The following is a 144,179-nucleotide window of genomic DNA, read 5'->3' on the forward strand; positions in this document are numbered from 1 at the left end:
CTCAACCATCTATTCAATCCGGAATTGGTTCAAGTTAACGATTTCCGGTTTCAACCTTTATAGTCATAGAACAAAACCAGTACGGCATAGCAAGTAGTAGTGGATTCTTGATATGGATTCAGCGTCGAGGAGCAGGTTCTATCTTTAATCTTACTACTCTATTGCAACCAATAGTTATAGATGTACGTACTACTTCAAGTTTTGGTCTTGAATTTCCGTAAGTCTACTGTACTGCAGTTTCACACTCTGGAACGATAGTCACTTTGACCCGTAAGGGCGCATTTCCTCAGGATATTCTCATGACTTTTGACTTTTCGACGTTTATTTCCATTCCATATAGTTTTCTGGTGTCAACTATTTTGTCAATCATCTCCTGTAGTCCTTCTTCGGTTTTAGATATAATAATACAATGAAACCTGTCAACTTGGCCACCTTCTTATCTTGGCCTAGTTTGTCTTGAACCTGCATTTTCCCATAAGACATTCGTTACTTACTACTCTATAAGTTGGCCACCTGTCTATCTTGCAAGTTGGCCACACTGAAGCAATGTTTACCCTATGATGATGATGATAAATTTACCTGCGTATCTTGGCCACGAAAAATAGTTTTGTTATTTTTCTTAACTCTTTCGAATTCCCATATGAGAGGCAGATGTTCTGTTTATGACTGGACACAAAGAAGCATAGATTCGCACGATTTGTTCTTGGAGGTCAATGGCCAGAACACTACCCTCATAAAGGGGTGGTGAAGGAAGATGTGAATAAGAAAAAGCACGTACAGGAATTCAGGAAATGGTTGTGCGTATTTGTTTACCCTGTCTGTTTTGATAAAACCATTAGCTATATCAACTCCTCTCATCAGTGGGGAGCTTTAGTAATTCCGGAAAATTCTCAAGGTTAAAACTAACCATCTCAATTGTCAACTATTGGCACCTGTCGGCTTCCCAAAAGATAGCGGAGTTTTTGAGATATGAATTCCCTCAAGATTTTCTCAAAACATCTTTTGCTCCGAAGGAAACACTTCTAGCTCATTAACAAGAGGTAGTTAACTACAACATTAGAATGTGCATGTCTGGCAAAAAGAATAAAGCAAATATGTCTAGAATGAACCACCATTCAGTAACAACTGAAAAGAAGTCATATAAATTGCATATGAATTTCTCAATTTATAACTTAGCTTTTCTTGTTTTCAATCTGAATAATTCAATGTGCTATAATATCAATTTCAATAAACTGCGTACATACACTTATATTTCATGGTGTTTGTGTTATTGTGTTTTCAATCCGAAAAATCCAATGTACCAGACTAGATTTCAGGAAGAGAAAGGTATGCACATATATTAAACATAGTATCAAGGGCGCCGATCCTGGGGGGACCGAGGGGGCCCGACCCCTCTAAAGCTCATGTGGCTCCCTATTTTATTTATGAGTATACAATATTTGGTACAATTTGAGTGCAATTTGTCTTAAAATCTTCATATATGTACCTTCTGCATCTGAAGCCCCCCCCAAAAAAAAATTTACAGAGAAATCGGCGCCCTTGCATACTATAGTAATATTTTCTAGTACTGTATATTTTTATGATTACTCTATATACATTATTTATAAGTAGCTGTCGTGCCTCTGCTTATTAAAATTTTACAATCAAGTAATACTAGAAATCCTATTCTAAAAATACACAAATCACACTTATTTTCTGTAAGTTGGCCACTTTTCGATGGAACCGATGGTGGCCAACATAGACAGGTTTCACTGTAGTATCATCTACATATCTGATCTTGTTAATGATCTTCCCACCAATTTTGAAATCTCCAATTGCTAATAATGCTTCCTTCATTAAACATTCACTGTAAATGAATAATTGTGGTGACATACTACATCCTTGTCTCACTCCTCTTCCGATCACCACACTACTGGTTTCTCCTTCATTCAAGCGCAACTTCATTCGTTGTCCTGTGTACACGTTTCGAATGAGTCGTCGGTGTCGTCAAATGACTCCGATTTCTTTAAGTATTTTCAAAGGTTTCGTCCAATTGACCCGGTAGAAAGCTTTTTGTCAGTCGATGAAGTACAAACATAGCTCTTCCTTCACATCCTGAACTCGATCTGATATAAGTGTCATCAACCCAATAGCATCGATGGTGGCTTTTCCTTTCCGGAATTGAAACTGGTCTTCTAACATCTCTTCTATTTACTTTCCAGTCGCCTGGTCAGTATGCGTGCAATAATCTTTCCAATGTGGGAAACAAGGCTAATGATTCTGTGCTCGCTGCATTTGTTTTCTTAGACAATACAATCATTATAACATCAAGAAAATCCTTTGGCCATTCTCCACTCAAGTAGATCTTGTTAATAAGTGAAGTCAGTACTTTCATTGCATTGTCTCCTAATCCCTTGAGCAAATCTACTGGTATGTCGTCGTCTCCAGCAGCCTTTCTCCTTCGCATGTCTTTGGTTGCTTGTATTACTTCACTTTTTAACATACTGGGTCTTTTTTCATCTTCATCCACCCCTTCCTCTGCTTTGATCGCAATATCATTGGGGCGATTCTTCTGATCATGCAGATCTTTTATGTATCCCTTCGAAATTCTAAGAATTTCTTGATGGTCAGTGACCACATGACCTTGTTGATCTTCGATTCCAAACGTTCGTATACTTTTGTTAGCTTTCCCTCCTAATTCTTGTGCTTTCTGATACGTGAGATCATATCTGCCGCGCCGTTGAAGTTCCATTATTTCTTCACATATTTGTTCCATGTATTTTTCTTTCGCTTTGTCCATCTCTCATCAATTCATTATTCAGCTTTCTGTATTCATTGATGGTCGTGCTTTTTGCCCTTCTGCGTTCCTCCATCTTCTTAAGCATCGCTTCAATTATCCATGATTTTCTTGGTGCTCTTTCCATCCTGCCAATGTTATTGTAGAGTATGTCTAGTAGAATCTGTTTAACTTTTCCCCAACTATTTTCTACATTGCCAACCATATCGTCCGTTGCACAGAATTTTTCTTCAATCTCTTCTTTCGCATCGCTGTCGATATTTCTTAGTCGCTCTAAGTTCCATTTTCGATTTCTCGTCCCATTTTTCTTGATCGACTTTAACCAGGTTTGCACTTCCGCCACTAGGAGATTGTGGTCCGAATCAATGTCCACTCCTGGTAGTGTCTTCACGTCTCGTACACTATTCCTGAAACGTTGTTTCACAAGAACGTAATCTATCTGGTAGTGTTTCTTATCTCCTGTACAGCTTGGTTTTCCTTTTCTTAAACCACGTGTTCATCACTACCAGATCATGTTGCCTGCAGAAATCGATAAACATTTGACCCCCTTCGTTTCTTCTACCTAGTGCAAATGGTCCCACTGTCTTATTTTCAGCTCCTTCTCCTACTACGATGTTGAAGTCTCCCATTACTATAGCATTGACCTTACCTCTTCCTTCCTGATGCAAAATGTCACTTATCTCATCATACATTACTTCTACTTGAACATTAGCTATGACTTGAATTTATTTTTTAATTGTATTGAGTATTTATCTTAATTATTTCGAGTTACATTTTAATGCTTATTTTCCAGGTTTTTAATGCCTAAACATCCGGTCTCTAATTACGAGTAACCTAAAGATGGGAACTAAATAAAGTATGAAAAATAGCATTGGGCATACGACTACCATTTATTTCATAATACTAACAAATTCCAGAAACAATACTTTTCATAACATTTTCCAAAGTTCATTGTGACATCACTAATTGCTATGAATTCCATCTTTCAGGGAAGCTAATATCCTTGGTTTGTTTCCGTGTACAGAATCTCTCACGAAGCTGTACACACTAGATTAGAGTTTTGGTGATTTCGTGGTCCATTAATGTTGCTACTTTGAAAAACAATCTTCACAAATCAATCCATCGTTATTCCCAACAGTTTGACATTTATAGACAATCCTTGCACAAAAGTTTGACGACTAACCTAGCTAGGTACAGATCGTTTCACAGTAATTGATACAGAACCTTGCCACTGATATTTTGCAATACATTGTTTTCCAGGTGCATAGGTAATCCACGGCCTCTAGTGATTAGTTACTTCTGGTTTTTAATTCCTCCCGCCCCCTTTGCCTCATCTAAAGCAGTCTTCGTCAACTCATTGCTGCTATGACTTAATATGCTCCTTCCATTCTGATAGAAATTCACATGGATAGATTTTTGATCGAGAGTTACAATGTGTTAATAAGATTAACACCTTAGCTAAGTATAAAGTAATTTTGTGACAATTGAGAATCTGTTTCTGAACAAAACAGGATTCTTCTCAAAAAGAGAGTATTACTACCTGCAGTTACTAAACGTTTGTGTTTAATCAAGGTTCGTAGCGAAGTGAGGGGGGAGATTCAAATATGGGGTCAGACAGAAATATATTCACATATGCAAGGTTAGGATTGAAGAACCGAATGGTGGAACAATATTCATATTCTAAGGAAAATTGTGATTTTGTGAAATAAACGAATCAAAGTTTCTCAGTCGAACACGCAGTTGTCTAATGAATGTGGAGAACTCTTTTTGGAGCATCTATAACTATTACACACGGAGAAAAAGATCTTTTCATTTGGAGAATGAGATTAAAAAGAAACAAATGCTCACAGCTTTCGAACCCAGAACCTATGTGTCATGAGGGCACAAAGCTAACTACTCACCCACGGAGACTTCTTTTTGACTAAACATGCATGTTCTCGCATAACTTAAGGACATCACATTTTCGTGACATGAAAATTGGAAATACGTATACTTTTACTTCTATTAAGAATAGTTCATATAAAAATGAACGTCTGTATGTTTGTTTGTCTCGTATACAAGTCACCACCGTTGACTTAGTAAACTTGAAAGTGATTTTATCAAAGAGATCATAGTTTGAAAGAAACCGCAGAATCTGTAGAAATGTTGGTTAGTATCCTAAGGGGTTGGATGAGATTTCAAAGGGGAAAAGGTGGTTTAAAATTTATGTTTATAAAATAGAATATCTGACGAAGTTTGCATGTTAGAAAGTTGAAATTTGATATGTAACTTCATTTATAAAAACAAGTTGACATATATATATATGTACCGTGTTATGCAAAAGTGAACTAAGCGCCAAACTTTGAAAATGCACGTAAATGCGACGATTGGTCCCTGATAAGCATTAGAACGTTTTGCGCAATCGAAAAGAGAGGAAAACCAACAAATTTCCAAAAAAGGAAACATAATTTCACTTTTGATTACGGCTACATTAATGCTGGACATCAACCTTTATACGTAATTTTCTCAAAAGTAAGAAAGTGGCGCTTAGTTCGTTTTCGCAGGACACGGTACATATATAATCTGACTTACAATTTGAAAGAAAAATCTAGGGGGTGACACTCCTAGGAAGAAAAGGGTGACATGTCAAGATAATCGAAGATGACTTATATTTGTGTCGAGTTCATAAATTTCGGGGACTCTGAAATGAATAGTGGCAGTTTCGATTCCATCTAAGTTCAGCCCCCACCCGTTTAAGGTGGGGGTGTGACGGGGTAAAAAATATCCGAAATGATGGAGATTATCTTCGAATCTATAGTTTTCTTCGGGGTAACTAAGCTGATTGGTGATAGTCCCAATGATATTTAAGTCCAAGTTTAGTCAAGAATGTGTATGTCAGCTGGCCCAGGAATTGAGAGGGGCAATGCCAGAGGCGTTGTTCGTAGTTATTTATTTTACTCAATTCTTTACTGTCGGGACAGTAGACATAATTTTTGAATAGATGACGGTTTAATAGTATGCCTGTATTGTAATTTGTGAAATTTCGTTGTAAAATAATAACTTTTTCTTAATTTAAAATGTTTTAAATCAATCACAGCATTCATTTTATTCTATCATTTTATTTAATTTCCAAATCGAGTACAGAAATATAACACTTTAGTCACAGTACAAATTACACAATCAGTAAGTCACGAATATACATAATTTTCCAAAATTACAAATACTTCCAAAACTACTAACATGATATCACAAATGTTAAAAATTTGATAATATTACATCAACAAATGCAATATTACCCTACGGTGAGGTTTATGGTTCTTCATGCATATGATTAATACTTATACTAAATCCAATGTTAGAATTGTTGTGTGACCTACTTACTATATATGGGTGATGTTGTTTTTATAATTGTATTTGTGTTACATTATTTACCAATTTTCACACACATCCATTAGGACTAACAAACAAGTGTTATAAATATGTTTTATAATTCCAAGTCTTTGATTTGAAGTTAAAAAATTCACAAATATATAATGAACATTACAAGTTCAGAAATCACTACTACGAATTTACTACTTTTAACAAACTATTTAAACTATATGAAACGTTGCTATTGTTATTCATATAAAACTTGGTTAATTAATAAATAAAGTGAGGACCAACGCAAAAGTGATAGTAATATTTTTCAACAATCAACAATACAGGAATCCGCCAGTACCTCATTTCAAGTATTTAAGTATTCTGAATTTCGGAATAATGGATTATTATTATTATTAATGTGTTCTTGTAACTTAGTAACGATGATGGTAAGCATTTTATTGTCTGCTTCCTAAAACTGTATTTTGAGCGATCTTAAAACATACACATATAGGAGTGTCACCTATTGTTATATTTAATATCATTTATTAATTAAAATATAGCAGAAAAATACGTGTTATTGTCTGCTTCATTTTTGTAAAATTTCAACATTTATGTAGCATATGTGTCGATGAGATCGTAAACTCATATTGCAACTTTATGCAAGGGCGCCGATTTCTCTGTAACTTTGGGGGGAGGAATTCATTAAAAAACACATAAAACAATACATATAATAAAAATACACATTCATAAAAATACATGGGACCCACATGAGCTTTGGGGGGCCCTCGGTACCCTTGACTTTATGTAACAAAACTGCTTTTTTACACATATGCATGTACTTGTAGACATTTTGATCTACAAAGATTCCGCAACCTGAAAAACAGTACATGATGTTGCACGTGAGAATTAAATCTAATTGGTTGTCAGAAAAGTTGATAGCATTCAATTCTACCCCCCCCCAAAAAAAAATAAATTAAATTAAATTTAAAAAAGCCTCTGGTCTGAAATTTCAAAACAAAGAAGTCAAATAGAGAAGTGAAATCAATCCTACAGAGACAAAGATTTGGAGTTAAAAGTACCTCAAGTTGTCTCCAGACTTAAGTTTAACGAACGTCCACTTTCAACTATTTTCCATAAGTTAACCTACGCTAACACATATTAGTGAAGCTTCAACAAAATTAATCTGCTACAAAGTGGTCAACATTAGAGTCGAACAATATAAGGAAACGAACTGGCGGACCGCCATCAAACAAATTTTGCTTTCATTATACTATGCTAAGTTGCAGTCTTTATTAAGCTTCGGAATAATTTTCTCGGGAGCTTCATATCTCAGTACTTCTGTGTTTTGCTTACAGAAGGTGATAAGGACTTTCTAATTTATCATCAAAAGCCTCTTGTAGAAGTTCATTTCAGTCAAATAAAATTTTAATTATCCCTTGTTTGTATAGACCTACAAAATTCTATATATATATATATATATATATATATATATATATATATATATATAAAAAGAAACGAAAACATTTTTATTCATGTATATGATGTACACTCATGTCCAAAATTATTGTCGCATATATTTTAAATATGTTATTGTAGGAATATAATTTGATAACGAATTCGCCCGGTATTTCTTATAATGTTAGTATGTGTATAATCGGCAAAGACATGTATGTGGAAAACTTCATGTCAAAAGATCAGTAAATAAGAACACTAAAACAAAAGTAAAACTTTCTTGTCCATTTAGCAACATTTTGTTTTACTCATTCTAATTTTCGTATTTACAATTCTATTCCTATGAAATTTACCTCAAATATACATTTCCCGATTATACACATAGTATCAGTATTAAAAGTACCCTGCAAAATCACTATCAAATTATATTCGTACAAGAAGACAGTTATAGAAATGCGACAAAAATTTTGGATATGAGTGTACATTCATATGATACACACACACACACACACAAAAAAAAAAGAAAGATACATATTATTTCAAAACTACACTTGAAGTGAAAGAAGTGTCCTTCCTAAGTCCACTAAGCTTTACAATAAGTTGGGGACTTACTTGAAGGATATTAAAAACATACCGGTACCGAAATCCAAAAAGATGTTCAAATTTCTTTCTAATGTATTAATGATGTTAATGATTTTAGTGATACTATTTACAATTAATGTTAATATCAATTATACACAGATATTAATATCACATGGTAATTCCCATGTATTGATCTTTGATCGATTATGTACAAAAATACATAAATAAAATATGAATAAATGAATATAAGAATTGAGTTGAATATCAGTTTGGAGAACCAAAGGACTTAATTCCAGGGCGGCAACAAAAATTACGGGAAAAAATTCCCTGACTTCTGCCAGTTTCCCAAAACATTTTTTGAAATTTTCTCTGGTATGTAATTAGCTATACAGACTGTCCCATGTTGATGGAAAAACAAGACCAAGAAAATATGACAGCGATGACACATAAATGTTCTCCTTAATAAACTAGAAAACGGAACCATATTTAAACAAAACAAATACAACATATTTTATTATGAAATTACAGATCATCTAATGAAAAATTCCTTAAAAGAAAACAAGACATTAAGCATTTACCCCGAAACCTGAGTCTGTAACTTTAATCACATGATGAAAGTTTCATCGCATATGAAAGGAAAAAGTCGCAGTAAGACATCGAAAAAGGTTGAATGTACTGTATACACATAAAACTAGCTGTGGTATACAGAGGTATTAGCGACATTCTCTTAGAAAAAAGTCAATAGTATTATGTAAGTCATGTCACTTCTTCAAACGCTTTATGTTCTCGTCAATATTGCGCATATCTTCCGTTGCATCTATCTTCTCTCTCTCTCTCTCTCTCTCTCTTTCTCAATGTTTCGATGATCCAGGAGCATATCCACTGAGCAATACAAGCGGCTAAATGGGAATCTTTACTTGTAAAGATGAATTTTCCAGGATGAATCCAGGAACGAAATGAGAACACAATAGAATAAAAAAATATCACTTCAGGTGGAACACTAACTATGGCGGTGACACTATATACCACAGGCTACTATGAATAAAGAGAGCACTACATATTTGTCTTCTCAGCTTCAAGTTTCAGCTTCAGAATGATCTTTACTTTCCTTCTTTAGCTTCTTCTTCTTTCTTTCTCTCGTCGTTAATTTGTTGCTTCTGCGAAACGAGTACGAGCATTTTGTACATAATGAATCCTGGATTTCCTTATGGATAATTTCTCAAGGCCACCCGAAGAAGCTACTAAATCGTACACAAGTAATAAAGTTTGTTCTTTTAAATTATCTGCTACACGTTGTGCATTGATTGCAAAATCTTATTTATAGATTTGAATTTCATGAGAAAAAATTAATACGATTTTATCAACATCTGTTAAATCATTTCACTTCAGGGTTCCTACTGATCTGCAGAAATCTATTTCACTGACTTCGCCCTGACCTTTGGCAGGAAATTCCCTGACTTTCAGGACAGGTGTCAGATGACGTTGACATATAAATAAGGAGTAAATAACGGTGAATATTTATATATGAAAACATTTATTCTGTAGAGACAAATAGTAATCAATAGCTCATACGTACATTCCAGTTACCTCCCATGAAAATCTGAGCCATGTTTCAAACTGTGATCATTAATGGTTGACTAAGCCGAATTTGGTGTACAATTAATGTTAGAAAAAATATATAAAATTTTCCTGACTTTCCCTGATTTCCAATCTTTTTCCCTAAGCTTCCCTGATTTGCACCATTTTCCCTGCGTTTTTCCTGATTTCCCGGACCAGCAGGAATCCTGCACTTTGAAGAGTACGAAATCTCTAGTAAAAAGTAATCCAAATGTTGACTACTTCTAGAATATTGACTCATAAGTGTTTTACAATTCGGATTCGAACAAAACTCTTTGAGATGCTTCACGACTGCATCTGCCTTATATCCATATAAACAAATTGTTTTCAACCAGTTCAGCTGAAAGAGACTTCAAGAAATTCACTCCAACATCAGACTCTGCAGAAACATTAAAATCCAAACATGAAAGAGTTCCAGTCAATTTATAATTTAACGGTGGCTTTTCCAGAAATCTAATAACAAATTTCTGTAGACATTTTCTGCAATTTCGGCAAAAATCTAAAATGTCGAAATCCGTTATCGGTACGCATTTTTTGAAGACAGTATATATATATATATATATAGCAAAACCAACGCAAACGTTTCCATAGGAAGAAGTTTTTTTCATTTTCCAATCCGTATACATGAACTTGAAGAACTATTATTTTTTTTACGTAAGATTAAAAGATATAAAGAAATGGATTAAGATTGGAGACAGTCTGAAATTTACTAAGGAAAGTTTCTGTTTCTGAAACAAGTCCTGACATGTTTAATATAGAGCAGAATATATGGATAAATATTATCGGCTCGCTGGACAACACTATCATTTTTAAATCCAGCACAGAAAGAAACTTCACTGGAAAATTTTGAGCCTCTATAGAAGTGTACCCTGTTCGGTGTGCTGGAAAATCCTTTAATAGGTTATACGGAGCTCTTAGAAATTCAACGATTCTCAAGGTCGTTACCTCAATCCACACAAGGTAAGTAACTCACTGCTTTTATATAAAGTATAACAGGATCATTATATTAACGAATGCAGGAAACAACCTATTTTGATTATACCAATTCAATCTTCAGAGGTGTTCTGAATATGGACACTGGATTGTCCAAGCACAACAAGAAGTTGTTGTACAAACCACATGATCTGAGTAAAAGAACACTGAGTTCAAGAGTAAATGGTTATTCAGGGAGCGGACTGGATTGCGTAGTGATTAACGCATCGGCACGGTACTCTGAAGACCCCGAGATCAAGTCCCGGTCCAGTCATGCACTTTTCACTCTTTGTTTACCACTAAATTTGCACCTATAGAGGAATTGGTGTGTTAAAAATCGTTTGTTTCCTCCAGTCGCTAATATAATGATAATACAACCGTCGGAGGCGTTCTGAACGTAGACAATGGATTGTCCAAGCACACCAGGAAGTTGCAGCATAAACCATGAGGCCTGAGTGAAAGAACATCGACTTCAAGAATGAGAAAGTGTATGGCTATTCAGGAAGCGGACTGGGTAAAGTATATACACGTTCCGCCGGTGATCCCGGGTTCGAGTTCCGATCCAGTCATGCACAGCCATACACTTTCGCATTCTTGGCCGTACAGGATCATTTGGCAACTTCTTGATATGTAACTTGGAAATAAGCAGAAATATAAAGTTTACATTAGGGGCCATCCATTGAAATTTGAATAATCGTTTTTAAGTTGAAGGGAGAAAACCTCTCTTTTAGAAAGCGATGAAAATGTCAGAAGTTGTAGAATTCCCTAAAAATGCCCATGTCAAATAACGCGTGCGCACTTGCTCTTTTACGGTACTCCAGAATCACAGATTTATGTCTTTCAACAACTGAATTAGTATGGTGATAAATCATTGTTCACTTCATTAATCATCATTCACTTTTATAATCATCTGTCTCTATTAGCCTTCATTTCAATGATGTGGGACGTTAAACTGAATTCATTTCAGTTGGTGAGATAAGAAAATGGTAGGAAAAGAGAGAATCCCGAGAAAATCCACGAGCACGATTTCAACCAACATAAACTGACATGATTTGGGATTAAACCAGGACCCCCGGAACCCGGAGTGAGTGCTCCACTATTTCTTTTTAAAGTTAACTGATTTACTGAACGTTCCTCGGTAACTTAATTCCCCTAATTATCATTATTTTACTGTTTTCCATTAACTTTAAAAACAGCGTCACGAAACAGAAATCTTGAGGATAGTCAAAATTCCAGAGGCTCTCCCACTGGGAATCGAACCCAGGACCGCGTACACCAAAGGCGCACGCTCTAGCCACTAGACCAGCGAGGAGTGCTAATCACTGAGCCACCTTGCTCCTTCTAATTAAAGAACAAGAACAAGGAAGAAGTGTGAAAATTTATTGTTCACACAAGATTTCCAATAATAATAATAATAATATAGTGACTTCGGACATTGGACACTCTCGAAAGCGAATTTTAATTCAAACTAAGTTGAACTATTTTACTTGACTAGAGATTATGTTGCGTCCTCTTCTTCAGTTTTTACGTATTATCAGAAGTCCATCAGAATAAAAAAAAAAAAAAAAAAAAGTATTGTCATCGGACTGCTGGTCATGTGTAAGATATTTTCGATTTTCGATTTTCTTTATCTGGTCAATATAATTCATCCACACATAAGGGCCTAACGATTCAACACACTCTCTTAACATCTTGCAAACACTTGCACTTAATGAGGGTGTTTCATTTTTCTTCCTAATGTCTCTCTTCAGTTTTGATCAAATTATTTCAATCGGGTTAAGGTAGTAATGATAAGGCGGAAGTCTTAACACGTAATGGCCACAGTCGCGCGCGATATTATCAATTACATAGGCTTTACCTATATTTGTCATTTTAATTTCATCCAAGAGGAAAGACAGCCTTTATCGGGAGAGGGTCGGGCAATGGGATATTGTTTACGTGCATGTAATGAACACTCTTTTACATTCATTAACATCGTCAGCATCTTCACTTTTAGGAGAATGATATGCAGCATTATCTAAAAGAATCACACACTTTTCATTTGTTGGCAAATTAACCATAAGGGTTTCTGAGAACCATTTCTCGAATACTGCAGAATTCATGTCATCGTGACTGCCAGCCACTGCATCACCAATATTTTTCGCTGACAAAAACATACAGTTTTTTACCCAGCCGTTATCACTGCCGGCATGCAATACCATTATTCTTTTGGCTCTAGATATGGAAACATTTAGGGGAGGCATCATCCCAACCCTTCCTTGAAACATCATGGGTATCGTACCAAGTTTCATCTAAATACATTACTTTTTCACCCTCGCTGCGGAATTGCCTTAATTTGCTCAGATACATGTATCGCCACGTAACGATCCTGCTTGATTCCACTATCAACCTTCTGCCATTAAGCGTCTGATATTTGAAACATAAATGCTTTAAAAGTAGGGACAACATTACGCGCTCATAAGGAAAGTCACATATTTCATGAAGATGACTCACAATTTAATTTACAATAAGTGCCGTGCCCTTACTGTAGAATTTATAAATTTCTTGGCGGACTAAATCGAACGTAGAATTATCAATTTTTGTGAAACGTATCATCTTATTTCCACATTTCTTTGATGTCTTTGGGGTTGCCCTATCTGCTATTCTTCTCACGGTATTCCTATGAAGTCCTAAAATCTTTGCAGTTTTACTGCACAGTCCCCTCCCTAGTTTGTTTTTACTACGGTGTCATATGAACTTAAAACAAGCTCCTAGCTTTGTTGAATAAGTATCCCACGTAACGATGTTCTTCTTTCTTTTTTGTCTTTTAGTCTTCTGGTGAATTACTTTTTGTCTTCTGGTGTAGGCGATTTTCCATTAGTCTCTCCACTCTCCACATTATATATTTTGTATAATATCATTGACATGTTCTACACCATATGGCAATCAGCCAATGTAAATGGTCATTGAACGCAATAAAATTCAATTCAATTCAATTCAATTCAACAATCTTCTACTCACTAACTCAAAGGACAGCATTTGGAAATGTGGCAATCAAAATTCCACGTGGAGCGACTGTCGATTGTTTCAAATGAGGATTTTACTTGACCATTTAGTTATCGGGGGAGTTTTCTGCAAGATCCCTCGGACGATGACTTATTTAAGGCACGAGCCACCATACGTAGAAAGTGGTATTCTTTATACACAAACTGCAGTTTGGTTGAAGAAACAAAATATAAGTTTCTAAAATAAGAAATGCAAATGTTGCACTAAACAATGAAATACGATCGCGCGCTTAACACACTTAGTGTTAACTATCAAGCTCACGCATTTGGGTATTTATAAAATTCTGTTTTCCAGCAACGAATACTATCGCGCAAGTAAATTAGATTTCCACGCTAGAAAGCGAGCAGTGAACTGCTTATTGCCGAGGAAAATAAAATGGTGTACCGGAACATTGTTTACATGAATGAAAGAAGTCAATCTTTGCTAAATCGTAGTTTCACGATTCCTGAAGGTGCCTTATGATCATTGACAGACGTAAACTAATTGCTTAACATTTATACGTTACAATAAAGCGTAAGTTTAACGTCCCACAAACGAGATAGTAATTACGGAATTCATGATGTAAAAGTGAAAGGAATGCAAATAAGGGGAGAAACGGACGAATCTCGAGAAAATCCGCTCCCTCGGTGTTTATTTACCACAAAACTAATATCGTACCCCCATGGTTTGAACACAGGATCTTGAGCCCCAGAAGTGAACGCTCTACCGACTACGCCATCGAATTTATGTTTAAGTTAGCATCAACATGCACAATATTTCAAACCCGTTTCCTGAAATATGATCAATCGCTTGGATCAATTTCCTTCACTCAGTGTAACTCGTAAAATGACCCGTCAGTAAGAAGAAACCTGCTTGCTTCCCTACTTAAGGATTTTGATTATATATATATATATATGGAAATATGATGGAGATTCCACTTACGATTACTTTTCTATAGTAAAGGTATGAAGATGTCAACATTAAAATAATAACTGGACATCATGCAACTTCGTGACTTCTACAGTGTACTGGAAATAAATTATTAAAATTATTTTATAACCTGAATTGCAAATTCTGACCATCCTCTTTCTTATCTTTCATTTCACTGCAAATTATTAAATTAAAAAATCCAGTCTTTATTACGTATTTTTGGAAACTGGTACTAGCAGGGGTGTTCTCATGGGTGCTCAGTTTTGAACTTCCAGAACAGTTGCGTTCCTCTCTCAAAAGCTGCATTCCAATTACATTTTTTTTTACACGTTTTGTCTTTTTACACGTTTGTTTTTCATCTATGATAAGTATTAAGCCTATCAATAACACGTCACTTTAGTCTCCATTAAATCTTCTGACATAGACATATAAAAATACACTTAATTTAAATTTTATATCTTAAGTTAAAACTCGTTTCTCAAATTAATCACATCTAGGTAATACTACAATGAATAAAGTTACCAACATTGATACAGTAACTAAAGATTGTGTTCGTGGTACAACATTTCGTATTAATTTAATTTATATTCTGTAAAGTACTACGGAATAGAGTCAGAATACAGAATACATATATGCACAAGGTGTTCAGAAAGAATAGCACACAAAGTTCGCAAAATAAATTCTTGCACATATACAAAAAAGGTGAGAGGCCGAATTGGAATATAATCCACCCAAAATTAGTGAGAACGATAAAATAAAGAGTCAGAATTCGAAAACAAAATTTCGGATCAAGGTTGAGTAAAGGAGAACAGTGATCATTTTGAGCTTAGATTATATTAATACCTTTTTGTTTTTGGTTTGGATTTGAATTTAGCGTCCCTATCAGCAGTGAGGCTATATGAGACGTGGACTTACAGCTTAATGTCGAACTCCAACCACATGAGCTCATCCGAACCACATCTCATCAAAGATCGAACCCGGATCTCCAATACCAAAGGCGCGTGCGCTATCCACATAGCTACGAGGACACTCGATTCGATTAATGCATCAGTGGATGTGGATCAGGGGGACGGCAGGGTTGGCCGCGAAACATAGAAGAAAACTGATCTAGAAGTGAGAAATTATAGATCAGAAACTGAAAATTGACACACAACCTGAGCTCAAAATAAACACAATGTTCTTTTACCATAATTCGACAATTCTTGAGTCCTCGGGTTTTATCATTTTTGTATCATCCCAAAATATTTTCGGAGAACTGTAGCTTCGAAATGATGCATTTGTTCACCCACGACAGTCTATAACCTTTTTCATGTTTTCGTATAAGCATTCGTTTTCCAAAATGTGTTGGTGTTGTTTCTGAACTTGAAGCTTGCTTATGTATTCATCTCTTTCATTTCGTTTCATTATAGAGGAATACTTTTAAATTATTTAATGCTTTTACCATTTCTCGTCATGTTTCTCTCTTAACTGATGAAGCTTGGTAGTGGCAGTAACGTGATAGTCCTTTTCCTAGGGCCAGCGTCGGCCCTCTTAGGTGGCATACATGTTATAATAATAATCACTGTAATCACTTCTCTTTTTGTAGATATTTTTTCACTCCCAAATTCACAGATACTACAGTTTCGTTCTCTTGGTGCCTTCGATACCATTTACCAAAGTATTTGTAGCGGAAAATCTCTGTCACCAACAGAAACAACGACAAAAACATCCCAGACACAAGACAAACAAAACTAAACGAAACTCGTTCAATGTCGAGGCCCACCAAAAGCTCCGGTTGGTGATTTGATTTTGGAGGCCACCACTGGTTTTTCAGCTTATGTCGTACACCAACTTCAGTCAGACGTCGAATGCTGAAAAATAAAGAAAACACTATATCAATAATTCGATATTTGAGGCTTAAAAAGTTGAATTCAGGATCTAATTTGTTTATCGAAGTTTAGCGGCCCTTTTCAGCAGTGAGGCTATATGAGAGGTAGATCTACAATTTAAAGTGGAATCCAATCCACCATAGTCAAATTTCAAAGCTCTCACCAGGAATCAAACACGAGACTATCTACAACAATGACGCGCGCACCGCAAACAACATTCAGAACTCATAAATATGATAGCAGAGTTTATTTTACGGAACAAGAAAGTCGAATTGAAAATGAATATGAAATAGAAGAAAACGATGTTCAACAATTAAAGTCAAAGACAAAAATAAAAATATCTATTTTGAGTATTACATCTAATTGGGCTTCATAATTAACTAAGTAACTAACTCCATAACCTACGGAACCCGGAGCATCAATGCCGCGTTCACAAAAGCTCTCCATTGACATATGTCCTTAGTGAACTGGATCTAGTTTCTACTTTGTATTCCTATTTCTGCGAGATCCATCTTAATATCATCTTCCCATCTGCGCCTAAGTCTTCCTAATGGTTGTTTTCCGATTGGATTTCCAGTTAAAATTTTGAAAGAGTTCCTACTTTCTTACATTCTGACTACATAACTTGCCCACCTGGGCCTCTTATATTTGATGACCCTAACAATGTTTGGTAAGTGATATAAATTATGCAGTTCCTCGTTATGACGTTTCTGGCATTTCCCATTCCGTTCCTCCTGAGTCTCAATATTAGTTTCACGATTTTATTTTCAAATACTTTCAGTCTACATTCTTCCCTCAGAGTAAGCGACCATGTTTCGCAACCATACAGCACAATAGTTATGATTATCGTTTTATATATTTTAAGCTTCACATTTTCCTCGACAGAATTTGCGATGACAAAAGATTTTGAACCGAAGAATAACATGACTTCCGGTTTCGGTCAATATTTAATTTCTTCGTGGCTATTATTTTGCTCTCTTAATATTAATCCTAGATATTTGAAATAGTCACTTCTTTGAAAGTATTATTTGATATTTTAACGTCCGGCGAACTTCCATGTATTTAGTTTTCCCTGCATTCACTTCTGAACCCATGTCCTCTTTACATTTCTTTCTATTGTTCTCCTATAAATCCCTATCAGATTTACATCATCAGCATACGCCATAACCTGATGAATACCATTCAGCTCTAGGTCCTGGTTCCTATCTTTTATTTTCCTTATAGCGTACTCCAGAAGAAATCTGAATAATAATGGTGACTATGCATCTCCTTGTTTCAGGACGTTCTCGTCGTCAAAGCTCATGGACAAGAATTTTCTTACTCTTTATATTTAAAAGTAAAATAGCGATGTGTCTAAAGCGATGTTGCAACGAATGGATTCTAATTGTTTTGACATATAGATCGGAGACATAGACACTACCAAAATTGGACATTTATCGTCCACAGACTACATTATGTTTGTCAAAAATTACTTATTTATATATTTATTATACAAATAAACGATAAACGATAATAGCAATCCTTGACTGAATACAAAGAGATAAGACATGAAAACTACGAAACTTCGCTCACAGCGAAATAAAAAAAAGCACTGTCCAATAACGAGGAAGAGAACTGGACAAGATATATGGTGTAAAAAGAGTTATTCGTCCATTCAGGAATGGACTATTAATATATTTTCCAATTACTAGTAAACCACTTCAAATCTTCCACTTATTAAAATTTTTCGGACAGAACTTTTTTTAAAATATACCGCAAAATAAATAAATAAATAATATCACCACTGTTTCTAAGAATAAAATTTTCTGAAAACATTTCAGATGTCGAAATGATAATTAGGTCTGTTCTGAATCAGGATAAATTTCTAAATATTTTTGATCTTAGAAACGATAATCAAAACTTTTTTCGGTGGTGTCCTGGTAGGATAAAAGTACTGGAAAGAAACTACAATAACTGTAATTCCTGAGGAACATAAGTTGGAAAATGTACACTCATGTCCAAAATTATTGCCGCTTGTCTATAAATATGTTTTTGTACGAATAAAATTTGATAACGAATTCGCCCGGTACTTCTTATAATGTTAGTATGTGTATAATCGGCAAATACACGTATGTGACAAATTTCATGTCAAAAGAGCAGTAAATAAGAACAATAAAACGACAATAGAATTTTCTTGTCCATTCAGCAACATTTCATTTCATTCATTATAATTTTCGTATTTACAATTCTTTTCCTATGAAACTTACCACAAATATACATTTCCCGATTATACACATAGTATCAGTACTAAAAGTACCCTGCAAAATCATTGTCAAATAATATTGTTACAAGAAGACAATTATAGATATACGACAATAATTTTGGACATGAGTGCACATACGAGAATGTGATGTTTCATCTGTCGCCTTTACATTTGATAGAGGTATTTTCAAGAGTGAATATATCTAGTAATATGAAAAATTTCCCCTCTTTGTTCTCGAATATAGGGCTTCTGTCAATCTTATCTTCAATAAGGATTTAGCAATTATACTTTCAAACATTTGTTATGTAATTATCATGTGGGAAGAGGATTTAAAAAGAAAATGTATGTATATGCTGACAACGGACTTATAAAAATCGAATTTTGAAGGTATTTGAAATATTTGTCTCACTTGAATCGTAATAGCATCAAGCACGTTCCAGTAATACTGAAAACATAATCTCCTTTATCTATTTTGGCGCATTCTACTATCGGTTTTAAATTTACATAGTGATTCAAGGGAAGACAACAGCAGATGCACTAGATCAAATTGAAATCCGATTAGAATTTTACAAAATCTCATATGGTTCGATTGGCAACAGAGTATGATCTTGTAAATCTGATTTAAACTGTTCTACATTAGGAATGGCCGGTAAACTTATAATGACGCCAAGAGACTGTTAGATATCGAAATGGAGCAAAATGATCAAGAATAATATTTCTTTGCCTACATCACATTTAGCGAATACCCGCATTTCCAATATTTTCGCTAATCCACAGTAATTAATATGAATATAATTAACATTGTATTATACAAATTAAAATTAAATAAACTACAAATTAAATGTATCCCGATATATCTTTCATAAAATACATTTCATTTGTTTGTGCAGGTTCACAAATCAAACGACAGAAAAATTTTCTATGTATTTGGAAACCGAACCATTTTCAGCCCCGAACTCAATTCTAACAGAGGGTTTGGTTTGATGTGTGTAGCTAAGAAATTGATTTCTACAACGCATTTATTAAATTACTTTTATGTTTGTTAGCTACAGTCAAATCTTGCAACTTATTTTTATTTATTTATTTATTTATTGTAGTTTAACGTTCCACGAATATCTACCAAGACTAAGGAAGGCTTGATAATGAGACGGAGGTAGAATGAAGAAAGTGGCATAAAACGGGAGAACCCCGAGAAAATCCATGCACATGGTGTTTGTCTACCACAAATATTACTTTGTCGGAAGATGAAATCGCACCAGAAGCCCCACGCACAAGGAATGAATGCTCAACCACTAAGCTACTGTGGACCTCTTCTAACTTAAATATTTCCATACTAACTAGAGCTCTGAAATGTTGTACACACGTAAATCTGATGAGAATACAATATTTTTACATAAATTTGGCTGTACCTTATAGTTTTGCTATAAAATTAATGAAATTATTACAAATGTATTTAGATTGTGCATATGCGTAGGCAAAGTCTGTTAGTTAACCATTACTTCAATAGGTGACAGAGTTATTCAGTGCTGGTTCGATACCTCTATGTTGAGCTTTTAATACAATGTTGCTCCTATGCTGTTAATGTTAATTTCACTTCACTATGTTGGATACCTACGTAATCTTTATTTCTTAGGATTTCGGCATATAATTTACTGTTCTACATTCTAGGCGGTCAGTAAACTGAATGGAGAGAAAAAAGGAAAAAAACTTGTAAATTAAAAGTAACTTCTCCAAAAATACAGCAAGAAGTGGTACTCTCTATTGCTTTTATGACTATTGTCGGCAAGTATATCAATAGATTAGTGTCATTAGGGCGTTCCTATTATGTTATTTACTGCAAGACCATTTCTGGTCTACTCCAGACAGATTCAGATTGTCCTTTGTTTTCGTCACGTTCTTCCAATCCTTTTTCCCCTTGCGGAGCTTGCAGGAAGTTTAGAACAAATGGCGATCGGATATATTTAGCAAATAGTTAAAAGGAATGATGCATTAGATAATAGAACAAGTCCCTTTCTTTGTTGGTTGCTAATCAACAACCGTTTTCCAGGTGTACAATCCGTCGCTGTTGGTATTTCACTGCTGAGAGCAATGGACGAGATAGTATATGGATGTTCTATTTCTTAGAACTGACTTTTATCTTATCTCTATCAAAACGATGTGCTGTAGTATTTTGTAACTAATTAACGTGTCGAAAGTGCATATAACTAGTTACATGTAACGTGTCGAAAATCAGTGATCTCAAATATCTCTACAAATTCACACATGGCCAGTTCAGATTCAGAACGTTACTCTCAGAGTTGTATTTCCGAATTCGATTCCGACAGATACGAAACATACACCTTTTTCATATAGTACGACTCTAGACTGTTAGTAGTTCAATGCTCTTTGTTCTACAGGCTTTCTAAGTTATACTATGACACATAACATACACCCGTAGATTTATTCAATTTTGAAACTGCATATAACTCTGCAGTACGACGTTATTTTAATAGATAAATTCTGGTCAGCTATTGTCAACCTTTCTCGTTATTACTTAGATGTTATTTATTAATAATAATAATTACTATTAGTATGTTATCTCTCAGATTTGTTAGATATTCCAGTATGAACTGGAATTATATTCGTAAATAAATAAATAAATAAAATATAAAACAGTGTGAGAATGGTGAACTAAGGTAGATACTTATTTCGTAGAATATTTGTATTTTGCACACATATTTTTCATATGCTATTTAAAAGTATAAACTAACACACACACAATAACTAATAGCTGCCTTAGAATTACTTAATGACATAAAATAGTTTTTTTTTCTTTTTGTTTGTTTGTTTTAAAAATAATTCATTTTCTGTAAATCGCTCACGTGTCAAAGCTGACTACTTAACAACGGAACAGAAGATGGCCAACACTGACAAGTTTCACTGTAAAATGTTACGTGTACAGTTTATCAGACGTGGTCATCTACTTAGTTATTTTTTTTCTCGTACACAAGAGGGAAAACAATGAATAAGTAGTGTTTCAAGATGTAATTCAGAGAAAAGGTCTGCTGGGAAAGGCAAACTGTGAGATTTGTGAAATACGAGGTGTGTTCAAAAAGTATCGAACCTTTGGTTGGCAAAAATACATTTATTGATTTGGAAATCCAAAACACTAATTCCCTTCAAAGTAGTCTTCTTTGGTAATGCACACACTTCTCCCAGCGCTTCCGCTATTGTTGGAAATACTTCTGAAACGCATTTTTTGGAATGATAAGCAACCATGCCATCGCATTCCACATGATGTCTTCTCTTGACTCAAATCAGGTCCCTTTCAGTGGCATTTTCAGCTTGGGAAATAACCAAAAGTCACACGGAGCCACGTCGGGGTAAGTAGGGAGCCTGACGACACACAGAAATGTTCTGTTTGGCGATGAAAGCCTGAATCAAATTTCACGAACACTCTTCTTATGCCCAAATTCTCGTTCAAATTTGAATGTACGGATCCGATTGAATGGTCTCCGTTTGGGTACCCCCAAGTTTTTGGCCAAATTTGATGCAATATTGCTGGTCAAGTTTTTCTGTCATTTTACAAAAAACTGAAATCCGACGACCGCTCACTACATGTCTTCATTCATTGGCTGACTGCTAGCAACTGACACTTTCTGCGGGCGGAAAACAATTCACGACTGCGCATGAGTGTCCCCACTACATCTATACTGAAGAAAGTTTCCCGCGCTTTATTGGTTTACGCGGGAAAAAAAATAAGGTTCGATAGTTTTTGAACACACCTCGTATAGCTCCATCACGCACCAGAAAGTTGATTTTGAGTTTAACGTCCTTTTCAGCAGCGAGGCTATATGAGACGTGGACCTACTGATTAACGTGGAATCCGTTCCACATGAGCTCTCGCCGGGAATCGAACCCGGGTCTCCCACCCTAAAGGCAGCGTACGCTAACCGCTTCGCCACGAAGGAGCTCACGCGCACCAGCAAGATAACAATATTTACTCTATTATAAATTTTTAACGTGTACTTACTAGAAATCGAACAAATCCCTGTATGGGAAATCACGTCTCATAGGAAAATACATAAATGACTGCAACAGGTTACTCTGCATTGTTACTAGTTCACATGAGAGGTCGTTGCGGTAGGCTGGATAGCTCTCAAACAGAGTAAAGAATCCAAATGGTTCAGTGCAGGACTTTTCGAAACCAATTGCTCTATGAGTCACCATATTCGTGTCTCGATGCTGGAGAACTTTCATCATTGTGCGACGATAAATATTGGAGTGGCTATTCTGTAAATAAAATAGAAACTGAAATACATTCCGTGTTAAATTTGCACAGGTATAAACATGTGATAATAATTGAAGTGGCTTTTGCTGTCTTAACCGCATTTGATTTGTTTTTTAAGTCCCTCCTACAGCAGATTCGAAACGTAACTGCGTTTCATTCGTTTTCAAGTCCATCTTACAGTACCTAGGTAGATTGGAAACGTCAGCACAATGCATTTCAAATCAAACAAAATACACGAGAAACACACCACATAAAAAGAAAAACTAAAATAATTATTGAAAAATTTAATCAAATTCATATCATACGGGGACAAAAGTTACTTACAAATAAAAAATATTATTGGAAAGATATCACAAATTCATTTTCTTTCAGATTTTTTTTATCACTGTAATTTTTCATTTGTTATTTATTGTTGGTCAACATGCATGAAATATCAATTTATAGTTAGAAGAAAATTAAAATAAAGATATTAGAGTAATAATTGAATCTTTATTTTTACTTCTCCAGTATTAAAAGAAACTATTTAGGTGGATTTCATTGTGTTTCAGATAACATCAAAATATAATACGTTAGAAAAAGAGCTAAATGTACAGTAATGCATTAAGCTACGGTTTTAACAAAACGAATATCAGAAGGCTAATAATATTCCAATTATCATAGTGCTCCCGCCATTTTTTTCTTTTTTTTGTTTGTTTGTTTTTTGTTTAACTTCTCACATTTATGCTTTGAGGCAAAGGAAAATTATCAAGAATAAAATTATGGAATAAAGAAAGTGGAGATAAATTGGACCCTCCCCCCCCCAAAAAAAAAAACACGCACAAGGCCGGTTCTACCATATGTGTAACACGCATATTTGCAGAGGCGGAAAAATCTGTCATACCTATTTCTTGTTGGAAATAGACTTCATGATAATGGTAGTTAAATTTACTAAGTTGGTCTTCTATTTGAATTCTACATTCATATATCATGTTTAGGTCGCATTAGTTGGTGGACATGCTAAGGAAAATGGTCAAAAAAATCCCAGTATGGATTGCTTGATTGTTGTCAAATACCGGAATTCAATTCTCGAACAGTAGAAAACACCTATTCCATTTAGTTAGCTACCACAGTTTCGACACGAAACCTAGTGCTGTCTTTGTCAGAAACAGTTTCTTATCATTGAAGGTGGAAACTTTATTTTAATCTTTTAACAGATGTAGAAGGAAAATCAAGAAATAAAGATAAAAGAGCAAGTTGTACTGGAATTGCAAACTGATATATTGAGATTGAAGCTCAATATTAAATTCTGTAAATAGGATTACCATCTTTCCTCTGCAGATGTGTTTGCTTTATCTTTCACTAACATAATACATTATTATTTAAAGAAACAAAAACAGACACAACGTGATTGTATTTGCAGTGTTTAGGCCTTGCTGAGTGCGAGTGCGCATTCCTTCTCCTTCATTGTTTATGATGGGGTACATACTTAAAATAATAGCTTTTAAGATATGTCCTTTCTGGAGAAAGGGGGTGGCAAACTGCCTAGAGCCAGCCCTGCCTACGCACAATGTGTTTATTTATTTTTATTTATGACACAATATCTAACTCCAACTGGAATAATATCTTCAATTATAGGAGTTTTTACAGGAATTAATTTCTAATCTCAATTTTTAATAAAAATACAATATATATATATATATATATATAATACTATAAATAATACAAAACCTGAAAGAATAATATAAATAAACATATATATATATCCAAACACACACACTTACTCATACCGTTTCAATAAATACATTCATATATGGATATATATCGGGTGTTGCAAAATAAGTGTTACAACTCTTGGGAGGTGACTCCTGCCACTGAGACAAGAAAAAAAGTTCTCTTGAACTTTCGGCTATCGGACAAAGTTTCGGATCTACAAGGTGCCGAAAGCGTGGGAAAATGACTTTCACACGCCAATAGTTCGGAAACTATCCAACGTAAGGAGAACGGGTAAAAAATTCACTGAAGAAGTCATACCTGCTGTATTGAATTTTGCATGTTTCACAATCCCACCATGCACGCGCAAGGGATTCCCCAAACGAACGTAGGGAGTCCTGGATAATCTGCCAAATGAAAATTGGTCTAAATGGATATGAAGTGATAGGGTTTCTACCAGGTAACAATAATTCGTTTGTATTAAGTCGATATCTGAAACAAATTCAAAATGGCGGACACGTTCATGACCGTTGTGTGTGGTTGCATAATCGCCAGGTACGGATGCTGGCCAACAGTGACGTTCTGAGTATTAAGTATAGCGAATTTCTACTCAAATGCTCTAGAAAGACATCTGGAGTGTCAATAGAGCACGACAGATGGAGCAGGGTGATTCACATGTGTGGGAACACGTAACGAAAAATGCCCAGAAAAAATGCACTCATACTAAGTAAACGTAAGTTCAAAGCGTCAAAAATGTAAGGAATAGCATGAAGAACGTGAAAGCCATTGCCAATTCACCAATAATATCCCATCAATCCGATGCAATATGATCTGCACATTTGTCCATTAGCTACATGTTGATATCAATACATACATTGGCTACATTTCAATATCCATTATGCGATCCCACTAGTGACATTCATTTAGTTTACCCAGTTTGTTAGTGAGTCCCCTTGCACAATTTCAACTTGACCTCAGTTGTTGAATCCTTATTGGTATGCAACCGTGCACATTATATTGCATCGGTTTGAGAGAATATTATTGGTGAATTGGCAATGACTTTCATATTCTTGACGCTAATCCTTACATTTCCGACGCTTTGAACTCACGTTTACTGAGTACGAGTGCATATGTGGGCATTTTTCGTTACGTGTTTCCACATATGTGAATCACCCTGCTTCATCTGTTGTGTCTATCGATTCTCCAGATGTCTTTCTAGAGCATTTGAGTAGAAATTCGCTACACTTAATACTCAGAACGTCACTGTTGGCCAACATCTGTACCTGGCGATTATGCAACCACACACAACGGTCATGAACGTGTCCGCCATTTTGAATTTGTTTCAGATATCGACTTAATACAAACGAATTATTGTTACCTGGTAGAAACCCTATCAATTCATATTCATTTAGACCAATTTTCATTTGGCAGATTATCCGGGACTCCCTACGTTCGTTTGGGGAATCCCTTGCGCATGCATGGTGGGATTGTGAAACATGCAAAATTCAATACAGCAGGTATGACTTCTTTAGTGAATTTTTTACCCGCCCTCTTTACGTTGGATAGTTTCCAAACTATTGGCGTGTGAAAGTCATTTTCCCACGCTTTCGGCACCTTGTAGATCCAAAACTATGTCCGATAGGCGAAAGTTCAAGAGAACTTTTTTTCTTGTCTCAGTGGCAGGAGTCACCTCCCAAGAGTTGTAACACTTATTTTGCAACACCCGATATATATATATATATATATATATATATATATACTCATACACACACACATTCACATACGTCTAAAATATTCAAATAAACTCATACTAACATATAGCAATTACCTGACATATTTAATGCATTTTTGGATAATATTATTATGCTCATTTGTCTTGAAAGTAAAGTCCAAGTCATAATGTCTTACCAATTCATCATAATCACTTAAAATCCTGAAAACTGGCGAATTTTTACAGCGGATTGTTTTAAGAATTTCATTTATAAAAAGGTTAAGTACTCTTAAGTTACACTGACTTGCATTGAAGTAAATTCTTTTCAAAATCTCATTACTTTCAAATCTTCCATTCACAAGTTTATAAAGGAAAGTTTATTCAAGTATTTTACGCCTTTTATTTAAAGGGGTAAACTGAAATTGCTTTAACATTTCATTATAGGAAATTCCTATTCTATAGAATGGCACATGATACTTCTTATAATATAGGAAACGCAGAAACTTTTTCTGAACATTTTCAACTTGGGTCCAACAGAAATTGTAGTTAGGCGACTACACTCGAAGTTACTTCTAACACAGTTATTAAACAATAGCCTCCGATTTATTTTATTTATTTATTTATTTTGTATTTTTAACAACAAAACCCAATTTTTTATCTGTTTCTGTCACAACACCTTTAGTATGATTGTTAAACGATATCTTATTATCAAAAAGTTGCTTGATTTGACATTTCTTTTCAAGTTCAATATTGTTCAAATAATATTTACTATTTTCTACATTTGTTAGTTCCAAACTTTGCATAATAACATTTATTTATATTTAATTCGAGGATATTTTCATTAGCCCATTTAAGCATGGCATTTATATCATCTTGTAATTTGCTTGTATCACCTTGTTTTATGATTATTTTATATAATTTTATGTCATCAGCATTCATCGTACATGTAGAATATTTTATTTTCAATGGAAGGTCATTTACATATATAATATATAATAGTAGTCTTAAATTGGACCCTTGTTGCACGCCTGCAATTATATTCTAATAAAATGAAGTGTCTTTTTTAATTATAATACTGTACTCAATATTATTTAGAAACTGCAGGTACCACAATTGCATATTCAATGTCAAGGTAGCATATGGCGGAAGTACTGTACTCAATATTTATTTACAGTTTACTGGAAAATTTGTATTCAACAAATTTGTAATTACCTTAATGTATATGTAACATCTATGTATATATATATGTAATACCTATTGTACCGACTTCATGACAAGTCCTATATTATACTCTGTATAATGAAAAGGATGCAAATAAATACAATACAATCAAATTATATATACACAGGCTGCTATAAAAATATGTCACAAGATTTTAGGAAAACATTTTTTACATTAAAACAATTTAAAAAAAAAAGTTCACGTGGATCTATGCTCAAAAGATGGAAAGTGATCAAGTACTCCCAAACAGTCTCTCTAAAAATGATTGTGCAAGTACCGGAGATTCTGAAAGATGAATATTTGAATAGTTCATACACTAGTTCCTCAGTGATGTTTTGACCCGACTATGATCGGTCCTATAGTAGTGGAACTATGGACCTTTGAAGTTCACTTATTTCACCTTTTCGGCACCCTATTACTGCGAAACTATGCACTTCCAACCAAAGATTGATATGAACTTTTTTTTCCTTATTTTCATGTGACGAATCTGTTTCGAAAATACTGTGACAAATTTTTGTTAACACCTTGTATAAAACATAAAGGATAAGTAAGAATTTCATCACACGCTTTAAGTATATATGGAGAAATTCCATCAATTCCACAAGATTTCCTTGGTTTTAATTCTTTTGTAACTGTTTCATACTCACCTACACTAATTAATTCTAAATTAAGTATTTTGATTACTTGCATACTATGATTATCAGCACATTTATAGCTAGTACTTATACTTGGATACACTAACTTAAAGTAAATGCCAAATTCATTAGCTACTGTCCTATCATTCGTTAATTTCTTTCAATTCACAGGATATGTTTTTTTTTTAATCTTTATCACATTGAATGAAGTTCCAAAATGCACAAACGTAATTTTTAATATGCGTCTCCAAATTTTCTACATTTTTAATATGTTTTAGGAATCTTATCTTTTAGGTTTTTTTTCTCGATTCTTTAAATCGTTCAAGAATATAAATAAGCCGAATTCTTTTTGTCTTCTATAATACTCCTTTAATTTTATTGTTTTAATTATATCATTGGAAAACTAGCATGGATAAGAATTTGAGGTACTACGATTCTTTTTAGGAATTTGTTTCTCAAAAATATTATATATAGTCGTATTAAAACAATAAATTGCATTACTTACACCATCTAAGTTTTCTGTCATTCTTAAGTTGCCTATAAATTTCATAACTATTAGCATTCTTAAACTGTAACATCTTAGTTGTATCTTTATTGATAATTTTCTTGCCAATTGTGTTAATAATTTTAATGTGAAGAACAGGATGATGATCACGAGACAGTTTAATTCTTTAAAAAATAGTAGACAAGCCAAGTTAATTATAACTAAATCTGAAGTTTGGTTCTTACAATTCTGAACGTTCTTTATAGATTTTAAATTGCTTAGATTTATAAAATGTTGCAATTTTCAATAGCTTAGACTGTCTTTCGTTACGTAATAATTTCAGCTAGTTATTAATGGTAAGTTGATCACCTATGATAATTATATTACCATAATAAAGATTTCAAAAATTTTCAAATCTTCTAAAGAAATTGACATAGCTATTAAAGTTTGACGATGGATAAAAAAAATATACAAATAAACCAATATATTTTTGTATTAATTATTAATTTTATCACTAAGTGATCAAACTCACATGTTTCAACATTTTTTCCCCTCTTTTGACATTATATTTGTAAATATCGCAATAATAAGTCTACTACCTCTTTTCATACTCAGCCTGTCAGAACGTTATATACTTTATATTGTGGACTAAATAATGCGGAATCAACTACACATTTCTTTAATGAAGCTTCTGTTAATACTATAACATCATATTCATGTAAACTAGGTGTGAGATTAGTTTCAAGTTCATCACATTTCGTATTTAGATCCCGAACATTTTGGCAAAAAACAGATAAAATATCAGAAGAATTAATTTTTATCTCACAGTTAATATATATCTTTATTCGTTTTTAAGTACAAAAACTTTTCTGTCTTCTGCAGATTTTTTCAGATTGATTATTTCCGAGTAATCCACTCATAAAAACACATTTTTGTTGTTGTTTTTTGTATTTTTCTCGCTTGTTCAAATAAACGCTTTTGATATACTGTACAGCTATGATTAATATACACTGGCAAATTATTCTGAAATCCAATATCATTTGTATTTAAATTTCTCTTAACTTCTCGTTTTTCCATAATTTTATCTTTTATTTCAGAATTTACAAATGTTACAATGATACCCGGAAATGTATCATTTGGACGTTTCCGGACGACAAGCAACTATGTGATCTGCTTTCACTTCAACTTCAAGTGCTCTTCCCAATTTTTTTTACAATTTTACACGGATCTTCATTCACCTTATCAGGAATTTCCTTAAATTTCAAGTGTATTTTTGCGCCCATATTTGATCGAGATCATCGAGTCCCAGCTGAGTATCTTCCAATTGTTTTTCTAGTTGTTGCCCTTTTGTATTCAAGCTCTCTACTTTTACAATACATTACTTCTGCTTGCTGTTTTATTAATCTAAACTTTTCATCCAATTTTTCATGAGCAAGGTTTAGTTACTTCCCTAATTCATGTTCAGTTTCAGCACTCTTATTTTCCTTATTTAAGAAATTTTAACTTTTAATTCTTGTATAAGTTTTAAAACATCTAATATAGTAGGAAAAGCTTTATCTACAGTTGAATTACTTTCTTCTACGTACCACTACACCTAGATTTTCCAGTTTTTACATCTTCATACTTGGTTTTGATCCTTCAAAAATTATATATCTTCTTCCTTTAATTAAACACATTTTGTATGCCAAAAATTCTTACAGTCCCCATATCTAACCTAAGAAGATATATCTTGTCTCGGGACACCTTTCACACATTCCCCACATATTATTATTATAAACACGCTTAATTCTATACTATCCTAGCGTAAGAAGTCACCTTGAATATTATACTAATATTTGGAATAGGGGAGGCTAGTACTCTAAAAAAATATTGAAGTAGTTCAAAATTTGTTTCTATCATGTTTAAGATGGAAATTCAAATTTCTATCAGAGAAAACTCATGATGAATTACCATTAACTGAGGCTGCTAATCTTGGTGTCCCTAACAGGTCAATAAGAAATTTTAAAATTTTCGAATACTGTATGACCCTATTTTTAGTAACGCTTCGACATATAAATGTTTGTCAAATACCAACGATTATTTACATATTACTGATATCGTTACTCCTGGTTTTCCATCTATTTAAAGGAAGTTTATAATCTACCGTTTATCATAAACTTTTTTTTTTTTTTTGCATATTTTAATTACACTTGTTCCTATTTACCTTATCTTATGATACCAGTAAAATATTATTATTATTGTGATGTGCTTTCCTTAAGCTTACTTATGTGAACTACAAATTGAACTTTCATTGCAGTAAGTTATCATTGCATTGATGGTGTCAGGGTTGAGTAGGTTCACTTTTTAAAGAACCTCGACTCAACTCAGGTTCAAAGTGAAAATTGTAAGATAATCCACACATAAACTTATAATTTAAAATGAAGCTAAGCTTGACTCACGCTAATTTGTTTTGTAAGTTAGACACAGGCACGTAGCCAGGATTTCGTAATAGGGGGGGGGGGCGTGGGTCCGTGACGAAATACTGTGGTTATCACACCAGGGCCTCGATCATTCTAAACTATTTTACTCGAAACATATTGGTTTCCTTAGCCAGGATTTCGAAAGGGGGGGGGCATGACACGAAATACTGTGGTTACACACCAGGGGCTCGATCAATCTAAACTATTTTACTGACAACATACTCATATTGGTTTGTTAGGACAGTAAAATGAGGATATGTTAGTATTTTAATAGCGAACTATGAAGAAATCTCGAGTAAAAGAATATAAAAAAAGTATTGAAAAATATTTATTTTTATACGTATCTTTGTTTAATGCCGTCAGGGATAGCAACGACATTTCTTTTGGCTGTAAAGACGTCCTATAAAATGGATTAATGTTGCCGCAAAATTGAAAATTTCTTTAACAAGTGTAACTGGAATGTACAGATGGTGATCAGAAAAATGGAAACACCTGTAGTTGGCAACACGTCAGATGTATGGGTTGGCAGTGGTGTCGTGGCGCCCGCAGCGCCGGACCGCTGGGGGTGGTGTGTTAGGTCGGTCTCCATACTACGTCAGGCGCAGTGGAACAGCAGTGTCCAGTGGCTGCAGCAGACGGAGGTAGTGTAAAATGGGAAACCTCTCAGATTTTCAAAGAGGGCAAATTGTTGGTGCGCGGTTATGTGGAGTGAATGTGACGACAGTGGCTACTGTGTTAGGTGTGTCGCGTGGGACAGTGTCGAAGGTGATGACGGCCTACACAACACACGGGAAAACCACATCAGGGAAGCGGAATAGTGGGCGGAAGAAAATCATGAGTGACAGGTCACGCCGGGTATTAAAGCGCATTGTCACGCAGAACCGTCGTGCCACTGCGGAGTAAGTGACGGAGGAACTCAATCAGCACCTCCCACAACCTGTTTCGACAATCACAGTCCGCCGCGAATTAAATGACATGAACTTACGGGGTCGTGTTGCACGGGCCAAACCGCTCAACAAGGACCATAACGCTTTCGCACGCCGCAAATGGTGCCGCGACCATGCAACTTAGACCGTTGAGCACTGGAAAGGTGTGATATGGTCGGATGAGTCATCCTTCACCCTATTCCCAACCACGGGCCGTGTTTATGTGTGGAGAACGCCCAAAGAAGCTTATTATCTGCAGTGTCTCCGCCCAACTGTGAAACATGGCGGCGGCTCGGTGATGCTGTGGGCCGCAATATCATGGTTTTCATTGGGTCCTGTGGTCACACTTAGCGGACGAATCACTGCCAACGATTATGTCGCAATTTTAGGAGAACACTTGCATCCTATGGTCCGGATGTTGTTCCCGGACAATGACGCCATCTTCCAGGATGATAATGCACCCATTCACACAGCTGGCGTTGTTGCAGCGTGGTTTGAGGAACATCGGGATGAAGTTCAACACCTCCCCTGGCCCACCCAATCCCCAGATCCCAACATAATTGAACATCTGTGGTCCGTCTTGGAAACACGACTCCGGCGACGATTTCCACCTCCATCCTCTCACACAGAACTGGTCGATGCCCTGCACGAGGAATGGTGTAAAATTCCACTTGCTACCATTCACGAGCTCTATGCCTCCATCCCACGTCGCATCAAAGCTGTTCTGAAGGCGAAAGGTGGCCCGACACCATATTAATCTGGTAACTTGCAATTTCGTTCAGGTGTTTCTATTTTTCTGATCACCATCTGTATGTTGCCAGGCTCATATTATTGGTGATTGTAGGCATTTCTTAAGTTCTTCTGAGAGTCTATCTGATCGAACCGATTTATCGATCGTCATTTGTAGTCCATAGGATTAGATGGAGCTAGATGGAATTCGGAATTCTCAGTTACAATAATATCCATTTTCAACTTGACCTCCCCCTCCCGTCTCCTCCACACAAATCTCCTCAAAAGAAAGAGTAACCAAACGCTGCTGCAGCTTTATATTTTTAACGCTGATTCTTCTTTTTCCTCGCTTGTTTTTCTTTCATCCTTTTTTAATCTTTTTCATTTCTGGTTCCGAACCCCCCGGACCCACCCTTTGGCTACGTGCCTGTTAGACATATCCTTAAATTCACATAAAATCATGTTATTATTATTATTATTATTATTATTATTATTATTATTATTAGTATTATAGAAGTCTGAAACGTAAATATACAGACAACAGTTTAAATCCGTATCCATACTTAATAGCTGAGAGGAATTGTGGAAACTTCATAACGAGGAACTACATAAATTATACGGTTTATCAAACATTGTCAGGGTCATCAAGTCTAGGAGGCTTAGGTGAGCAGGTCATGTAGCTAGGATGGAAGAAAGAAACGCTTTCAAAGTCTTAACTGGACGAGCAATCGGAAAACGACCATTAGGAAGACCTAGGCGCAGATGGGAGGACAATATTAAGATGGATCTCGCAGAAATAGGAATACAAAGTAGAAACTGGATCCAGTTGACTAAGGATAGAAGTCAGTGGCGAGCTTTTGTGAACGCGGCATTGAACCTCCGGGTTCCATGGGCCATAGAGTTAGTTAGTTTTTATGTGTTCCGCAAGTTTTGGATTGATAAGGTACAGAAACTGAAACTGAGCAATGAACGAAAGAAATTTAGCGAATATCAGTTTAAGAAATAACATCCCGTGAAAATATTACACTTGCTTTTCTATCCTTTTACATGAATTATTGCACTTACATTCGATTTGGAATGGATGGTGGTACAATCACGGAAAAACGACTTAACCACTTGAAATGAATTTTGAAATATAGTTGTCAACTACTTTGAACTGGTTACCATGTCGTTTTGATTAAACTGCGTATCCTAAGAGGAAAGTGGGGGTCGAAACTTATAAGAAAAAATTTAGTGGCTCACGATCCTGTCATGTTAGAAAAATGAAACTCGGTATATGAACACATCATTAAAAATAAGAAGATATATGTCCAAGTGTTTTTCGAAAATTTCTGTTTTAATGGATAGAGGGTAATTTCTATATTTTTTCGCCATATAAGATCTACTTTTTTAAATCCCATCATAAGAAAATAGCTGATGGGATTAAAAAAAAAAACCTGGACATCCTAAGGGAATAAAAAGACTCAAAATTTATCCCTAAAATAGAGTATTTAATGGGATTTTATCATTAAATGACATTACAATGTGTATCCAAGGGGGGCGGGGATCAAATATTTTCATAAACTTACTTTCCCCTGCGAAGAACAGGCATCTTAGTTATTACTCCATAAAAATAGACACTGAGCGGTTCTAATGAGGTATTCACTCAATTCCTACAGAAGAACGGATTAACAAAATCTTCTGAAGGGTCAGATTAGAATTTGAGTAATCTAAGGGTAGATTATATTTGCTAGTACGCGTTATTTTATGATCGAACTTACATTAACTTCCATGAAACTCAAGTCACACCCAGTTTTCTGATACAAGCTAACTCACATGAAAATCCATTAAAAATGAGGACACTTCTACCAAAATCTGTGAAAAAGTCAGTATCCATAGAAGTATTGAAGCAGTGAAGCTGTTTAAAATCAAATTAACACATGCAAAATGTTTTAACGAACGTAAACAGTTAGTTACTGAATTCTCTATGTCTGTGTGTGTATGTGTGTTAGTTGCGAAATTTTCAATTTTGAGCCCTTCATTCGATATAGCATCAAAAACTATCTGAAAGAAATGATGGGATTTTTTGCGTCACTCTTACCGTTCCCGAGATATTGGTCAAAAAAGTTCGGATTTCGGGAAATTTAAGGAGTCATATCTCGGGAATCGTAAGTCATAGAGAGATGATATTTTGGGAATTTTTCAATTTTGAGCCCTCCATTCCGAGCATGTGTCTTCGTAAACCAACATATCCTAGAACGTTTAACAGAACTCTTAAAACAAAACATGTGGAAAAAATTTAGTATTTAAGGAAATTATAAATGGATAGATGAGTATAATAATAATAGAGTACATAGAATAATTGGAATAAAGCCTGTAGAAGTTAATAAGAAAAATTAATTCTTTTTCAGTACGTTCTGGCAATGCTCTTGGAGCATTATCAACTTTTTTTTTTTCGTTGAATCTTACATGAAGATACATTACAGAAAATGGAACATTATTATATTACCATAGAATTATCTTGTTTTTCATAGCCGAAACAAATCTCAGTAAACTCTCCGAAAGCGTTACTCTCAGTGATGATTTCAGAACATTCTCCCTGGGGGAATATTAATACATAGGGGGAAAAAGAAAAGTACAAACCATAAATGTCCTACAGCAGTTCCCGCTATAATTCTTACTCGAAGAAGGGGCACAAAAATGTAACCATTCTGGAAAGGCCGACAAAAATTGTGAAAAACTATTAAAATATCTTACAGGCAAAGTTTATTAATAGAGACCAAATTTTTAAATTTTAGAAAGTTGGGTTGTCGATATTCCTATACATTTGAACTGACAATTCAGAAGCGCGCACACACACAAATACTGGTAATCTACATTGAGCATAAACGAAGATATAACGTACGGAAATTTTGATAATATATATAAAGAACTTATACATTATTCTGATCATTTGTACAGGTTACAATTGTGTCTCATACAAGTAGACAAATCTACACAATAGTTACAAACTTGCTTAACCCTAGGAATACCACGGTATTCTTGGGTTACATGAGGTCCACTACTTAAAGGCCATTATTTCTCGCGGAAATTAATGTATATTGTCTGATATGAACTTGGGATATCTAATACATCATATATTTTTATTCTCTATAATTACTGGGTTTTTAAGTACAGTGTTGCCAAATTTTTGTGTGTAATTGTTTAAATTACCATTTTTTATTTACGTCAGTTACCATGACCTATTTATTTTATGTGTTTCTATAGGAAAACTACCATACAGATCAATAGCAACTTAGTACAGTGTAGTATGTGTGCAAAGGCTGCTTCTAATCTGATTTTGGTGGTGATACGGTACAATGGGGTGGAATGGGGAAGAGTGGGGTATATTTCAGTATTCCAATTAATTCAGGGTTAACCTTTTATACTTTCCATCCCGGTAATCCCGGTATTCTTTTAAATTTTGTTTCCGCGGAAAGATAGACAGTATGAACGACCTTCATTAGGCGTTACAGGAATATCACCAGAGGAGCAGTGTTGCCAACCAAATATAAAGTTGCAATTTTCCTATTAGCACGAAGTCAGGTTTTTGCATCTATGGAAAGCACATGTAAAATGTACGCAAACAAGCTATCACTTGTCTGTCAGTGTTGCACACTAACAACACTACAGCATGACTAATATTTCAAGATATTCACTGCAACAAATGTACCACTACTTCCATTTGTACCATTAACATTATCAAATAAAGTGTTCAAATTAGGTCTACTGTCTTCTGCATCAAAACCTGACAGGCTTATTTTCACTTCAACATCTTCGCGCTTACCATCTGCTATGTCAGATTCATTTAAAAGTTCTTAAAGTTCTTTCTCGATTGAACTTTCACAAAGAGAACGAAAGTAATATTAACTGAAAAATCTACAGCATTGAAAATGTTTAATTACACTGAAAGACAAGAGTAGAGCTAAACTTATTTAACTGATAAAACGTATGCACAAATTCTGCAAATGAAAATGATTTAATGTTTATGTTTTTAAAAAAGAGCTTTGTTGAGCTTAACTTAAAAGTATTTTCTACTAAGCCCAAGTAGACAATAGGTTCTCACTAAATAACTATGAGGAGGGGCCTGAAGCACCTTTCTGTAAAGACAAAGGTAACGACTAAAAATGAGTGAGCAATGAAGTATGCAACTGAAACCTGAAGCATTTCTACTCATACTGTAAAGATAAAGATAATATAACTAAAGAGGGCTAAATAATGAAGTATACAGTTCAAACTTGAAGCATTTCAACTCTTATTGTAAAGATAAAGGTAACCTAACTAAAGATGAGTGGGTAATGAAGTATACAGCTGGAACCTGAAGCATTTCAACTCTTACTGTAAAGACGAAGGTAACTTGTCTAAAAATGAGTGAGCAATGAAGTATGCAACTAAAACCTGAAGCATTTCTACTCTTACTATAAAGATGAACGTGACAGTTTCTTAAGTTATAGAGGGAGGTTAAGGAGATATCTATAATATCGTAGGAAACTCAATAACTTTTTCATAATCAGGTATTGTATTTTTCAATTCAGACTAGAACAAGCAGAACACCAGGTATAGCTAAAAAGAACTCAAAAGTAAAACGTCGAGCCACAGATTCATCGGTACCCATGCTTACCATCAAGAAGTCTACTATAGAAGAATCAGTGAGTACACCAATCTTGTAGTTTGATCGCAATAACTCCTCCACAGAGGTAAAAGGAAGAGTGCTGGTCTGGATTGTAAGATGAGAGATTAACGCTGCAGAATATGCATTGTAAACAACTAACGATGACACAAGTGTAGCCCAGAGAACAATACGACTTGCGCCACATGTTGGTGTTGTATACATTCCTGCAAACAAAATTTGACTCTAGTTATTAAAGCACATAATCATGTCTCAATGTAATATTATTATTATGATAAAATATTTCTAGTTAATTTATAATAAAGATTTTAGACAGCCTTGTAAGAAAGTGTGTTTAGTTTGTGTTTAATATTATTATATATTTACAAATATCATACAATTGATAAACAGTATGTTCTAAATTCTATTGTGTCTATATTCGATAAGAATCTTTAATGGTCTACTTGGAGAAAATGAGTCATGATGGATACTTCACAGAACACGAACGTCGATCTTACTATTCGTCCTCACCACGGAAACTTCGGTATTTGTTATTTCTTACTCTTTAGTTTACGTTTATCATCCGGTACGAGGACATGCCCAAGAATATCAGCAAGCCAGTAAGGATAAGTACAAACCAGTATATGTACCAGATCCAGGCTTTTATTTCCCCTCTATAGACCTTTCAAGTAGATTGGGAAAAAAGTCAAGAAACCGAGGAATTCGCTGTGTAAGAATACAACTGACAGCTTTAAAAATATCATGATTTTCATCTCAGTATTCGTTTCCGTAAAATGAAGTTTAGGAAACGCTAGATTTTAAAGTTTCACAAATCTACAGGGAAGCATACAATTATGTACAGTATATGATGTTTCAAAGACTGTGGTAAAGAAACTATCAACATAACTTGAACATAACATTGAACATGAACACATTATTATTCTCATCATTTTCCTTACATGAATTTTAATCTCTATTCTCCATGGCATGGTCCACCAATGTACCACCCAAATCGATACATGCCTGAAGACGAAGAGCAACCATCCAAATCGATACATGCCTGAAGACGAAGAGCAACCATCCAAATCGATACATGCCTGGAGACGAAGAGCAACCATCCAAATCGATACATGCCTGAAGACGAAGAGCAACCATCCAAATCGATACATGCCTGAAGACGAAGAGCAACCATCCAAATCGATACATGCCTGAAGACGAAGAGCAACCATCCAAATCGATACATGCCTGGAGGCGAAGAGCAACCATCCAAATCGATACATGCCTGAAGACGAAGAGCAACTATCCAAATCGATACATGCCTGAAGACGAAGAGCAACCATCCAAATCGATACATGCCTGAAGACGAAGAGCAACCATCCAAATCGATACATGCCTGGAGGCGAAGAGCAACCATCCAAATCGATACATGCCTGAAGACGAAGAGCAACCATCCAAATCGATACATGCCTGGAGACGAAGAGCAACCATCCAAATCGATACATGCCTGAAGACGAAGAGCAACCATCCAAATCGATACATGCCTGGAGGCGAAGAGCAACCATCCAAATCGATACATGCCTGAAGACGAAGCGCAACCATCCAAATCGATACATGCCTGGAGGCGAAGAGCAACGTTGTCACAAATAGATTGACAGACCCGTACTGGTATTCTGTAGAACTCTTCTGTGATAGCTTCCCGTAGTTCGGCCAAATTGTGAATGTTATGTTGATGCACTTTGATCTTCAAAACATTCCATAAGAAAAAGTCAGGTTGTGGCAAATCGGGAGATCGAGCTGGCCAGTCCACAGACCCACGTCGACTAATCCCGTGGTTAAGGAATGTTTTATTCGTCCTGTCTGGCATACATTAACGGTTCTAAATCCAGTGACAGTTATCCCTACTCTCAGGGTACACAGTGTTGCCACATCCAAACTTTCTGTCCAGAATTACAAATATTACAGTCAGTCAAACATCATATACGTACTCGGTCGAGAAAGTGTAAAAAGCTTTTTTTAGGTCAGCCATCCTGAATGAGGTTTTCCTCGATTTTTCTCATTCACACCAGGCAAATACCGGGGTGGTACCTAACATATAGGTCCCAGGCCGCTTCCTTCCTTCCCTTTCCCTGGATAGTGTGTTCGCCGCGGGACTTCATGCTTCAAATGTGACGGGCTAATATGGTCACAGATGTCGAAAGTCCAAAAATCTAAATCCTAAATCATATGTAATTATGTGCCAGCCTGTATATGTTCTTCGAGAGATAGGGACCTTGAGAAGGCAAAGCCCGCCTACATTGCAATAGTATTTCCGCTGCTGGAAACATTTCTAAACTAATTTCACATTACTACTTTTAAAATCCAACACCATACAACGTAATATTACACAATAATTTAATAAGTAAGTTAAAACCAAAGTCTTCCGAACTTGACATTTCTTGTTTCTTATATTTACCTTGTTGGCAGTAAACACCAAAAGTATAGAGCATCCATTCTCCAAACGAGAAGACCATTGGATCATTATTTTGTTCCAGGCCGTTCCCTCCTGCAGTACGACACATTCCCACTTGTGCAATTGGAAGAGTCACAATGAAGAGACCAAGACTCAACCACAGCGAAAGGGAAAACGGCCTCACGAATGAGCCCCACGTCAATTTACTTGCCTGTTCTCGGAGAAAAATGCGTTCACTGAAAAAAGGTAAAAACGGCTAAAATTAGATTATTACTATATGATATGAGTTACACGAAAATATTAATAAAACGTTAAAGTTTGAATTTTATCATATTCTTCAAACTAAGTTGATTTATTTACTAAGTCGATTTTATAAAATTCGAGGGATTTACTTCAGAATAATACACAACAGAAACTTCAGAAAATTAGTACTCATTTTCAAGTTACACGGAGAAATGTAATATATGAAAAGGAATTTGGAAAAAAAGATAAAGTACTTAATAAAAATAAACAGTGGTAACAAGATATTACGAAAATACCTTACGCCAGTGGTTCTCCAGCTAAGTCCTATCACGACCCCCATTTTATCACATCCTCTTGCCAGCGACCCCCTTATATTTTCTGATTTCTAATAAGCTTGTGTGGGACTTCTAATATACCTATTGCGAAGATCTCACAATATCCATCTATTTCTATAATACGTAGTAGAATCCATTTCTTGTATATAGTGGATACAGTAACTTCCCTGAAAGCGAATGGATTAAAACCAAATTTGGTCAGTTCATTCATATTACAAATATCGAATCCGATCCGTCATACTGTTTCAAAATAGATAACGTTTGAAAACTTTAAAACTTCATAACTCCCTTAACTTTGGAAGTGAAACGAAATCTTTAAGTTTTGCGTCCCACGATTATGCCGGTTAAGTTAAAGGAGACGGTGATGATGAGAAATGAATGAAAATAGTGAAATGGAGAAAATAGGAGGAAACGGGAGAACTGCGAGAAAACCCACGCACATGGTGTTTGTCCATCACAAAGTTCACTTAGCGCGAGCTGGGATCGAACCAAGGACCCAATGAATCATCCCTTAATTTTGGGTCATATGATACAAAATAAAGTTTTTCTAATTTTGATTTTTTTTTTAAAAAAAAAACTTGTATAGTTGTCAAAAGTTATTGATTATTTTAAATGACTTGATAATGTGCGTCACGAAGATTGAACCGGACTAATGAAAACACATCATGCTTAGGTATCTCATTAGCTTTCATTTTTAATTGTATTTCAATATGCAGGTTTTGTTGCATTTGTATTTTTCTGGTATTTCAATATGCAATTCTCATTAGTTGCATATGTACCTCTTTCATTTAAATTAATTTTTAAACAACTTTGCACGTGTTAAAAATGTGTAGGAGGCCTATTTTTTGTTATTCCTAACAGTATGTATGAAAATAAAAATATCCCTATCAGAACAAAATTCAAAATAATATTTAAAAATATTTTCTGGTATTAGATTCTAATTATATTTATCTCTTCCGCTTTTCTTCGCGACCCCATGAAACCCTCTCGTGATTAAAAACTTATTTTATTTTATTTTTTATTTATTTATTTATTTTTGCTATTGGCTGGCACGTGCACCTTTGATGCACATGATCTGGGTCCAATTCCCAATGGGAGAGCATTAAAAATTTAAACGTACTAGGATGGTTCGGATTCCACCTTAAACTGTAGGGTCCACGTTTTATATAGTATCGGTGGTGAAATGGCACGCTAAATCTTAAAAAATAAGTAAATAAATAAACGTATTTTCTCATCTAAGTTCTACAAGATTTCCCGATTAGTCTTATTTCTAATAGTAATCAATTATATGCAAGTAATCTTAGGCGAAGAAAAAGCTAAAGAACAAACACCGTCAAAAGATTAGCCTAATACTATGACGACGTATGCCTACAAATGTACAGTAATGTCCCACTATTATTGAACTATCACTGATTGATTGATTTTGAACATATCATATTATTCAGCGAACAATGATGTGAGGCGCCTATTTTTGTCCGTGCTGTTTGTGTTTTGTGAGATTTAGTGTATTTCGGGATAGGATAGAGACCTTTGCAATACTATTATGTGTTTATATTGCGTCGCAAGAAACAAGCAAGATGTGGACTAATGCTCTAAAGAACCAGCAACCGACTGTTCTGTGTTTTGCTGAATCAGCACTTTGTAAATGTGATATAATTTATGTAATTGGTTTTGCGTTTTGTAATAAATGTGTGAGAGACTTTTTTCCTGACTCCTCCCACTATCTCATACCACACCTCCCGTGACGTCTGGAACTCGTTTCTTGGCTCACCTGTAATAGTCATTGAGTCCTGGGCCCGACCTTAAATAGGACCGGAGACTTCCGCTTTGGGAGTGAGAGCTGAAGTTGGATTGCGAGCTGGCGGATGGCAGTTGCATTTAGCCAGTGGACGAGAGTCTGATCCACAGGAGAGAACTTTGACAACGGTACAAGACCAGCTGACGACAAGGGCTCTTGAGAGAGTAAGGAGCCGAGCCTTTGGATACAAAATCTGATCTTCGAGGAGTGACAGCTTTAGACCCAGACGTCGTAATGAAGGTATTCCCATCACTTTTAATCTCCTTCCCAAACCCAGTCTCTCTTTTCTAGAAAATCAACTTGCTAATTCTTTATTGTAAAACCATGCTTTTACCTCAGAGTATAGCCGTCCGATCCCAGTAGTCTATCATCTCGAGCTAGATTCCCCGCTTATTTCTTCTGACGGCTAGTGGTGTAGGAGGAGTTTTTGCCGATTTTTCCTCCCTCTTACACACCCTCTTCATGTATAAAGTAAAAAATTTTGTAGATTTTACTAAGGAAAGCAGTATTCAGAATTCGAATTTGCAACTTTTCATTTATGTCACCAATACTTCCAAGAGTCATAATTGTTTTCTTGGGTTTCCTGATAAGTGTTTAATATATAAACGTACAAGGATGTTTCAAGGTAACTGTCACGCTGTGTATATATATATATATTGTGGCAGGATCGTATTTCGTTGTCGTTTTCAAGTCAATAATTATGTATAATTTTAATTTTATTTTTAATTAATGTTTATGTAGCAAGAATCGTGTTTTAGAAAATATTAAGGTTAAGGTGATTAAGTGTTACGAATGATATAGAATGCAAGCTGCGGATTATTATTATTCAACAGTCAGCATAATAATGTAAATAGAATGTCAAGAATATGTTTCGTTGAGAGTCTGGCAATGCAGGAAGGTAATGCAGACAATGTGTTAATTCGTGCATTTTCCAAATACTGTACATTGTAAAAAGAAAAAGATTGTAAGCTTTTTGTGAACATCACACATTCACGGATATGAGGAAATTGCTTAGAATCGAGAAATCAGAGTGTGTCGAGAGTTGCAGTTTTTGAGTCTTGACACATGGAAAGAATTTGTTTTTCCAAGTGAAAGGGGGTCGCACGTGCCATCCAGCAGACGACAGGAGTTGGAAGACAGTCAGTTTGGGAGACAGTTCGAGAGAGTTCGAGGACAGTTCAGGAGAGAGTCGATTCAGTAGTAACAGTCAGTTCGACACGATCTTCGAGAGTCTTGGAACAGCTTTTAGAAGCAACGCGAATTAGTCCTTAGTAGTCAACATGATCAAGTCTTTGAGAGTTTAGTCAAAGACAGTAGGACAGTCAAATGACAGTCAACGGACAGTCATCATAGAATACGTTATTTTATCCACGGAGAACTTCGAGACAACATTAGCATTTGGGAGTATTCCATAACTCAATGCTCGTCAACATCAACTACTAATTGCGAGTTTCAACTTGGAGGAACAACATCCATCACCGAGGTCATCATTGGAGCATCATCAGAACCATCAGGTATGTGTTACTCTCATTCAGGGCTCAAAGGCTCAATACTCGATCAAAGCGATACTCATCTGGCAAATATTCCGATTATCCGTATCTAACACATCACAACACTTGCAGTCATATACTTTATCTATGAGAAATATAATTGTTGTTTACCGAATGAAGTTACTGTTTTTTTACTTGTATTAATCCCCAGTTGGTATATGATTAATTAAGTAAAACCTCTCGCACATGAATATAAGATCATTCCCACTCATTCTAGATGGTGAGTGGAAGGCGCTCAGTCTCACTCAAATTGCATCCCCAATTAGGCACTGAGTGGCTGGGTTGTCATGGTGGAGTATGCTGTCGGTTTCGAGAACAGCACAATAGTAGCACAAGTCCCTCCCAAACCACCCATTTTTGAATTATGGTATATTACGTTATATTTGTAACTTCAGTTAATTTAATTCCCTCCCAACCCGCCCATTCATGGTGAAGTACATTACATTACGTCAAATAGTGAATTTAAAATAGTAATTTTAAGCGTAAGTAAAGTTAAAATCCCACCCATCCCACCCGTTTATTTTAAGCATGTTAACAAAGATAAAGTGGATTAATCAATTGTCGCACAGTAACGAAAAAGTGATAACAAGTGATACCAGGTGATATTTATAAACAGTTCTGAAGGTTAGAATGAGTAAAAGCATGAACAAGAGTGAGTACGTAATTTGGTGGTACTCAGGTTCGATCCTTCATGGAAAATAATTACGGATTTAAAGTGATAATATTTAGATTTTAATATAGTTTATTTCATTGCATATATATATATATTTTAGTTTAGGTTAGTAAGAATAATATCATACATGGTTATAGGGATTATAGGTTATAGTAAAATTATTATTAAACGAATATTAATTAAAGGAAAATTAGAGCGTAAGAATTGTCACAACAAAACAAGCATCGCTGTAGCCGATGTGAATGAGAGAATCGCACGGACCATTGAGAGCGTTGAAAGCCGAATGGTTCCGAGTAGCTACGAAGCTAAGCGAAGTCTTTTGCATCAGATAGACTGCGTCAAGGACACGAATACAGCGACGAACGCTGAAACGTATAATAGTGGAATGAGCATGTGCTATTCCAGTCATTATAATAAAGAGTATTAGTGTAGAATTAAGAGTATTATTAAGACAGAGCAATATGCTTTCGTTAAGTAATAACCATAGAGAACACTACCCGGTAATGAGAGACGATGGGACACCGGTCTCGATATTTTCTAAATCTAGATACTACTGCTTAGATTTAGGTGTACTTAAACATTTTTCAGAGTACAGTCCAACGTACGACGAAACAAAAGAACAAGAATTTCGAAGGAACGTATTAGGATACGCCTATAAGCACTATTATTTGATTGAGTTCACGCAGAAAAACTTCGATATGGCAGAATTAGTAGAATTAGGGTTTTTACGTCACTACTTATCAATTTTGTCAGGAATATCCGAGACAAATACTCTCATAAGAAATGCTGTGTTTTTCGCAGTTAAGGAGGACAAAATTAGATATAAGATATGTGCGTTATTTTCGAATGGTGCGAGCCAGGACGTTGTAAACAAATGGCTGGATAGGTTTAGATTCACGTACAACTGCACTCAGGCTATTAAGGTAGCAGATTTTGTATCTACATTAGGTCAACTAGAGAAACAAGCTAAGTTTATTGTTGCAAGCGATAAATCCTTGTTGGATTTAGCCGCTTTTGCAAGTCTATTTAAAAAAAGGACACCGTGGTTGGTAAAATAAATATCATTAGAATGTGGAATATTGTAAATAGAATTATTATTAGTATTTAGAGGAATATATATATAAGTTAGAGTATTAGTGCATATTTTGAATAGGATTATTAGTTGGTGATTAGGAATATTATTAGAATATCCATAGGAATATGTAGGTTATAAGAATATTTAGCGAATATTAGAATAATGTGAATAGAAATCTGACTATCAATTTATTTTAATGAATTATGTCTTTAAGGCATATAGTGTTTAATTTAGTGACGTAATGAATAGATTAAAATTAGGGAAGACTATGGAGAAAAAAAAGAAAAAAGAAAATGAATATATGAATGATTTTGTTATTAGTTTTGTTTTAGGAATTAGATGTAAGAAAGGCAAGAATGAAAAAAAATTCAGGAAAAATGAATGATGCAATTGAAATAGATTTAATCTAGACATGTAAGTTAAAATTAAGAACCCTGGAAATTAGGCGAACCTTTCATTAGGGGAAACTCTAATTAGGAAGGAAATCCCATTCTCTTCGAGTTGAATTGGGCGATTACCAAACTTCGATGAGAATATTTTATTTATTAAGCCACATAAGTCTTCCGTGATTGTTGGAAAAGAGACACAGGTGTTGACTCGTACATCACGCGCAAAGCAGTGCAATTTTTTTTTTTTTTTTTTTTTGTGGAGATATCCTTCATTTTTAGCCAAATCCCTTAGTGTAAATTAAATTAAGTTAGTGGTAAATTAGTAAGTAGTAATTAGATAATTCTATATCCTAGAGTGTATGAATAGGATAGTCAGAATAGTTATAGATGTTAGGAGAGCATCTAGAATAGTAAAGAGCAGAATATGTTGATATTCTGGAGTTTATAATATAAGAAGTTTGTCTAGTTTAATCATTTCATTTGTATTAGTTTGAAGGAAAGAGGAAAAGAGTTGGTTTCTAGGAATGTGAGTAGCGAGAAGAAGGAAATTTTAGTAGAAAATAGATTCTAGAAAAGTAGACAATTAATATATGATAGACGTAAAGAAAGTAAGGAAACATAGATAGATATCATAGACTTAAATAATAATAAATGTGAATATGGAGAAGACGAGTGTAATAGTAAATAGTAAATAAAGAATAATTAATAAACAAGAATAGAGAGTATTAATAAGTATTGAATATTTATAGAAGATATCGCATGCATCGTCGAATGATATAGTTATAAAAGAAATATATATATGTTAAGCGTTAGAGTACTCAAAGAATAAGTAGATGAAAATGATATAGAAGAATAAGCGCAAGAGTATAGAAATAAGAGAAATATTATCGGGGACAAGCAGATGTTGTTTTCCTGCACAGAGTAGCCCTGAACAGTTTAAGTACGTTTCGAGTTGGACAAATGAAGCAGTTATTATACTCACTTCGAGGTATTCCTTCTCACAGATATAGGCCCTGTCGGCATTATTTAATAATCTAATACGTTAATAATTTAATATAGTAATAAGAATAATAATGAGTATAGAGAATAATAATCTAATAAATGAACAGATGAGTAATAACGTAATAACAAGTAATAATAATAAATAGTTTTGACCTAATGATATTGTTGTGGGAATGGCCACCCAGGACGAAGTAGTTAGGCAAATAACTGAATAAATAATAATAAAATAAATACGAAGTCTATGATTATAAATCTATCGAAAGAGATCAATAGTTTGAAACGTCTACTAATTTGAAAAAAAAAACAACGTTACGAAAGTCTTATTGAATTTAATTTGAGTATAGAGAAGAATCAAAATTTTTGAAAATTTTAAAGTCAGATTTTAAAAAAATATGGAGATAGTTTAATAGTAAATGTGTAGCTGTAGCCAAATTTTGATTGGGATAATACGGCTAGTCAGGCAGCCGTATCTAACAACCAAGGCCTCATCGGATTTCAAGGAAATGTGAAATCCATCAATTTCCCTGAATCTCAATCAATTTTTGTATACAGTTATCGAGCGTTAGGAATAATAATAATAATATTTATAGGTTAATTATAGGTAAATAGACATAGTGTTTAATTATATATTCGTGTTTAAATATGTAAAAATTTTTGTACTCACCAACATAAAATAGTTATCCATTGTGTAGTCCATTATATAATCCATTGTTTATGTCTTTGAAGTAATTATATATATTCACTAAGTTATATTTATCACTTAATAATATTTCAAGCCACATTTTAATATTTGAATAATGAGAAAAGAAAAGCCAGTCGAGTAGAGCAAAATCTAGTAGTAGCACGAATTCTGAATATGGGTAACACTAGTGTAGTGCATGAAATCCCGCAAGTACATGTCACGGAATGGAACAATTTTGGTATACCCGTTGGACATGCGACAAGGGAAGAAAAACTCCGACACAACTTGTGATGTCATTGTGCTGTAAAACACAATATTTTTGGCAAAATAACTTAAATTTTCGTAGTGCACATTAACAGTCAGTGTTCACCGATCCAAACCGACGCGCAAACAGATTTGTTGGAGCGGAAATAATCTTAACCTTGATTGAATAGTGCTGAAACAGCAGTTGCTAGCCTGGAACTAGTGCAGTGTAGCAAATTGCCTACAGCAAAATTTTATTTCCCCAACATTAAAATTTCAGTGTCCGGTTTTTATGATGAAAATAAAACAATTATATTTTCAATTTTATTTTAGTGCTACGTTAATAATATCAGTGTATTTGTTTTAATAATGTGTTAAGAAGTTTTTCTTCTAGATTCTGAAGTACATGGCAATGGTAAAGAACAATCATCATCCGTTACTTATACGGCCAATAAAATGCGTAAGTTGGCATGTATGGACAGCAAAGGTAGTGGAAAGTTTTTGAAATAAGAAACCTAAAAGCTTCATTGTGAGGAGATTTGCAATGCAGAGTATCTACAAATGTACATATATAAATGTTTGCACAGAGTACTTGTGTTAATGTGATGATCAAATAATTCTCTAACAGCTCACTAGATGTCGTGAGCGTATACTTTTATAAATACAGATTTCAAAGTTTTGCTTCACGTAATTTTATTAATTGAGAAAAATGATTAAAGATTAAAAAGATATTTATAACATTAATGTTTTAGGTGAAGGAAAATTAATTATTGTTTATATTGTTATTCTACATATTTACACATGTCCTACTCAATTTTAAGTTTATATTTATGTTTCATTACTCATTTTTATATTGTATATACAGGGAGTGCAAAATAGTAACGCCCTCTTACGAGGTCTAGTTTGGTTTGCGAAGCAACCAAGATTTTAAGGGGGGACATGTGGCAGGATCGTATTTCGTTGTCGTTTTCAAGTCAATAATTATGTATAATTTTAATTTTATTTTTAATCAATGTTTATGTAGCAAGAATCGTGTTTTAGAAAATATTAAGGTTAAGGTGATTAAGTGTTACGAATGATATAGAATGCAAGCTGCGGATTATTATTATTCAACAGTCAGCATAATAATGTAAATAGAATGTCAAGAATATGTTTCGTTGAGAGTCTGGCAATGCAGGAAGGTAATGCAGACAATGTGTTAATTCGTGCATTTTCCAAATACTGTACATTGTAAAAAGAAAAAGATTGTAAGCTTTTTGTGAACATCACACATTCACGGATATGAGGAAATTGCTTAGAATCGAGAAATCAGAGTGTGTCGAGAGTTGCAGTTTTTGAGTCTTGACACATGGAAAGAATTTGTTTTTCCAAGTGAAAGGGGGTCGCACGTGCCATCCAGCAGACGACAGGAGTTGGAAGACAGTCAGTTTGGGAGACAGTTCGAGAGAGTTCGAGGACAGTTCAGGAGAGAGTCGATTCAGTAGTAACAGTCAGTTCGACACGATCTTCGAGAGTCTTGGAACAGCTTTTAGAAGCAACGCGAATTAGTCCTTAGTAGTCAACATGATCAAGTCTTTGAGAGTTTAGTCAAAGACAGTAGGACAGTCAAATGACAGTCAACGGACAGTCATCATAGAATACGTTATTTTATCCACGGAGAACTTCGAGACAACATTAGCATTTGGGAGTATTCCATAACTCAATGCTCGTCAACATCAACTACTAATTGCGAGTTTCAACTTGGAGGAACAACATCCATCACCGAGGTCATCATTGGAGCATCATCAGAACCATCAGGTATGTGTTACTCTCATTCAGGGCTCAAAGGCTCAATACTCGATCAAAGCGATACTCATCTGGCAAATATTCCGATTATCCGTATCTAACACATCACAACACTTGCAGTCATATACTTTATCTATGAGAAATATAATTGTTGTTTACCGAATGAAGTTACTGTTTTTTTACTTGTATTAATCCCCAGTTGGTATATGATTAATTAAGTAAAACCTCTCGCACATGAATATAAGATCATTCCCACTCATTCTAGATGGTGAGTGGAAGGCGCTCAGTCTCACTCAAATTGCATCCCCAATTAGGCACTGAGTGGCTGGGTTGTCAATATATATATATATATATATATATATATATATATATATATATATATATATATATATATATATATACAGCGTGACAGTTACCTTGAAACATCCTTGTACGTTTTAAAGTAATAAAAAAATTAAAATTTTGTAAGATACAAATATCGACAGGAATAGTTGTTTAAACATATTCTGGACTACCATCGCATTTACAGTGTTGTCAATCCAACATAAAGTTGATTTTTTCAAATGACACTACGCAACACTATTACATATTTGAAATCAACATATTGAACGAAAATTTATTATTCAGTGTTATAAAATGAGGACGTTATAGTATCAGAAACATTCAAATTTTGGAAGCCTTTACAACAGTGACGTGCAACTAAGACGAACGGGTCAATGCACATTCAAAGTATCCTAATGTGAAACATCTACTATGATCATATTTGTAGATACTATATATGTACTATGATCACATTTGTAGGTACTATCTATGTACTATGATCATATTTGTAGGCACTATCTATGCACTATGTAGGTACTATCTACTGTATGTACTATAATCTTATTTGTAGGTAGTGTCTATGAACTATGATCATGTTTGTATCTAAATTTCAGAAAGTAAATAACAATTAGCATATATTAAAGATAACAAGTCTGTTTACATTTAAATGCTGAGGTTTCTCTGATCTAAACATAACTGTAGTAACCAATCGTCATTTTGACTAAAGCAGATAAATGTATGAAAGACAAACAAACCTCCCATGAAGAACCGAACTGGAAAAGTAAACATGGCCAGCTCTTTGAGGAGTTGCTGATACAGGTGTCACACCGATGTCAGCTTCCTTACGTACTAGTTGACCAATTAAACCATTCCATTGGCCTGACTTTTCGTCGAAGTTGCCAAATTTTCCATCAACGGGTGTTATGACTTCGTAACTGGAATACATACAAAAGTTAATAGGACATCAAGAGGTCTTAGTAATACCTTTACGTCTTTTTTCTGTTCCTCTACCTACAAAAACTTCGACTGGAATACTAGACTAAATTCAAACCAGAACTAAGAAGCAGCTAAGGAAGTTAAAGGGAAAAGATACAAAGAATTGTCCGGGTAAAATTATTATTTACAAGTTGTTCTTCATACATCCCTATCTAAGCATAATGAAAAGGTAAAAGGTGTAGTGTTGTGCAGTCCTTGATTGACCTCTAAAGTGGATAGATCTACATCACTTGTTGCTTTTACACACTTAAATTTCTATTATAATGTCTATAGTTCTCTACGACTGGCACAATAAATAATAATAACAATTTCATTTAATAACATATTTACAATGTTAATAACAGCGTTAGCCAAGTATATAACACTGTACAAGGTAATTGAATATTTGAACGTAATACAGTTCAAAGGCTTAAAATTCAAAGTTATACCATATAAGACTACAATTGTATTATTTCGTAGTTTAAAACTGAGTCATTTAAAGTAAAATATAACAAAGTAAAACCACTAAAATAGCCCTAATCTTAATGATTAGATTGTCTAATAATAAAACGTGAATATAACTATTTATAAAAGAGAATCATGCCTGAATTGTTATAATAGGATAAAACATTACGAAAGTACTAAAAACCTAATACAAGCCTGATTTCTAAGAGTCCAGTCTTCTGTTATCATACATAGTAAGTAAGGTACTTAATGTAAAGTTCTTTGTACCGTTCTTACACAATAAATTTGCTTTCCTTACTCTGTGAGTTGGTACTCTGTATGAGATATTTACAAGATACTGACTATAACTTATTTTCTAGAATGGACTAAAAATCTTAACGTTTGTTGTTCTCTTCTTTGCGATAAAAGGTCTAGATAATAATAATAATAATAATAATAATAATAATAATAATAATAATAATAATAATAATAATAATAATAAAATTATAATAATAATACAGTAAAACCTCTCTTAACGGACACCCCTATAATACGGACAGGTTTTTTTTTTCTCTGGAAAAATATATGTTCTCTTACGGAACAAAACCCTCCCTTTTACGGACACTCTCAGATACGGATGCGGACAGTCCCTTTTTTCCCAAACGTTTCAATAATCTCTTCATAACGGACAGGAATTATTCTCGTTTCTGCGATGTATTACAGTAGACAGAAAAGTATTTTCCCCACAAGTGTCTCTATCATGAGTCTAGACCTGGTGAACTATCAAACAGCACAGCTTCAAGCTGAACTTCAAATTCTTCTTTCTTTTCTGCCCACAATAAACTGCTTTCTGGTGGAAATCCTAGAAAACCTTCAACATGCAATAACATTCATGAAGAGTCAGTCGTATGGCCAAGAATTCTATGCGAAAGATCTTCCCTTCTCTAAAAAAATTAGCCCTTTTTTCCTCTGGGTCTTGCATCTTTCCCGCCAATTTCATACATAACAAAACAAACACAGTTTGTTCTACAATAACATTTTCAACTAGCAATGTTTCCTCTCTTAGACCGCATTGCCACGTTACATGAATCTTGTAGCTGTCATAAAAAAAAAAAAAAAAAATCTTGAAACCCTACCATATTTCACCATGTAAACATAGTATTGAAAGGGGCATACAACAACAGAAAAAAAAAAAGTTTCGCCGCTTCCGAAACAACGGATTCTTTTGGAGAGGCAGGGGAAAGTGCGCCAAAATACACGTTTTTAATGAGGAGGTTCACTATTTGTCCACTGGAGTGCAGTGCTGCATGGGTGGAGATACCTTTCTTGCTTTCAGGAAGTTGTAATGTAAACAGTAAATAGAAAGATTGCGTTGCAAGGTTTTTTATTCTTATTTTTATTTTATTTCATTTATTTATTTATTTATTTTATGACAGCTAGAAGATTCATGTAAGATGGAAAAGTGATCTTACTTTTTTAGAAAAGCAACAGTTTTCTTTTACTTATGATACTGGAACAAGTCTGGGTTGGAGTTTTTCCAGCTTCCCTTTTCACTTTCTCTAACAGAATATTCTTTGTGATTGGGGCTGAGTCAATAAACATATGCATTCCCAATAACTTGCCTTTTCATCCATTCCGCAACCGTACTGAGGATTCTCAGAGGAAACTTGCTAGTGAGTTTTATTACCCTTGTAGAGGAAAAAGCATGTCTTTTTCGCTAAACAAAAGAGTGATGTATTAACAATGCCCCAGCAATAATATTTTTTAACAGAAATGAATTTCTCCTTCATCCCTCCCAGTAATTCATATATGTGCTAAGTAGTATATTTTCATATTGAACGCTCATACATAATGTATTTACTGTACGTTCTGAGAAATTAAATTTCTGTAACCTCTCTGTAACGGTCAGCTCTCAGTAACGGACAAAAGTTCATGTTAAATTGGTGTCCGTTATTCGGAGGTTTCACTGTAATAATAATAATAATAATAATAATAATAATAATAATAATAATAATAATAATAATAATAATAATAATAATAATATCCCATCCTAATTTCTAGTGAAGACAAATCACTTATTTTTATAAATGGCGATTCTAAAACAATTTCTGTATCTGTTTTCCCTCCTTTTAACAATTTTACATTACTTTAATTACGTAAATAAAATGTATTTATTTACTTAACTTCACGCCTTAGGATTACTGGGTTCATGGGTTCTCAGGAGATATAAAATGTTTAGACATAATATTTTACAGATACTATACATTTAAGATACAACATAATAAAACAGCAACTTAATTTTTACACATTACTTATTGCTTATTCTCGACACGCAAAGTAAATTTTAATCTTGATCTTGTACAGAAAGATCTGATTGAAGCTTCTTTGTCTCCTTCTGTCACAGAATTCAAAGCGATTATCAGGCTTTGAATTGATATGCACTAAAAAAAGGTCAAAATATTCTTGTAACTATGCATTAAAAATTGAGAAAATATACAGTAAAGAGATAAATATGCAGCAAAGAGGCACATTTCCAATAATTATATTTTACCTTTTATTTAGCAAATTATTTGTACTTTCCACATGGCTCACTCCAATCACCCTCGACGTCCAGGCTGTATCCGTCCTCCTCCTCTCTTTTTTCCGTCCCCTTATATTCCCAATCAGTCTTTTAATTTTCCTTTTTTTTTTTTTTTTTTTTATACAATCAAAGTCTCATTACCTTCTATCTCAGGACAAGTCGTTATGACATATTAATGTTCCTCTTTTCAAGGTTTTTTCTTATCATTTACTAAGGCACTATCACTTTTTTAACAACTTATTATCTCCATTTATTCCTCCTTTTTTTCCCCTCATAAAATCTGGTTACAACACAATAGATGAGATTCAAGCCTGGGATGGTTTTTATCATTTCACTACGAAGATGCAACTTAGGGTAGAAGGAGGGGGGGGGGAATATTTAAAAAAAAATGGTCGAAAATGACCAATATTAGTATCGAATCCATAGTTTTCGGAGTCGTTGAGATGAACAGTGACACTTTCGATGCCGTCTAAATCCAAATTCAGCCCCTAACTTAGGGGAGGGGGAGATATATAAAAATGACTGAAAATGACCGATATCAGAGACTGCTTCAGTAATAGTAAACAGTAACTGACTAACGGAACATATTACTAATTTTTCTTATTTTAACCCAACGAACCGGGCAATTGACGCTAGTTGGGTTGGGTGTTTAAGAAACTAACACATACAGTTGCACTTATGTTAAAATAACGATTTAACACAAACTAACACGCATAGTACCAAATTTCAATATTTTCTGTTATAAATGTTTTTAGTCTCTCACTTTATCCATTTTTGCACATTGAAAAAGTTCTTTTGGTGTGCCAAGTTGTTAAAAAATATTTTAATGGTGAAATATCATTTGCTGAGAAGCTGTGAAATTCTAGATTCATTATTCTTTAAAGCATTTGATTTACACCTTATAAGAATTATAGATTTTTTTTTCCAAGATTTGACTCAGCATTTCCCTTAAATGCTTCTGCCATTGCCTGGACGTATTTGTGTTTTTAATAGTTGAAACAATTGTATTGCAGTTGGGAGTTCTAAGCCTAATTCTTCTAATTATTTTATTCTCTTCGAAATTCGATTAAAGTGTTTATATATATACTGTATATATATGGTGTTTCAAAACAACACTGACAACGTTTGGGAGGTGGTTCCTGACACCAAGATAAGACAAAAAGTATAGACCAAGCTGCGTGCATAAATTCTTCCTTTCGGAGTTATAGACTGCTGAAAACATGAAAAAATTAACTTTAACGTCCATAGCTCCAGAACTAAGGGACCTACCGTAGTTGGAACTAATATGTGCGCTATCCAAAAATACATGTTTCACGATCCTGCGATACTCATGCAACAATTTTTATAGAGGGAGTTTGACTACGGGAATATAATTTGAAATAATCACCAACCACCTCTATAAAAATTGTTGGGATCTGAAACATAGCTATTTGGATAGGCACATATTAGTTCCTAAGTGAAGTCTTGACCCGACTACGGTAGGTCCCATATATTGGAGGTATGGACTTTTAAAGTTCATTTTTTCATGTTTTCGGCAGCCAATAACACCGAAATGACGGATTTCTGCAGCCAGGTTGGTCTATACGTGCACCAACAGTGTTAATTCCAGAAGATTTATTCCCCTCTATGAATAAACTGGTAACACACGTGGAACGCGACCGTACATTTACCCCCACGTACCTACTTGTACTGGTACCGGGAAATCTGGCAAACTGGTAGAATTGTTCACTTTATCTAATTCTCTACACAGGATCAGATGCGGACTATTGAATAACAGTTTCAATAAGGAAAAGTTTTAAGTCATGTTCATATGGATCTGTTTCTAAGTTTGGTGCAGAGGGATGTGACCGACCATACATAGTATTTACTCCATATTTATAGCATTTTGGTAGTCTTCAAATCCGCTATGATGGTCTAAATTACAATTTTTCTCTTTTTTATTTGGGGGAGAGGAACGAAATTTTGGAAAGGAATAAATGTACTAATTACATTACTTATGCATATATAAGTAGTGACGGTGTAAATACCCACTAACCTTCAAAATGTGCATTATATGCACTATATAAAACCTCGTTATTTCAGTTGCAAACCAGCTATAACGAATATCTATTAAGATAGCATATCGATATCACAATAGGAAAGAAAAGAACATGCAAATATGCGAAAATCCGAAGTGTAGTGATTATGCAACAATAACTTGAGATATCCTGTATGCTATAAATTTGACACTTGTTTGACAGAATTTGATAGTTTATCATATATTTTTATTCCTATTTACTAAAGCAAATAAATTTTAATAAATAATTGCTATCTGGAAATGCTATATATTAATATGATTGACAGTTCTACTGTTGTATTGATGTCAGTCCAAATTTATTAGAAAATTTCGTTTATTCACATGTATTGCAAGGTTCTACACGTGCTTTCAACAGTACGTGCTGGCTGTAAGCAAATTTCAGACAACCACGAAGAAGAACGTCGTCAGTCATCGTCAACGATCGTCAAGTAACGAAGATTAATGAACACGGCAACATTTCAGGATAAAAAGAGCCAACACACCGCAGAAGACATCATTCTCCATCGATTAATAATCACCTACACTCTCTAGGACGCCTGGTCTGTGAGAGCTCCTTTATCCTTACCATTCTCTAGAATGTCTAGCCTCTAAGAGTTCCTTTTACTAACAAGCCTGATCTCTGCAAACACCTCACTACTCCCTAGGATTTGTCTCTGAGAGCTCTTTTATCCTTAACACTATCTAAGACGCCTACTCTCTGAGAGTTCATTTTGCTAGGAGGCCTGATCTCTGCAAACATCTTACTACTACCTAGGACTTGTCTCTGAGAGCTCTTTTATCCTTAGCATTCTCTAGAATGTCTAGTCTCTAAGAGTTCCTTTTACTACCACGCCTGGTTTCTGCAAACATCTCACTACTACCTAAGACTTGTCTCTGAGAGCTCCTTTATCCTTAGCATTCTCTAGAATATCTAGTCTCTAAGAGTTCCTTTTACTAGCATGCCTGATCTCTGCAAACACCTCACCACTCCCTAGGACGCCTGATGTCTGAGAGGCATCTACACACATCTTGGCCAAAAGAGCTTTGGTTCTTGTCACAGTAAGACGCTTGGTCATTGGGTTTCAACAATCTTACTAATAAGCCATCAAAATATATAAGAGGAACTTATATTTGCTCTGTAATATTTAATACTACTATATATAACGAGAAACTTTTATAATAAAAAGGTGATTGGGAAGGTCTAAAATTCTCGTGTACCATCTTTTATCTCTACCCTAGTAGTATGAGTATGAATGCTACTGTTTCAAGTATATATGTGCGGTAATAGTAATATTCTTGACTTTTAATACAGTGGTTTCCTAAGTATATGAAAGGGAACTGATAGCATTGGAATAGACGTTAAGGGTTATTAGAAGACAATGAAGTCGAGAATGTTTGAGTCCCGTGAGGTAAGACATTACGACTAACTATACTCACAACACTTGTCATATAAATGTGAATCTCTTTGACTGAATACTCTGGTTTCTTTCCCCATATTTGTTTCCTCAAAACATTCTCATTAAGAAAGACAACAGATCGTCAAGAAACTATGTATTTTAGACCAATTTCAGGCTTAGGTCTTAAACCAGCACAAGCTCTTGTTCTACAATTAAATAAATAACACACATTAAATTAAATTAAAGTTACGAACTATAAATAAATGGAAATCTTTAACCATTTGTTTTATACATATATAAAGACGCTTAAAAAAGAAAGGCATAGTTTACAATATTTCGACCAATCTTCATTGCTCTTCTTCAGATGCAGAAGAAGACAGCTTGAAAACAAAACAATCACGCATCATAAAGTATTTTTAAAAAATCTCTAGGAGAAAGTTCGATCTTATATTTTTCATCGTCTAACTTTAGTTCAAAGTGCATAGAATCTTGACTTGCAATCAATTTATGTTTTATTTTATATCAATACACAAGCTCTCAGAAATGGTGTTGCATCTCTATCAATATATTAAGCTACTATTATATATTATTTACCTGAAGTTCAAGACATCTTGAAGTGACCGAAACAATTCTGCCGAATACCCAGAAAGTACATAAGAATCACCATTCTTCTTCACGTAAGTCATTGGAGGATTCTGAAGAGAAAGAAAGAAAATTATTTAACAAAAGTAATTAAGCTATTGGCAGCCATTCCCCCATATCTTAACATGAAGATATCTAAGTTGCTCCTGGACTACTCATGTGGCTATCTGGTTAGCTCACGTGCCTTTGGCCTGGAGACCGGAGTTCGATTCCCAGCGCAAGTTCATATAATTTAGATCCCAGGTTAAGCTGTTGGTGCACGTAAAATATGATCTCGGTACTGAAAGGTATACTAAATTCAATCAAAAAACAATGAACCTTCAAATGCTTATAAATTCCTTTACACTTTTTCAACAGAACTTTAAAAATTTAACTTTGACATGCAATTGATACGACACTTACTGACAGTGATTTCCACAAAACCGATATATTTTCTTTGTACGAAGTGTAAGGAATGATTCAGTATATTTGATTTATGATACAATCGAAATATTTGAACACTAAGTTATACGATAGCACATTATTTGTTCTTTATTCCTATCCATCTTTCAATTTCAAACATTACTGCAAAGGTACATTCATCGTCAGAAGAAAATTGTACGTTTTTAAACAGATTAACATACGTATGAAATACGAATGCAGTTCATTCTAGCTTTGGAACTTCTTTGCCTTAATTAAAAAATAAAATTCGACTCAAACACTTGTTCTTTTAATAAATAATAGTGTTATTTTTTGGCAATTATTTATTTAAAAGTTATTTGCTTTCGTCAGATGAAATACGGTATATATTTCTCTCTATGACTGTACAAATAATGAAGGTAGCTACTACATTTCATATAAAGGATCGAACCAGAAAGATATTTTTCATCTATTCTTAAAAATTTAGACGACACTTCAAGATACTTTGATGAAGAATACACAGACGAACATGAATTTCGTTTTTATTTTATTAAATATCTACCAAGTTTACAAGCAAATATCTCTGCAACTAAAATTATAAAAATTTGACGAAATATATGACGTAAAATAAATTCAATATTTTGTCGTTTATATTCATAACTGTAATCTGTTATTGAATTAACCAGAGCCGTGTCTACCAGGCGGATTGTAAATAAGTTCATCGAAGGAACCTCAATCTTTAGAAGACCTAAAATTAGCTATACATCAAACTTTTGCCATTTCAGCTGCCGTTCACAAAGAGTGTAGATTTTTGTTTGATAAAACAGCATAAAATCGTTGAAGGCGAGGGGAAAACATACTGAAAATGTAATATAAATGGCAAAATATGGAAGTGTTGCTAGAATTTAACGGAGGATTTCGTATCTTGTTATTCAGTAGTTATTTACAATTTAAGTAAAACAACATAAACACAGTGGTGCTATTCAGACGGTTTGTTAGAACCGCTTGTTATAATATTTCGAGTTCGCAGAACCGTTTGTTATACCCAGACATAAACACACACATACGCATGACCTAACCAAGAGTGAAAGAAAGAAGGCAAACAAATTAGTGAAAACACCTCTGTACTTTTCCTACTCGCTTGTATTGTGAAAACAAACAACTTTCAATTGTTTCACTTCAATGGAAGACAGAAATATGAATGGGGTGATAGAAATTTGAATTTGAATTCCGGGATTTTGTCCGAGACACTGAGATCTGTGAGTGTAATGAATGTGATACGTATCTAAGGGGTTGTCCAGATATTACGTAACGCGGCAAAGGGGAAGAGGGGATTCGGCTTTGCGTTACGAAGTATGACACGAGGGAGAAGGGGGTTAATATCTTCGTTACATAACGTTTTTTTTCTGTAATCTTTATTTTTATTCTCAGGTTTATATGCAATCTTTTAAACAAATATTTTTTATTCAGTTCTTTTCATTTTTATAAATAAATATTTATATTGGTTTGGAAAATTGAGAACATACAGCCTGTATAAATTGAATCATGCAGAAGGGATCTGAAGACGCTACTAGACACCAGCATGATTGGTGACGAACCCTGAGTGTATTACAATACAACAAAGCTCTGTTTTGTGTCTATCGCAGCAATGCATTTACGATACACGCTTTTCTGGAGTTACTAATAAAACTCCAACTGACCAAAGCAGTATATATATTTTAATATTATATATTTGTGTTACAGTTTCGGCTTGCGTTCCCACTGGTATCGCTATTTCTGATAATACATTTACAACTTTTGATTTGAATCGTTGCCAACTCTATTCTTCCACGGGTTTTCGCTTGTGAAACAGAAGAAACTCTTATTTCGTGAAATAATGTTTTTCGCAACAGAACGATCCACGCAAAATAAGATTATAAAACCCGAATTCGTCCGATATTCATCTCGTACTGAATTTTTTATCTTTAAATTTAAATTTCCCAAGAGAAATCGAGTATATTCGCATTCTGGCACTGATTTAGGACAAGAATAATTTGAAAGAGGGTAAACTGAAGTCCAAAGAAGATGTCCGAAAGCTTGTTCACAAACGAGATGTCTCTGCTGCTTTACGTGTGCAGTCACATCGAATCTGTGATCTACAGGGAAGAGAGCTTCTTTGTATCTCGACACTGGGAAACTTCAAATACAGGAAGCATTCTCGATTCCAGTAAAAAGAGGTCAATGCAAATTCTCTAGATGCTGTTTTACCTGTATTTTCTTGCAGCACTTCCGCCTTGCCAATCATCGGTGACCTAAGAGGTTGGGTGCGATCTTCTTGGGAAAACGAAAGTATGGAATTTAGAAGAATTAAGACTGGTTAATTAAACAACCTTATGGGATTAAAATATTATTACGGTATTATAATTTTCTAATACTTTGATTTGTTGGCGGAAAAACTACAAAAATATTCAAAATACAAGCATTTTGTAATGAAAAGTTTTGCCATTATTTTTTTTTTATTTTGGTAATCCTCCAAAATAAACAAAATTGGTGAAAAAACAAAAATCAAAAAGCGTTACGTAACAAAGGGGAAGAGATTCAGTTTTGCATTACGAAGTGTGACGGGGGAGGGAGGGGGTAAAACTGATCAAAAATAGCGTTACGTAATATGTGAACGGCCCCTAATGCTATTACTTGTGCTACCTATCTGCAACACGTTTTTGAATGACTCCAATGTCTTCATTAATTCTCGAGATATGTATCTTTGAAGCAATGTGTACAAAATAAAGTTGCTTTTCATCGATATCTCGATCGATAGCTTATCATGACCAATACTATCATTCCTCAATATATGGCACTTTCCTGGTGGGACACCCTATATATATATATATATATATATATAATAGAGAAAGAGAGAGAGAGAGAGAATCGGTTGTTAAACGGTTAGAATATCACCACTGCATAAACGTATAATATCTTCTCGTTATGCTTTACCTGCAAAGCTGTCACTATGATACGAATTCCCCGTAAATTACTCCTTCTTTCCCAGATATGTTTCTTGTTAAACCACAGCTCTTTTCCAGCTTCCCATGACGCCACAAATGTTGTGATGATAGATTCAGAATCCTCCAATCTATATATATCATCCAGAGTTACTTTAGTTGCAGAAGATTTCAGAAGATAGAAATAACTGGAGAACGGCAAGGGAACGCTACGAAATGTTTCTGAGTAATTCAAATTTTCTGGAACCAGTATAAACCACGGTCCTCTGGATGTACTTTCATCTTCACTGAATAACTGGAATAAAGAAACAATTACAGACAGTCACCGTAAATTCATACTTACGTATACATTTCCAATATAATAATATTTACAAACACTTCTGAGGTAAGAAATAGAATTAAATTTGAAAATTCTACTTTGAAAGCCATCTAGTAAGGCAAGAACTAATTATAAATAGTTAATTAACTGTTGCTGAACAGTTACAATAATATTAATCGTTATATATTACGATTGATGCTGTCACCGATCCCAGGCTCATTTTATTAAATTTGGAAGAAATTGGAGTCATTACATTCTTTACACATTTTAGCTAGGCTTTGTGATTTGCTCCTCAAGTTAATTTCAATTTATTGTTGTTTGTGCCTAGTTCAGTCATTTGCACAGATTTTCATTTTATGGTACCTATATTTTTGTCTGCCGTCCTCCCAGCTTCGGATGTGACAAGAATGTAGGTATTGGAAGAAATCGTTCTTCGCCGTGGCAGAGCTGGGATAGATACGCGAGAAAGAACGACAGAAAGAGAGAGAGAAAGAGAGACGTAAACTCTGTAGTGAGGAAGAAAACAAACGTAAATGTTATAATCATTTTTATAAAATTCTAACCACGACGAAGACCACGGTTTTAATGCTGTACAAAAGATCTGAATATAAGGTACTATAACCTACTTACAAAGCATATGAAGTTTTGCATTGCAGTATGGAAATATTACGAAACTAATGTTTTGCACTGCAGTATTATTAAACAGTTTTTTTTATTTATTTATTTATTTATTTATTTTGTCATATGTGTTTGCAATTTATCTTAGATTATGATCAAAATATTGTCGATGTCAAATATAGAAGTAGGAAGGGTGAAAATATAACAGGTGACTAGCTTTCGATACGTGGGTAGTATTATTAGTAGTGATATGAAGTGTGAATGTGAAATAAAAGCAAGGATAGGAATGGCGAAAGAATCCTTTAGGAGGAACAAAATATTATTTTGTGGGACTTTGCATAAAGGGTAAAGAAAGAGATTTATAAAATGCTTCATGTGGAGTATATTACTGTATGAGTCAGAACATGGACATTATGCAAAAATGATTAAAAACGACCAGAAGCTTTCGAAATGTGGGTGTGGAGAATGAAGAGAAATAGCTGGGTCGAGCGGAAAACAAATGAGAGTCTTAGAAATGATGGGAAGAAGAAAAAACAATTTTAGATATTATTAAGAAGAGGAAGAGAAACTGGTTGAGACATTGAATAAGAAGGAACAGTATCATGAGGGACGTGCTAGAGGCTATGGTGGCAGGAAAGAGAGAGAGAGGGCGAAAGAGACAACAATTAATGAGACGATATCAAACTAGAAAAATCGTACGGGAAGACGAAAAGGTTAGCGGAAGACCGTGGAACATGGAAGTTTCTCAGTTGCGGCAAATGACCTGCCAATAATGGCAGAATACCTATGATGATGATGATGGTCAAAATTCGACTTACGTAAATTCCAACTTAAGAAAACAGCCCTGGAACGATCTACTTACCATCTGTACTATTAAATTAATTTAAGATTATATTATTGTGTTCTATCTGTTAGATTAAGCCTTTTTAAATATATAAATCCATGATGCCATAGCTTATTAAGGTTATGTCTGGTCACCAAGATTATTGTTTGATTGAACACATTCAGCATATCATCTGCTGTTGTTTTTGTATTTTTTAGATCATAAATTCGTATTTTTTATTTCAAGTGGCTCTTTACTTTTGGGTACTTCGCAAAAGAGGACGATATTGGGGAGTCAGATACATTGCCAAAGTTTTCAAAACTTACATTAGATAAAATAATCTCTGACATTCCAAGATTTTAGCTAAAATTCTATTCCTTGGAAAGAGGGAAAAAATACTAAACTCTACTGATTTTCTTGCTTTTGTGTTGTGTAGAACTTTAACACTTCAATATTTCACGACGCTATATCAACAATAAAAGCTCTATTGGAAATCAAGAACGGAAGCAATGTCACCTGCAACAAATGTTCATACCATTAGAGTACAACACAGCAAAAGAACAAAATTATGACAGGAATTAAAAAAAAAAAAATAATTTTAATTCATAATTAATTCAAAGGTTGAAAGTATTCTTTCATAATATCAAAGCATATATACTTATGTTACCACTCTATCCGTAAACTACACAGGCAATCTTAATCAGCTACAACAGCCCCATCTTACCTAATTCTACTCGCGCCTTCCATTTCTCATATAACTCGTTTTATTTTTACTATTATTTTAGATTTATTTTTTATTTTCTATCTAGGATAGGAACTAAGCTCAAAATGGAAGTGACTAAAACTAGATGTAAATAAAGGAACATAGAAAGTACGTTCACGAATACATAGCAATTAAAAAAAGATAATAGGCGCCGTCGAAACAGTCATTGAAATAATGATCTATTTTATCGCAGATATGTGTTGATGCTTTTATGATGAAAGTAACAATTCATTTTTTACAATTGAACAACTTTTTTTTGCGAGAATTTATGTCGTGGTTATTTTAATAGATATTTATTTCTGAAGTTATTTTGTTCAGCTTCCTCAGAGGTAACATATGAACATATTATTAAAGTTTTAGAATAAGTGTTTATGCAGTAAGGGTAATCGGTTCGTACAAACTCATCTTACACAGAGTTTGAACAGGACTGTCACAAAATGTAAAATAAATATAGAGTTTTGTAAAAATTCTCTTAACAATATTGAAAGGATAGCAATACAATTGTTTTATATTAAAACTAAGAATACCTGACAAAGGACTTGAACACGGATAGACTCGGATAAATTGGATGTAGGTAGGATCATAGTTTTATGTGCTTGCGGAGAAGTCAGATCTTGATAACTTTGTGCAAGAACAAGATGTGGCGTATGGCTGATAAAAGCTGCTACTTCTACGCAGCTTATTAAGTAGAAAAATACCGCCTTATGCAGAGTCGTTTTGGCGTATGGTTAGCGTCATACTAAAGGCCTGACTACTGCGGGAAACATGTTAGTCGAACTCTTTAGTATGACACTAATCACGCGTCAAAACGACTCTGCATAAGGCCAATAGTGTTTTATTTAGCTGACGTAGCCTGTGTTTTTTTACTTTTATTTTTTAATATTTTTATCTCTTGTTTCTATCACCTGCTGAAGAAACCTGTTGTGCTTCGAAACATTGTCATGGTGTCCACAGAAAATTCCATCTCAATTTCCCTGACTTTCCCTGATTTTCCCTGACTGCATTTCCAATTTTTCCCTGACTTTTTCTGGCCTCCACCATCCCCATAGCCAGCCAACTCTCACCTTATTTACTGTCGTATTATTACATTTTATTACACATTATGCAAACAAGATTACAAAGATACAGAAAGATTTTTTAACGTACATTTACAAGTTTACAAAATGTATTATATTAGCACATGTTGACATAAAACTGAAAAATATCATGGTTTAAAATAAAAAATAATAATGATAATAATAATAATAAAGCGTCTTCTGTACAATATGGAGAATGTGTTCACATGAAAATTTCTCACTTATGATTGCACAACTATCCATAAAAGTGGGGAATAAAAGAGTTTATATTTTTAATAAGTGTTCCATATTACAAACTGCCTTTCTTCTTTTCCAGCTCATCGATTCTTGCTTGAAGAGCACTTTCTTCTGATTTCAAGTTATTCTGCAACTTTTGTCTTTTGTCATTTAAATCTTTTAGCTCTTGATTAATCCTTCTCTTTTCTACAACTTTCTTTTCTTCTTCGCGCTGTACACTTTTCTGTTTGTCCAGATAATCTTGGTACCTTCGTCTGGAACATTTTACAGACTGTAGTAAGCTCCTGGTGATGGATATATTACCTACACCCCCAGCACTGCTGATAGCATCATGCACAAGTCTTTGAGACACCAGAGAGTGTTCTACAAGATTTTCTACAAGTAGTGATTTGTTGATGGAGAAACCACTTTCAACCGGTGAATTGCCATGTGACATTATCAAGCAAATTTTCACTACATTCAAAAGGCTAGCAAACTTGACATCATCCTTTAGCATCTTGTAGTAAAACTCATCTAATCCTACAGAATCGTCGTGTCTTGCAGTAAACTCGCAAAAGTATGATTTCAAGGAACCTTGTGCTTCAACACACAATACACTGAACTGTTTCTTTGCCTGTTCAGCCACATATGACGAAATCCTGTTTGCACTGTGAAGGTCTTCAAGAACAATCTGCGCTCTCTTTCTTGCTAGAGATGGCTGCTCCAAAATAATACTTGGGGCAAAACAAGTGACACCACGCACAAACCTGTACTTCAGCGGGCTCCTTTCACGCAACTTCTGAACTAAACCTATGATTAATTTGCGAAACTCACGTTTGAATTCTGCTTTTTCCTTGTCTGTACATACGGTTACTCTTAATACTTTCCTCGTAGCAAAACCAATGTCAATCATTGCTGAAGGAAGAAGGTTCTCATTTGAAAGTTCCAAAGACATCAGTTTTTGAGCAGAGTCAGCTTGCTGCAATATTTCTGGTTTCACACATCGAGCCAATAAACTATGCATTAAGTCCAAAAGTGCTGTGTGCAAGAAAGGCATTAGTGGCTTTGGAGACTGAAATCTTCGAAGAAAAGTTTCACATTCTGCTGAAACAACTCTATAACCAGCCAACTTACTCTTCAACAGAGGGTCTTTCATCTGTTCCTTTAAAGAAGATTGTTGCCGACAACTAGGTAATGTAGAATCTTGTATGAATTTCTTCACATTGTGATAAATTTTCACAGCCCTTTCCAAGCAATCCACATTCTCAAGCCATCTGATAGAACAGAACTTTTTTGGGAAATCGGTGGATCCTGTAATGGTAGTATATTCCGCCCGGCGAGCTGGGCTGTTATTAAAAAGGTAATACATATCCCTAAGAGTCTCGTCTAAATGCCACTGTGATGCCTTTAGCCCATTTTTCATGCTACCATGCAAAACATGTAGTCCACAAACACCAGTGTCTATCAAACTTTTTCCATCGGGATTTCGTTGGCACATTTCACTCTTTAGTTTTTCCCTGAAGAGGAGATTTACGTTTGGTCCATCCATGGAAACCTGCAGTAAATTGTCTAATGAAAGACCTATTCCCTCTCTGAATCTCTCCAAAAGATCATCGGCTCTTGCCCGTCCCAAAAATACACTATTTAGATATGATGTAGAAACTTTTTGTTGATTTACATCCCAGAATCTTACGACTAGGTCCATCTGGCCTCTCTGAACTACTTTATTCAGAGATTCGTCGAAATATATGACATAATCTGAAGCCTGTTTAACTCTATCCACAACACAATCTTTAAAATATGGAGCCAAGCCATGATTTACTAGATAAGAGGCTTTTGTCTTCCCAAGGGTAAATTTGGAAGCAATAGAGCTGTCAGGAAACATCAACTGGAAAGTTTGGCTAATGTTCTGGCAAGCATTCAAGGATATTTTCTTTGCAACCAACTCCAAAGTCCATATTATTTCTGCCTTCATAACTTCTTCGGTCTGTATGTATGAATGTAAACCACGCTCTTTATTTTTGCTATTGATTTCACCACTTCCTTCACTTGATTCTGGCTGATCATCTTTATGCTTACACACAGTTTGATCAGATTCCTGGCTACAGTCACTTGTACCTGATGACTGACCTGTTGAACTGGAAGGCACAAACACACTGACAGCAGGTAGCATGAGTTTAGCTTTCAAGTTCTTAAGATGTTGAGGTCCTTTAGCATGAGAGGACACTGCTCTTCGTCCCATGTTACTAAGCTTGAATGATTTTGAACATACTTTGCAAAACGCACATCCACTATTTCCATGTACACGTCCAATCCAACATGAAAATTCCGGGTACAACTTTTCATCAAGCCATTGATCATTAAAAGAAGTTGACTTATTAGCCATTATGATGACTCATAAGGTCAGATTATTGAGTTGACATCCCACTTAAACCTGCAAAAAGAGAAAGTGATATTAATTTCTGAAGCAATGCAAAGAAAGGCATCTAAAATATTTTTGGAAGTGAAATTAGAAATTACGTACAATGATATACTTACCAGACAAAAGGTACTGATAGTAAACTGTTACCACAATTTGATTACCATCACTAATATATGTACGAGCTTTCAAGAACTAACTCACTGTTCACATCATCGTCCGTGCTGCCCTCACCCATCCTATTCTCCCATCTAAGCCTGATGATGAGAACAGTGAGTTAGTTCTCGAAAGCTCGTACATATATTAGTGATGGTAATCAAATTGGGGTAACAGTTTACTATCAGCACCTGTTATCTCGTAAGCATATCAATGTTAGTAACTACAAAGCGGTCCAACTTTTGCGGTTTAGAAATTATGTAGATAGGTAGATACAATAGAATATTATGTTCTGAAGCACAGAAAAAAATATAAATGTATTGTAAGAAAAGGTCACCCTTCACCTCCAAGGGCAACCGGAAACAAGATTTAGATTAATACAAAATAAGAGTATCTTTTTACTTTTTAAACTTAGCAGACCTGCTGTATCCTTAAAAAAATAATAATAAAATAAATATGGACTGATCACTTAGCCACTGATCGCAAAATCGAGTTTTTCTTGGCATTGTAAACTAATGATCTACACAAGAAAAATTTAAATACAATTAAATTAGCAAATATGTATAGCTCATAAAGGCATATGCATATTCTAGTCCCTCAGAAAAAATCCTAAGACACAATTAGCATATTGCTAATATGTAGCAATTTAAATCATCATTGGGACTGCACTTGAAAAATAAAGGAAATAAAGGACATATATATTTGTCCTATAATAATTGTCACAAATTTCCAAAATATAGGAAAACAGGACAAGTGGGAGCCCTGTTTATATAAAAAACACTGTGTTCAAAGGAATAGTTAACTGATAAGGACTTTGGACTGACAGCTAGGCCAAGTTTGTTTACGGGAAGCAAGCGCTCACGGAATAAGCAAGCCCATTATGCCTGCATCATTGACTCACAATCACATGTTCACGGATGTAGTTTATGGTGCAAGTCTTTTGAATCATCCTGTTGCTTTTCATCATTGGGTACAGGCCATGCGAAACAATCTATTAAGTATCTAGACAAGCCCTCAGTTTTGGTATGTTTCATTATTGGGCTCAGGTCGTGCGAAACATTTCAACTGATATTAACAACTGAATTTTTTTCGCTTAGCCTACCAAAGAGCATGAAATATTGACTTGGTATTCCTATAGTACAGGTGTTAGAAAAAGATGAAAATAAAGTATGTATGAAACCAAGAAGAGATTCAAAATACTCTACTGTCAAGTAAAAAGCAAACAAACAAAACAAAACAAACAAAAAAAAAAAAACGGAAAAAAAATGAGCCGCTAGGAAGGCGGGAAAGTACCTTCTGATAAGCATCAGAAGGTGAATACAAAAATACTTGTACATTTCCATCAACATATGGTGTTTGTCCCTCCAGGAATCAACTGCAAAACATACAAGAAATCTTTCTAATTGTAATGTTTGTAATTGATCGTACAATTTCTTGTGTATTTTCCCTGACTTTCCCTGACTTGGCAAGCTTTTCTTGTGATTTCCCTGACTTTCCCTGACTAAAATCCATTTCCCTGACTATCCCTGATTTTCCCTGACTTTCCAGAATGTGGACACCATGATTGTGAACCCATTTTCCTCTTAGTTTAACGTCGCACGTTTATTCATTGAGCTAAGCACAGATGGTGATGATTAGATTGACGATTTAGTGGGAGGAAATGGCGGAAGATCCACGCACATGGTGTTTGTCCCCATACACCACAGACGAACGCTCTATCACTAATGATTGAACAAATTATGAGTAATATGAGTAGTAAGTTTGTGCTTCTTACAATATATTGCAAACAATCTTCTTGTATCAATCTTTAACCTAAACCAAATTATTTACCAAATATTAGTTGAAAGCAGTATCACAGAACACAAACAAAGAAAAAGAATGATGTGAGCTCTTCCGCTGATCAGAAATTTACAAAGTGTTAAAGAAAAGGTCCGATGTCGCATTGCAGAGTGTCTACTAAAATTCCACAATGAAATTTCGTGACTTTTTCGTGACCTTTTCTTTACCAAATCATAAAATTTCCTTACATTTTCAAGAGCGAATTTGCGTGCGAATTAGGCCGAATTTTCATCCATGCGATAGAAACGTACTTTGCTTGCGATTTGGTAGCGTCTAAAGCCGACCATCGACATTTTTGGTGGTGAATTTTGACGTTTTATACAACAAAATTTTCCAATTTGTACTTACAATTGTACAGTTTTAAAAAATCGTGACCCAAAAGCTAAATTTCGTGACTTTTTCGTGACTTTCATGACCGTTTTCTGATTTCGTGACTTTTTCGTGACTTTCGTGACCGATAGACACCCTGCATTGGCGTCCGAAGTCATACGGTAATGTTGTTAGTTTGAAACTTGAAAAAACTTAATGCAAAAATATAAAATTTACGGGATATGTTGTATGTAAGAGTACAAGAGGGTGTGGAGGATGATAGTTAATGAAGAGAGGAAATAAATATTTAGCTTTAACAATAATAGAAAAGAATAACTATATAATAAATAATAATGAAATGTAATGCATAAATAAATAATAATACGAGAAATTGTGAAACAGTACGCAAAACTTCTTGAGATAGCGAAAACATGTTGAGAACTTTTCAATCAAAACAAACTAAAAGCATAGAATTTTGCATTTAGAATAGATCGATTAAGAAAAAGTAGTTTATTTTGGAAACAAGGATATTCATATTGGAAATGAAAGCTCTTCATATTTGTAGTTTTATGTTACAGTGCATATCTCTATACATATTCAATGTTCAGAATAACTAAACCATGCAAAAATATGAAACTGATTAAATACTTGGTGACAGGTAAATCATTTATAAGATTAAATCTTACGGCGTAACCTTCGACTAGTCTCGACGAGACTCATTCCACTATGTACACTTTACTGTGCTTACTTTAAAATTAAGAATTTATATATTTATTAGGAAATGTAGTTTCCTTGTCGCTGTAAACTTTAAATATTAGAACGTGTTATAGATTTTTTTAAATAAGTGCTAACTTCAGACTCCATTTTCTGGGTATTGGGGTCACTGTCGCCATATTATATGTTCTAGTATTAATTATTTGGAATAATTTAGGTATACAGTAACTTAGGTACTAGCTGTTGCAAATGTGTTGACTTCTTATTGTAGATTTTATTTTCAATGCATAATTTATATTTGTATTTCCTTGCAAATAAAATATTTTGAAGATTTTGGTTGTACAATTTTCACGAACAGTTAGTTGCTAATAAATATGATGATTACGTATACTAATTTCAGTATTTGATTACGTTGCCTTTGTATAAATTCATTCTTGAATTTTCGTTCTGATATAATACGACTCATACACGTTCCTTTTCACAAACGAGGTTATTTTAGGAAAACCTTATTCTTAATTATATTTTGTGACGCAGTATTTTGATAATCCTGAAACTACTGTGTCTCCCTCTTCTGTGTCCCTGATGTGTTCCTTGATTCTGGTTTCATTTTTTAAACCATGTCAATATATATTTCATGACATTCGCTACTCCCTTGATATACCTTAGAATAGACCAAATCATTTACATAACATAATAGCTCTTATAATAAGTTTATCCTTTTAAAGATAGTTCCATTGTATTTAGTATCTTCAAATTAGTTATAAGCGTGCGTCCTCCCTCATTCCCATCCTATTTTAAAATTCCCTATTTAATCTCATCTGAAGTGGAATTAGGCTCTGTACTCTGTACGTTGACGCAAACTTTATAAAATGGTACTATCTGTTTCAAGGTGCTGGCGATACTACACTATGGTGACTTGCGTTACATGCTTGTGATACACTGGAGAAAGTGAAGTGTTTGTTCTTTAAAAAAAAAAAAAAAAAAAAAAAAGTCCTGCGAACTCTAAAGTAATCAATGTTTAATTTTGCCGTTCTTAGTACTTTGGTTTAGTTGTATTAATGGCAAAAAGGTGCGGTAGTCTTTAATGCATATATTGAAGATTTTGCATTAATTTCTTAATATTTTTCTTTGTTACTAACGAGCGTAAGCATACAGACGCTCGGTACGACGGCGGGAAGAAAGATATTCTGGTAGGCATCATGCACTGGATGAAGAGAAAAGGCAAACTGAGTTAAATGGAAATCTAAGATTAAAATTGCCATCTTTAGGAGCATTATGAAGTGAGAATCGTAAATGAGTTCAAAGAAGTGGGCATAGTTTTGAAATGCCTATAGTTAAAAAGAAATAAGTGTAAAAGTGTTGCATTTATATAAATTACTTAAGGTGATGTCTATCCACGCCGCAAAAACTTGTTCAGCGTGTTCAAGATTGGTTCGAAAATTTTATTTTTACATTTGAAAATATTAGTTTTCATCTCAAGAAGTCCCCGGGAAGCAGAAAGAACAAATCTACATAATACATTCAAAGTTTATCGAATGTTTGGTGGTTTCTTCTTAAACTTTGTAATGCAGTATGCAAGTCAAAGAACTTCGGAGAGAGCCTCTCATTCTTCTATAAAATAAGGAGTGAAAAATCAAAGTCTATTTCATCGTAATAACGCTAAATTTTCCCCTGAAAACCCCCACCATTAATGAGTGAAGTGAAGTGAAGTGTGTTACAAATTAAAGTGTGCTAAGTGGTCACATACACGTAATCTAAATACGACCTGAGAAAATAATAATAATAATAATATAAATTTTTCTAAATTGATCTTCGATTCTTTTTTTATTTTTTTTTTATTTCGTCTGCTAATATGAAATATTAAATGGGCAAAAGGTATTAAAAACATACAAAGAAATTTATTAACAGAAATTTATTGAAAGAGGGTGTACGTAAGTAATTTCATGTGTGAATTATTTTTAACCAAATAAATTCTATTTCATATATTTGTTTGTTTCCTGTTGTTGTTTCAGCATGAATCACTACCGTGTGAATTACTACCAAGATAATGGGTATTACATCCAGGTATTTACATTCACTCTGTAATTGTTAATGGGCGTGCCGAAGACGGTGGGTACGCGCAAGTGCAATCTCAATCAGACTCCATGTCGGTTCGTGATCCAATTAGAGGTTTGCTTCCCCTTTATTCTGGCCATTACTAATAGCGGAGTAAAATGCTTGTTCCCTCTAACCACTAAAACCCACCATAAGAAAGGCGTACCGGACAAGATACGAACCAGGCGGGTCACATAGTATGAATAAAATGTAATTAGGAACGTATCGAAAAAAAGGGGGGGGGGCATTCACTATTGTATAAGCGATACTTCACAGACTTCATGTTTGAGACCACATGGAAGGATAAGCACAGAAATAGCTCCATTGCATTTAGCGTCCTCAATTTAGTATAAAAAAGCGCAATTAGAAATGTGTCTAAGGATGGGCACTTTTACCATAGCCATAAACAGTGGTTCAAAGATCAAATCTTTGAGACAATTTGTTTCGTAATGATATGGACGGATAAGTTTAAAAAACGGTCTCTTTCGACTTAGTGTCCTCAAATTACTACAAAAAGCGCAATTAGAAATTTATCAAACTAAACACAACATTTTGGGAACGGATTGGTCACATCAAAACAAGAAAAAAAAATTTAAAAAAGTTCATATGGAGCTGTGCTCAAAAGTGGATAGTTTCGGAGTTATACGGTGCCGAAAACGTGAAAGAAGTGAACTTTAAAAGTTAATGGCTCCACTACTATAGAACGTATCGTTGTCGGGTCAAGACATCACTGAGGAACTGGTATGTGAACTATCCAAATATCCATGTTTAAGAAAGAGGTGGGTGAAAAATGATTGTGCAAATATACACCGCAAATCTTGCACCGTGTATAAAACACATAATCACGTAACAGTTTCAACACAATAACTGTTTCTTCATCAGACAGAAAAGGAGCGGAAGTCGGATGTAGACGCTGTTATTGTGTTGAAACTGTACGTGATTGTGTGTTTCATATATATATGTATGTATGTGTGTGTGTGTGTGTGTGTGTATTATCACATAGCCTTGCTCAGTGTGTTGCTTTGTTTAATTTGACAATATGGAAACAAAGCCTGATAGACTAGTTATATAAATTCATGCAAGCGTAGACACTTCTTAGTAGTGGCAAGATCGGATGTTCTTTATGCGATTTTTTTTTCTGGAATCTATGTGTCAAACCTAGCTATAGGGAAATGATATCCTTTTTCAAAGTATTTTATTATTTTTGTTCAATATGTTATTTATTTACTTTTGTTATAACCAGGGGCGGATCCAGGACAGACTTCTGGGGAGGGCGGTGGGTTGACATACTACTACTTTAAGAGTTCCAAATTTTGGGATGGGTTCTTTTATATATGTAAAATAAGAAAGTTTCCTTTTCTGGGGGAGGGGGGGAAGCAATCGCCCCGATCGCCCCTCTGGATCCGCCCCTGGTTATAACTATCTTTTATTCCTAGATCAAATATTGGCTTTAATTGCCAAATATTCAAAGAAACAACCTCTATGCCCTTAAGAAACATTTAATTCAAACTATTCTATTTGATTTTGTACGAATCTGTCTATCTTACAAATATAGAATTCGTAAGCATTTAATTTCCTATGTAATTTCGTAATTATTTTGTCATGTACTGTAGTAATCTATAGATCTAATATATATATATATATATATATATATATATATATATATATATATATATATATATATATGTTGTTACTTTCTGGTTTTGTGGTGAATTTTATTTTCGGATGAATTTAATTGGTCTCTTATTAAATTTGGTAAATTCTCAGATAACATAATTAACAAGTTTATTAAGAAGTAACAATTTACAAAAATTGTACAACTAAAATTTTAAATAATAATAATTACAAAGAGTTACAATTAATATAATATTGTGCTTCCAAAATAAAAAAATAACATCGTTACTTTATACCAAAATAACAAAAAAAGGATTTTTCTATCAAAGTAACATATCACATGCAATACTGCAAAAAATGGAATGTGAAGTTAAGACTTGAAAACGAAAACTGTACATATTATTTCTATAAATTTTAATTTTAATTTCAAATTCCCATTCCTAATATTTAGAATTTACAACAACAAAACTTTATAATCTGCAAGAGCTACAAATGGATAGGAGGCAAGTTTATAACGGAAGTGAGCAAAACAAGATATGAATAAAGGGACGTAGTTACCACAAGAACGAAGATACCACAAAAAGACGGTGCGACCGGCGAAACGCTTATTAAAATATTTTAAGAATAGGTCGCATTAAAAATTAACTTCCTATATTTTAATAGCAATATGCGTAGATTTGCGAACATGGTGATTGTTATTTATAACTATTTCACAGATAGTCTTAAAAATTTTGTTTAGGAAATCCGGCCTGTTTGGCAACTTTATTTTTATAAGTTCGTCTTGATATTTTGTTTTCTGCACGCTTTCGATTACATTTATTATCTTACACCAGATAAATCGTTCATTTCTGCGAAGAGCTTACACTTTTGACTAAAGCTACACAATCTTTAGAAAGCTTTAACAGTTGACAATTTTCAAATTTGCTATCTGCAATGAAAGTATCCGCGTTACTTCCCGGTCTTACCAGGAAGAATATGTTTTCAGTAGCGGCCTCGTGTAGCGTAGTCGCTACCGCTCTCGTCTTTGGAGCGAGCGGTCCCGGGTTCGATTCCCGGTGGGGACACTCGGTCGGAAAAGTGTAAAAGGTCTTTCAGGCCAGTCATCCTGAGTGAGATTTTCCTCATTCACACCAGGCAAATGCCAGGATGGTACCTAACATATAGGTCCCAGGCCACTTTCTTCCTTCCCTTTCCCCGGATAGTGTGCTCGTCAAGGGACGTCATCCCTTATGTACATGACGGGCTAAATGGCCTTCGATGCCGAAAGCACAGAAATCTAAATCCTAAGTCCTAAATCCCTGCTCTCTGTACTTCATGATTACCAAATGATGTACGTTATTTAAGAACAAAATGTGATAGATTTGAAAAATTATAATCATTTAAGCCTACAAAGGAAAAAAAAACGTTCCCAATTTCGTTATGCAAATAAATAACATAGTACCTTGCGTACGAATTCCATAGTGATGTTGTCATGTGATGACAGGAAGAACGACGTTAGTCTGTTTCTCTTCCTCTGAAATTCTGTTGTATTCTTTCGCAAAGACCAGAAACTCACAAAGAACATATCACGACAATAATATTTACCCATACGAAAGAGAAAGTTATTGTCTCTGCCATCTGAAATAGGAAACAATAACAATACAGTAAGAGAAAAATAAAAAAGTCAAAACCAGAAAAGTAAGTTACAATTAGATGTAGAAAAGTTGCGTTGTTGCGAGAGCTGTCCAGAAAGTATTAAGTGTTTTGGCCTATCGTGGCAGTGGATGGGGTTAGAGTCACCATCTTGGTGTCAGAACGTTGCCACACTCAGTACGCACCCAGGTGTAGTAGCGTGAGGACTGTCAAGTTCTTACTGTGACGTGCTGCAACAGAAAATCCCGCCACTTGTGAGATGCGTTCTATAATTAGGTTTTTGTTGGCAAAAACCCATAAGCCAACTGAAATCCATCGCCAACTGTGTGAAGTGTACGGACATGGAGTAATGAGTGAAGGCCGAGTGAGGCAACGACCACGCACGTCCTCACACGGCCAAGCGTAACAAAGAGCTCTTGGATGGTTTTGGATGGAGGTGTTCGATCACCCACAATACAGCCCGGATTTGATGCCGAGAGACTTCCACTTCTTCCCAGCGATGAAGATATGGCTCGCTACACAACGCTTTGATACTGACGCAGAATTGCATGCCGGTGTAAGCCATTGGTTGAAATCGCAGGCGGCACATTTCTACCGCGACGGTATTGAAAAGCTTGTGCCACAGTATTTTTAAGTGCCTTACTTTGCATGGCGATTATGTGGAAAAATAGCTTAAGAGTGTACCTTTCAAATGTATATAATACAATTTGGTTTCGTTACTTTTTTTATTTCAAAACGTCTGTTACATTCTTGATAGTCCTCGTATTTCAGAAATATCAGTAGAAAACTGATCTCTATCAATTATACTTCCTTTCTTGTATTTGCTCACTGCTTTTTTTATTCCTTCATATCTCTTCCTTTTTAATTCTTTTCTTCAAAAATGTCTTGCACTGATTTCTGTCACCAACCTGATGTCTATAAGTAAATGTGCTACTATTGTAAAATTAATGTTAAGCTGATAACAATAAAACTTTTTACACTTGTATGAATGATAAAATTACAAAACTACAAATTACAAGTAACAATACCTAATATTTCCACACGACTTTTGTATTAGTGTTTACTACTGTCTACGTTTTCCTTTTTCACAATATTGCACAAGTTTAGAGATGCACACGAGACAAGATTTGTGGCTGTCTCGTCTCGAAAATGTGCTGTAAAAGTGATGTCTCGACTCGAAAAATGTATGTTTCTCTATTGGAAGTGCCGTGTCTCGACTCGAATTTTATCAGGAAAATCCTGTCTCGACTCGTCTCGTGCGCATCCCTACACAAGTTGCAAACATGTACTCTTTGAAAAAGGGTTCCAATGGAACTACCAGGGCCAATTTTATGAAGAATAGTAATTCTCGAAAACGTCTTGGTCATGCTCAATAGAGATGAAGCCCAGTTACCAAGGTGACAACTGAAAATGTGTAATGGACTTCTGTTTTCATATTACTATCAAATAAGCTAGCTATATACAGTCGGGAATTTCTCCCTACATGAACTACAGACGGAACGCAGGTTCGCATGAATCACGGAAAATCTCACGCACTGATACAGGGTAATCCCTATAGCTCATGCCCTTCACATTATCACATGCTTGAACATATACAAGGTTATGCATGTCCTAATATGATTTCTTTCCAGACAAAGATACAAACACTTTCATAATAAACTCTCCCCTTCTCATTTCCCTACACACAATTTGACAGAATTGTATCGTCTCACCGCGCATACCAGAGGGCCAGGTACAGAGAATTACTCCACGTATATTTATCACTTGCCTGAAAAAATGAACCACCCCTCTGATTTGGGATGCAAGCACAGTGAAAAATATCTGTGTTAGGAGGATCTAGTGGCACCCTGTGTGGAGACGTATCACCTTGCATAGAGGGCAACTTTGTGCACCTAACGATACACTGTTTTTCGGGAGATAGCTGTAAAGTGTCTAACCAATGAACATGCTGGATGTTTGGCTGTCTTCAAGCATTTAGCGCAAAGTAACTATCATAGCCCTTGGTTGTATTATGAAGACGCAAGTTGCGTTGTATCTGTCAGGTAAGTTGGTTGAAGATTCAGGTTTTAGAATCAGTTGCTCGCTTCTAATTCTACTCTAAAAATATTCTATCGTTGTATTTGTCATAAGCCTTAGAATAAATTGTTTGAAGATTCAAGAATCTTCCCAAGACACGAAGGCAAAATATTTGTGAAATAAATTGTTCAGTCTATAATTCCAGTTGAATTATGAACGTCCTATCGTTGTATTTGTCATCATAAAGCTTAGAATAAATTGGTTAAGATTCAAGAATGTTTTCCTAACACAACAAGGGAAAACATCTGTAGAATCAGTTCCTCAGCCTGTAAAAACTCTGCTTAAAGAGTTTCATTGTTGTATTTGTCATAAACCGTAAAACAAACTGGTCTAATATTCTAAGATATAGTACTGCGGATTAGCTAACCTATTGTGCACTTTTTGATAAAAGCACCAAATTTGGCACAGAGGTAGACAGATATAATATGAACAAATTTGGATGTGGAGCCATCGGCCAACTGACCCCTGGCGGCCGTGGTAGCCATTTTCCAAAATGACCGCCAGTGGACTCCCGAAAAACAACAGAAATTAGATAAAGTTTGTTGCTGAATGTTTTAGTGAATGTTTATTGAATGTTTTGAATAAAAAAACATGCTATCTGTCTATATATAGGCGTAACCTCTACAACAGTAATACTTAACCCTTTCATCCCCATTGCATAACTACAGATACAACAACAATTTTGGAAAAAAATATAAAAAACTTTCCCGGAGTGTCACTTGAGATACGATATTACTGGATTGTAAATTTTGGTGCTTTTATCAGAAAGTGCATAATATGTTGAAATATCCAGCTAAACTGCCGGACTATTATAAACAATCACTAATTTGAGCTAGCTTTGAAATTTCGAAAGATGCTACTTTTTGATACTAATTTACATGTTTACTCATTCTTCCTTCTCTGTTTCGAGAACAATGTCGAAGGTCTTCAAACTCGTGAAGCCTCGTGGTGAAGAAGCAGAAACAGTACAGTCTACCTCCTGCCGAACAGCAAGAACAGAGACAGACTGGTCATTATGCTTCATTATGAAGGTCGCTAACATGTCCATCCAGGAATACACGTAAAGACAAGGGGAGCAGCTACAGCATTGTCGCAGGATATCTGAAAAGGTTCAATGACCTTGAGCTTCTCCCCAAATCATTTCTTTTTAGCTGACTAGATGAAGGAAGTTGGGTTGAAGCAGCATTGTTTGCAAACAATGCACGATACCATAAAACCTGCATGCTGAGGTATAACAAAACGAAGTTATAGAGAGCAGAAAGGAGGCAGCTGAACATAGGCGAAGATGACGAAGTACAGAAAGCTGCTGACCACAAGTGAAAATGCAGTCTGTCACGATAATCACGTACTGATCCTAAACAACGAGAAGTGAAATGTTTCTTTTGCGGTGAAACTGCTGGTCGTGCCCCTCTTCATGAAGCTGTACATTCCAACTGTACTCGCGTGTCAGTTCGTGTGCAATGATTCTGGACGATATGGACCTACAGACGAAATTCAACGCTGGGGACATGATTGCACAGGATGCGAAGTACCACCGCAATTGTTTCGTGAATTTGTACAGCCGCGTTCGGAAGATTAAGGAAATGTCTCGTAAAAGTTCAAATGATGAACAAGCAATACCTAGGTAGAACGGCTTGCCTTTGCCCAACTGGGCGCGTTAATTGAAGAAGGTTTGGCGGAAGGCGAGTTTTTCGGTTTTCAAACTTGCAGACCTGACCCAGTTATATGTTTCGCGGATGGAACAAATGTTGGGAATCAAGTATGAAGGCAGAATGCACACGACCCGTCTTAAACAGAGACTGCTTGTTTACTTTCCTAACATTTGTGCACAGCATCAGGGGCGCGATGTCCTACTTGCATTTAATGAAGACCTCGGCTATGCCTTGGCAAAGGCTTGTGAACTGGATACAGATACTGATGCAGTCCATCTGGCGCGCACTGCCAAAATTGTGCGACGCCACATCTTCGGAGATGACAGTTTTCAACGAATTTCCTCCGGAATGTCAACAGGATTCCGTGCCATCCGTGTTGCTTGTCCTAGTCACTATGATCTTAAAAGGATCAAGTATCAAAGACCTTAGAGAGAGCACTACACAAGCGGCACTGTCTATCAGCCAACTCCTCAAATTCAATTATGTGAAGCACCGAAGAGCCGACATAGGCAGTACATCTCGACCAGTCCGGTACGCCACCACACAGGAGACGCCACTTTCCATTTATATGGGACTCATGCTACATGCACAAACTCGTAAAAGGAAGCTAGTCGGCAAACTGTCACACACGGGAATTTCTATTTCCTACGACCGAGTCCTGTCCCTCTCCGCACAGTTGGGGAACAGGGCCTGCCGCCTCTACTATCAGAAGCAAGTAGTCTGCCCTCCCAAGATGAAAGGCAAGGTCTTCACCACAGCCGCAGTAGACAACATCGGCCATAATCCAAGTTCTACGACCTCAAAACAGTGATTTCATGGGACTGCTATTTCGCTGGTGCAACATCCTGCCTTCCATGGAGCCGGTGTTGACCGCTGCATCGGTATTGTAACCGCCCTGAGTTCGGGTCGCTGTTCGGGCAGCCATTTATTTGTAACCAATTGGAGTTCGTGGTCCATGTTCGGGCAGCTATTATTTGTAACCGCCTGTAGTTCTGTTCGCTGTCCTTGGCTCGTGGTATTACCAATAAGTATACTCTTGATACTTTAACTTACCTGGACAGGACGACGAAGACCTCTCCAAGAAAGGTTACAAACTGTTTCCCAAAAAGCTCGTCGGTCTCAATAATGAGATGAGCATTAGGCGCCGAGAGATTCGGGTGTCTCGTCTCGAAAACCTCACGGACGATCAGACGGTCATCCAGACCATAACGCACACAAACATCACTCATACAAACAACGAAAACACACTGAATTAAATGACACTATACTTATTTATTAGAACACTATTTTGAAAAAGAAATAGCGAAGAGGAATGGATACAACACTGAACACTGAGGATATATATCAATTTTAGTCGCTGAAATCACGCTTTGCCCTTTTCGGGTAATATAGCCCTAAATGACACTATACTTATTTATTAGAACACTATTTTGAAAAAGAAATAGCGAAGAGGAATGGATACAACACTGAACACTGAGGATATATATCAATTTTAGTCGCTGAAATCACGCTTTGCCCTTTTCGGGTAATATAGCCCTTTATATATATATATATGATTACGATTCAGATATCACTACAAATTCTTCTCTCACACCCTTGACCCACTTAGGGGGTAGCACTGGGGAAAAGTCGTCTGGATCGTCCCACGATGAATCCAGTTGTTACGCTGAACAGTCCTGCAGCGTAAAGGTGAATCTTCGGCGAATAAACGAAAAGAAGATCTTCACAGTGGAATACTGATATTGGAGGGCGCGTATATAACTTTTTAAACGCACAAGGTCTGCGGACCTGGGATTTCACTAGTTGGGGCTAGCCGTAAGAAATCGTCCTTCACCGGCTAAATAGCTTGTGCCCCTTCACAAAACTTAACCAACGCAAAGTGCGTGGTGGCTGCGTACAACACCGGAGTCGAACTCCTTGAGCATCCAAGCTCAAGCTACGGGTTGCAATGGTCAACGGAAAAGTGTTGGCAGTTCAGTTCAAAAATCACTCAGTTAACTCACCTGTATGCACATACAAACAGAATATAGAAAACAATTTATGTTAATTTTAGTCAACTGCCTATAATGCACTAGACACAGCGATAACACTGGCGTGAGAAAGTACAGATAACGGACTGCAGAAATTGTGAGGCTGGTGCCACTTTGGCTACTGGGACATCTGGTCAGCCCGTATTTCTCTAATCTATTGTAATGTTTCCATAAGTGATTAAAGAAAGCACTTAATTCAGTTCCCAATAACTGCAGAATATATGCTGTGTATATAATGAGTCAGGGAGAAACACTGAAATGGTTAGTCACTAACTGAAATGTTCTCAGCAAAAGCAATGTTTTAAATATATATATGAAAAAACGATGAAAGACTTCTTTGTTCAATTGTGTGGGAAAGAAGCAATTCCCACCAAAGAAAGAACTTATGTGCGTTGCAGAATAAAGTACAAATTGCAAATAATAATCACCGTCTTTACAAAATATACAGAGTGTCCACAAAAAATCCTTATATAACCTGGTAGCGGTTATATATGGCGCCTGAAAGTGGAACGACCTGTCAAGTGCACACGTAGACAGGTTGAGAACCCTTGGCCGTATGCCGAAGTATGAATAAAATTAGGTTTTTCACCAAAAAATTAAAATTAGTTAGTTGGCAACACTGTCATATGGTGTGAGACTTACGTGTATAAACGATGAATGGTTTTTCACCTGAAAAAGGGCTATTAAAATAGTTAAATATCTTGTTCACTCACTACAACATGATGAGGTTCCTGCATGAGCAATGTCCAATCCAAATGTTCCATACAGTAATAAGATCCTCTTGAACAATTGGTGCAGTTGAGTTTCCTTATCTTCCGTTTCTTCACATGTTGAAACCATACTGTCTTCCTGTCTGAGTATCCTCCATTCCTCCATGGTTCTCCAACGAGGAGTTGATAAAGGGAGAAGGGGAGATTTTTTTTAACACTGGTGTGAGAAACGAGGTATGGTTGAAACACCTGTATGATAACTTTTTTTTTAAGTTCGCAGAAAGCGTTTATAGGGCTATTAAAATTCTTACTTTTTTTTTTAAATACAAATACTTTTCGTAAAATGTTTAAGTGTTCCGTTTCGATCACTTTATTTGATATAATATGAAGTAAATGCGTTTATAGGGCTATTTAAATGCTTTTTTTTTATAAAAAAAAACACTAATAAATTCTTTTCGTAAAATGTTTAAGTGTTCCGTTTCGATCACTTTATTTGATATAATATGAAGTAAATACGTTATAGGGCTACTTAATTTTTTTTTAAAAAAAACACTAATAAATTCTTTTCATAAAATGTTTAAGTGTTTCGTTTCGATCACTATATTTTGTGTAATATGAAATAAATATACACACTCAATAACTATTCATGAAAGCATCGACCTAAAGAATTATCAAATATCTCAATAAAAATTAGTAAATATACTGATATCTGTATTTAAAATATCAGAATGTGAATGAATAAGCAAATAGCAAAACATGTTAAAGGTACTAAAATATTAAAATTATTGTTAAAGTTTCGATATTACTATAATATATTTGGAAAATATGAAAATCATTGAAAAAGTAAAATGAATGGAAGTATAAACACATGATAAACTCACAATATATAAACAAAATAAGATTTTCACCTGTATGTCCTTTTTTTTTAACTGTGCCTCGTGTTGTTTGGCAGAAAAGAACGAAAAATCGTTTTTCAAAAATAAGAAAAAAATAAACTTAAGTGTCAAAATTGACGTTCACAGTAATTCCAAGAAATAAGCATGATTCTGCATATCAAAGAAAAGATCGTGATTTCGTTGACATGTATGAAGAAAATTCGGCACGCCATAAGATCAAATGCCATCTGCTCGTCGTGAAAATCGAGTAATTTAGTAATGCTCAATACAACAAATGGTTTCGTTCTGAAACAAAGTTATTATTAGCTTAGGCCTAGAATAATGGTCGCTGTTCACTTCCATAAACGTAAACATTGTAGGGTTACCAGAATATATGGGTATTATCTGCAAGAGAACTTATTAATAAAGCGTTGAAAACTATTCAATATTAATCCAAGTTTTTCAAAGGTCTGAATCAAGGAAGTTGACTCGCTAGTCCAAACATTCCTGAAAATAAATGGTCATTATGCCATGAATAGACCAAAACCCTATGTGGGAAAAATGTGTAATACTACACGTACTTACACACGAAATATGCCATCGACATCTGCGAAGCAAAAAACTAGAAACGTGGAAAGGCCTGCGACCATAGGCACTTACAAAATGTTTCTATACATAACTGAAATATCAACACTAATATTCAGTAAAATACACGTATGTTCCCTGGAACATAACGTACATCATCCACCTGGAAAAAGATGTGTAAACACACGAAATACAAATGCTATCCTAGCATCGTAAAGATATGTCTCTATAAGACAAAATACATGAGACCTGTGAAAAGAAAAACATGGGATACAAACAAAAATATAGTCAACGACATTATAACTTTCTGGTCGATCTGAAACATCAAGATTAAATTCCCTACAAAACGGTTATGTAATTTCACGACAGTTAAACTTTCTTAGGCATCTTCACTACAAAATATTCAAAATGGTCTTATTAACACATTAAAATTCAGTCATCGAGCATACGAAATAATTGACAAAGTCATTTTCATAAAACATTATGGCTTCATGCTGTTGGAAAGAAAGAATATAAGTTTATTTTTCGGGATCTATATCGCATTCGAATAGTTTCTAGGACATACTAGAACTAAAATATACTTTTCTCAAAATTAATAAAAAAAAACATTACAACTCATTAGCATACAAGTACACAATATAGTTACAATTCATAAACGTTAAAATATTCGCTGAAATGTTACTAGACAATAACATACACTAAAAAAAATCTAACCTAAGAATACACATGGTTAGTTACGGGTTACTATAAAAGAAGAGAAATGAAAAACTATATTTTGCGATTGATGGCGAAAATACAGTTAGCTATGGAATATCCAATGGATTAGCCACATCCATTTTTGCAACAGATCTGCAATTCCAGGAAAAATTGCCTCCCTGAAAAAAAAAATATTTATATTTATCCCCATAAAATATCCTACCCGAAGAAGTTTCCCTACGGTCGTTCAGTGGTCTAGAGAAGACGAAAAAAAATGTTAATTAGAAATTACAAGAAAATATAGAAGTTAAACATATTTCCGCATATATATTAATATGAGGGGAAAAACGACCGTTCACCATCAAAATATCCGTTCATATAGTTCCTTCTACAATAAAAAGATTACTGCTTTCGTTCGGAGAATTATACTATTCACACGACATTCCTACACACACTATTACCAACAAGGAAATGTCTGTTATCACTTGTTTAAGGCTTAGCCTACTTTCCGTTCTAAACTTTTCTCTTCGAACAAAATATATCATGTCACATCCTGGAAACCCAAATAAAGTCAAAATCGGGTAAATGACGTAAATGAGGTTTAATCAAATTACAGTAAACATTTTAAAATGAAAACGGGAATCTAAGATTAACACTAAAAAATAAATTTAACATTTATCATAAGTGTAAAGTTTCACTTAAAGAATTATCAAATATTTATTGTAAATAACATGTAGTAACATATTTAAGAATTTCGAAAGTGGGAAGGGATCCTAAAAAGGGATTTAAAATTTAAAACATTTAATAAAAATATGTTATAAGGTCAAAATATCTTCCCACTGGCTGGGGATACGGAAATCGCGCCGAGATTTTAAATTGCTTTTGGATAATGCAATTTCTCTACGTATGTGATACGTTAATTATTTACTAAAAGATCTAAATTCAAACATCTGAAATGAAAACAAGAAAAAATTAATGACATTAAACTAATAGTAAGTCAGTGATAAGGTTTGCAACATTAGTATTCAATTGTGAGGCGCGACACGGAGTAAAGACCAAAAGCGGAAAAGAATCAGCTGTGTGTCGTTCGTCATTCGTAACCATAAGCACAGGTGGTCGAGAATGCAGCGACTATCTTATCAAAATAAAGAAAGAAAAACGTGTTATCTGCTCATTGCCGAACAGTTAAAAGCTAGAAGCAAAAATAAGTTTGAGAGAAATGCGTAGTTCTTCTTTTCGTATCCAGGTGTTCTATCAAAAACTAAAAGCAAAAAGGAAGAAAATGAATACATGTTTATCGCTTAGAAATGCGTCGCTCTCCTAGGAGAAAAATTTGTATCAACACTCAAAGTCTTGCTTACTTTTTTTTTTCTTTTTCTATGATTACTGTTTCTACTTTGATAATTACGGTTTGTTCGTCTATTCCTGCAGCGGTTACCTCTTTGTACAAATCTATGCTTAATGTCACACAAATTGCGGTTCCTGTCTAGTATGTGATAACTCAGGTTACGTGGCCGTGATTTACGACTCCTTCTGTTTCTGTTACTGCCTTTTCGAGTGCGGTCTTGGTTCTGATTCCCTTTAAATTTCGTATTGTTTACGATCTGAACTTGGTATCTTTGCTTATTACAATAACTATAACCTCGTTTACGCTTTTTTACTCCGTGGTTAGTGGTAGTTATTTTTGTGCGTTTACGACCTCTGTCGTGCATAATCATATGTTCGTAATTGTCACTACTACTACTATTAGGGATGTTATTAGATTCTGAATGAATAAAATCATTATCAGATTTGTTACGAGGTTGGTTGAAAATACCTGTATCTGGTTGGAATTCAGATTCCTGCGTTTCCTTTTCATTAGGAGTATTAGTTTCTAGCTCAGGTTTCAATTCCAATATTTTGTTTTCACTAGGAATATCAGTCACTAACTGAGGCTCAAATTCCGATGTTTCGTATCCAGTAGGAACCGGGACAGGACGTTTGGGCGCCACCATTTGGGCGCGGACGTTTCGGCGCTGCCGTTTGGGCGCCGGACGTTTGGGCGCGAAGCCGTTTAGGCGCCAGACGTTTGGGCGCGAGGCACATAGTAAAAATCACAATTTACGAAATATAAAGCAAGCTAGGCACTGAAAACTAAGCGCGAATCAAGATATATACATTTCCTACACTTCTATCTTTATCTCACCTCATTTATCTATTTTCTATCTCTATCTTATTTATTCATCTAAATTAAGTAGTTTAATGCGTTTGTAGCATTTGTTGCCTAATCTCGTCATGGATTGATTTTTCGCTTGTTCACGATTCTTGTACTTCTGATCTAATGTTGATCTAATTTTTGTATTTTTTAAAAAAGTTAATAATTACATACTTATGAATATTAAAATTTGTTTTCTTTCGTATTACGTTTGCCAAACTCTTCTCTTCCTTAAGTCCAATAAAGAACTACCAATAAAAGATTTCCGCGCACTCGAGTTGAGAGAAGTGGCCCCGCGTAGCGTAGTCGCTAACGCTCTCGCCTTCAGTGCGAGCGGTCCCAGATTCGACTCCCGGTAGGGGCACTCGGTCGAAAAAGTGTAAAAGCATTTTCAGGCCAGCCACCCTGAATGAGGTTTTCCTCATTCACACCAGGCAAATGCCGGGGTGATACCTAACTTATAGGTTCAGACCTCTTCCTTCCTTCCCCAATCCTTTCTTCCTTCACTTTCCCCGGATAGTGTGCCCCCTCAAACGTGACGGGCTAAATGGCCTTAGATGCCGAGAGCCCAGAAATCTAATAATCATAAATCCTAATCGAGTTGAGGGAAAGATGTTAATACAGGGTGTCTAAGACATTGAGTTTAGGAACTGTAGTATGCCGTATTTCTGGTATCATTTTTTTAAATTAACATTCCGATATAAAAATCAAAACTTAACTTAACAAACTTAACATAACTACAGTAGAAGTCCTGCTTTAAGTTTTTTAATGGAATAGGCTCACTATGTACGTAATGCAGTCAATCATATCTAGTCTGGTCTACTTACCTTTGGCTTGAAAAGTTATCAAATAAAAAGCACACTTAACTTTGGTTGAAACTTAAATTTACAAAATTTAATTGTTAAAACAAAATCCAGTATAATTCAAGGACTTCCACTACAGTAGACACCTTGTGATATCTTGATTCGAACTTAGTACTCAGCGCCTAACATAATGACTTTTTAATTTAACTCGCGCCCAAACGTCTGGCGCCCAAATGGCTTCGCGCCCAAACGTCCAGTGTCTAAACAGCGGGGCCCAAACATCCGCGCCCAAACGGCGGCGCCCAAACGTCACGTACCCTGGATACAACACTGAACACTGAGGATATATATCAATTTTAGTCGCTGAAATCACGCTTTGCCCTTTTCGGGTAATATAGCCCTTTATATATATATATATGATTACGATTCAGATATCACTACAAATTCTTCTCTCACACCCTTGACCCACTTAGGGGGTAGCACTGGGGAAAAGTCGTCTGGATCGTCCCACGATGAATCCAGTTGTTACGCTGAACAGTCCTGCAGCGTAAAGGTGAATCTTCGGCGAATAAACGAAAAGAAGATCTTCACAGTGGAATACTGATATTGGAGGGCGCGTATATAACTTTTTAAACGCACAAGGTCTGCGGACCTGGGATTTCACTAGTTGGGGCTAGCCGTAAGAAATCGTCCTTCACCGGCTAAATAGCTTGTGCCCCTTCACAAAACTTAACCAACGCAAAGTGCGTGGTGGCTGCGTACAACACCGGAGTCGAACTCCTTGAGCATCCAAGCCCAAGCTACGGGTTGCAATGGTCAACGGAAAAGTGTTGGCAGTTCAGTTCAAAAATCACTCAGTTAACTCACTAGGGTGCAGCGTTTTACCACTTTTTTCCCGGAACGAAATGTAATACCTGGCAAAAGTGGCCAATCCACATGGACATTTCAGGTATAGATTTTTTTCCAAATCAGATAATATCTTCTGTGAGAACTATTGCCTCAAAGTTTCAAAATTTACCTGAAAATTACAAAAAATACCAAAGTTGTTCATTAATTTTAGTTATGTTAAAGTAAACATATTTTTGGTTAAATACATGTCAGTTGCTATGAAAACTGACATTCAAGTATAAAAATGCCAGTTATATGCCCTTGGGGGGAATAGGGGTGCCTCCTCTGAGGCCAGAAAAGGGGGCAAATTCAGTACAGTTAACCGGTTGTGCAACTCCTCGCTCACCTGGCAATATAGCCTGGCCAAGTGACCCAGAGCCCACCATGTAGAGGTGGCTGCACCTAGGGCTCCTCTGCTAGGCCTATCCAATCAACCAACCATATGTTGGGCCGGATGAACTGATCCGATTAGTCACTGTTAGGAAAAATTGTCACAAATTGGGACTTCGATTGAAATTTAGACGCAGCTTGCCTAGAAAGTAAGGTTGACCTGATTATTCCGCCTCTATCATCACTGGCACATACTCGGGAGGCTTCTTCAGTGACAAATTCACTACCCGTTCTACTGCCACTATGTGGCACGGATGGACGGTGAAGGACCATTCTGGCACAGTATTGTCAGGAAGTGAAATTTTGACCATGAGCTGTTTGCTTGGTACCATCCATAGAACTTACTGGTAGTACAGTTATTGAAACATCAGTGCTTTCCCAAAAGATCATTGCAGTGTAATCGTTTGTCTCAAAATTCAGTCTGGGAATGATGTTATATCTAATGGAGTTATGGAGATTCCTTGCTTCGTATTCTCGAGCACTAAGAATCTTATGTAATGCATCTTGTCGGACAGCAAGTCGATCATCAATCATCATGGCGAGAAGAAATTTTCTGGGAGTGCAAAGAATGCATTCGTCTGAATGGATGAACGGATTACAGACTGGTATTCCCTTGGTAAGTATCTAGACCTTGAATGGCTTCAAAGACGTGAGAGGACCATCAGCAATGGAAGACTATGTTCTGATACGGTATTGCATAACCACACAGACTCTTAAGTATGAATGTCGCAATTTCTTGGTAGGTTTTTTGTTGCAATATACAATGTTAAAATTCTTTTTGCACTAGTCAACCAGCTAGCTTTGTTTAGTTTGCCAGGGAACATAGAAACAAGCTCTTCCGGGCATGCTCTGGAGTCAATGGCTTGAGATATCTGGAACAAGCATCTCAGGTCCTTACTGTTTTTTCTGTGCTCTTCTGGACTATGATGAGGTAAGTCACATTTTATTGGTTTGAATAGCAACACTGAAAGATTTTTCACAGTTAGATAGTTTTGAAACTATGGGACGTGTGTAAGAATAGGGGCTTGAATAAACGCCGTGAATATGCGTGAAGAGAGCTCGGAACAGCAGTTCATTAAAATGCAAGAGACAAATATCCCATTGCATTGGTTTTCCTGTTAGTTCCTCTAATTTTCGAAGAACAACTCCATTCCAAGCATGTTAGTGTATGTTCCATCACACCCAAGAACCTCAACTTTATCAAAGCCAACTCTGAGTTGGTTCATGATGTATTCGAAAGTAACTCTGGTCTCGTCATGTGCAGAGCCAGAGGATGGTATCACGTGACCAACGTATTGAGAGTTACGTTCAGCCAGAAGTGATGAGTGCTCTTCTCTAACGATGCCTGTGTATGTTTTAGTGTCATCTCTTCTATAATCAAAGTATATGATTTTAATGGGATCATCATTTCTAGAACTTTCTTTTAAATTCCGAGCAAGTTTGTTTCGCACGCCTTATTTTGTTCCTGTCTACAGTTAAAGCAGATGTTATGTCGCTAATTTTTGAGAAGTTATAATTCCAGCCTTTGAAGCTGCCTGAAGCACAGTGCCGCAGCCCTCTCGCTTACATTGTGTCTCTGAGCAATCATAACAGTTTCAGTCAAATCTACGAAAGTCGTTCCCAAAGTAATGCATCCTTTTTTTTGCATGGAAACTAATGGAAATACATAACTAACAACAGCACAGCTAAACATAGCAATATTTCAGCTAGACTCATTTTTCCACATAGTTCCCACCATTTGTTATGCACTTTTGCCAACGATGAACTAGAGCCTGAAGTCGCGCTTGTAAAAATCGGCATTCCATGGACTGTCTTCTGGATTCCGGCTCGTAGTGATAACACCACGTATCATCTCCAGTGACGATGCTATCAAAAAAATTGTCACGTTTATCTTCATATTGGTGCAGCAGGACCCGAAGGAAAAGGCAAGGTCGAAAAAAGTTGTAGAAACGCTTAATTGTACTGAATTTACCCTCTTTTTCCGGCCACAGAGGAGGCACCCCTATACCCCCAAGCGCATATAACAGGCATTTTGAGACTGGAATGTCAGTTTTCATAGCATCTGGCATGTATAAACCCAAAAATATGTTTACTTTAATATAACAAAAAAGTGAACAATTTTGGTATTTTTTGCAATTTTCAGTAAAATTTTGAAACTTTGATGCAATAGTTCTCACAGAAGATATTATCTGATTTGAAAAAAATCTATACCTGAAATGTCCATGTGGATTGGCCACTTTTGCCAGGTATTACATTTCATTCCGAAGAAAAAGTGGCAAAACGACCCACCCTATTAACTCACCTGTATGCACATACAAACAGAATATAGAAAACAATTTATGTTAATTTTAGTCAACTGCCTATAATGCACTAGACACAGCGATAACACTGGCGTGAGAAAGTACAGATAACGGACTGCAGAAATTGTGAGGCTGGTGCCACTTTGGCTACTGGGACATCTGGTCAGCCCGTATTTCTCTAATCTATTGTAATGTTTCCATAAGTGATTAAAGAAAGCACTTAATTCAGTTCCCAATAACTGCAGAATATATACTGTGTATATAATGAGTCAGGGAGAAACACTGAAATGGTTAGTCACTAACTGAAATGTTCTCAGCAAAAGCAATGTTTTAAATATATATATGAAAAAACGATGAAAGACTTCTTTGTTCAATTGTGTGGGAAAGAAGCAATTCCCACCAAAGAAAGAACTTATGTGCGTTGCAGAATAAAGTACAAATTGCAAATAATAATCACCGTCTTTACGAAATATACAGAGTGTCCACAAAAAATCCTTATATAACCTGGTAGCGGTTATAGTATCCTCGGAGGGTCGAACGAAAGAGGCCTCAAATCAGTTGACCGTTTGACACAACACTATACAGACGTTCCATCAGTCAACAGCAGCATCAAGAACACTCAGGTACCGGTTACCAACGTGAGATCCCTGAGAGGCAGCAACGGCCTCAAGCAACGTATTGAAACAGAGTATCTTTGGCTACAACACACCCAATTAGCCGTGAAAGAAAGTTTTCTATTAGAAAACACTTCATGGGCTGCACACCACGCAAGTCTACAGTCCAGTAACACAAGTCGGGCTATTTGCCCCACCTCACTACTCCCACTTTTCCTGGAGAGTGCCCATACCGTCGCTATGATCAAGCACTCCATGGATGTCGTCAGGAACGCAGTGGAACATCTTTACCCTGGCCAGATTCCAGTGCTCACATTCGACAAACCGCTTTTTGCACTGGCAAAGCAAATCCAATGGAAGTGGCCACAAGTGTACGGTGAAGAGAAGTTTGCTATCCTCTTCGGAGGTCTAAATATCGAGATGGCAGCGCTGCAGACCATTGGTGACTTGTTGCGTGGGAGCGGATGGGTGCAAGCACTGGTTGAGGCAGAGGCTACCAGTGCCGGGACTGCGGATTCCTTCCTGCGGGCATCACATGTCACTCGAACCAGGAGAGCGCATCAAGTAACAACAGCAGCCCTTTTCACCCTGCAGCAGAACGCATACAACCACTACATTAACCAGTTGCGTGACGCCAGCACCAAACAGCTTGAGTTCGCGGAATGGTGCCAGCAAAAGGCGGAGACTTGCCCCCAGTTCCACTATTGGGTAACTGTACTGGAATTGGAACTGACGATCTTAGTGTACGTGCGCTCTCTGCGCCAAGCATCGTTTGCTATGTACATCGATGCCCTCAAAGAGCTAGCAGTGTGGTTCCATGCCTTGGATCACACCAACTACGCGCGCTGAAATCGCCGATGATTTCTTCGCACGGAATTTCACAGTCCACAAAACGACTAGGCCGTCCTTCGCCATCTCTATCGATTAGGCCAATGAACAGAACATTGCAGCCATAAAAGGAGACGGAGGTGCAGTAGGTCTTACTGACAATCCCAGTGCAATGCGACGGTGGATGGTGGCAGGACCAGAGGTTGTTAGGCTCATCGAAGAGTTTCAGGACTCTAACCAAGAACGATCAAAAGACTCAAAGCATCATGACCAGACATCGAGTGTGCAAACTGCTTTCCAAAAAGATGTACAGTCAATGATCAAAGTGATGAAAGACTTTGGGAATACATTTGAAGAGAATATTCAAGGTCTGTTGGTACTTGAGACCAAGGAGATCGCGCCATGTCGAACTGTAGACGATCTCCGTTGTGTATATAAAGTGGGACAGGTGCAGTTTGACAAATTTGTCAGAGAACGCCTGGTATAGAGAACGAAACCCATACATGATCCTATCAAAAGAAACAATATCAAAATATTTGGTCAGCCTACAACAAAACTCAAGCAAAGGGCAAGCAGCAAATGAAATCCCTCAGAAACGACGTGAACCTCTTCTCTCGTCTGTATATCGGATGCCAGAACCGGGATGGAAATCTAGACGAATTCTTCAAACATGAAAACCAAGCTTTCCCTTCTACACTATCGGACGGCGGAGGCATCGGGTTTGGTGTAAAGAGTGATCTTCTCAGTTGTCTAGAAGACTTTAGTCAGCCTAGGTCTGAGTTTCCTCCAATAAGCTGCATTGTCCTAGATGGAGCAGTCATCATCCAGTTGCTAAAACCTTCTACGGCAAAAACCTTCAAAGAATATGCCCTGCAAGTTTTTGTGCCTCACATACTCTCAAAATTTCATCAAGCCACGCGACTGGACCTGGTGTGGGACCGCTACATAAGAAAATCGTTGAAAGATGCAGCAAGAGCCAAGTGGAGAAAAGGGGTGAGAAAACGAGTGGGTAATTCAACTATACCCGGGAACTGGGCCAGCTTCCTCAGAATCGACGAAAACAAAACAGAGCTGTTCATCTTCCTCTCTGACATCCTGTACGATTCATTCCAGCTTGAAGATAAGGAACAGCTCATCACTAAAGGAGATGATGTCTTGAGAAAGCGAGCGCTTTTGGATACTTCAGCCCTGGCACCTTGCAACCACAAGGAGGCCATACCCGTATTATGTTGCATGCCGCCCACGCTGCTCACTATGGTCACAAGAAGATCCTTATCTGCACAGTAGACACTGATATTGTTGTCCTGGCGGTGGCTCTGGCACGCACTTGGAATGAGGAAACTGAAGTGTGGGTATCATTCGGCTCGGGGAAGACGTTACGCTCTTTGGCAGCCCATGAAATTGCTCGGGGTCCTCAAAGAACTCGGGCACTACCGATGTTTCATGCTTTGACGGGATGCGACACGGTCTCCTGCTTCGCCGGAAGTGGAAAGAGGACAGCATGGGCAGTATGGACAGTGCTACCTGAGCCTACGCAGATGCTCACTCTTCTCTCCACTGCACCAGATCGTATTAGTGAAGACGCCATGCATATAATTGAAAGGTTCATCATACTGCTTTATGTCAGAACAAGCACAGAAACGGACATTGACAAGGCACGTGGCAAACTATTTGCAAAGAAAAACAACGTCCAGGTCATCCCACCGACAAGAGCAGCCCTGGAGCAGCACGTCCGAAGAGCAGTATATCAGGACGGACATATCTGGAGTCAGGCCATGGTTCTTGCACCAGCACTGCCATCACCAACCGACTGGAGTTGGATCAAGACCAGCGGCGTGTATGAACCTCTATGGACAACGCTACACGAAGCATCCAAGATCTGCTGGGAGCTCGTCTCTTGCAAATGCAAGACTGCATGAAAAAGTGCAAGTGCAAGAAGGCCAGTCTGGAATACACACCACTGTGTGCTTGCGACGGGTAATGCTTTAAAATGTAAAATTATGAACTAAATATATATAACTTACAAATTATCTGGCATACCTTTCATCAAAGCATCTATTAAAACCTTCAGCAACAAACTTTATCTAAATTCTGTTGTCTTTCGGATGTCCAATGGCGACCATTTTGGAAAATGGCCACCACGGCCTCCAGGGGTCAGTTTGCCGATGGCTCCACATCCAAATTTGTTAATCTTACATCTGTATAGCTCTATACCAAAGTTAGTGCTTTTATCAAAAAATGCACAATATGTTGAAATATCCTAGCTAAACTGCCGCACTAATAGGCAAACATTATGAATAAACCGTTTTCGATCCCTTAAACCGTGCATCCCTAGCAGTCGTTCAGTTCACTATCTCTTCGCTACGGTCCTGTTCATAACCAACACTACAGATAGCTACCCCAGAACTTAAGTAGCCAGAGGTTATTTCAGAAGACCTCCTACAGAAGACATGGGGATGAAAAGCAATACTGCAAGAATACTGATAATCCATATTGAGCACGATCAAACGTCTGGTTCTGGGATGATTTCCTAGCTCTAGGAATCAATTTTCTCCCGGACCACCCTTTAAAATCGAAACTGCCTGATCGTTCGAAACTACATCGTTGTTTTACAATGTTGAATAGATATTTAAAGTTCTGTGGTTCCATCAAAAAGTGCAATCCATGATCACGAAGAGGCATGTGCTAATCATTTGACGCTTAAGAGCCTGTCTTACTGAAAATAATACAAAATTTACAATTTTTCTCTTGCTTGTTTATTCGTAAGTGAAAGGAGATAATGAAATGCAACTTACCATGATCATAGATAATATTATTCTACAACAGAAAATATGAACCTGAAGAATTTTCAGTGTTGCCAGAATAACAATTCCCTCAAAATCTAAGTTAAGGCAGCGACTAGAGGAACGAACTCAACTGCATTTGATTACGTATCATGTTGTTTTGGTATCCTGTGAACTACTTTTTAAATAACATTATTATTTAATTTTAATAACTGTATGTTAAAACTATTTTGTTTACTATAAACTAAATACAACCATTATTTAAAAGTAGTTGACACGATACCAAAATAGCATGATACGTAATCAAATGCAGTTGAGTTCATTCCTCTACTCGCTGCCTTAACTTAGATTTTGGAGGAATTGTTATTCTGGCAACACTATAATTTTTATGGATGGCAACACTGAAAATTCTTCAGGTTCATATTTTCTGTTGTAGAATAATATTATCTATGATTATGGTAAGTTGCATTTCATTATCTCCTTTCACTTACGAATAAACAAGCAAAAGAAAAATGGTAAATTTTGTATTATTTTTAGTAAGACAGGCTCTTAACTTGGATTTTGGCAACGCACTGGATAGAATTTTCTCCCACAGCTTACTAAGCTATTGAAAACTGAAGTTGAAAACATTGTATATCTACGACTTTGGATTCTCGACTATTTTACTTGATAACTTGATGCACTTTAATTCTCTAAATTATTTTAATAAATAACTCTGTAAATACGTGTATATGCTCATTCGTTGAATCTTACCCTCACGATTATGGAAGATCATAAGCTCTTTGATAGATAAATCCTTCAGCATGCTGGCAAAGATCGGCATATTTAGACGAATGCTTGAATCGCAAGACGTAGTCGTCAACAGTGTTAATGGCAGTAACAGATGGAGAAGGTAGTGATTTTCCATGTTCAGTGTTGATTTCATTACTTAATATTATCTCACTTAGAGCCAATACAAATACTCCACAAGAACCCTGAAACAAGAAGAAAATAACCAATTATTAATTTTGAAAAATGTAAAAAGACTGATGTTTACAATGTTATATATGATTTATTAAATGAATTATACATTAGTCTGTTTCTTTCGTTACATATGTATCCGCCCACTTTATTGATTTTGATTTTAGCATCTCTTCCTGCAGCAAGCTTAATAAGACGTGTACCTACAGCTTAATGTGGGATCCAAACCATATGAGCTCCCGGCGAGAATCAATCTCTCTCTCTCTCTCTCTCTCTCTCTATATATATATATATATATATATATATATATAAAGGTGTGATCAAAAAGTAAGGTGAATGTAGTTACACAGTGCCATCTATCGATGTTATATTCATTTCAACTAGTGAAGCCGGTAACCTAAATCTTTGGTACAGTCAGTGTCGAGTTTGAACGAGTTGTGACATGTTAGTTGGCTTCCAGGGGCAGAAGAGTGAGAAATTATTAAGAATGTTTGTCGCGCGCCAACATTGTTTTGTTCTAAGCTGAAAAAAAAAAGTGCCAAAGAAGCTCACAAAATGTCAAAATCAGTGAATGGCGATGAAGCGATGGCATTCAAGACTATTTACAAGTGATACGAGCGACTCAAAAGCGGCAAGCAGTCGATTGAAAACGAACAACGATCGAGACGTCGAAGACAGATGAATACGTGAAATTAGTGACACAAATCTGTTGAAACAGGCTAATGACTATTCGAGAGCTTTACGAGGACCTAAACATTTCGTATGTGTCCGTGAGAAGCACTTTCCTTCGATTAGATATGTAAATGGCTTCCTTCTTCACCACAGAAACTCACCGTGCTACACTTTGATTTTGATCTGCGAGTTTTGGGCTGGAAACAGTGTTCCTGTCTGTCCACATCTGCCTTACTCACCAGATTTAGTACCATGCAACTTCTGGCACTTCCAAAAAATTAAAATCATACTGAAAGGAATACGTTTTGCCACCATTCCTGACAATGAGAGGACCACAACAGAGCAGCTGAACGCCTTTCCAAAAGAAGCCTTCCAGAAATGTTTCCAGTCATGGATTCAACGTTGGAATAAGTGCATTAATAGTCAAGTACAATATTTTGAAGGAAATTCCATGTAAACTTGAGATGTGAAATCGGTAATTAAAAATAAGGAAACGCATGTTCCAGTATTTCCACAAATTCCGCGCTACGGGTAGAAAGGAGACCATTCCCTTTGTTTATTCAGAAAATGACCATTCTAAGACATTCAAGATGAAGATGAGAAATTCGTAAATAAACTCAATTAAAAACAAGGAAATATGTATTACACTGTTTATTAAAAAATCGTCCATAAAAGTGGACACGAAATAATTTCTATAGTATGCACATTTTCTTTTTTTTATTCAGAAACTGTCCAATCCAAGAACGCTCAATTCGATATGAAATTCAAACATATAAACTCTCAAAAGTAAGGGGATATACGTTTCAGTTTTGGAAACTCCTCTCCGAAGGAAGAAAAGCGGAAATTCTCTAGCATATTTAAGTTTATCTTTCTTTATTCAGAAAATGATCAATATTAGGATAGCTGAAGTTAGGAGTGTGATCTTCGGTATACAATCTGTTCATTAAAATTACATGATTGAGCTAACTACTAACTCTATGGCCTATGAAACCCGGAGGTTCAATACCGCTTTTACAAAAGCTCTACACTGATTTCTATCCTTAAGCCAACTGGATCCAGTTTCTACTTTGTATTCCTATTTCTGCAAGATCCATCTTAATAATGTCCTTCCATCGCCACCTAGGTCTTCCTAATGGTCATTTTCCGATTAGTCTTCCAATTAAGACATTGAAAGCGTTCCTACTTTCTTCCATTTTGGCTACATGACCTGCCCACATGAGCCTCCTAGACTTGATGACCCTAACAATGTTTGGTAAACGGTATAAATTATGTACTTCCTCGTTATGAAGTTTCCGGCATTCCCCATTCCCATTCCTCTTTGGTCCGAATAGGCCTATTCGTCTCAGCATTTTATTCTCAAATATTTTCAGTTTACGTTCTTCCGTCAGAGTAAGCAATCATACACAACAACAGGCATGATTATCGTTTTATATATTTTAAGATTAAAATTCCTCAGCAGAATTCGCGACGACAAGAAATAACACGAATTCCCTGCTTTTAGTCGACATTTAATTTATTTGTGAATATGGTTTTCGTTTGTTAATATTGATCCTAGATATTTGAAAGTATCCACTTTATCAAAAGTATTATTCGATATTTTAACGCATCCGTAATTTGGCATATTACGATCCCGACGAACTTCCATATATTTAGTTTTCTCTGCATTTACTGCTAAACTCATGTCCATGTAAGCGTTTAATGAGACCTCTGCATTTCTTTCTATTGTTCTCCTATCATCCTCTATCAAATTTACATCATCAGTATACTCCATAACCTGGTAAATACCATTCAACTCTAGGCCCTGGTTGCTATCTTTGATTTTCCTTACAGCGTATTCCAAAACAAAGTTGAATAATAATGGCGACAACGCATCTCCTTGTTTCAGGCCATTTTCGACGTGAAAGCTCGTGGACAAAAATTTTCCTACCCGGACTTTACTTTGGGATTCATTTAATCATATCTTAATTAACCTAATTAGCTCTTTCGGTATTCCAAATTCTGTAGGAACGTTGTACAATGTTTCTCTCCTAACCGAGTTGTAAGCTTTTCTAAAACCAATAAATAGTTGATGTATCAGGTATTGTAATCCCACTTCTTTTCGAGGATTTGTCGAATGGTAAGTATTTAGCCAAAAAATCCATATTTGAAGGAGAAAAGGAGAACAATTTCTATAATATTCACATTTCCGGTTTTATATTTATTACATCTTCCTCTACGCAGAAAGAACACTTTGTTAGTATTGATAAAATTTAACGACCATTTATTTTCTTACACAATGATTTCCTTGGCATGCAGCAGTGTCATTTGAAGTTTTGCTTGAGGAGGGGAAAGATCCCTCCAATATCATAGTTTCGTGCTTCTAATGAGCATATTTTATACCATTGATTAAAATATATATACAACTCAAACGTAAGGGAAGGGGGCAATTGCTCACCTGCTCTCCCAAAAGACGGCCCTGCTTGCACGAAATGCTATACAATTAGTTTCCAGAATAATATCTTTCCATATTGCTTTCTGTTCAAGAGTAAACATTAGGCTGTGCTGTGTTGGAGTTTAACGTCCCTTTCAACATCCAGGTTATACAGGGTCTTTCAAGCGGAACTTGGCCCAGTGCGCTGCGAGCAGCGGTTGAGAAAGCATCGCTGTCCGCGCGAACGTCGTTTTGGTCGTCGGTCACGTTTTTTGAGCGCCAAAAATGGAGTCAAAGATTGACCAACGCTGCGCCATCAAGTTTTGTGTAAAACTAAAAAAGACGGCATCGTACTCGTAGCACCATGTTTCATCACCACTGATTACACTGTCTAATAACTCTTCGTCGGCTTCCACACAATCCAGCACTTCACGACTCACTTTCACTCGCAGTTCTTTTTGCTCCTCGGTCAACACCTTGGGGACCAGTTTGGCGCACACCTTCCGCATGTTCGATTCTTCAGTCACAATTTTTTGCACTGCATAGTATGTCAAATTAAGTTCTTCGCTGATCTCCCGGAGGGTTGTCCGACGGTCCAGGTTCAGGTATTCGCGAACTCGGTCGACGTTTTAATCGGTTTTCGACGTCGACGGCCTCCCAGAGCGTGGTTCGTCATCGGCGTCCTCCCGGCCTTCCCTGAAGGCCTTGTGCCACTCAAAGATCCGAGTACGGGACATCACATCTTCCCCAAAGGCTTCCTTAAGCAGGTCCTGGGGCTCGGTGAACGTCTTTTTTAGTTTGACACAAAACGTGATGTGGCACTGACTTGATGACTTCGCGCGGACAGCGATGCTTTCTCAACCGCTGCTCGCAGCGCACTGGGCCAAGTTCCGCTTGAAAGAGGAAGGTCCCGCGCACATTTTCCCCCACCCCTCACATTTTTCGAACGCCAGGGAGCCGCGCGGCGGGAAAAGTTCCGGTCAATCACACCCTGTACAAGACCTGGGCCTATTGCTTAACCTGGTATCTGAACCACATAAGCTCCCGCCAGGTATCGAAGCTTATAGGATTCAAACTCATGTTAAAATAACCATTCGTATGCAAATCTGTTACGTTATCCACTAGACCAAGATCTCCTGCCTCTTAGCCTCTTCCGTTTGTTCTGTTACTATTCTGTTGACGGGTTCGCATCTGTTGCTTTCAGAGTAATAATTTCAGTGATAAATCTGTTTAAGATGAGCAGGGGCGTCATTTAGAGAGGGCAGGAGGGGGCAATTGCCCCCCCCAAGTGTTTGAGGAATACATTTACTTTAATCGATTGTCTACTAATATACTAGTACAAAACGTGAAAGTCTTATGTCGGTGGTACCCTTGCCCCCCCCTTCCAAGCGATGTCTGAAATGACGCCCCTGAAGATGAGGTCAAGTATATTAATTTTTCCTTCATAATATTTAATTTTTTCTTCATAATACTCGAAATTCTACTGTGGATTCATCTCGTCCTTGATACAATATGAACCAATCTTTTGTATGCGTGAGAGAGAAGCGGTACAAATCTGTCCCACTTCGTTCCTGTGAAACGTATCAATACATTCAGAGATTAACTTCCGCCCTATCCCGATTCCCGACAGAAACGAATTCTTTTTTTCAGTCACAAGAAATGTGTGATTACATTATACGTAATGACAGGCATTTAAAAGACTGTTCTGTGGTGCAGATAATCGTTAGAAGAAGCTAAACCAGAACACATGAACAAACTAACACAAAGCATTGTAAATTCAGAGCTAAGTTGTCGAATCTCTCACAGAACATCAATCACGGTTGCAGACTCCCAATTTTTATTCGGCTCTTCCTCACTCGTATGCAGGAATAAATTGTCATATTTATTTCTTATTTTTCTTCAAAGGATTGCCGCTAATGTGCCACTGGCGGCAGGGTTTCGTCGAGTCGAAACAGATATCTAGAGTTGGGATGTTAAAGTTATCACCGCGTAGCGACGAGGACTTCATTTTGGACCGCGCTCCTTCGATTCATCACGGAGAATCGCGAAGGGAGCAACACGAACTATCGCCAGTCATGTGCATGCGGTTTTTATTATATATTATTTCTTCCTGACGAGTTCCTAAAGTGAGCTCCGGGGGTCAAGAATAACCCCTGCCTCTACATCATCAAGTGAAAAATCTTATGAGTGCTTATAATTATATGGATTTAGATGGCAACTGTCGCCCATCATTTGAAAGTGAATATGGGAGAACTACGAAATGAAGTAAATGGACGCGCGTCATTTTATTATAAAATTAAATGGCGAACGCATTTTAACTGATCCCAAACTGTTATCGTCGAATATACACGGTTAAAGGAGTACTCCGATTAACCAAATTAAAAAGACCTCAACGATTTATTCCTCTACAAGCGATGTTTCCTTCACAGCCTTCGTAACGAAATTGGAAGAGCAAGCACCTAGTAATCATAAGGTTCGTGGTTGGAGTCCACCTTAGGGTACTTCTTAAAACTTCTTTCTAGTGCTTTTAGACTCACCTTGGTGTAAACAAATCACGCATATAAGCGATTTAGCATATTTTGGCGTTTCGTTGCGTCTTTGACGCTGGTGGTATAATTTTCAAAGCGGGGCCACCGTGGATCGTTCCTGCGGGGCCGCCATTTTTTTGGGCGAGATGTCGCTAGTTGCCCATGGGTGGTCCACCGACGCTTACAGCATGGGGTATGATGTAGGAGGTGGTGGTGTGAGCAGACAGTACTATGTAACACATTGCACTATGGCGCACGAATGTAGCTGTCTATTTGGGGGCGCGGTGGCTCAGTGGTAGAGCGTTCACCTCCGGTGCTTGGGGTCCCTGGTTCGATCTCAGCTCGCGCCGTGTGGACTTTGTGGTGGACAAACACTGTGCTCGTGGGTTTTCTCGGGGTTCTCCCGTTTCCTCCCACTTTCTTCATTCCACCATTTCATGCATTTCTCATCTTCACCGTCTCCTTTAGCCTAACCGGCATAATCGTGGGACGTAAAACTTAATGATTTCTTTTCTTTATTGTAGCTGTCTATTTCTGAAGGAGTTTACCCAAGGTCGCTAATTGGAGTGTGGTAGAAGTGGGCGTATCATTAGTGGTGTTACGTATACCATTAGCTTACAGTGCAGTTCAAACAGGATGGAAAGGCATTCGTAGACTCAAGATCGGGTAATCGAGATCCACACCACGCAAAAAAAAAAAAAAAAAAAATCACCTAAATCTTTGAAAGTCATTGTAGGCAAGGGACTTTTTTTTTATATAGAGATCAGTGATGCTATTCACCCGATTCGCTAGAACCGGTTGTTAAACTATTTCGAGTTCGCAGAACCGTTTGTTATATCCAGACAAACACACACACACATATATATATAACCTAGTGAAGAGTCAAAGAAAGAAGCCAAACAAATTTGTGAAAACACTTCTTTATTTTCCCGCTCGCTTGAATTGTTGTGAAAGCAAGCAACTTTGATTTTTTTTTTTTTTCAGTTCAATGGGCAAGACAGAAATCTGAACATGAATTCCTTGGTTTTGCCCGGAATATTAGGATCTGTGAATGTAATAAACGTAATATATATCTAGTGTCTATTATGTGTGCTACCTACCTGTTTTTGAATGCCTCTGATATCTTCATCAGTTCCGGAGATGTGCACTTTCGAAGCAATGTGTACGAAATATCTCGAACGATTGCCTGTCATGACCCTTCTCAAAATATGGTCCTTTCCCGGTGTGACACCCTATATATATCAGCGTTTCCCGACCTTTTTCAACTTGCGGCACACTACGGGTGTAACTTGAATTCTCGCGGCACACTCATAGCTATTATTATCTGTAAATATAAAATACCGTGGTATTTTTTTCTATGATTACTGATCTCTTTCTCACAGAGAAGAAAGCTCTATCACTGGTTTTCCCCGTGGTAAATCATTATCTTATTTTTCTTTCTAATTTTAAAATAGAAAACAATTGCAATGAAATATTGTAACCAGGTTTTTAAATATACGATTTTTTTTTTTTTTTTCGAAAACTGTATCCAACCTTTCACTAAGAAGGAAGATTACTAAATGACGAACGAAGAAACAAATCTCTTGTACTTTTAAAACAATGTAGGTAATTTGTATGCATGTTTGGCATGTTTGCTATCGATCGAAAGGATTAAATGATATTTTAAAATTTCAAGTTACGAAATATCTGCAACAATAAAGAAGCAATAATGGTCATAACAATGGTAACAAATACTTTTTTCAACATTAAAAATGTATAGAAAAGTAACAAGGTGTGAAACTTAAAATTGTAGATTCATAATAGAGGTTCATTGTAATGTGAAATACAATTATACATTTCCCCCCAAGTTTTGCAATTTGATACCTATAGAATTAACAATTTTGTTTCGATTTCCTCGCGGCCCATTCACGGCACACCGGTTGGGAAACGCTGCTATATATACATATACAGAACCGGTTGTTGAAAAATTAGAATGGCACCACTGAGAGAGACTATGTTTTCGTGTGGCGAATCATTTCCAAACGTTTATTGGCATTGTTTCAGAATAATCTCTATATAAAGATAGCCTCATCTACTTACCTTTTAGCCTTTCGTTCAAACAGAATGTCTCTCTTCAATATGTGAAGATCGTTTGTTCTATGTTATACAACACAATTCTGGAACAACTCAAATAATAGCGACATTTAAACAACCACACAACGCTATTTTTAAGTGTTTTACACTTTTAGCGACTCCTTACTACCACGGTTTACGTATTAAAAAATGACAAATAACGCTAGTGTTTGGACATCTTACTTCTACATTCGAATATCAAACGAATGACACTAGCTGATATTGAACAGTTTATAAGTGAGAGCACTGTCATAATAAATTACAGACAAAATGGTTCCCAAAATGCTTATGTAATCGACCCGACAACACAAAGAAAATTTATCGAAAGAGCAGGTGCAAATTATGCTCGCACAAAAAAGGAAAGAAAACTCAGAAAAAAAGACATCAAATTTTCATGGCTGTTATTCCTTGAAAGCCAGTACGTATTTAATCAAGTTGACAGCAGAACTCGAACTACTTTTGATAGGCGTTTAGAAAATGACCTCTTTTGAAATGGCAACCTTTCAATGAGTTTTTTTTCGTAAATAAGAATAACAGCCCGGTGTTTCCATATATTATCCGCCTTTATTACCTTTCAACGCTCGTGACACTAAAAAACACGTGTTTCTAAGTGACTTAGTTTTCTTTTAAAGGATTCTACTCAAACACATACATGTTAGTTAAAGTTGTCATTTTAAGGTATATAGAAAAAAATTTATTGCCTCAATTTGAAAGTCTTACTCGTTGACTTGTTTATTTATTTATTTATTGCTACAAACAGATCTAGGTCAATGTGTGTCGCATTAAGGGGGGAAAATTCAATGCAGAGATGATGTGGGCCACGGAAAACTTGACCCACTACACACTGTACCCACCATCCACCACAACACATCGTCATCAATTTTAACCTATGATCTACATCCTCCTCTCCACTGACTAAAGAAAATAAAATCTTTGGGTTTTATGTCCCACGCTTACGTCGGCTAGACTAAAGGAGACGGTGATGAGAAGTGAATGAAAATGGTGGAATGAAGAAAGTGGGAGGAAACAGGTGAGTCACGAGAAAACCCATGTACACAGTGTTTGTCCACCACAAAACCCACTTGGTGCGAGCTGGGATCGATTCAGGGACCCCATGCACCATAAGTGAACGCTCTACTAATCGGTCAATTGCTCAAGCATCGCTCTGTTACAACACCAGTGAATTCAACCTTTACGATATAAAATGGTACACTGTTTGTCATGGGCCACATCACGATGAATCTCAACTTAATTATTAGATATAATTATTTCCTTGTTGAATTACATACACTTATCAGTGGAAAATAAGATGAAAGTCTCAAATCAAGGTAAAGTACGCCAACGTAAAAAAAAAAAAAAAAAAAATCGACTGTGTCTCGAAAGCCAAGTACAGTGGACTCTTTTAATTCGAAGTCCAAGGGGACACGAAAAAACTTCGAATTATCCAAAATTCGAATTATCCAACAACATTCATTTTCACATATATAACAACAAACAAACCAAAGTACTGTGCATCAAAAACATATTCATATGGTGTAGACTTTACCTTTAAAGCAGCTCGTTATTTGCGTGATTGAATACCACAAACTAACAAACGACGAGTACGTGTACAATGGAAGATATATTTACGTACAACACTACAACATACATTGAATAGCCAAAATAATTAAACACCAGTAACAATTTGAATATTCTGTTCTTACTTTTAAGAAGTCGTAAACCTCATTTGCTTAAATTTGTTTTTGTACGGTCAATAAATGTTGAATTTCATGTAGGCTATTGCGTGGAATACGATATTAATAACATTTAGTTGACTTTATCAATAGTTCATCTTAAATTTTCAACCAATTCTGAAACAAGATGAGATTGGCACACGTTCTCTATCTTTACTTCTTCCAGAATTCACCTTCATCTTTATCATTTTTCTATTCATCCTTTGTATTACTCTTCCCCATGGCTGCATCTGGATAACTGAAAACACGTTAAAAATGGATTTCTCTGTTTACATCTGTCCAACATTAAAATTTTTCAACTGTATTTACTTCGAACTATCCAAAACATAGGTTGAAAAGTTCGATTTATCCACGATTCTTTCCTATTCTTTTCAATACAGTTTTCAAGGGGAATGGACTTCTGTTCGAATTATTCAATATTTCGAATTACCCAAGTTCGAATTAACGAGACTCCACTGTAGTAAGTTATTGCTATTATTTCAATTACAAATGTCAATATTCAAAAGTAGATACTCATCTCAAGTAAGTAACTAGAAACAAATGAAAAAGGAAGAAAAATTGAGACCTTGAAAGTAAAACGTAGCCGAATTGACCAGTGTTCAGAAGATGCTGTCTACAATGCACTGAGCAGAGAGGGTCGATAGGTCACGGTGGGTGATGGGTCGCACTGGGCCACTCATAAATCTTGACTTACTTGACCCACGACCCACTTCATCTCTTTTTCAATGAGAATGGGAAATAGATAAGGTTCAACCTCTGTAGACTACTATTATCATTTACAGACTTCACGGTGACTCAATGGCAGAGCGCTTACCTCTGCTGCGTGGGGTCTCTAGTTCGATACCTGGCTAAGTAAGTTCGTGTAGAACAACATCGTGTCCATGGGTTTTCTTAGGGTACTTCCGTTTCCTCCCACTTTCTCATTCCACCAATTCTTCCATCTACATTCATTTGTCTTCATCATCCGTCTCCCTTAGTCTAAAGGGCATAGTCGTGAGGACGATAGACTGAAATATTATCATTTACAATGCTTCGAAATAACTTTCGCCTCTCAAATAGCCTATTTGTTTTGGCGATCGTTAGAAGTCTTCGCGTTAGATACAAAATATAGCATCCGTATCCGTACCCGCGTCTGCAAGATATTCAATTCGCATCCGCAGATAATGACATAACAGATAACTGCATCTTATTTATTCAATAACACTTGTGATTTCAAAAATAATATAAAATAATAGTTGTTAACGTTCTCGCCTTTGATACGCGTGGTTCCGGGCAGGGCCGTGCCGTGGAAAATCAGCGCCCGGGGTGAGTATACGACGGCGCCCCCCATACATATATTCCAAGCAATTTTTCCTATCTTTTTTCCTTTTTTCTCCCGAATTTTCTCCTTCGCCCCGCCACGGCCCTGGTTCCGGATTCGATTCCCAGTGGAAGCACTCGTTCAAAAAGGGGTAAGAGGTTTCTCAGGCCAACCATCTTAAGATTTTTCCATGATTTTCCTCATGAACATCAAGCAAATGTCGGGATAGTACTTAACATACCGGTCCCAGGTCGCTTTCTTCCTCCCTCGGATAGTGTGTTCGCCGAGAGACGGCATCCATCATACCTGACTGGGCTAAAACCATAGTTGCCAGTAATGACCAGAAATATGTATAAATAAATAAATGACGATTTTTAACACAATAATTGTAAACACCTATCTTGTAGTTTTATAAATCCTACATGATGTCGATTAACTTAAAGTTAACATTAAATACAATTCCTTCGAATTGTAAATTAATATCCTTACTAAAATGTAATAAACTCCATGCACACAAAAATCAGGAAATCAACAAAAGAAAATGCGTAGTTGTTTAAGATCCTCTTGATATTTGGGCCGCGGTGACTCAGTGGTAGAGCGTCACCCCTCTAGTGCATGGGGCTGCGGGTTCAAACCCTGCTCCCGCCAAGTGAACTTTGTGGTGGACAAACACTGTGTGCGTGGGTTTCCTCGGGGTTCTCCCACTTTCTTCATTCCACCATTTCATTCATTTCTCATAATCACCGTCTCCTTTAGCCTAACCGGCATAACCGTGGGACGTAAAACTTAAAAATTTCATTTTTTTTCCTCTTGATATTTATACAAGAAAATTGTCCAGTCGCAAATACTCTTAAATAATTTCAGACCGCATTGCTTTTTATTATTTATCCCATTACTTATAACACTTAAGTGGATTTGCAAATACAGTAAGATGAAAAGAAGATAGAAAGATCATTTAAAGAGACAAGTCACACGGGAAGGTCCCAGAAGTTGTCGCTTAAATCTGATTGCCACATAACACATCTAATTGAGCATCATGAGAAATGAAAATGAGCAAAATTTAAGGTGCCATGGGCCAGAAGCCACATAGAAGGATAGAAGCTACTTGGCTTCAAAATTTGAAAATGAAATGAAATTCTTGAGTTTTACGTCCCACGGTTATGCCGGTTAGGCTAAAGGAGACGGTGATGATGAGAGATGAATGAAATGGTGGAATGAAGAAAGTGGGAGGAAACGGGAGAACCCCGAGAAAATCCACGCACACGGTGTTTGTCCACCACAAAGTTCACTTGGCGGGAGCAGAGTTTGAACCCGAGACTCCAAGCACCAGAGGTGAACGATCTACCACTGAGCCACCGAGGCCCCTGGCTTCAAAATTTGAAAATGAAATGAAATCTTTGAGTTTTACGTCCCACGGTTATGCCGGTTAGGCTAAAGGAGACGGTGATTATGAGAGATGAGTGAAAATGGTGGAATGAAGAAAGTGGGAGGAAACGGGAGAACCCCGAGAAAACCCACGAGCACGGTGTTTGTCCACCACAAAGTTCACTTGGCGGGGGCTGGGATCGAACCCGGGACCCCAAGCACCAGAGGTGAACGCTCTACCACTGAGCCACCGCGCCCCCCGCTTCAAAATTTGAATATCCAAACAATTACATTATAGAAATATATACGTTTTAAGTAAATATGTTGAAAATCGTTAAAGCAATCAAAACAAAAACTGCACAATACAATTAGAATAAAATGCCCTATCGAAAACCACAAACGGTGCTGCCATAGGTGAAGCAGTGTTGCCAACTCAGCATAAAAATATTTTGTTTGAAATAGCACCAAACACAAGTGCGCACAGATTTAAAATGCACCATTATAACTAAACATAACAGTGAAGTGTAGTGGTACAGTGTTGCACACTGTTGGGGCTACGTGTGCTGAAAATGTTTAATGGAGAAGTCTGAAATGTGGCGACAGATGGTAATTAGATAGTGCCACGATAAGACTATATTTCAATTAGCACTTATTTCTAGTTTTAGAAAGCAAAGTATGGTATGGTGCTGATCTAATAGTATCTTACAAAGTAAACCTACTATTGTGCATAACAGAACTTATACAAGGATATAAAAATACAAATTTGAAAAGAGTAAATAGATCTTCTTTTCAGTTTGCAGCTTAATAATTTTCTGAAGGTATGTCATGTTTGAGGCCTGGTTTTTAAAAGTTCGCAGACAATTGAACAAATTGTCATAATCGTGGCAATATATGGCAATTTCTAAAACTTGTTACATAATTATATTGAGTAGTGTTACTGGTTTAAATTAATATATTTACTTCATAACCCGTTCCCTCAGTTCAGCTTTACGAGCCAAAAACAAAATGGTATGTCGGTTTTGGTGTTTTTCCTCTAAACTTCGAAGCTTGAATCCCCTTAATGAACTTTTGCAGATGGCGTTAACAATTATTATAGTAGATTAATAATTACAATAGACTACAAAGGAAATAATTATGTTTACCGTTATTACTACGATTCCATTCGCTTCGAACAGGGAATGTATTCGAAGATGACTTTTCACATTGATAAAATGCAACAATAGTGCAGCCTCGAATTTATAGCAGCACATTGAGGCTTCATCCAGTAGCGTAACTAAATGCTTTGGGGCCCTCCCGCAGACAATGTGAAGTGGGGCCCAGTCTCTACGTCCCACTTCACTATTTGGCGGCCCTCAGATGGCTTGGGATCCCGCAATGTGCTGTCTTCAGAGCCCTTATTTGCGCCCCTGGCTTCATCCAGAGATTGACGCCAAAAGTATCACGTCCAACACAGGGGCGGATCCGTGACGGACTTCTGGGGGGGACGGTGGGTTGTAATACTACTACTTAGAACTACTTTTAAAGAGCTCCAAACTCTGGGATGAGTTTTATTTATGTATAAAATATATTAAAAAAACTTTCCTCTTCTGGAGGGGGCGATTGCCCCGATTGCCTTTCCCCTGGATCCGCCACTGGTCCAACAACAGCCTCTTGTAGCTCATCAGATTTCTATATCGATCCTGGTCAACATCTAACGGACCCCTATTTTAGATCTCGATTTCATGGTTAAAGTGACTATTTGTTTGAAGTACATGATTTAACGTAGAAATACCAAGGTTAAGAAAATCATTTAAAAAAGTGATGATCCAATGAAATAATAATAAATAACACACACGTTCTGAGAAACTCAAATTTTCGACTAGAATCTGGTGCTCGCCGAACTACCTCGAAGTCCCTTGAAGATGGCAGCCGCCATGTAAACAGACAAAATAATTTCTCTGATAAGTGAACAGTAGTTTAGATTCACAGCCTATACTTAAACCATAAAATCTAATGCAGAATAGCCTTTTATAGGAAACAAATAAATAAATAAAACACTGAAAAGAAGGCGTTACCCATTCAGTAGTTGGTTGGATTAGAATTTACTGTCCCATTCAGCATCCAGGCTATATGATACATAAACCTACAGCTTAACGTGGGATGTGAATCATATGAGCTCCCACTGGGAATCGAGCCAGAGTATAATGCGACAAAGGCAAGTACGATAACCATTCAACCAATTGTGCAATAACGCGAAACTACAAATTTCCTAAGAGCAATTTGATTTAAAATAAAAGAGAATTTACAATACTTGGCAGCTTGTTGGAATTTTAAATTACGTTTTGTTTTTTTGTTTTTAATTTCTGTAATAGGCTGGGGACCGTGGTGGCTCAGTGGTAGAGCGTTCACTGGTGAATGGGGTCCCTGGTTAGGTCTCAGCTCGTGCCAACTGGACTTTGTGGTGAATAAACACCGTGTGTACGGGATTTCTAGGGGTTTCTCCATTTCCTCCCACTTTTTCATTCCACCACTTCATTTATTCTCATTAACGCCGAATCCTTCACACGGAATAAACGTAGGACGTAAAACTGAAAGATTTTGTTATTGTAGTAGGCTATTAAAAACGTCAAATTCTATAGCTTGAATAGTGTAAAAATTGAGTTCTACGTCCCACAATTATGCCGGCTAGGCTAAAGGAGCTTAAATAGCGTAATATAAGTTTGTTGTATTGTATTTTAGCACAATGTAATAATTAATTAATGAGGATATTTGTGCATTACTGCATTATTTGATATTATTAACACATAAATTTTAGTTTCTTTAGAGAAATACTGACGTGGTCGCTATCGCCATCGCCTTTGGTGCGAGCGGTCCTGCGCTCGATTCCCGGTGGGGTCACTTCGAAAAAGTGTAACAGTTTTTTCAGGCCAGCCATCTTGAGTGAGGATTTTCCTGGGACTCACACCAAATGAAAAGATGGCTCAGGCTTCTTCCTTCCTTCCCTTTCATCAGATAATGTCCCTCATATACGTGAAGGGCTACATGGCGTTAGATGCCGACAGTCCAGAAATCTAAAGCCTGTGACAAACATCTTGGCATTTCAGCTAAACAAATAAAACGCAAGCTCTGACGCGATGTTGCCGAGTGTTATGGGGTGTGGCTATGGCTAAGCAGACGAACTACAGCTCGATCAGATGGCAGAGTATAGCATAGGTGTCCAAACTCGCGAGCCCGACGCTCGTGAGCTCGGCACTCATGCTCAACCGGGCTCGGGCTCAATAATTGAGCGCGAGCCCGAGTGAGCCCGAGCTCCAATGAAATAAGTGAGCGCGAGCCCCAGTGAGCGCGAACCCAATCGAGAGAAGTGAGTGCGAGTCCGAGTGAGCGCGAACCCAGTTAACAGAAGTGATCGCGAGCCCGAGTGATCGCAAGCCCAGTTAAGAGAAATGAGCGCGAGTGCGAATGAGCGCGAGCCCAGTTCAGAGAAGTGATCGCGAGCCCGAGTGAGCGCGAGCCTAGTTAACAGAAATGATCGCGAGCCCAATTAAGAGAAATGAGCGCGAGTGCGAATGAGCGCGAGCCCAGTTGAGGGAAGTGAGCGCGAGCCCGAGTGAGTGCAAGCTCAGTTGAGAGAAGTGAACGTCAGCCCGAGCGAGCGCGAGTTAAATTCAGTGAGCCCGCGCTCACTTCACACTCACGTGGACTCATTTGCTTTAGAGTAAAAAAATAGGAAACTCATTCCATGTGCAGAATTGTAAAGGAAGAATGAAACAACTTTACAAAAAGAAAAAGCACATTCTTGAGGTCTGAGCTGTCATTTTTTTGTTCAGAGGACTTCAAACACCTTTCGATAGAGAACCGACTTTTTCATGGTTAATATGAGAGGATGGTATTTGTTTGAGGCAGGTATTTGTTTTTGTTGTTTTAGTAACAACTTCCATGACCCAATTTTTTTTGTGTGTGTGTGAGATCATAGAGTAAGGAAACTACTTGACCTTGCGAAGTAGGAAATTTATTTACTAGCAACTAATGAAGCTGTTCGTTCATAGAAAAGTCTCGCGAAATAATTATATATTATTTAATTGTAGCTTCTTTAAATCCCAATAAACAAATGCTCACCGATAGCAAACATAAGCTCCCTTGAGGGACTTATAATAAAATTCACCGAATATTGAAATTCAGGTGTTAGTTACTTCCTAAACAGAAAATAGAGGTACTATCTTATATAACTTATCTATCAGGTATAAAATAATAATAATAATAATAATAATAATAAGGACGTTGCGGAGTTGTGTTGTATTAAACGTGGGCAGACCTTGAGGAACGTGTAATAAAATGTCCTGGATATTAAAATCTAGCTTTTGACTACAATTACAAATAGGCCAAATAACTCGGTAGAAAGTTGAGCTACTAATGTCGTATAACAGTTATCAGAATAAAATAGGAATGTTGCAAGTTTACTATGTGAGAATCATAGGCGACAGTAAGCCTAATTTTGGCCCTGGAAATTTTCGAACCAAATTTTTCTTATAAGTCTGACAATACATAATAGAATTTGCTTGCTAACAGGACTGTTTTTATTTATTTATTTATTTATTTTACGAAATCATCCTACTCAGATATATGTATTTACGCCTTGCTTCTTAGTGCTGCCGTCGTGCTTACAGACCAACACTGAAACAAATATCTTTCTTATTTACTAACACTAAGCTTTTTTCTGGTTCATAAGTTGTTTTGATCTAAGTAAATAAGAAATAGATTCATTTGATGAGTATTGGTCTGCAAGTGTGATGACAGCCTTAAGACTTGAACTCTGCAACACTCTTTAATATTTTATTCTGATGTCTGATAACTCCTATATGACGTTAGTCATATAGCCTATTTTCTATTGAGGAACTAGGCCTACTAGTAGTCAAAGCCCAGATTTAAATATCAGGAGCATTTTATTTCAAATTCCTTAAAGTCCGCCCACGTTTAATACATTAAACTCTGCAACATCCTTATTATTTTATTTTTGTATCTGACAACTGATATATAGCATTAATAGCTCTATTTTCTACTGAATTAGGCCTACTGCTAGTCAAAGTCTAGATTTTAATACCTCTTTATACCCATCATACGTTTTTCTAAAGCGAAATGAAATATATATCAGATACTTTCAGCCATAGCGAAAAAAAAAAAGAAGAAGAAGAAGATACCCTTTCCCCAAAATCCTTTTCCGATATTTCTGTGCTGCAAAATTTCTTGCACCGAAAGTTTCAGCATAGGAGAGGGGGTTCGATTACTTTCTTTAGTTTGTCCAAATCCGTTTTCAATTTATATTTTACAGTGAAATCTATGTTGGCCACCATCGATTCCATCGAAAAGTGGCCAACTTAGACAGGTGGCCAACTTACAGAAAATAAGTGTGATTTGTGTATTTTTAGAATAGGATTTCTAGTATTACTTGATTGTAAAATTTTAACAAACAGTGGCACGACAGCTACTTATAAATAATGTATATAGAATAATCATAAAAATATACAGTACTAGAAAATATTACTATAGTATGCAAGAGCGCCGATTTCTCTGTAAATTTTTTTTTGGGGGGAGGGGACATTCAGATGCAGAAGGTATATATATGAAGATTTTAAGACAAATTGCACTCTAATTATACCAAATATTGTATACTCATAAACAAAGTAGGGGCCACATTAGCTTTGGGGGGCCCGGGCCCCCTCGGTCCCCCAGGATCGGCGCTCTTGATAGTATGTTTAATATATGTGTGTATATACCTGAACCTTTCTCTTCCTGAAAACTAGTCTGGTACATTGGATTATAAGGATTGAAAACACAATACCACAAACAACTACCATGAATACATACCATGAAATAGAAGTGTATGTACGCAGTTTATTGAAATTGATATTATAGCACACTGAGTTATTCAGATTGAAAACAAGAAAAGCTAAGTTATAAATTGAGAAATTCATATGCAATTTATATGATTTCTTTTCAGTTGTTACTGAATGGTGGTTCATTCTAGACATATTTGCTATATTCTTTTTGGCAGATATGCACATTCTAATATTGTAGTTAACTACCTCTTGTTAATGAGCTATAAGTGTTTCCCTCGGAGCAAAAGATGTTTTGAGAAAATCTTGAGGGAATTCATATCTCAAAACCTCCGCTACCTTTTGACATGCAGTCAGGTCCCAATAAATGACAATTGAGGTTAACTTGAGAATTTTCCGGAATTACTAAAGCTTCCCACTGATGAAAGGAGCCGATATAGCTAATGGTTTTACCAAAACAGACAGGGTAAACGAATACATACAACCATTTCCTGAATTCCTGTACGTGCTTTTTTTTTTATTCACATCTTCCTTCACCACCCTTTTATGAGGGTAGTGTTCTGGCCATTGACCTCCAAGAACAAATCGTGCGAATCTATGCTTCTTTATGTCCAGTCACAAATACAGAACATCTGCCTCTCATATGGGAATTCGAAAGAGTTCAGAAAAATAACAAAAATGTATTTTTCGTGGCCAAGATACGCAGGTAAATTAATCATTATCATCATAGGGTAAACATTGCTTCAGTGTGGCCAACTTCCAAGATAGACAGGTGGCCAACTTGTAGAGTAGTAAGTAATAAATGTCTTATGGGAAAATGCAGGTTCAAGACGAACTAGGCCAAGATAAGCAGGTGGCCAAGTTGACAGGTTTCACTGTAATACTCAAAATCTACTTCATATTAATATTCTAAGTTTAGTTTTCATTTTTGTCATATTTTCCGTTTGCCATTTTTCCATTGCTTGCTTACTGTATTTATTTTATTCAGGTTTATTTTCCTTTGCAATTAAATTAATTAACCTATAAATGTAGTTATCATTATTGTACCGGTATTCTTTATTGCATTAATTATCTTATAACACAATTATATTATTAGTGGTGAGCCAGGGGCGGATCCAGGACCGACTTCTGGGGGGGCGGTGGATTGTCATACTGCTACTTTTAAGGGCTCCAAACTTTGGTATGGGTTTTATTTATACACATAAAATAAGAAAGTTTCCTCTTCGGGGGGCGATCGCCCCGATCGCCCCCCCCCCTGGATCCGCCCCTGTGGTGAGCTTATGTCCGCTTTTGCATTAACATAGGTGAGCTTATGTCCGTAACATTTAAAGAGGGTTGCAAACGATATGCAGGAAAAATTATTCTCTCTTCCTGGCTTGTTTCTTCCCTACTTGACAAATGTTATATTGCTTTGCTTGGTGAATCCGTTTTCTTGAACATTCAGAAAATCAACTTAAACTATTGCTTTTGCAAAACTCTTCTTTCTTTTAATCCCTAAACGGAAACATGACGGCAGAAAGTTTCGGAAAGTGTTGCTATTTTCACTGCTAGTTTCTTATTTTATATGACCGCCCATATTGTTTCATACGGAAAGTACGTACACAGGGAACACTTACAGAAAGTATTATAATACATGCGTTTTCAGTTATACGTTTGCAGTACGTTTGCAGCCCAAAAACTACAGGATTTACAAATGTAACATATGATTTACGTACGCCACGTACACCTTTTTCTCAGTGTATGGTTTTGAAGTATGGTCTCGGATACATAGCTATTATCTGCAGAGCACAGAGCACGAGCTACGCGAGCGCAGTCGAGAGAAGAGAACGTGAGCCCAAGTGAGCGAGAGTCCGAGTGAGTGCGAGCTCAGTTGAGAGAAGTGAGCGCGAGCCCGAGTGAGTGCGAGATCAGATAAGGTCAGTGAGTGTGAGCGCGAGTGAGCGCGAGCCCAGTTAGGAGAAGTGATCGCGAGCGCTAGTGATCGCGAGTCCAGTTGAGACTGGCGAGCGCGAGCCCAGTTCAGAGACATGAGCGCGAGCCCAAGTGAATGCGAGCTCAGTTGAGAGAAGTGAGCGCGAGTGAGCCCAGTGGAAAATGGCCACCTCTGGAGGATAGACTTGGATGTGTACAAAATAAACGTGGCAATACCGATGGCCTCTCATTGCTAGCAGCATTTAAAGGGAACTTGAAGCGCCCCTTCAAAGGCTAAGATGCTTGTCACGCCGCAGAATTCCTTATCATGTAGCAAAATAAATGGATGGATTAAAGTTTACCGTTCCTTCAAGTACCACGTATATACGAGACGTGAACCTACAGCTTAACGTGGAATCTGAACATGAGATTCGATCGGAAATCGAACCAGATTCTTCCAAGCCCAAGTAGGGTACAATAACCATTTAACCACGGGGGAGCTCTCTTTGGAGAAATATGTAAACTATGTTTGCACGAATCCCTCTCTATTCTGCTTAACTTCAAAATCACAACAAAACACAGGAAACTAGCATTGTTATTGACCAGAAATATGTGCTTTTTAGTTTTTGAAAATATTTCTCTCTCTTTTGCCAGTAGTATTTTCACCTTGATCTATTGTTTATCACACAGTATACCTGTTGATCAAACTGAAATATTGTATTCCACAGAACATCCGGTGTTTATGAAAATAAACCATCTGACCACGAAAATATCCAACAAAACGAAACTGAAAAACAGTTTCAGCAACAGTAAACGGAAGTCACGCACACCGAGAAACACCATCGTATAAAACTGGAAACAAATCATAATCATATAGAAATCACATCGGGTCAAGTAAGGATATATTAGTTTACCAAAAAGGTAACAGATTCTTTGCTTAACAAGATGGAACCATTGGTGGAGTGTCAACATTGCGAAAACAAAATGGAGGATTCTTTACTGAAAGACCATCTCCGTGTTAAATGTTCAAAATATCCAATCAAGTGTTTGTTATGTTGTGTGGTAGTTGCAAGAGAAGATTTGAAAACGCATGAAGTGGCAATGCATTCTAAACGCATTATTCTATATGTAATTCTTGCGTTTTTTGTCATGTTGCTCATGAGCAGTTTCTTTATCTACATTGGCTTGGTTCGCACCAAGGACGAAATTCATCAACTTACCAACGTTGTGGAGAGCAGAACAAGGATACTGAAAGAATTGCAGAAAAACCTGCAAGAAATAAACACTGAAATTCTTTATATTTTACGCATTGAGAACGAAAGTTACAGTGTCCGTGAATTAAAACTCAAAATGGAGGAAATGAATAGCACGATAAGTGATTTAGAGATAAAACTTCTGTCAATAATGGACATTTAGTGCGAAACTTTGAGTGTTCAAAAAATAATTTAAGTTTTGATCAATAGTTATGTATAATGTGATGATATGTGCGTTTTTCCCATATTCTCCCACTTCCTTCAGTCCACCATTATCATTCTTTACATTATCATGTTTATGGTTCGGTGCATAATCGTAGAACGTTAAAAAAAAAAAGACGAAAAGACAGAAAAAGACATGTAGACTGAATACAAAATTTGTGCTAAGTGCTCAAAATGGAAAAGTTCTGTTTAATGTCAAAATGTGGCCTATGTGCCTAATACTGTTCAGTGAAAAACTGCCTATCTAGTATTCACTGTGGAAGTAGTTCAAATAATCCCCAGTAGAAGACACGTGCCTATATGTCCCATCAGTTCTGAAGTAACATCTCGGCTGTTTACTCAATCTTTTCGTATTGGCACTTAGCACGGATTTTATATTCAGTCTACATATGTGCTTTTAATATTTTTAATTGCAAGTCTTAGACACCCTTGCGACGGGCAACATATCAAGTGTCGAAACATAAACAAACTTTATGATTTTTCTTAGAAAGTTCTTTTACACTCCAGGCTTAATTAAAGGGCGTGACAAACATCTTGGCATTTGAAGGTGGTGCTCCAAGTTCCCTTTAAATGCTGCTAGCAAATGAGAGGCCAGCGGTATTGCCACGTTTATTTTGCACACATCCACGTCTGTCCCCTTCCACCTGATAGCGCTGTAGTTTATCTGCTTAGCCATAACCACACCCCTTTTCCACTTGGCAACGTCGCGCCAGAGCTTGCGTTTCATTCTTTTAGCTGAAATGCCAAGATGTTTGTCACAGGCTTTAATTCAAAGACAGTACAAGCTGGAAATATATTTTTAAAAAATATAAAATCCCGCATCCGGAAAATAAAAAATAAACATTTTCTATAACAACTCATAAAATGAGTTCCGCTACAACAGAAAATAATTTCTATTTAATGTATTGATCATTTCTGGATATTTACCGTTTTTTAAAGTTATTTCCATGTAAATGATACTTCGAAATCTGTGGATTGCATATGAAATTACGTGGCAATGAATATGTAATACATAACAACTGGAAATTTATAATTTAATAACTTAATAAACTTTTATCAGCACTAAATAAGTATTCTATATTAAAGATGTATCTACAGGCAGGGACCCTAACAAATGTTGGGAGGAGAGTATGAAAACAATATTTTAAAATGATTTCTTAATTTATTTGTGATTTTTCAAGTTTGAAATTCTGGACATCAACAAAATAATCATAACGTTTCTAGAGATTAAATTAAATAAAATCATAGTACAAGATATTTAAAAAAAAATTACAGACTCTCTCGTTTGGTGGTCAAAATAAAGTTTAGTGCATTGATAATAGGAGAATTTAGTGACTTCTGAATTGTTTCTTGGCCAATTCCATTAAAAAAAAAGAATGGAGTTGACAAATACTTATGACTTGGCAGAGACCTACATAATCTATGTGCGGTCCTACTACACGAAATTACCTTTCCTAGTTCCCCGAAATTACGTTCGTTACCTGACTAAAATGGCACTGTAAATAATTTTCATTTCTTTAAAATACATTTTCCTCATGGTACGATTTACATGCAATGTGTGAAATACCGCCGCATTGTTAGGGGAAGAGAAAATCCAACTTCATGCATAAAAGTTGCTAGTGGAAGAATATAAATGCAATTGAATCACCAGAATAACATTTAAAAAAAGTCAAAATTTAGTATCAAAAATACAAAGTAAATAGGAAAACTAAAATATAAAACAAGAGGAAACTCGATAAAATAGAGAACTCTTTAAAAAAATGTATTATTTGTTTAACGCAGACGTTAGACACGACCAAACTTTTCAATCATGTGAGGTTTTCCGGTAGTAACTAAAGGAGAAAACTAAACTTGGAATATCTTATAAGTTGTATTTGTTTTTAACCGACTTTTTTTTTATTTAAATGAGGTTCTATGTGTCTATGGTAACGCATAACCTCAACATGGTTCCACCTATTTTGATTATTCTTTTTTGTTTGAAAGAGCAGACTTTTCCTGAGGTTCATTACGATGTAGTGGTATAGTCTTTGGAGCTAGACCCTGAAACACATTAACAAGTGTAATATGAAAAGCGTAATTCATCGACTTTAATATGCGTATGATCATGCATAACTTCAACGTAGGTGCACCGATTTTGATTATTTATTTCTTGGTGGGGCAATAAAAAAGCATTCTCCCCTGGTGATCACACATAAATTTCATAAAGATCTAAATATAGTCTTCGGAGCTATATCATAAAACTCCTCAATGGCTGACAGTGTTCATATCGTAATTATATGATCACGAACTTTGAAAAGTGAACTTTTTTTTGTGCTTCGTGATTCTTTTCTCTTCTTTTTTTCTTTGCCGTATTGGCGGTTTTTCTATAAAAGTATCCAAGAAAGTTCTGTCACTTTTCCTGGAGATCTGTGTTCAATTGGCCTTCAAACTGTGAGTTGAATGCGAATTGAGATAACGCGAAGGTCAGTTGTTGTTGGGGATATATCTAACATACTATAAGTGAAAAAGTTTGTAAACAGAACGCTGCAGCCTAGCTGTTGCGCACCTAATCCTACATTTCCCCACTCCCTTCTCCGCGACGATGATGTTTTGCAGTGTTGCAATCTGGAGGGAGCGGAATGGTCTGAGGATTTTCTACGACATTTGAGTATAAATGCTGTATATTGACTGCACTAAATTTTTAATGCATTTTAATATTTTCTCTTTGAATATTAAATGAATTAAGTATGATTAGGGGTACTCCTTACCAACGTAATATATGAATTAAAAGGTGGAAAAGTTCGCAATGAATCTTAATGAAAAATAAATAAATAAATGATAACAGAAATCACCTTTTAAATGTTTTCCGTTTCTCCTTCAGTTTCACTCTCCCACTCATCTGAGTCTGTATCGGCCGATGAATCTGAGTCTGAATCGGTTTCACCAAATCTAGTATCAGTTCATCTACACACTCATCCATAAGTCCGTCTCTTTCAAAGTAAGAGTCTTCAATTTTTTTCACGTGTTCACAACATTTTACCCATTTCTGTGGTGAATATTCATTAAATAACTTTCCCAGTAATTCTTTCTTTGCATCAATCGAATCGGAAATGCATTGCCTTGCTTTGCTCCTGATTCCATCCCCCCTCCACACACACACAAGTTCAATAGGATTTAAGTCTGCGTGGTAAGGTGGAAGTCTTATTATAGTGTGCCCCGCGTTTATAAATTTCTTGGCAATCGCGTATTGTTTCACATAAGGTACAGTTTGAATTCTTAAGAAAAGTTGTCTTTTGTTCATTCTCCACAATGTATTTACTCTATTCTCTGCTTCAATTTCGGTTTCGTTTATAGGTTTGTCTGTCGTTGATAGCCACTGTATCATGTCGCTTTTAAGTGAAGACATAGATAGTCTTTTATTGATTTGAACATTGTAATAACTGGCATTATCAACGACAACAACGCTGTTTTCGGGAAGATTAGGAAGTAGTTTTTCATCGATCCATTTTGAAAAATTTCTACTGTTCATGTCATCATGATAATCTCCACTTTTTTTTACTTAGATTTGAACATTAATAGAGCATTATCAACAAACCCAAATTCCCCTCCTGCATGGGCAATAATAAGACGTGGCCCTTTTCCAACAGTTTCTGTTACACCTATTTCATTCTTACTTTGCCAACACGCCGGTACTGAATGTGATGCGTGAATGTAGGTTTCATCTCAGGCCGGGCCTGTGAATTAATAATGTGAGGCCCGACTCGAGTTAGAAATATGTTTTAGCATTTAGGCTCGACCCAAGGGCGCTGATTTCTCTGTAAAGTTGGGGAGGGGGGCATTCAGATGCAGAAGGTATATACATGAGGATTTTAAGACAAATTGCATTCAAATTATGCCAAATAATGTATATTCATAAATACAATAGGGGGCCCACATGTCCTTTGGGGCCTTGAACGTATAACTAGGGTGATAATTAAATCAAATATTTTAATTGTAACTATGCCAAATATTTTGATCCGCACTTCTGGAAGAGGAATTAGCTGAAATAAAAGAAATCGTTGAACAAAGTTTTCTCTATTAGTCATCAGTTGTTATAGTTTTTTTTTTTTTTTTTTTTTGCACAAGTTGTATCTTCGGCCTTGGAAGTTGAATAATTATTCATTCTTACTCAGAAGGACGGGGGGCGCAAAATGTTAAACATTATAACACTTGAGACATAGTTTGTACTAACAATAGATTGATAGCAGCTTATTTGTTGTCTTATATTGACAAAAATACTTTTGTCAACTCGTCTCATTGAAGTAAGACAGAAATATTTCCCTTTCACAAAGATGCGCCCCCCGTTCTGTCTTCGCCCCTGGTTCAGTGTCGTAATGTTCTAGTAGGCTCGGCTGTCAGTTCAGTCTTTAATGTGGAATCCAGAAAATTAAGCCATTCGCCTTTTGGTTTCTCTTCGTCATAAAGCTTAATAACGAACATACGCAAATATACTACCGTGGAATACTAAGAGCTATCACCGGAACGCATTTTCAAAAGCGGGATTAAATGAAATGGACCACTGATATGAGAATTACGAGTCGATACTGTAACGCTACACGGTAATATTTGTCATTTATTTAGCAGGTGATATTTGTTGTAGCATAAGTTTGCTGAGTTAGTATCACTGGTATTTTCAAGGCCAGATCAGCGGATGGAAGAGTAGTGGGGAGGGTGGTGGAATACGAAGTGCTCCGCAGCGATCTGCGCATCTTGGTTTGAAACTTGTCGAGTTATACCTGATTGTGGCAGTTCAGTTACATCGTGAACTTGCCTAAGGACAGAGTGAACATGGGACCTCCACAGAGCGTCCTAAGGGCGTGTATGCTGTACGAGTTCAAACTATGGTCAAACGCCGTTGCAGCGGGGTGAAAGATATTCCAGGCCTTTGGTGAGGGTGTCGTGACTACGCGGACAGTGCAGCGGTGGTTGAACAAGTTTATGAACGATAACGGAACACTCGAATAAGCACCACGTGCCGGAAGACCAACACATCCGAAATGAAGATCTTCAGGCAGCAATTGAGGCGAACAGTGGCCAGACCAGGCCCGGCGCTAAAAGTTTTGCCGCCCTGGGTGGTGGCACGGCTCGACCCCCTTCGCGTTGGCTCTGGGCCAGACATGTGAGGAACTGGGACTACAATTCAGTGTGAATAGAGAAACCTTTCGGCAGCACCTCCATCAACTTGGGAAACATTATAAGTTGGGTCGATGAGTCCCACATGATTTTACTCCGGGCAAGAAGGGAAAGCAAGCAGGCACCTGTGTTTCTTTGCTGTCTCGTCTGAGGAAGGAGCCATTTCTGGACAGGGTGTTGGCATGTGATAATAAGTGGGTCCTCCATGGCGCCGTCATCATTGGTTAGCATCCCATGAACCGGTTCCAAAACAGCCGAAACCAGCACTGCACCAGAAGGTTCTCCTGTGTTTGGTGGACTACTCGAGGCATTGTGTATTGGAAACTGCTACCTGCTGGTCAGAGCATCAATGCAACTATGTACTGTCAGCAGTTGAGCCGTGTTCAAGAAAAATTCAAAAACTCAAAACTCTGGAGCCAGCACTTCTGAATCGCAAAGGGGCCCTTCTGTTACAGGACAATGCTAACTCCCATGCTATGATGACCCGGGACACCATTCTACCTCTTGAATGGGAAACACTATTCCATCCGCCACACTCTTCGGACACTGCACCGTCCTATTATCAGCTGTTCCATCCCTTGGACAATCACCTTACAGGACGTCACTTCAAATCCCTAGTAGAGGTGCAAAATGCACTTGATAACTTTTCGCTTCACGACCCACCAAGTTCTACTGCGATGGAATCGATGGCCTTCCAGAACGTTGGCAGAAGGTCGTCGAAGCTGATGGGGACTATTTTTGGTCTTCCAGGTACGTCTTAGGTGACATATCTATGTTCGAAGGTGGTGGGTGAAAAAGTGACAGAACTTTTTTTGTTACCTTTATAAAAGTTGAAAATATACTTTTGAAGTTAAAAGAAAGAATATTAACTGACTTCAACAAAACCGGAAAAAAAAAACTAGAAAATAATAAAAGCGCTAAAAAGCACAAAATAAGCCTAATAAGAAGAGTTTAGAAGCTGATAATAATTTATTACCATCATCTATTTTTTTTAAAAATAGAAGTCTACGCCAAATCAAACAAATTAATGGCTCGTAAAATTACCATTCAAGGTAATTTTATATTGGGTATTAATTTGTTTCAATTTTTTGAACAGATGATGGTAATGAATTATTTTCAGCTTCTAAGCGCTCATTATTAGACATTATTTTCTGCTTGTTAGCCCTTTTATTATTTTCTACTTTTTATTGCTTCTGTTGAAGTCTGTTATAAGTTTTTTTATTCTTGTATTGAAATTTGAAATAAGAAATTTGATAAAATACGTATAGTTGTTACACAGGATTAAACATTAGAAACCAAGTTTTCGATGCCGCGATAGTTTAGCGATAGAGAGCTAACTTCTCGTGTGCAAGGCCCCTGGTTCGATCCCAGCTGCTACCACGAAGTGGGCTTTGCGGTGGACAAACATCGTGTGTTCAAGAACTTCTCGTTTCCTCCCACTTTCTTCGTTCCATTACTTTGCTCATTATCGCCACCGTTTTTCCTTTAGCTTCGGTGCATAAATGTAGAACGTTGAACTAAAAAAAATCACTTCATTACTAAGTCCCCATTGTCGTTATTCATTTGATAATATTTCCTCATTCAATTGTTTTTCACATATGATAAAAATAGTCTTTACATCAGTGATGGATTCAGACTTGTGTTGTACCCACATTAATAGGCAAGGGGGCCGATTTCTCTGTAAATTTGGGGGGGGGGGAGCATTCAGATGCAGAAGATACATATGTAAGGATTTTAACACAAATTGCATTCAAATTATGCCAAATATTGTATATTCATAAATACAATAGGGGGGCCCACATGAGCTTTGGGGGGCCCGGGCTCCCCCAGGATCGGCGCCCTTGTTAAGAGGGCAATATTTTTCCGTATATTCCGTATTCCGCAGACAGCGGAATGAGAGCGAAAGCGTCTTTCCTTCTTCGTGCAACAGCCCTTTCTCAGCTTTGGGGCCTTTAATGATTTTTCACGCTGAAGCTATTATTTAAGTTCTGGTGGGAGGTACTTCCATGCTCAAAAATAATGTGCGTATACTGTAACTCACGATTTTTCGCATTTATTCCATTTTCCTTACATTTATGGATAAAATTCTGTTATTAGTAAGTGGAGATAATAGAAAACAATCCATCTAAGGAGGTATTTCCAAAAAATATAATAATAAAAATATATGCAAAAAACAAAATTATGTTCGGTTTTGTGTATACTGGGATTAATGCTTTCGAGGGATTTTTGCAGTAGCAGAGCACGATTGCGGAGGGAATTTCAGAACTTCCAGTTGGACCAAGAAACTGGAAAGTAGAGTAAAATATTGTATTTATTGTTTTAAATCTAGTGTCTAGAGTGTCTACCAAATATAAATTAGCTTCTGTAACCAAGATGCTGTACGGAAATATAGAAACAAACAGGAAAACTCTTGTCTTGAGGTTAGAAGTGACAGTGAGAACACCAGGCAACATAGAGAGGGTTCGAGAAGCATTAATTACAAGTCCAAGGTGTTCAGCTCGTCGGCATGCTGTGTCACTCAGCATGTCAGATAGGAGTGTGCGGTGAATATTACTCCAGGACCTACACTTCCACCCATTCAAAATTCAGATGATTTACAAGTTGCTCCCTGAGAATTTTCATGCTTGCGTACAATTCTGCAAAACTGTTGCAAATGATTAATGAGAACCCAAACTTTCTACAGATGTTAATCGTGTCCGACGAGGCTCATTTTCACATTGATGTGTGTGTAAATAAACAGAATTTCCGTTACTGGGCACCCAGAAATCCAAGGTTGTTGCATGAAGTGCCCCTTCATAGCCCTAAAGTAACAGTATGGTGTGGTGTTTATTTTGATGGGATTATTGGACTATACTTTTTCAACGACGAGGATGGTAACACTAACTGTCACGTGTGCTCGATATGTGGACATACTCGAAAACTTTTTACTCCCAGAACTGCGACGGCGTCGCCTTAGACAGATGTGCTTCCAACAAGACGGGGCCACGTCACACACAGCAATTGCATCGATCAACATTCTTGGGAGGATGTTTCCAGGATGGGTTGTCTCTCGTCGCGGCCATGTTCCTTGGCCTGCACGCTCGCCCGACCTATCGACATGTGACTTCTTCCTATGGGGTTACTAGAAGCAACATGTGTATGCAACAAAACCTGCAACATTACAGGATTTGCGTGAATCCATTCAATATGCAATCCACCAAACCTCGCTGGACATGGTTCAACGAGCTGTGAGTGCTGTGAGGCGAGGTGCAGAGATTTGTTTGAATAACCATGGTGCACACCTCACTGAGATAATTTTCAAAACATAGTTACCATATGTAATGCTTTTGTATGTACATTCTGTACATGTAAAACTTTTGTTCATAAAAGGTCATTAAAATATTTAATTTGCAAAATAAACATCGTCTATTTCTGCCGCACTCTATATATGCATATGTTTTGTAATTTCTCGCAATAAAACTGTTTAAAAAAGAGGTAGGTAGAGTGGCGAACTAGTAGTTCTTATACTATTTTCACACCAGATCGAATCCCATCCCATGCCATCTTTTTATTTTTTATAAAACATTATAGGAAGTGTATAATTGTCCTGTTAATAAGAAATAAAACAATATAAGGGAATAACTTATTGATAGTGTCCTTTAATCGACGTATTTATTCAGGATTAGAGCACTGTTGGTAACAGCGATTGTTTTCAGTTTATGGTATTGTATGCTTAGTTTTCCCCTCCCCGTGTTTGCGCAGCAGACGAACTTCAACTCACTTCGGGTGTGTGTGAATCAAGAACAGAGAAAACCATACGCGACCTGCAGCCTTACAGTTACAGTGAATAAAGTAGAATAGCTTGTTATCATGAAAAAAAAAAAAAGAAAGAAAAAGGCTGATAAATTATTATTCTAGTGTTTGTGTGTGTTTCTTTTTAGAGTATTGACTTATCTCTTTTTTTTCATATCCACAAGTGCAAGAAATGCAATCGTAAGTTTGTGTAAGGAATAAAGATTGCTTTCTTTGACCAAAAACTAAATTATACAAAACTTTGTGTGCGGAAAAAGAATGCTTCCAAAAGAGTATGAATATGAACGATAATCATACTATTCTTCTAAATTATACAGTAGCGCGAACTACTGATATTGGAATGATAAAACTAACGGGTATAAGATTTTTTTTTCCTAGCATGAAAACACATTAAACGTCTCATTAAATTTTAGGGATTACAAATTGTCGCCTTACTTGTCGGTAAGGCCTATTCGTTTTCACATTCGAGCAACGAAAGAAGAAATTGTGATGATAATGGTAAAAATTGAATTCGAGATTTCAATGAATTCAAGTTGCATGGCCCGTATATATTGAAAAATGATTTTTCGATGTCTGTCCATCTGTTCGTCTGTCGGTTCGTCACGGTTTTACATGCACTCAAATAGAGGCCATACTGTTGGATGTATCTGGACCGAATTTTAGACATGAGGTTTTCATAACATTCTATTGTTTCGAATTTTCCTCCGACACCTAAACATAAGAGTAGTTTACTGAAGAATGAAAATTTAAAATAATTAAATTTTCTCGTAAACAATTGTAACGATTTTGTTTATTTTTAAAATGTATATTGTATTAACTCTCCACCGTAGTATGAAGCATTGCTCTGAAAAAATACATAAGGTGTAATTTACCGTATGGGATGCATTTTTTCGAACAATTTTTTCAATCACATTTCATAAATAAACGTATCATTAATAACCTAACAATATGACATGACTCGTTTGTCATGTGAACATTCAGAAGAGGTAGTTTACTCTTAGAGTGAGCTTTTCCCCGACGATTTTCTCATTAACTCCTCAGGCAATTTTGTTCATATTTCGTAAAGAAATGTTTCATTAATATCCTAATATACTGCACAACTCATTTGTCTTGAAAACATCCAGGAGTGGTTTTCTGAAGGAATGATTTTTTGGAAAATTTTCTTAGATATCGGATGTTTAGAAATTAAAAACCTGGAAAATAGGCAAGCAAATAGGAACTTAAAATTTAAAAATAGTCACTAAAATGTAACTCGAAGTAATGGAGATAAATACTGAATACAATTAAAAAAAGAAATTCGTTATAGAAAATGTTCGAAGAATATACAAACGTACCTGTTTGTTAATATCTTCTTTTACTGTATATATAAAAACGAACTGGCATGTATTCCATATATATTTGGTAATACAATTTATACAGAACTTTATCAGTACACATAGCAGTCCAAAGTTTTATGCCATCTTATCACTACAAACAACACTTATATTTCTCGGAAGAGGGAGTTTCCCAATAAAGTTTTATTTTGAAGAAAATGCATAGAATAGGTAATATTAGGTAATTATGCATAGCATAATTCGTTTGTTCTGAAAAAGTCCACAATGATAGTTCATTCTTGGAAGTGACATTTTCAACGATTGTCAGAAATTACTCAGACGCTTTTGAATCCCTGAATAAGCCCCCGTTTAATTGGAAAGACCCGCGTTAAGACTCCGTTCAGTTTAATTTGGGCAGGACGCTGGGAGTATAACGTCTTAAGCATATTTAAATATACTGGCCCGAAATGAAGCCTCTCAAGAACTGTGAATAAGTACTGATGGCTTAGTTTATCGAAGGCCTGAGAAAAAAGGCCTACCAATTTAATTATATGAGAAGCCGAGTCCAGTGGAACGTTGTAAGTACCTTCTGCATCTACATATGTCACTTTATTGTCAAATTTATTAATGATCTGTTCACACAGCTGTTGAGTAATTAATTTGATATATAAAAGTTTACGAGGAAAGTCTAGTTCGATACTTAAAACAGCATCTTGTGCAAGTTCAAAAGTAATTCATATCCACTCGTGGGGCGAAATCGAATTGGGGACTTTGGAAACACTTTGAAAACTAATGCGAAGAGTGTTAAGCCTAATATTGGCCATCGTATTCTTGTACTGCACTTAACAAAAAGGGGAGAAATCACCCAAATCAAGTGGTAAGCTCACGCCACTTGTCCAAAAACCTGGAAACCACAGCAAAATCTCGCATTAAAAAAAAAAAAAAATACTATCACCACTGGCAGAATCAGCATCAAAGCGCGAGCAACACAGGACGTGTTGCCTCTATGAAAACTCAGGCGCAACTGACCCGACTACGGAGACTACGTTTCGTTTGCTTTCTTTTTAACAAACAAATGCTCATAGCCATGGTGCGTATCACTTCCAACTTCAAGACAAGATTTTTCTGTTTATTTCTAATTTTCGTACGACATCTTGGTTACAGAGGCTAATTTATATTTAGCAGACAATCCAGACACTAGGTTTAAACCAATAAATGCAATATTTTACTCCACTTTTCAGTTTCTTGATCCAAATGGAAGTTCTGAAATTCCCACTGTAATTATGCTGTGCTACTGCAAAAATTGCGAAAGCATGAGTGCCAGTATCCACGAAACCAAGCATAATTTTTTTTTGCTTATATTTTTATTATTTTATTATACTACTTGGAAATATCTCCTTAGATGGATTGCTTTCTATTATCTTCACTTACTAACAGAATTTTACCCATAAACGTAAGGAAAATTGAATAAATGTGAAAATTCGTGAGTTACAGTATACGCGTAACTCTTTTTGTTTTTGAGCATGGGGTACAAATATTACAGGGAAAACCAACGAATTACACAATCATATATTCAGCATATGTCTTATATACAGAATTATTGAACTTAATTTTATACAGAGTGGCAGGTAACTCCACCGACAAACTTTGGGAGGTGATTTTTTATATGAAATGAAAGAAAAAAAGTTCTAATAAACATGGGACGAAAAACGTCTCCTTTCAGAGTTATGAATCGCCGAAAATTCGAACATTCACGTTTCGAAACGCTCTGCCTTAGAAACTACAGGACCGATCCCAAGCGGTTTAAGGAATTACAAAGGAACTATCGATCATTTCTTTTCAGCATCAAGACATAGACCCAATTTTTAAATATAGAAAGTGAATCGCAAGTGCTCATACCGGGAATTAAACCCCTGGACTCCATACTGAAGATGTACTTCTGAATCATACATCTACGAGATACCAAAATATAGTTCCTCAAATCTACCGGAGGCCAAATTTAGTGAACCGCCTTGAGTTTTACCCGCCTTAATTCACAATAATTGTGACCTTCGGAGTCGTAGAAACAAAACAAATTTATATTTATGTAGCCAATTTCCTTCTAAAGTTTGCAATTTTGTATTTCGACACTTTGCTATTTTTTTCTTATTATTGTTTAATTATTATTTACTTGAATTACAAGTGTAACACACACTTCTCTGTGTCTAAACATGCATGCTTTCACAGTAACATTTCAGATTAAATCAGCTTAAAATGTACTCCAAGAACATGAATTTGTTCTTTAAATACTTTTTTAAAAAAGTTACACCCATGCTTTAGGTGTTAAATTCCGAAATCCTACTGTGTAGTAAGAAAGTATTTTTTTATAATAATTTATATATGAATATCGAAAAACAAACACAATCCTTGGTTAAAAATCTATAGAGTGTGTTCTCTCGAACTTAAAACAACGTGACTTATTATTTCTCCGCGAGAAGCAGAACAAAAAATTCCTCCTTCGAGTACCTTCCACGCAGTGAGCTACAGAGCTCAGACTGAGCCTTCGTCCTATTCCTTTCTCCCCATCTGCAGCAAAAAAGTAAGAATAGAAAAGGTTATCAGTCACGAAATATGTAATTACAGTGTACGTAAGGCCAAGCATTCTACAGCAACGTGGTAATATCAAGCTTTGTAACTTGCGTTACGTTGTCATTTCTCATAGACATCAATCAGGAATGCAAACTGCACATTAAAATACATTTTACCACGTCTTTCCTCGTTTGTATACAGGAATAAATGTTTATAATTGTTTCTTCTTAAAATATTTTTCTTCGTATTAATTAGGAAGGCACGTGAGTTTAAGACTACATTATACAGCCGCCCCTGCTCTATAAATAAAAAGTGCCTTGCCTATCTTCGCTATGTATACCGAAGGGACACAATAAAATTTAATGCATGGATTACGGTACGATTCGTGGAACTGCCTTCCGAACACACAGTTTGGGAAAATAAACATCAGAACTGCACCAGCAATGTTACCAAACTCTGCAGATATGGTGAATAAGCGATAAAAAAAAGGACTTAAAAAACTAACATGAACGGTAACGATTATTATAATTAAACAGTAACAATAACAACAGCAAAAATAGTAAACAATAACAACAAAAGTAATCAAAGCGAAACTTAACGGCAGTCCTACAACACTGTTCCCCCACCAATATGGCGGCCGCGTGACGACTACCTAATATGCTTGAAGAATATTAGCTAGTCATGAATTAAGATTAAAAAATTCATTCTGGTGTCAAATTAAAGATAATAAATGCCGAAAATAACCTGAGTTAGTATAAATCTTATACAGTTGTGCTATCTTTAAAAATGTGACTGTTATCTACAGCTCTTTTTGTTTCATTATATTTGTCTTATGGCGGATAACTATGAAACTACTGGATACAGAAAATCGTCTCGAAGTAAACGTTACCGAAGAGAATCTTACATTTTTAACAATACTAATATTACTTCACTGTCTTTAAAACTGGCGGAACTAACTCATTTTATGTAGAACAAAATATCGAAGTTTGTGACCTTTGATTGCGACGAAGCCTATTTTACTTTTTATTATTCCTATTTTTAAAAGGAATGGATTTTATGATTGATCGAAATGAAAACAATTGCGAAACATTAAAGTTATACAGTATATTATCATTCTTTGAACATGTCTATTTGGCAGTCGTCTTGAAAAACAAATTGACCGCCACCACATTCTGAGAAGAAATTACGCAATATCGAATGTAATTTTCTATCTGCTTAAGTTATTCACAAATATTACGTCATTTTCATGAAATTGAAACTGATGATACAACAGTAGTTACAACAGCGGTAACTTTATTGGTAAACAAGTGCAATTTATGCCCTGTCTACCTATGTAACAACATATATCATTTTATATAATAGAAGATTCGTTGAAGACTTTCATGAAATATGGATTTATTTTATGTGTATTTCCTGACCTTTTCTGTGACTATTCTTGAGAGTCTTATTGTATACTTTTGTTCTTTTTCAGGTTGAAAGTTGAAAATGCAACGATTAAGAGGAGCAGAAAGCAAGAAGAGAAAACCTTTGCATAATAACACAAAGTGCTGTGTTATCTGCAATGAACTTTTAGAAGTACTCACTCAAGCCAATGATACAAGATTATAAACTCTGAAGGGGTATACCTTTCGATGGTCTGCTGTGGAAGTTACAGAAGTGAAGACCACGCCTAGACGTATAAATCTCATCATCAAAATCAGGCATCCAATCATCCAATGGTTTAGTATTACTGTTCGTGTTATCAACATGTCAAAATGAATTCAGAAAGAGTACAGAGCTGTGGGCTGGGAAAACGAGACATGACATCTCTGATAATGCGGAAGTACTTTAAGATTAGGAATTAAATTTTTGGGCTTTCAGCATCTAAGGCCATGTTAGCCCGTCACATATTAGGGATGACTTTCCTCGTCGGCCACGCTATCCGAGAAAGGGAAGGAAGCGGCCTGAAATCAGTATGTTAGGTACCATTCTGGCATTTGCCTGGTGTGAATCTTACTCAGGATCATGGTGCAAACCCAGGAGAAATCTTACTCAGGATGGCTGGCCTGAAAAAGCTTTTAAATTTCTTCGACCGAGTGTACCCACCGGCAATCAAACCCGAGACCGCTCTATCAAAGACGAAATCCTTAGCGACTTCGCTCCTCCATATTCACCATATACATGTGCACCAATTTAAACAATATTATCATACCCAACAGGTCCACATGCATAATCTCTCAGCAAAACGTTATGGCCTTATGCAGAGACGTTCTGACGCGTGATTAGTGCCATACAAGAGAGTTCGACTAACATATGTTTCCTGCAGTAGTCAGGCCTTTAGTATGACGCTAGTCATACGTCAAAACGACTCTGCATAAGGCCCTTAGAATCTAAGTATATGTGGAAACTAGAGCACTAGAACATTTCAGCTTCAAAATGCAGCAGCTGAGTTCATCAGAGATGGTACACAAAAATAGAAGAAAAGAGTGAGCATCTCGTCAATACTTGAGAATATTGAATTTGATATATTGGAAACAGATCTTAAATACCGTGATGTTTGCAAATGCTTTCAAAACTATGCTTAGCATATTAGCAGACTAAGTCATTCAAAACAACGAAGTAGTGGAACTTTCGGTGTTCACGGCGCTTTAGTCTAAGTCGTTTTAAGATTAAAGTGTTCAAGGTGATGGGTTTGACTGCATCTGGTAATATAAGCCAAATGGTCGATCAAGAAACTAAGAAGGAAAATGTTGGACTAATTGTTAATCGTCATGTATTCAGTGTATCAGATGGGACATGGTATGAACAGTATCAGATGGAAAATCAGTGCTTCCAAATTATATTTTCATGGACAGTTCGCTAACTCACTGGGTTATCTGAAGTTGTACGACTCCTAAGTCGTTTAGGTCGTGCTGATTCTAATGACATCAGAGACATTATATATATATTCATGTCCATCTACATATCAGGAATATTACATAAAACATCAACACTGTGGCAGGGCATGAGTCACACATCTCGCTTTCACTAATTAATTAATCTTTCCTGAGTTTTACGTCCCACGCTTATGCCGTGGCGGCTAAACGAGACGGTGATGAGAAATGAATGAAATGGTGGAATAAAGAAAGTGGAGGGAACGGGAGAACCTCGAGAAACCCCACGTACACGGTGTCTGTCCACCACAAAGTTCACTTGGCGCGAATTGGGATCGAATCATGCACCAGAGGTAAACGCTCTATCACTAAACCACGCGACTATCTTGATGTCAGGAATCACCTCCCAAACGTTGTCGGTATAGTTTTGAAACATCCTGTATATTATCGAAATAAACATATTGATTATTATAAATCAATTGAATTCCTTCTTGATACACATCCACTTAAGAAACAGCATTTTGAAGTAATAATAGATATATATCAAATTATCGCACGGAGACACTGTTTCTACAAATTCTACAAATATCTTAGTCTTAATTTCTTTATATATATATATATATATATATATATATACATTGGGGGGGGGGGTTGTCCTACCTATAACCGATCATAACTCACTTTTATATTCTATCTTTTCAGGTTATTTTTAACGATAGTTACAAACTAAAAGAATATACGAACCTTCCTATATACTCAGTTTATCTAAAAGTACCTCTTAGTGCTACAGCCCTTGACAAGGGCCTGGCCTTAAGATCGTTGGATTGGCAGTCGAACACTACTAACTGAGCTACAGGTCAGCGCATCTCAATTTAGCTAATAATAATTTTAAAAGAAAAAATCTTCTAAATGCATTTTCTACGTAACATCCTGCTGTACCCTATTTTCAGTTTCTTTTCCGTAAAAATTATATTTCTCTTCCGTATTTATTTGGTAAATTTCCCTGATTACTTTTATGTTTTTCCTGACTTTCCCGGTCTTGAAAAATTAATCTTAACAAAGGGATTTTCACTAAAGATGGAAATTTACCAAAGAATAGATGGAAATTTTTACTAAGGATGGATTTATATTTTATATATCCAAGGCTATTGTAAATGTTCTTCCCGATTTCAAACTTAATAACTCATGTTTATTAATTCACAATGGCATGCAACTTATGTTAAATGAAAGAAAAACTAAAAAAACTTGAGTGGCGGGCGTATTCCACCGCTAGGACAACAGTATATCAAAATGGTAGGAAATGAAGATAGGAGAGCATTTTATGCTCTCGAATTTCATGTAAGGCAGTCTGTAATTAGCGTTCAATGAAATTTCAGGACGAATTTCGGGTTGGATCTACCAAGCGGGTATGCAATTCAGAAGTGGCACAGACAATTAAAAGAAAGTTCGTGTATCTGCAAGAGGAAATAAACAGGCCGGTCAGGAGTTGATAAGGAAACAGTTGATCGTGTACGTGCGACTTTCGCCAGAAACCCATAAATTAATGGTTCGTGCAAGCAAATAATTAAATTGGAAGGAGACAATAGTGTGGAAGATTCTGCGAAAACATTTGAAATTTTATTAATTCCCATTGATATTTTTGCAGACGCTGAAACCTATTAACAAGGACTTGAGTTCTGCGTTGCGATGCAAATCCTTATGAAAAGAGATTGTTTCATTGAGTCAGTTGTGTTTAATGATAAGTCTACCTTGTACCTTTCAGAAAAAGTAAACAAACACAATGTGAAGATCTGGGCTTTGGGAGACCTAATGGTTATGAAGTACAAATTCGTGATTTCTCAAGATGAATGTGTTTTATGCAATAACCCACAAAAACTGTATAGCTCTTATGTTTTCCGAGGAAGACGCTGTAAACGGACTTTCCTACCTTCACATGATGCAGACTGGAAGAGGATTTTCACGCAGCTGGACGGGGAATCCTCCATATTGGCGTAGGGATGTCAGGAGGGAACTCAACAGAAGGCTACCAAATGAGTGCATAGGACGAGCTAGTTGTGTGGATCAGGCTCTGCTTCCTTATACCCCCCCCCCCCACCAGGTCGGCATATATTACCCTATGAATTTTTTATAATTAAGTTAATTGGGGGGGGGGGATTATGTTAAAAACCAAGTGTATCAACCACTCTTATCTAGAAATTCACATGGATTTCAAGTACGCATTCAAGAAGCAGTTGCATCTATTGATCTGAGATGTTGAAAAGTGTGTGGCAAGAATCAGACTATCAGATTGATATGTACCGAATTACGACATGCACTCATATTGAGAATCTTTGACGTGGAACATAACACTTATGTATTAATATATAAAAAAAAAAGTTCTGAGTTTTAGTTTCATTTAATATAAGTTACATGTCATTGTGAATAAAATAAACATGAGTTAAATTTTCAAATCGCGAAGAGCATTTACAATAGCCCTATGAATTCTAAATTCTATGCAAATTCCTTACATATACTCAATCTTCCAGATTGTTTCAGGGTCCGAAAGGCTGTCACCAGACGCGGCTGCTTTCCTCAGTCGGTGTGAAGGTAAATAGGAAGCGGTTCGTTTTCCGAGAATTTTTGTTAACTGAATACTTCACTTGATAAAATTCTATCACGAGAACATCGAGATTGATCGAAATTTTTATAATTTCGAAGATTATACATTTTATTATTAAAAGTGATGTTCTCGTGATAATTCAATGGATATCTTTTTTCTTCTGTAGAACTACTAATACATTCTCTTGTAATTTTATTTTCTGGTTGTGTCACAATGAATATCATTTCTTCAAGTTCATATTGTGTATTCTACGGTATGTCTTATCCTTAAATCTCCCATTAATTAATTATCAATATGGAGATGACGTAAAAGAAACTGACCTAAAAAGTAATTTAAAGAGTGCTATGGTACATTATGTTGTATCAAATTTCTAGACACTTTGAAAGGGAAACTGAAATGAGTGATTTTCAAGAAAAACTGGTATGCAAAACGAACGTTGCAATACATTAATGTTATTCCATCAAAGGGAACACTAGCCATCATTTTCTCAATGACATGACCATTGGTATCTTGATATAAAAAATAAATAAGTAAAATAAAAAAGTCAGTAGAATTAAATAGGCATTTACTTTATGATCCACCGGGGCGTACAAAACATAAAATTAGTGTAACGCAAATTTCGACATTGTCATGTATTTTTAACCCGAGATTACTAACCCTATTTTTTACCTCTTATTACTAACTATGCGTAAAACTGACGCATACACCCAAAAATGTTTTAAATATAAGGCAAAATGGAATAATAAAAAGATATTAATATTGAATTTATTTTATTGCATTACAATACTAACATAACTTACTATGAGATATGCATAAGCAGTTTCTTTGATTTATGCTTTACACTATATTGCCATACAAAATTATGTGCTATGTAGAAAAGGTAATTTAATTTTATGCTATCACGTACACAAAATTTTCTACGAAAACAGAAAGATTTGTCTTACATTAAAATGAAGATTTTCAGACTGTCCATACATTGTTATCAGTTTCAGTCACCCTTTCACGGTCATTTTAAGAGTTTGGACAAAACTGCCTTTAATGCTCACCACATATTGGCTTTTTGCATTTTGTACAGTATGTTGTAGTGAATTGCCGTTTCGAGTAATGACACAGAAAGCAGTATTTGTGGTTTCTTTTTCCAGTGACTGGCTCTGCTTGCTGTTCTTCTGTTATCCCAAAGAGCTTAGTTATTGTAACTTTAAGTTCTCCGCTTATAGGCGGTGTAGCAAGTCGTTGCTCTTGCCAAGGTGCAACCAATTGCTTGTGTAATTCTATCTTGAAATTCACTCTTGAAAGAGGACTTGTAGTTTCTTCTTTGGATCTTCGAAAGAACTGATGACAATATATAACATAAGCATTAATTCCTGCAATATTTAGCACACCATAAAAGATGCAAAGTGGCCAACGTCTTGCTTTCCTGCTGCTATTCATGTCTCCACACATGTGGTCAAAAGTGTCTACTGCCTCTTTTGTTTGGTTATATGTCAGTATTATTTCAGGTTTGTTTGATGTATTATCTACGGGCGGTTGATCGTGCATGGTTGACAAGAGCAAGACTAATTTATTTGACTTAGGTTTAAAGGATACTGCTGTGAATCCTTCCGCGAATAAGAACATATAAGGACTATTCACTTCTCTGTTACGGAAATGCACATCAACAAATTCCGGTGGCAATTCGCGCTTATTGCTTCTTATGGTTCCGACAGCATACTCAGAAAGAAATTCCTGGAAAAGAGGCACGCTCGTAAATCAATTACCTATTCTTATGTTTCGATTGGTATTTTTGACGCATTCTACAAGAGATTTTACAAAATATCTGGCAGCTTCTTCTCCAGGAGGTGTGGTTCCCTTACCTAAATAGGGTATACCCATGACCATGTATTTAGTTGAATTACCACAAAGCATGATAATTTTAATCTCACACTTATTTGGTTTGTTGCTTATATAGCCTCGAAATGGGCATCTATCACGAAACCCTAGTAACTGCTCATCGATAGTGAATATGAGCTTGGCTTGTAAGTCGTTTCGCAATTAGACACAAAAATATCACACACTTTCTTAATGGGAGCAAGTTTACTTTCAGCCCTCCTTTGTTCTCTTGTTGCTTTGTCATCAAATCTGAGACAATTTATTAAGAAATCAAACCTTTCACTCGACAACGTACCCCGATATCTATCATCACAATAACCACTGTAAATAAAAGTGGCAAATGATTGTCCTTGAGCGCTGCAGACAGTATGAGGAATCCTATTAAGGCTTTAATTTCGTCCTTAGAGGTGTTTTTAATGGTAGCTTCACTAACTCGGTACTTCTTTCTTTTTATTTCAATTTCATTTGTTCTTGTCACTATCTCGTTAATTATATCTTTTGTGAAAAACAAATTAAAACACTCCTTAGGGTCGGGATTTAGTTTCTTCGTAGGTCCATGACAAATATGAACTATATTTTTACTTGGAATTTTCCCATCGGATTTGGTGTGAGAAGTTTCCCATCGAAAGCCAATTTTACCTATTGATTCCTCTTCATCAGGGCAAAGAACCGTTCAAGGACTTACTCCATCCAATTGTGTTGAACTTAAAGACTCGTCTTCTTTAGAAAATTTCCTCTTCTTTACATTGTCACGAGTTTCTACACTTTGCTTCATGGATCGCTCTGCCTCACGAATATTCTCCACAGTTATGTTTTCAGTTTCTGATTCACTCGGTACGTAAGTCGGATCCACATCACTATCGTCAGACCAAAATTGTTCAAGACAATCCTTCTCGCTTCCATCACCGCCATGTATTTCAACAAGCATAAGAATTATTCGTTCTATTCACTCATAGTCATTCGGTAATCTAATAAAACGAAAAATGGAAAGGACTTATAATTATAGCATTCTTTTCAACTTATGTGAGGATGTTGCACCTGTTTTATTCAGAAAGATTCACTGTTAATCATATACTTGCATAATCATTACGTATTACTTATAACCGCTTAATACTAACCATACGTAAACTATACGTACAACATTTTTCTATAAATACTAACCATGCGTAAAATCGACGCACTAACTTATAAATAAACACCTGTTGCGAGCTGTCCCGCTGCAAAAATGATCCACAAACTGCACGAACAGACAGCCAAATGAACGGGGGTAGCACTGCTAGTAGGTTAGTAAACTGTGACACCACAGTGGAGAACAATACTGAAATGTTAGTGAGTATGCGTAAAATTTACGCAGTGTTAGTAATCTCGGGTTAATATTTTGCAGTTCTACAGGGTGTTTCAAAATAAATATCGGGATTTTAAGGTTTTATAGTATTTATTACAATTAACTTACTTAATTATAAATAATACATCAAACGAAATAGCAACTCAAAACAGTTTTGTACGCACGCATGCGCATGCACTGTTTCCTCTGTGTGCTATTAGGAAGCACTGTTTCCTCTGTGTATCAAAGATGGCGACTAGTGAGCAGAAAGCTTTTTGTGTTTTACATTTTACAAAGACTGAATCTGTACTTATAGTATTAAGTTCAATTGTAATCTACCAAGTGATAATAACATCTGTAGAGTATCATCACTTTGAAAACATCGGCTGTCTGTGCAAAGGAAAGAGTACGGGACCACCAAGAGTGACTGAAAAATGTGCTGAACGAGTGAGAGAGACTTTCAAGCGCAGCCTCAAGAAATCAATTCGGAAAGCTAGTCGTGAATTAGCAGTTCCAGTGACGTCTGTGTGGAAAATTATAAGAATATTGAGAAATTTAAGAAAGTGGGTTGAAACAGTTGTTGCAACAATTATTTCAAGTATACTGATCAAGGTTTAGGAAGAACTCGCCTATTGATTCGATGCATGGCGTATGACGAATGGTGCTCACATTGAACTCACACTTGTAGCATAAATTGTTTGAGTTGCTTTTCCATTTGATGTATTATGTATAATTTACGTAAAATGAAAAAAAAAAAATCCAAAGCCTTAAACCCCGATATTTTTTTGAAACACCCTGTATATTAGACAATGATAATGGCAACATTATTTATTTTGTCAAAAACTAAACATTAAGTCAAATGTTTAGTTGGAAACTGTTTTTAGACTTTATCAATAGTTCAAGGCTATACAATGCTAAGTTTATAATCCAATTTGCAAGCTGGCGCAGATTGCTACTAGTGGTGTCTTGCGGCAGTAGTACATTGAACCGATAATTGTGACGACATAAATAATTACAGTGTCAATAGAATGTTAAGTAAATTCAGACAGTTCTAACTACTATTCCTTAATGGTGCTATCGGTCGAAAAAAAAATTGTTTAAGAACTCTTCCCTCAATGACCTGTACTATAGCAAATTTGGTAAATAACGTTTAAAAAGCGAAATAAAAACGAAACATCGGCTATGATTACTTTAGCTCGCTCAGATTGATGTTATACTAATATTTTTGTTAAGGATACATTGGTTGAAATTCAACGAAAATTATTTGTCAAAATGTAAAATACTTTAAAAGTTATTCTTTAGTATTTTGAAAAACCGGTATCTTCTGATTTGCTAGTAAATGTTTCACCAATCCTGAAGGCATTATTCTTTTCCCTTAATTATTCTAGTTTGTATATTTTTGGCAATTTTGTATAGTTACCTTTGCATACCGTATATCCTATATTTTAGTGTATGACAACTCTTAATAGACCAAAGTGATGTCTTCAAACTTTTCGAGGAAACAAACATATGTTAACGTTTTCCTGACACTACAAAGTTAATTTTTTAGTGTAGCTGTTTTGATTATATTATTTTTCTCTGAATAATATGTTCAATTTCCGCAAATTTACTTTACGATTTCAACGATAATGTGATTGCTTATTTGGAGAAAAAAAGAACGAAGAAAAGAAGCTTCCATGTATTGAATTTAATGTAAGGAAATGTGATCACTTTCTACGGATATATTGAGTGCTATGTATGTCACGTACTTTGGTGACAAACTTATTGTCATCTCTGTGCATCGTTAAATAAAAGAAATTGATTTTTCTCCATTGATCCTCTTTGAGTGATGATCTAAAACCTATTACGTTTCCTTTGCAACTATTGAAGTAAATAATACAATCTGGCATCATTCTAGTATAGAAATAGGATGTCATCTACATACCGGAAATAATGTGTATATTATATTGTAGACAGGGAGACATCCAGAATGATGGTCTCACCATTCATCATTACCACGTTCTAACATTCAATGCACAACAAATTTTGCTTTAAGGAAGTTCGGGAAATTTAGTTTCAATCCGCAGGCAAAGGAGGTAGCTCTTAAGAGTCCTCATCCCGGCGAAATTAAAATACGCTAATTTTACAGTAATTATGTGATATTTTCAAATAGATAAAAGATAATCGAAATGTGGAACAAGAGCGCCCTATACAATATTATTTTACATAAGAAACCGTTATCACGACTCACTTATCTGCTTTCTATTTCGAGCCATTTTGAAAATCGGCATTTATTTTCGCGTTTCTAAACAGCTGAAACCGGAAAGCCACTAGGTGACTTGTGATAACGGTACCTCACGCAAAATAATATTGTCTAGGGCGGTCTTGTTCCAAATTTCAATTATCTTTTATCTATTTGAAGATATCACATAATTACTGTAAAATTAGCGGTATTTTAATTTCGCCGGGATGAAGACTCTTAAGCCTCAAAGAAAATACAAGTTACTTCATTGAGATAAAGTATATATATATACAGTAAAACCTGTCAACTTGGCCACCTGCTCATCTTGGCCTGGTTCGTCTCTTGAACTTGCAAGACATTTATTACTTATTACTCTGTAAGTTGGCCACTAGTCTATCTTGAAAGTTGGCCGAATTAAAGCAATGTTTACTCTATGATGATAATTATGAATTTACCTGCGTACGTTCGCCACGCAAAATACCGTTTCGTTATTTTTCTTAACTCTTTCGTATTCCCATATGAGAGGCAGATATTCTGTATTTCTGACTGGAGACAAAGAAGCATGGATTCCCACAATTTGTTCTTGGAGGTCAATTGCCAGAACACTATCCTGATAAAGGGGTGGTGAAGCAAGGTGTGAACAAAAAAAAAAAGAAAAAAAGAAAAGAAAAGAAAGAAAAAAAGAAAAAGCACGTACAGGAATTCACGAAATGGTTGTACTGTATATAAAATTTGTCAAGGAACACTTAAAATGGCCGAACACGAATTTCAGCTTTAGGAGTAGGGCTTATTTTTACACTCGAGTCGCGATAAGAGACAAGAAAGTATGATAATCGTGAAAAAAAATCGAATTCCAAATTTGAACTGATTTACATATCTCATGACATCTACATGCACAGAAAGCAATTTTCCAATATCTGTCTGTTCATTCATTCCGATATATGGACACTTATCTAGAAGGCATACTATTCAACGTATCTGCACCCAATTTTAAATTTAAGATTTCTTATATAATCCGTCTTTTCTTTTCTATTTTGTTCCTACCCCCAAAATAAGCGTACTTGTTACTAAAGGGTGAACTCCAATAATTGCGATTTCCTCGTAAACGGCTCCAAAGATTTTGTTTAAATTTCATGTATCAATATTTTATAAATAACCATATTTTGTGGTGTAAGTCATTCCACGGGAGAAAATACAAGAAGTAGTTTAATCTTAGGGATTCTTTTCAGAGGATTTTCTCAAAAACCACTTAGTTTTTTTTTTTTTTTTTTCTGTGCCAACGAAGTCAGCAACCGTTAGAAGGTTGCGCATTCTCTGCGGTAGGAGATTAAAGTAATTCACTGGAACTCAATAACTTTCGATGGTCTATTGAATGTACGTAAAGCTAAAACAACATATTCCATTTTATTTTCATTAAAAGGGATTTAGGTCTTACTTTATTGGGTTTCTATGTTATTTTATCATTTTATCGCAAACATGAGAGAAGAAAAGATAAAGGGCAAATCGGTGGACACAATTAATTTTCTAATTCGAATTTGTTTCTCTAACAGTAGTGTCCTACAATAAAAATGTTTTAGTAAATATTTAATAATGTTGACTTGGTGGAACGAACTGCCATTCAGCAGCGCGGCCATATGAGACGTGGACCTACTGATTAGCGTGGAATCCAAACCACATGAGCTCCTGCCAGGAATCGAACCCGAGTCTCCCACGCTAAAGGTGCGTAGAAGAATTAATCTGTCAATTTGAGTTTAGGGAACCAGTAAAAGCATATATTAAGATGTATAACTTTCAGGCAGCCCTCGCCTTTCGTGTAGTGACTAACGCGAGCGCATTGTACGATAATGGTCTCAGGTTCGATTCTCGGTGGGAGAGCTCAAAAATTTACTTTTACAATCAATCATTTTCATTATTAATCATCCGTCTCCTGTAGCCGAAAGGACATAATTATGAGACGTTGAACTAAAAAAAAAAAAAAAAAGATCAAAATTAACTTTCAGGTATTTTGTAAAGTAATTAGGCAACCGGCATAGTTTTGGTATGTTGGGTTGTATAACTTAGGTTTGCTGAACACCAATGAAATGCCAGATTGAAGTCAATAAAGATAACCAGCCTCGGATGGAACACAGAACTCATATGTAATGAATATTGTCAAGGCGTTTTTTTTAAAGTTGTAGAATCCACTACAGGAAAATAAAAGTGATACGTAAATAAGAAAAATCACAAAAGGTAAAAAAAATAAAAATAAAAAAAAATCCGTTTTCTTCCCTCAATATAACCTTTTATGGGAAAAGTACCTCCGTCCCAAAAAAGCTGCCTTTCTTTGCATCTCTGTTAATAAAACTGTAGAAACATAATCCACAAGGAGTAGTTTATTTTTCGGAATTAGTTTTCTTCAGACATGTAGCCAAGGAGAGTGCGGGGTTCCGCAGCCCCGCTTCGAAACCAGAAATGAAAAAAAAATATTAAGGAAGAATGAAACAAAAAGAAACGAGGAAAGAAGAATCAGCCTTACAAATTAAATGCTACAGCAAGCGTTTGGTTACTCTTTCTTATGAGGAGCATTCTGTGAAGGAAACGGGGGGGGGGGGTGAAGTTAAAAATGGATATTACTGTTATATG

The 144,179-nt window shown here is 36.2% G+C and overlaps 1 protein-coding gene across 1 annotated transcript; it reads right to left on the reverse strand.

Annotated features, from left to right (window-relative positions):
• Positions 1 to 5,854: 5,854 nt before the first annotated feature.
• Positions 5,855 to 96,559, reverse strand: LOC145685829 (glutamate receptor ionotropic, kainate 2-like). Its single transcript, XM_081758419.1, has 9 exons — positions 96,343 to 96,559; positions 75,975 to 76,150; positions 61,566 to 61,868; positions 58,146 to 58,246; positions 50,854 to 51,033; positions 40,006 to 40,238; positions 37,566 to 37,780; positions 22,815 to 23,074; positions 5,855 to 16,542 (listed from the first exon to the last, which is right to left on the reverse strand). The coding sequence occupies exons 1-9, from the start codon at positions 96,512 to 96,514 to the stop codon at positions 16,260 to 16,262; spliced, it is 1,923 nt and encodes a 640-aa protein (XP_081614545.1). The 5' UTR covers positions 96,515 to 96,559; the 3' UTR covers positions 5,855 to 16,259.
• Between the last annotated feature and the right edge of the window lie 47,620 nt (positions 96,560 to 144,179).

Source organism: Thermobia domestica, chromosome 5 (assembly GCF_964235325.1).
Source record: "Thermobia domestica chromosome 5, izTheDome1.hap1.1, whole genome shotgun sequence".
In the NCBI taxonomy this organism is placed as follows: Eukaryota; Metazoa; Arthropoda; class Insecta; order Zygentoma; family Lepismatidae; genus Thermobia; species Thermobia domestica.

Coding starts and splice junctions, on each gene's coding strand:
- LOC145685829 (XM_081758419.1), bottom strand. CDS start 96,514: ATGAAATCAACACTGAACATGGAAAATCACTACCTTCTCCATCTGTTA. Junction 51,034..58,145: donor CAAGATGTCTTGAACTTCAG/GTAAATAATATA, acceptor TATGTATTCCAG/TTACGAAGTCATAACACCCG. Junction 37,781..40,005: donor TGGTGTTTACTGCCAACAAG/GTAAATATAAGA, acceptor TTTTGTTTGCAG/GAATGTATACAACACCAACA.